At 45.4% G+C, this 144,179-nt stretch overlaps 1 protein-coding gene and 1 pseudogene across 1 annotated transcript; one reads left to right on the top strand and one right to left on the bottom strand.

Moving 5' to 3' along the window:
• The first annotated feature begins 10,959 nt into the window (after positions 1 to 10,959).
• On the top strand, positions 10,960 to 110,802 carry TSPAN33 (tetraspanin 33). The gene is made up of 8 exons (XM_063930452.1): positions 10,960 to 11,312; positions 80,656 to 80,713; positions 87,831 to 87,958; positions 93,379 to 93,453; positions 99,462 to 99,557; positions 104,617 to 104,745; positions 106,934 to 107,095; positions 109,536 to 110,802. Exons 1-8 carry the CDS (start codon positions 11,214 to 11,216, stop codon positions 109,635 to 109,637), a joined length of 849 nt encoding a protein of 282 aa, XP_063786522.1. The 5' UTR covers positions 10,960 to 11,213; the 3' UTR covers positions 109,638 to 110,802.
• Positions 110,803 to 135,041: 24,239 nt separating this feature from the next.
• LOC134937403 (5S ribosomal RNA) lies at positions 135,042 to 135,160 on the bottom strand (annotated as a pseudogene).
• Between the last annotated feature and the right edge of the window lie 9,019 nt (positions 135,161 to 144,179).

A 144,179-nucleotide genomic window follows, 5' to 3' on the forward strand; every position in this document is an offset into this window, starting at 1 on the left:
CCTTTTATTTTTTTCATTATTTCACTATACTTCCATTCATTTCTTCCATTGCACAACCATCCATATGATTAATACATTGGGCTCACCCATGTACTACAAAAGCGCACCCACCTGGTCCACATCCATTACTTATAATCCATTTGGGTTATTGGGGTATAACCAGGATCAGGAGGGAGCTGCTACTGCGACCCTGTTCCATTAACAGCGCCTAGGGATCTTCCCAACCATTGTTTCACATGTTTATCCCCCCTCATTCACAAGGGACTGAGAGCCACGATCAGGGAAGTGCCACTAGCGGAGGAGGGTGTGTTACTGAGGAAAGCTAACAGTGTCTAGTCTGCGAATGTTAGACTGCAGGGGAGCTGAGCTCTCATGATGACTAGTCAGAGGAGCATGAGATGAGCAGTAATTGGAGGAGCTCAGCACATGCTTCCCTGACACCTGTGCTCAGCAACAATCATAGGATTTTAATTACCTACTGGTAAATCCTTTTCTCGTAGTCCGTAGAGGATGCTGGGGTCCATTTAAGTACCATGGGGTATAGACGGGTCCACTAGGAGCCATGGGCACTTTAAGAGATTAATAGTGTGGGCTGGCTCCTCCCTCTATGCCCCTCCTACCAAACTCAGTCTATAAACTGTGCCCGAGGAGACAGACTTACTTCAATAGAAGGATATACACAGATAGTGGTGAGATTCACACCAGCTCACACGTATAACAAAAGAATAGCCAAGCTAACCAACTCGGAACAATTCAGCAACGGCTGAACCAACAAACTGAACCAAGTAACAAAGCAGGAATACGAAGCACTGGGCGGGCGGCCAGCATCCTCTACGGACTACGAGAAAAGGATTTAACGGTAGGTAATTGAAATCCTATTTTTTCTTACGTTCTAGTGGATGCTGGGGTCCATTTTAGTACCATTGGGATGTACCAAAGCTCCAAGTACGGGAGGGAGAGTGCTGAGGTTCCTGCAGAATTGATTGACCAAACTTTAGGTCATCAGAGGCCAAAGTATCGAACTTGTAGAACTTAGCAAACGTGTTCGACCTTGACCAAGTTGCTGCTCGGCAAAACTGCAAAGCCGAGACACCCCGGGCAGCCGCCAAGGAGGAAACCACTTTACGAGTAGAGTGGGCCTTAACAGATTTTGGACACGGCAAGCCTGCCGTAGAATAAGCATGCTGGATAGTGAACCTGATCCAGCGAGAAGTTGTCTGCTTAGAAGCAGGACATCCAACCTTGTTGGGATCATAAAGGACAAACAGAGCGTCCGACTTCCTGTGACGAGAAGTTCTCTTCACATATATTTTCAAAGCCCTCACAACATCCAAACATCCAAGGACTTTGAGGTAATTGAGGAGTCAGTAGCCCCTGGCACCAAAATAGGTTGATTGATATTGAGAAGTTCAGATTATTTCTAATATATATTTAAAATGCCAGTGTTCATATATGCTGCAGACGCACGGCGCATCTTATTACCATATACATTAAAAGTGTGCTGTACGTTGCAAACACTACATCCCTTAAGAGAAAACAAGTACTCGCACACATTGTCTGAGGTCCAACGCTCATAGATGTAAATATTTGATATTAAAGGGTATGCATACAATATAACACATGTACAGTATATATATATATATATATATACACATATATATGTTTAGAGTTACAATTACACAGGTAGCAGATAGTTACAAAAGAATCCATTACAGCTACAGCCAGCATACTTTACCCTGTCCCTCAATGCACACTCCGTTCCATCTCTCCCTCTCAGCAAACAAACAGCAACTAACCCTCTAAGTCATAGAAACTGCCTATATCAAAACAGTGGGAGTTAACAGGTTGTTGGTTTCAAGCTCCTTCCATTGGTACAGGAAAGGGAGGTCTCTCATTCATGATGTGCCATTGGTCAGTTCATATGCAAGCAACGTCCAGCCTTGAAGATGACATCATAGGGGTTTGCCACTGGTTTCTGCCCACATGCTTTCTCAGGAATGTTGTTTGTTATAATAAGAGTGACTTTAGATTTCATACATTTAATCATAACTAATCGTTGCAATGTGTTACAACCTAACCACAGCTATTAAACCAACACACTCATTCCCCTGATTATTTTGACACCAAGCATGACATGTTTATCTTGTTCCGTTCCAATTATATATATATATATATATATATATATATATGATGTTATACTCTATTATATAAATACATTATAAGGTCTGGTGCTTGACATGTTTCATTTATGTGTTGTATGAAATATGTGTCTGTGTGCGTCTTTATGGTGTTTCTCAGTGATTGCGCCTTTTCCTTATGCTACCACCGAGAAGCGCCAATCTGTGTGTAGTTTGTATTATCTTCTTTTTCCGACTTCGACAATATGAAAGGCTGACACAACCTTCGGAAGAAATTGCTGACGTGTTCTGAGCTCAGCTCTATCCTCATAGAAAATCAAGTAGGGGCTCTTGCATGACAATGCCCCCAATTCCGACAAACGTCTAGCAGACACCAAAGCCAACGGTGTGACCGCTTTACAAGTAAGAAACTTGATGTCCATGTCCTGTAAAGGCTCGAACCTGACTGTAGGAACTGCAGTACCACATTAAGATCCCAAGGTGCCGTAGGCAGCACAAAGGGTGGTTGAATATGCAGAACCCCTTTCAAGAATGTATGAACTTCAGGAAGAGCAGCCAATTGTTTCTGGAAGAAAATGGACAAGGCCGAAATCTGGACCTTTATGGAGCCCAAGCGTAGGCCGACATCCACACCTGCTTGCAGAAAGAGGAGAAACCGTCCCAGTTGAAACTCCACCGTAGGAAACTTCTTGGATTCACACCAAGACACATACTATTTCCAAATTCAATGATAATGTTTTGACGTTACTTCCTTCCTAGCCTGTATCAGGGTAGGAATGACCTTTTGCAGAATGCCCTTACGAGCTAAGATCTGGCATTCAACCTCCAAGCCGTCAAACGTAGCCGCGGTAAGTCTTGATAGGCGAACGGCTCCTGTTGCAGAAGGTCCTCGCGAAGACGAAAAGGCCTCGGATCCTCCAGCAGTAATTCCAGAAGATCCGCGTACCAAGCCCTTCTTGGCCAGTCCGGGGCAATGAGAATAGCCTGAACTCCTTGTCTCTTTATGAGCTTGAGAATCCTTGGGATGAGTGGAAGTGGAGAGAACGCATACACTGACTGGTACGTCCACGGAGTTACCAGTGCGTCCACCACCACTGCGTGTGGTGGGTCTCTCGACCTGGAACAGTACCTCCAAAGCTTCCTGTTGAGGTGAGAGGCCATCATGTCTATTTGAGGTAACCCCAAAGACTTGTTACCTCTGCGAACACCTCCGGGTGGAGGACCCATTCTCCTGGATGGAGATTTTGTCTGCTGAGGAAGTCCGCTTCCCAGTTATCCACTCCCAAAATGAAGATTGTGACAGCGCCACCGCATGCTTTTCTGCCCAGAGGATGATTTTTGTTACCTCTGCTCTTCTGCTCTTCGTTCCGTCCTGCCTTATGTAGGCCACAGTCGTTACATTGTCCAACAGAACCTGAATGGCCTGATCTTTTAGAAGATGTGCCGCTTGTAGAAAACCGTTGTACACCGCCCTTAGTTCCAGAATGTTTATTGGAAGGATGGATTCCAGACTTGACCACTTTCCTTGAAAGTTTTCCCCTTGGGTGACTGCTCCCCAACCTATGAGACTTGCATCCGTGGTTAGAAGGATCCAATTCTGAATCCTGAATCTGCGGCCCTTGAGAAGGTGAGAAGTTTGCAGCCACCAAAGAAGCGAAATTCTGGCTTTCGGCGACAGACGTATCCTCTGGTGTATGTGAAGATGAGATCCCGACCATTTGTCCAGGAGATCCAGTTGGAAGGACTGTGCATGAAATCTTCCGTACTGTAGAGCCTCATAGGAGGCTACCATCTTTCCCAGAAGGCGAATGCACTGATGAACCGATACCCAGGCTGGCTTCAAGACATCCCGGACCATTGATTGGATCACTAACGCTTTTTCCACTGGTAGAAACACCCTCTGCACTTCCGTGTCGAGTATCATCCCCAGGAAGAGCAGTCTCCTTGTCGACTCCAAATGTGACTTTGGAAGGTTCAGGATCCACTCATGATCCCGGAGTATTTGAGTTGAGAGAGCAATACTCTGCAACAGCCTCTCCCTGGAAGATGCCTTTATCAGTAGATCGTCCAGATATGGAATTATGTTCATTCCCTGCTTGCGGAGGAGGAGCATCATTTCTGCCATGACCTTGGTGAACACGCTCGGTGCTGTGGAGAGGCCAAATGGCAATGTCTGGAACTGATAGTGACAGTCCTGTAGTGCAAACCTTAGATAGGCCTGGTGAGGCGGCCAGATCGGAATGTGAAGGTACGCATCCTTGATATCTAGGGATACTAGGAATTCCCCCTACTCCAGACCTGAGATCACCGCTCTCAGAGACTCCATCTTGAAACTGAATACCCTCAAGTAGGGGATCAATGACTTTAGGTTCAATATTGGTCATACCGAACCATCCGGTTTCGGTACCACAAACAAGTTTGAGTAATAACCCCTGTTTTTTAGGTGAGGTGGAACTGGAACAATGACATTTGTTTGTACCAATTTTTGAATGGCTTCCTGCAGGATTGTACTTTCTGTCAGCGAAGCTGGTAAGCCTGATTTGAAGAATCTGTGAGGCGGGAGTTCCTGAAACTCCAGTCTGTACCCCTGGGCAACAATATCTTTTACCCAGGGGTCTAGGCAGGATGATGCCCAGATGTGACTGAAATCTTTTAGTCTCGCTCCCTCCTGCCCCATCTCCAGGCTGGGAGGTCCATCGTCATGCTGAAGATTCTGAGGAAGCAGAACCTGGTTTCTGTTCCTGTGAACCTGTTGGTGCAGGTTTTCTGGATTTTCCCCGACCTCCTCTAAAGAAGGAGGGGGAACCTTTTGACCTTTTAAATTTTGCGGTCCGAAAGGACTGCAGCGTAGTTGTAGGAAATGATTTCTTAGCCGGTGCAGCTGCGGAAGGAAGAAAAGTCGACTTACCTGCAGTTGCCGTGGATATCCACGCATCCAGTGCGTCCCCAAACAAGGTCTGACCTGTGAAGGGTAGGTTCTCCACACTTTTGTTGCATTCTGCATCCGCTGACCATTGGCGTAGCCAGAGTCCTCTGCGTGCCGAGACTGCCATGGATGTAGCCCTTTCATTAAGCTGGCCAATGTTCTTCATGGCCTCTAACATGAAACCTGCAGAATCCTGTATGTGACGTAAAAACAAGTCAATGTCACCCCTATCAATAGACTCTAATTCCTCAAGTAAGGTGCCTGACCACTTTACGATGGTTCTAGAAATCCACGCACAAGCAATAGTGGGTCTCAGAGCCACTCCTGTAGCAGTGTATAGTGATTTGAGCGTAGTCTCAATCTTGCGGTCAGCCGGCTCCTTTAAAGAGGTTGAGCCAGGGACAGGTAAAACAACCTTTTTTGACAACCTAGATATAGAAGCGTCCACTATAGGTGGGTTTTCCCACTTCTTTCTATCCTCTTCAGGGAAAGGGAAAGCAATGAGAATTCTTTTAGGGATCTTGAATTTTTTCTCTGGGTTTTCCCAGGACTTTTCAAACAAGGAGTTTAACTCCTTAGAAGCAGGGAAGGTCAGCGAGGATTTATTATTTAAGGTAAAATAAGACTCCTCTACCTGCTCAGGTACCTTCTCAGTAATATGCAAAACATCCCTAATGATGGCTCCAATCATTAGTTGTACCCCATTAGCAAGGGTTGAATCCCCTTCCTGCATATCCCCATCACCGTCCCCTGTATCAGAGTCGGTATCAGTGTCCGCCTGTATTATCTGGGCAAGTGTACGTTTTTGAGGGTATGTAGGTGGGTTTTTTAACAAAGTAGTGGGGGTTGTATACATCATATCCTCCAGAGATTTTCTCAAAAACTGCGTCACTTTTTCAGTATGTGACATCCTTGTTGAAATCTGGGATAACATCCCCCTTAAAGAATCCTCCCATGCGGGTTTGGATTCAGAAGGCTGAGAAAGTATATTGCAGTCCTGAGTACATGGAATAAAGATAAACATATGCACACTTACACACACACATAGGAAAATGTCAGACACAGTTTCCCCCCAGAGTATCTTCAGAGAGTCACAGAGTATAAGGAGCGAGCCACCCAGGGCCGGTGCAAGGTTTCTTGGCACCCTAGGCAAAACTTCTGCCTATTGCCCCTTCCCCCTACCCACCCTTCAGATGAAAGGCATGCTGCTCTCACCCCCTCCCCCCTACTCTGTTAAAAGTTTGCTGTTCTATCCCCCCCATCATCTGTGTGCATGGTGCTGCTCCTCCCTCCAGACTGTGTACATGCCTGCTCCTTATCTCCCCCCCTCACCACACTGCTGCTCTCGCCCTCTTTCCTTATCAATGCAGAGAATGAACTGTGCAGCCACCTTACCTGCAGGCTGTGATGCAGAGTTGGGACAGAGTAGTCTGTGAAAGAGCCTGGAATGAAGAGCAGCGCTGCATGTCACCCCCAGCCAGGACTCCAGGAGCTGTCAAAGTTACTGCCTGTGCCGGGTGGAGGTGGAGCTGGAGGCAGCAATACGGGAGCTTAGTAGTCGCGGCTACTGTAATATATGAGTTTTGGGGGATTGCAGCGGCTAGGGAAGGTAGGACCATGCAACCTTTTTCAGGCAGCTGTAGCAGGCCGCCCCCTCAGGTCTCGGCGCCCCTAGGCAGCTGCCTAAAGCTGCCTAGTGGAAGCTCCGGCCCTGGAGCCACCCTGTGCCCTTGTAGGCTGTTATTACGATAAAAGCCCAGCGCTAACTAGTTAACCATAATAGGGTAGCTAGTACTGTTATCACACTCCCCTACTGTCTATTACACCCTGGTACCGCAGAGGTATTGCTGGAGTTATGTGGAGGGCAGCGCTCCCTGTCAGCGTCCTGTTTTATGATCTGCAGGGAGAAAATGGTGCTGGTGAGTGCTGGATCCGCTCTGAGATGAAGCCCCACCCCCTGTAATGGCGCGCGGCTTCCCACACTTATTCTTTATACTGGCCTGAGGTTTTTATGTGTTAACAGCGGCATTAGCCCGTTAACTAATGTGACCAGTGTAGGGTTAATGCGCTGGTTCAGGACGTCCCTCAAGCGTGGACATGTGCATGTTGCTGAACCTTCCAGGAGCGCAGCCTGTCAGAGCTGTGCTCCAACCCTTGTGCCACCATACCAGCCGGCGACCCGCTAATCGGGATGCCAGCACTGTACTCACCACTCTTCTATCTTCTGGCTCTGTTAGGGGGTGGCGGCCGTGCTGCGGGAGTGTACGGTCACCTCGTGGGCTTGCAATCATTTCCCTCAGGAGCTCAGTGTCCTGTCAGCGGAGTAGAGAACCATTAACTCTTTATTAAGTTGGTTCCTACTCCCCCCTCCCCCCCCCCTTAAGTACCACGAAGCAGGGAGACTGTTGCCAGCAGCCTTCCTGTAAAATAACAAAACTCTAGAATAAAAAACTAAGAGAACTTCTAGGAGCTCCCCTAGCTGTGACCGGCCGGGCACATTTTCTAAAGTGACTCTGGTAGGAGGGGCATAGAGGGAGGAGCCAGCCCACACTATTAAACTCTTAAAGTGCCAGTGGCTCCCAAAGGACCCGTCTATACCCCATGGTACTAAATGGAACCCCAGTATCCTCTAGGATGTAAGAGAAAAAGGCTTTTCTAGGTCAGTTTTAGAACTGCCATGCCAGATTTGTTATTTAGGGCTATACTTAACAAAGAGAGGTTATGTCCTCCTTTGAGTATTTAACAAACAGCGGTAAGCTTAGCGTACCGCTGTTTGTCCCTGTACTGCTTATGCGATCTATAGATGGTGAGGGCGATACGGCAATGGAGACCCACAGACTAGCCGTTGCGTATATGTGCATGACTCAGCAGCCCATTACTGGCAGCAGTAGGCTGCCAGCAAGAGAGCGGAGGATGCTGCCAAGGAGCGGAACATAGCTTGACCTTGACAGAGAGGTCAAGCATATTCCTTAGTATTGCTGCATATTCCTTAGTATTGCTGATATACTAAATGAAATATGCTGCTGGTAATAAGACTCATTATTAAATGGTGTCCTTCATTTCCAGCAAAAATTTTTTTTTTAAAAAGGTGCACAGTACTGTGCAAAAAGTTTTAGGCAGGTGTGGGCAAAAAATGCTGCAAAGTAAGAATGCTTTCAAAAATAGAAGTATTTATAGGTTATTTTGCTCAACACAATGCAAAGTGAATGAACAGGAGAAGTCTAAATCAAATCAATATTTGGTGTGACCACCCATCGCCTTCAACACAGCATCAACTCTTCTAGGAACACTTGCACAGTTTTTGAAGGAACTTGGCAGGGAGGTTGTTCCAAACATCTTGGAGCACTAGCCACACATCTACTGTGGATGTAGGTTTGCGCAAATCCTTCTGTCTCTTCATGTAATCCCAGCCAGACTCAATGATGACGAGATTAGGGCTCTCTAGGTGCCATATCATCACTTCCAGGACTCCTTGTTTTTCTTTACATTTCAAATAGTTCTTAATGACATTTGCTGAATGTTTGGGGTCAATGTCCTTATGCAGAATACATTTGGAGCCAATCGGACGCCTCCATGATGGTACTGCATGATGAATATGTACCTGCCAGAAGGGGATGGTGGGAGATGACGTAAGGCAATAGGCAAAGTAGGTGGTAGGTGTAAAAAGAATAAGTGGATGCCATTGGTGATGGGAGACTGCAGAAGTTATTGTATGATAAACAAACTTTTTTTTAGGACAGTGATTCCCAACCTAGGCACTAGCACTCTCTGGACATTTTAAGGGGGTGGCAGAGGGTGTTGGGTGTTTTCGGTGTATTTTAGCCAAACATTGGTATAAATAATGATGTCGCTGCATGAGGGTGATAAATAGCTTTTTTTCTCGTAAGTTGATCCCTCCTGGCAGGTGCACTTTAAGAGAGGAGGGGGACCTGTTTGCAGTCTCCGGGAGACATCTCTATTGCACAATCACGGAAAAATAGCCACGTGCCCATTTTCTGAGTGATACTTGTCGCTCTGCAGCCAGCGCCGGGCCGAAGGAGAGGGGAGTATAATTAAAATGGTGCAGGATGTGCACTGTGTGGGCCCCCCTGGAGCCAGGAGCCCATGTGCACCTCACGCCTTGCACCCCTTATAGATACGCCAGTGCCTCCTGGAACTGTCTGCCTGCAAATACACCATCCGCTGTCAGTGCATGCACAGTAGCAAGGCAGGGGAGCTGGAGCAGGACGTAAAGTGATCACTTATGCGATCACTTTACTTCTTGCTGATCACCGGGATGGGCTCTTATTGGAGTCCCCTGTCTCAGCAATGGACAGATCATTCTGACACACAAAGATTCCAAATTCCATGATTTGCGGGAATAAGGAATCTTGGTAGTTGTGTACTTTACGGACTCAGGGGTAGATTTATTACCCTGGAGAAGGCATAAGGAAGTGATAAACCAGTGATAAAGCAGTGTTAAGTGCAAGGTGATAATGCACCAGCCAATCAGCTCCTGTTAATTTACATATGGGAGCTGATTGGCTGGTGTGTTTATCACCTTGCACATATCACTGGTTTATCACTTCCTTATGCCTTCTCCAGGTTAATACATCTGCCCCTCATTACCTTATTATATAGAACTTACGGTATCCAAAAACTGGAAATATCGTCTAAAATCACTTCTCAAGGATCACAGTTATTTAGGATAGTCCTCCCCATAATTTTTGTTGTTTTCTTCGTAAAGTGACAGGGAACCCCAATTAGTGCACCGTATCCCCTTGGGCACAGTTACTATTACCAATCGTAGTCCATGTGAATCGTAAAAGTATGAAAACGTTCAAAAAATGAATTAAAAAAATGTGAAAAACTCATGTCTCTGCAATGAGACCGTACATGAGTCTGTAAAGTACACAAGTACCGGAATCAGGGGGACTCTGCCATGAATAATAATAAATGCTCCTAAACTTCAAAACGATTTACATACGTTATGTTAGACTCCTACTTGCCTACCTGACCCTCTCCATGAGGGAGAAAATGCTTGGTTCCTGGACTTTCCTGGTAATGTATGATTGCCATCACCTGTGGCAGGGTTGCCGACTTCTGGGCTGCTCTCTCCGGGAGAGAGCAGCCCGTCGGCTCAGCAGGGAGGGGGGCGGGGCCCGAGGTGACGTGCAGGGGGCGGGCCAGAGGCGTAACGGGGCGTAGCTTCAGGGCAGCGTCATTTAAGCCACGCCCCCCGCTGTGTAATGCCGCGATTACCGGCATTATACAGCAGGGGGCGTGGTTACGATGACGCGATTCAACAATAATCGCGTCATCACCTGCCCGGACCGCCCACTTTACTCGTTAAGTGGGCGGCGGGCAGGGGGTGACCCCCGTAAATCGGGAGACTTGCCTGCTCTTCCGGGGGGCCGGAAGGGTCACCCGTTTTTCGGGAGCCTCCCGGCCATTCCGGGAGGGTAGGCAAGTATGACCTGTGGTGAAACCCCTTTCTTATCAATTACCTAGCTCACCACAGGTGATGGCAATCATACATTACCAGGAAAGTCCAGGAACAGAGCATTTTCTCCCACATGGAGAGGGTCAGGTAGGTAAGTAATAGTATGATGTGGACGGATAAAAAAAACAATCCTCTGATGCATCAGTGTACTGTATGTGGAGAAATAAATTGTGTATGACCCGCTGTCAGCGCCATCCGGACGACACTGTTTAGTCTGCGTCCTACGCCTGGCCTGAGTTGCATGCTTCAGTTATCATCAGGAACAGGCAGCAGTGGCCACTGCCCATACAGGTGTTCGTTCCTTCCGTGCCTTTGCATTGTGATAGACAGCTGTAAACACCAATCAATTTGCAGGTAGTGGCTGAGTGCACCAATAAGCAAGAGACGAACGCTGCTTTGCTTTGGAACGTTATTATACCAGCAGCGGAGCAGTGACAGGCTGTTGCTGCTTACTGTGCGGCCGCTGGACACAGGATCGCCACAGTACTCTGCTCTTCCCTGGCAGTAGCCTACTAGCCAGTCATACATAACCAGATCAGTCAGTGATAAGTCTACTGATTCGTAACGCTAGCGGTCGCTCTCATCTCGCAGTGGCTGGATCTGTATAGAAGTACTGAGGGTCTTCTGCATAACAAGCCCCCCCAAGCGCATCAGCCATCCACTAGCCATGGAACGTCGATCCACAGCCAATACCAGGGGAAAAGATTTCTCCTTCGTTAGTCCTGTGGTGAAATACCTCCTGTTCTTCTTTAATATGCTCTTCTGGGTAAGTTGTGTTGTGATCCTGTGTGTTTTATGCGTGTACATGACTTACTGCCACTGGGGGCACATTCCATGTCCCCTTCCCCACATTCCAATGTGCAGTCTGCTGTAGCTGATGCCTTGTTTCTTCAGTTCTCTGGGTGACATGCAGTAATACTGCTAATAAACAAGGGACACTCAACAACTGATTGGCACTGCTGTGTCACTGCTTTTAGGATGGGTAGAGAGTGGCACCGGTAATGTCCGCAGGCATTCAATTTTGCTAGCCTGGCAATGCAGTGATTTTTATTTTTTCACATTGGCATGCCACTGACCTTTGTATACATTATAATTATTGATACTAGCACTGGCTACTAAGAGGTCAACAGGGGCAGTTAGTATTATTTGTTATATGTTATGCTATTGCTTTTACAAAGTGCAGTTGGCAGACCATTAAAACCTGAGGGCTACTGTGACCTTTTGCTTTAGTAGTGGAGTAACATACTTCACTTGCTCAGAAATACAATATAGACATCACTAAAACTGTGCAGATACTATTCCGCAGGTTCTCAAACTCGGGGGCAGATGTATTAAGCCTGGAGAAGTGATAAAGCAGTTATAAGTGGAAGGTGATAACATATTAGCCAGTCAGCTTCTACCTGTCATTTTTCAAACCTGTAATGACTGGCTGGTGCGTTATCACCTTCCACTTATTACTGCTTTATTACTTCTCCAGGTTAATACATCTGCTCCTCGGTGCTCCCACATAATACACGTGTTCCAGGTCTTCTCACAGAGGGCGGGATGTACCAAGCAATTGCAATACATCCTGCCACTTACCGCATTGATACTAATTGCATATGTACTAACATATGTGATTAGTATCACAAAGGGTAGCTGTCCTTTACAATGGCCGCCAGCCCCTAGACATCCGAGTTTATAAACAAGTAGTCCGTCTGTGCATGCGTAGAAGGACGATGCAGCTGCGGGGGATGATGGTAGTGGATGGTACAGAGGCTCCTGGCGTCTGTAGCTTAGTACATGCGGGAAATTCGGTAAACCTGAAAATTGGGTTTGTGCAGCAGGGTACATTGGTTTCCACAGGGAAACATCAGGGTGTAGAGATGGATCTTGATCCAGGCACCAACAGGCTAAAGCTTTAGACTGTCCCAGAATGCATTGTGGGGCCTCCTCTGTAACCCCACCTCCAGGCACTGTGAGCTCCGTTTCGAGTTGGTGCCTGCAGAAGCAGGTCACTTAACAGGGGTCTGCACTGGGCAGCCCTGAAAAAGCTTTTAGAAGACTTCAAGGGCCTCAGCACTTGCATGTCAGGGCGATATTCTGTGCTGCGGCTCCGTCACCTCCCGACCGGCGTCACATACTCCCGCTGGCTCTGTTCCCGGGTACTTGCGGTGGAGACGCTCCGGCTCTAGGCACGCTGTCGCAAGAACCCTGGTCTTCACCAGGAAGATATTCTCCCTATCTAAAAAGATGGTAGCTCGTTATCATCTCCCTTCTGAGTTGTGTAGCAAATTTTGAAATTCACTGCCGGTGGATTCACATGTCACCCGTCTCGTGGTGTCATCTACCCTACCTGTCACCTCACTGAAGGAACCGACAGATAAGCGTGTAGAGGGTTGCCTGAAGTCTATTTACTCCTTTACAGGTGCTGTACATAGACCCACTATAGCAGCCTCCTGGTCTGCAAAAGGAATTGAAGCATGGGTTCAGGTATTCGAGGAAGAGCTGCCTCAGGATATATCTGACACTGCCAGACAATACCTGTCTCATATTACCACCGCCGCCTATTTCATTCAGGAGGCGTCCTCTGAGGCAGGTGTGTTGGCGGCCAAGCCATCGACCTGGACTCCAAAAAGACCTTGGAGGTACTTCCTTTTAAGGGAGACATCCTATTTGGGGAAGATCTCAATAAGATTGTAACTGACTTAGCGGCTGCTAAGACTGCATTTCTCCCGAATACTAATCCTTCTGCGCAGAAGGCAAAAGGTACCACTTTTCGCTCCTTTCGGCCTCAAGGGAAAGCAAAAGGTCAGGCATACCCGAGACAATCTTGTGCTCCCAAAACCACTAAACCCAAGGCAAAACAATCCTGGGCTGCCCGTCAGCCTGCTTCCAAGCAAGACAAGCCTGCTGCATTAAGGGGAGCGGGGGAACCCAGGGAGGGAGGCAGACTTCTGTGATTCACCCAGGTCTGGTTAAAGACCACTTCAGACACATGGGTGCGAGAAGCTGTCACTCACGGGTACGCAGTCTCTTTCAAGAGACGTCCCCCTCGCCAGTTCTACACAACGGTTATTCCTTCGGATCCGTTGAAGGCGCAAGCTCTACAATTGGTTGTGCGTTCCCTCCTGGATACAGAAGTGATAGTGCCGGTTACTCTGTCCCAGAGAGGCAGAGGATACTACTCGACCCTGTTTTTAGTCCCGAAACCCAGTGGGTCTTTCCAGCCTATACTCAATCTCAAATCACTGAACAAGTTTGTGAGAGTGTCCAAGTTCCGTATGGAAACACTACGCTCAATTGTACTGGCCATGGAACCCAAAGACTATATGGTATACCTGGATATAGAAGATGCTTACCTGCATATACCTATTGCCATGTTGCATCAGCAATATCTGCGGTTTGCTATTGGCAACCTTCACTATCAATTCCAGGCTCTGTCGTTTGGACTGGCCATGGCCCCTCGGATCTTCACCAAGGTTATGGCCGTGATGATGGCTCATCTCCGTCACCATGGAGTCAGGATCCTGGCGTATCTGGACAACTTGCTGATTCTGGCAAACTCCCACGATGTCCTCAGTCATCTACAACTGACGGTAAACTTCCTACAAGCCGACGAGTGGCTCATCAACTGGAAGAAGTCCTTACTGGTCCCTGCTCGGAGCATGGTGCACCTGGGGGCACTGCTGGACACACACAGTCAATGGCAGTTTCTGGCTCCTAAGAAGGTCCTGAAACTTCAGGACAGGATCAGATACTTCCTCTCTCGCCCAAGAGTGTCGATACACTCGGCGATGCAAGTCTTAGGCCTCATGGTGTCAACTTTCGACATGGTAGGGTACGCTCAATTTCATTCCCGCCCGCTGCAGAGGTTAATCCTTTCCAAGTGGGATGGCCTGCCTCATCGGATCAGGTCTCACATGATCTCCTTGACTCCAGAGGTTCATCTGCCGCTGACCTGGTGGCTACAAGACCAGCAGTTGAGCAGGGGCCATCCCTTCTGGATCCCCAACTGGGTCCTACTGACAACGGACACCAGTCTGAGGGGTTGGGGCGCGGTGTTGGAGCAACATTCTTTCCAGGGTCGATGGACCAAGGAGGAATCGCTCCTCCCGATAAACATTCTGGAATTGCGAGCAGTGTTCAATGCTTTGTCTCTCGTCCTGCCTCTGATACGGAACAGGCCTGTTCAAGTACGTTCAGACAACGCCACCACGTTGGCGTACATAAACCATCAAGGCGGCACTCAAAGCCGCATGGCAATGATGTAAGTGTCAAAAATCCTTCATTGGGTGGAACGCCATCTGCCAGCAATATCGGCAGTATTCATTCCGGGAGTCCTCCAACTGGGAAGTGGATTTTCTCAGTCGTTAGGACGTGCACGCCGGAGAGTGGAGTCTTCATCAAGAAGTCTTTCAACTCCTAGTGGACAAGTGGGGTCTACCAGATGTAGACCTGATGGCGTCTCGACACAATCACAAAGTTCCGATCTTCGGATCAAGAACCAGGGATCCTCAAGCAGCATTCGTGGACACACTGGTAATTCCATGGAACTTTCGGCTGCCCTACGTGTTCCTTCCAGTGTCACTCCTGCCCAGGGTACTGTGGAAGTTCAAACAAGAAGGAGAAAAACTACTTCTAGTCGTTTCAGTGTGGCCCAGACAGCATTGGTTCTCAGACCTGCAGGGTCTATCGATAGAGCATCTTCTTCTACTACCTCAATGCCCAGACCTCCTCATTCAGGGCCCTTGTGTCTACCCGGACCTGGCCAGGCTGGCTTTGACGGCGTGTCTCTTGAAGCTTCACTCCTGAGGGCCAAAGGATTCTCTGAGGCGGTTATCCAAACTATGCTGAAGGCTCGCAAACCGGCTTCTGTGCGGATTTATTATAGGGTCTGGAATTCTTACTTCACCTGGTGTGCTGCTAAGAATTACGATGTTTACAAATTCAGTACTTCCAGACATCTGGCTTTTTGCAACAAGGCCTCGACTTAGGCCTTCGTCTGGCCTCCTTCATGGTTCATATCTCTGTTTTGTCGGTTTGGTTGCAGAAAAAAGTGCATCTATTCCTGACATTCATACTTTCACTTTTTATGGATTCAGCCTCCCTATTTCCATCCTGTGGCTCCATGGGATCTGTCTGTTGTTCTGAATACCCTGCAAGAGTCTCCATTTGAACCTCTTGAGTCAGTGGACCTTAGATGGCTCACGGTCAAGGTCCTCTTCCTACTGGCTATTGCCTCTGCTAGAAGGGTGTTGGACCTAGGCGCTGTGTCCTGTCATCCACCCTTTCTGATATTTCACCGTGACCGGGCAGTTCTTAGAACTCGCCCTGGTTATTTGCCCAAGGTGGTGTCGTCTTATCATCTTAACCAAGAGATTGTGGTTCCGGCTCTTATCTCTTCTGGTTTGTCATCTAAATAGCGGTCTTTGGATGTGGTACGGGCTCTCTGTGTTTACGTAGAAAGGACTGCCTCTATTAGCAGGTCAGATACCCTTTTTGTACTTTTTGGTTTTCACAAATGTGGCTGTCCTGCGAACAAGCAAATATTGGCCAGATGGATTAGAATGGTGATCGCACAAGCATATGCACAGGCTGGTCTTCCAGCTCCTGCTGCTATTAAAGCCCTTTCTACTCGGTCTGTTGGACCTTCTTGGGCGGCCCGCCGAGGCGCGGCCGCTGAACAATTGTGCAAGGCGGCTATGTGGTTTTCAGTGAAAATGTTCATTAGGTTCTATGCCTTTGATACTTCCGCCTCCCAGGGTGCTTTCTTTGGACGTTGGGTTCTCATACCCGCTACGGCGCGTCCCCTCCCATGAGGAACTGCTTTAGGACATCCCTGATGTTTCCCTGTTGAAACCAATGTACCCAGCTGCAGAAAAGGAGATTTATGCTAGACTTACCATTGTTAAATCTCTTTCTGCGAGGTACATTGATTCCACAGGGCGCCCGCCCTGACTCACCTAGTTTCTATGGGTTTGTATGGCATTAGCCGCTGGTCCCTTCTCCTGTCGTGAGAACGTGGTTCCATGTGACTAACATCTACCTTCTCTTTTATCTGCTCCTCCATTGGACTGGTGAATGAAACTGAGCTCACAGTGCCTGGAGGTGGGGTTATAGAGGATGCCCCACAATGCATTCTGGGACAGTCTAAAGCTTTAGCCTGTTGGTGCCTGGATCAAGATCCATCTCTACACCCCGATGTTTCCCTGTGGAACCAATGTACCTCGCAGAAAGATATTTAACAATGGTAAGTCTACCATAAATCTCCTTTTTTACTGCATTTTCCCGTTAGTACATCCCGCTCAGAATCACAAGTGAAATAATTAGCTGCACCTGTGTATCTTTTGAAAGGGGTAAGTGAGTAATGACTACACCTATGCACCTGCTAGGTGACCTGGAAAATGTGACCTGTTTGGGGTCCTGAGGACCTAGTTTGAGAACCACTGCACTATTCAATTATCGGGGCGATCTGCCTAATATCTGCGGATTGCCCAAATAATTGTAATGTGCATATGTGCAACCGATCTGAAAATAACAATCGGTCAGGCATGCCGAATCATTCAGCAGGGCTAGACTGCCCATCTGGCACTTCTGGCATATGTGCGCTGTGTCTGTGTGCCCCCCTAAAGTCTGTGTTTCATTGAAAATGGCAGTGTTACGCAAGTCTACGCCTCTGTGTGCTATGTCCGTGCGCCCCCTGTGACACACGTGTGGCCCCCCGTAACGTCCATACGCGCCTTCACGAATGCCAGGGCTAATTAGTAGCACCAGTCCGTCCCTGGTCTGATGCAATATTTTTGAAGTTGCAAGTCGCCCTCATTGGGCAGTGTATTCACTACACTGACCGGCTGACATTTCCCCGCTTCCCTCACAACGGAGGAACGGGGATATGTCTCCTCCCCAGGGGAGGAACACAGATATCCTATGGCTATACACTGTGAGATATCTCACAGTATCATAATATAATATCTGATGGGTGTGAGGCTGTCAGATAGAATGTCTGTTGGTCTAACAGGTATTTATCTGGTTGTGTATGCCCAGCATAAGGGCTCTTTGTATTATTAAACATCTTTGCAGTCACTGTATATAGTTTAGTCTCACTGTATCTCGCAGTGATACTATTATACCGCAATTATTTACCATTACTTACCTATCCAATGGTGGCTCCCTCCATGGAAGTGTCTTCTCCTGTGCTGTTGGCAGTCTAATACACCTTTTCCACTGCTGCAATAACCCGGTATTGCTGGGTTAACCCAGGTCGTGGCTCCGTGTAAAAGGGTCTCAAAAATAACCCAGGTCCAGTGACCCAGGAATCCAACCTTGGTAGCGAGCAGGGTTGGACCTATGAAGGACCCCGGTAACTGGGCAGTGTAAACGGGTGGCCTGGCTTATGCGACCCAGGTCCCATTAAAAGCATAGAGAGACCTGACTCGCCAGCGCTAAGAGATGATGTCATCTCCAGGCTCCAGCAGAAAAGAAAGACACTGCACACGGGTGCAATGTGAAAGGAGCCAACCTGGTAATAACGTGAGTCGAGGCAGGGGGTTTAAATGGGGTCTGACCCAGGTTGGAACCATGTTCAAGAATTTTGGTAAGACCCAGGATTTAGGTGTAAAAGGGGTATAATATTGCCAGTGACAGATTACTGTCAGAAGTGTATGTACAGTAGCCATCTATGCACGTAGCTCTTCAACTTGGCAGAGACCGGAAAGACTTCGCTTTGTGAACTTTATCGCCAACACCACTTACAGGTGACATTATGATTTGATCCAAAACAGTGGTAAGATCTTAATGCTGTTTGTTAAATAGCAACTAGATATTATTGAGCATTGCTAACTATGGGGTTGTAGAAAGCAGCAGTATCTCAGGGATAGCACAAGAAATTACTGATTTGATTCAGTGAGGCCGTTTCATTTGTTTATTTGGCACCCTAACGTATTTGGTACCCACTGGGGATATTCAGTTGTTGCCCCCGTTGGGCACACATGCCCCATATGTGCGCCCAATAGTAACTGGTTTAGCCATACAAAGCTGCTAAACCCATCAAAAGTACAGGTTAGGGCGCTCAAACGGCTTTCGGGCGGCTTGTTCCTGCTTCGCCTCGGTAAAGAGGTGAAGCAGGAAGCGTTATATCTGCACCATAAGTGCAGGTATAATACATTGCCCCCAATATTTCATAACTTACCAAGTGTATTCAGTAAAAGGACCATTCCACAATCACATATATGACAAACACACATGTATTATTTAGGTAATGTAGGTCATCCAAACTGTACTTTCTAAAGTACAATAGAAGGTTACTACAATGAATATGAGCAGAAAATATATGATACGTTTGTAGCATCTGATCATGTACCATTCGTTTGCATGATCATGCATGTGACAAAACAATAGACGTCACATCAGACATGCGTTATTTCATCTTTCAAATTCTGTGACATTCTTTCAAATTTGTTGCAAATTTATTTACAGATTGGCATAGGTCTAACAAACAAATATCACTAAACATAATTTGCTAATACTTTGTCACAATATTTTAATGTGATAAAATTATGCTAGCCATGTTTGTGATAGGTATGTGACATTGTATGAAAACCCATAGGTACTTGACCAGAAGATATGATTGGTGTCCATTATCCAGTCTGATTTTAAGTCAGAACTACTGTGCATACCTTTTTCCAAAGAGCATTGGGGCAGATGTATTAACCTGGAGAAGGCATAAGGAAGTGATAAACCAGTGATATGTGCAAGGTAATAAAGGCACCAGCCAATCAGATCCTAACTGGTAATTTACATATTGGATCTGATTGGCTGGTGCCTTTATCACCTTGCACATATCACTGGTTTATCACTTCCTTATGCCTTCTCCAGGTTAATACATATGCCCCTCTGTTATTTGCAATTCCTAGCCCCTATAACAACAGTATAATGTTTTCATACGTTTTGTATTTCCATTGATTACTAAAGCGACTCTGATGATTTTGTGATCTAAGACTGCAACACTCTGAATATCCAATTATCTGATGTTTATGTTTGGGTTCTCTGCTGTAAGTAAAGATTGCGCCTATTTCATGTGCGTTGTAAGATAGTATTTGTGAACACGCTTTCTATATTACCATTACCCCACATAGTCATTTCATCATGCCTACCTGGAGTCCTATATACAGGGCATGATTCTGAGTTGCACGTTGACCAATGTTTGAAGTAGTGTGCATTTTTCCAGATTGTTACTGCATGGAAACACAGAATGATTTTGGATGCACGGTGTGCAGATTTTAGTGGGTATACCTGGGAGGCAACAGGGAGGTGGTTATGCAGTCGTGGGTGTGTTGCGGACAGCGGCTGTGTCTAAAGACGCACAACTGTTCCCACAGTGCGCAATACTCAGATGGAATATCTGCACCTGCGTTAGGGCTGGTGCAGGTCTTGATGGTGCGTCTAAAGACGCACTGAGATGGATTTCCAAAGGTATTAGGCGCTGCTAGGAGGCATCTCAGTTTTAAAGATGTTGCCCATGGCACTAGCATAAAGTCGCATCTGTGGCAAAAGACGCAGCCACGTCTGATTGCATCTTAGAATAAAACCCACAATGTCTGATCGACATAAGAATGTTACCAACATTTCTACAACTTCAGTAGGCCTATTGTTTGTGCCACTGAGTTCATTTTCCTTGGCTTTATGAAGTTTTAAACCCACCTTATCCACCAAATTGCAGCTGCTGATCAATTATTTGGTGATATTGGCAAGACTTTTAGTTTTCCTTACTGCCTCACACAGAGTCTGTGGAATTGTCTAAGGTGAAGTCAGGGCAGTAGAAGCAGCGGAGAAGACACACCTGATAACTTATTATCCTTAAGTAAATGCAGAGCTGCCAAAAATGTTTTTTTTTTTTTTTTTTTTTTAGCTGCCTCAGTTGTTTCTTTCTCTCTTTATTTGTCTTAATTATGACCTTTGTCTGCCTTAAACTTTTCAGTCACTTTCTTTCTTCCTGGCATCTATACTTTTTTTTCTTTCTGGTAATCTCTTCTGATTTTCAGCCTACTTTTCTTTCTGCTCAGTGCCCATCTTTTATAATGTTTTATTGCAGAATAAACATGGATGTTATATTTTAAAATCAACTACATTCCTTTAAACACCATGGTGACTATGTACTTTCATAGGGTATGGGTCATAGGGTCAACATGCATTAGGTCGACCACTATTGGTCGATAGTGACTAGGTCGACACCTGAAATAGGTCGACATGAGTTTTTTTTTTTTTTTTAGTTTTTTTTGGTGTCTTTTCATTGTAAAGTGAAGGGGAACCCCAATTAGTGCACCGTGTCCCCTCGCATGGCTCGCTTCGTTCGCCATGCTTCGGGCAAGGTGCCTCACTGCAGTCTGCACAGGTTACTGTTCCTAATTGTAGTCCACGTGGATCGTAAAGTATGAAAAAGTTTAAAAAATATAAAAAAATTAGAAAAATGCATGTTGACCTTTTCCCATGTCGACCTAATGCATGTCGACCTAATGACCGTATCCCCTTTCATAGCCTGTGAGATGCAGTCATCAATGTGAATCCATCGACTGAGCCTGATGTTTTAAAGTTGCAATAATTTGAAAGATAAAACTGTGTTGGTTTTGTTTTTTAAATTATTGCTGCTTGAAAACATTGCGTAGACTCGCAGGAAACCCGACGATGCCTGCTGCACCTCACAGGTTTTTATATCCCTCTCCCATGTGATCTAAACATGGAGTTGGTAGGGGAAGCAGTTAGCTTCCCAGCGGACGCGATCCCGCGGATGATATACTGACGCCGGGATCCCGAAGGACGCCACCACAATCTACCAACGTAGGGGGGTAGGTTTAGGCAGGAGAAGGGGGTTAGGGTGCAGGGCCGGGAAGGTTAGGGTTAGGGACCAGGAAGGGAGGGTTTGGGTTAGGCACCAAGCGGGGTGTGTTAGGTTTAGGCAGCAGGGAAGGGAGGGTCACGGTTAAGCACCACCCGGGAGGGTTAGGCTTAGGCAGCCACAACAGAGGGCTAGAGTAGGGGGCAGAAGAGGATTCGGGTAGCTTACAGGGGGCTCTCGGGATTCTGATGGTCGGGATGCTGCTGTCGGTATACTGACCACCGGCATCCCGTCCATCGGGAAATCATACTGAACCTGTTGATAGTAATGACCCCTCATTTTTTGCACATTGGTTTCAAATTTGGTGGAATGGCCTAATATCCCTAAATACATATAGAGACCCCCCTGTACTTTAGAGAACAATAAATCACAAAACATCTAAGCTTATTGATGTTGGGAATTGAATTTTCCATCTGTGTTTTCTGGTTTACCCCAAATGTTGACTTAAGTTACACCTGGCTTTTATGCTATGCCATGCTTAAGCATAGGTGGTTTTGTATTCTTTTGGTTTTGTATTTTTAATTATTTTAATAATGGTGATATTTGCTCACAGGTAGTACATGTCTAGATATCCTGTACCTGTATTTTTAAACATTTAAATAAGATATGTTCGTTTAGAACAAAGACATATGTACAGAGGTAAAGGTGGGGAAATATGACATCACAGAATAAATATATAATATATGTATGTGCTCTCTGGTAATTCAAATGGCCAGGTCCCCAAAGTGCTTAAAACTCTTCCCGTACATGTTCATAAATCAGATGATTAAAAAAAAAACAACAGAAGAAAATAATCATATATAAATGTAGCTAAAATTCTGAGCAGTTACATTATACAATGATAATGGTAGAAATATATTACAAGAAATGTGTGGTCACATAACTCGCATACAGTCTAATCTGTTCATTAAGCCAGTGAAGATGGCAATAAAGGGAGCAGATAGTTATTTGTCAGATTAAATTGGCCATACTTATAGCTTATATTTCACAGAAATACAGATCTGTCCAACTTGGGTCTGAATACGAATAGGATGGACATATGCAAAAATGCATAAAGTCATTTATGATAAAATACGCGGTTTGTGTCTTTGAAGAGAGATCCGTGCCACTCAGTATCAGTACCACCAATATGTTTTGTTATTAAGGAGCAAATAATAATGAGTATCTTTGCGACGTTAATGTAGATTTATGAAATTAATAGCACCTAATCATACTATAGCTATAATTTTATAGACTGTACTTGATAAATGATAAGTAAAATCTGATTGGTTGCTATGGGCGACATCTCCACTTGTCTTCTGTAGAAGGTTTCTTGTCTGTATGTTATTAAAGTTTCTTACCTTGTAATCTTTAGCAGCAGTTCATGGTTTTATTATTGATAGAACCTACCTACAATCACAAGTGCAACTTTGCAGAATGCAGAGGACTTAGGCCGACATTTACTAAGCAGTGATAAGAGCGGTGAGCCACTGGCGAAGTTACCCATGGCAACCAATGAGCACTGAAGTAACATCTATAATTTGCATACTATACAATTATACAGAGCTGCTGCTTGGTTTATGGGGCAACTTCTCCATTGGCTCACTTCTCCACTCTTATCACTGCTTAGTAAATGTCCCCCTTAGGGCCTAATTCAGTAATGCAATCCTTTGCACTGCAAATGCAGGAGGAGGTGCATACTACCTCATTCCTGCATTTGCAATGGGGTCGCATCTGTTCTGAACATTGCATTCATCGGTTGCAATGTTCATCTCCGACGGCAGGCTATGTAAGCCTAAGTTTATGCAGGTTTGCCGTTGCAGTGCGCCTTCTGGGTTGTCAAAGAAACTGTGTAGACGACGCTGTCCTTGGCCTCACCACTGTTGGAAAACGGGGCTACAAGTTTTTCTCAATGCCCCCCATCCCTCCCCGCGAAAGCCTCTGCCTGTCAATCAGGCAGAGGCGTTCGCATAGCTGTGTTGTGATTGCAGGACCCATTCTGCACATGCGCACAGTTTCTTAAACAGTGCAGTAAGGATCGCTTATGCGATCCCTACTGAATTAGGCCCTTAGTCAGTGATGAATCTGCTTGTACTCTGTTAAAGAATCTCATTGCACCTTTTTATTATTGTTATTATTATCCTACCCACAAGGGTTCCGCATCGTCCAATTACAGAATACATAAACAAATAATCAAATAAGGAAAACAGCAACTTACAGTTTAAGACATTATAGGACAAGTACAGGGTAAATAAACATAGGGGGTGATTCAGATCTGATCGCTGGGCTGCTAACTTTGCTGTCCTGCGTTCAGATAGTCGCTGCCCAAAGGGGGAGTGTAAATTTGTCGTGTAAGTGTGCGATCACATGTGTACACCGAGCTGCAAAAATCCAGTGTGTGCAGTACAGGACTTACTCCTACAGTGCGATCACAGGCTGATCAGGTCGGAACTGACGTCAGACACCCTCCCTGAAAACGCTTGGGAACACCTGCGTTTTTCCGGACACTCTCAATAAACTGTCAGTGTCCACCAACAAATGTCCTCTTCCTGTCAATCACCTTGCGAACGCCCGTGCAAATGAATATTTCGCACCATCCTGTTTCTGACCGGCAAATCAGGTTGTTGTTGGCCAACAACATGCACATCGCGGTGCATACGCAGTCTATTGCTGATCGCCCGCTGTGTGAAAACGCACAGCAGCTATCAGGTCTGAATCACCCTCATGGCTACACCTGCAGATGACACTGATATAAGTATTGGATAGGATTTGGTGCAGTTGAAGATTATTAAAGTAAAAAAAGGATAAGCACGTGAGGGAAGTATGAGACCCCAAGATGCATTTGATTACTTGTCATTAAGCACCCTGCCTTTTCATAGTCTACATTTAACACCATTATACCAGGTAATGCCCTTGAAAGAAGTGTTTGTTTGTATGAACAGTACATTGAGGATTTGCGTTTAAAGTTGGGAAATATAACTCCAAGGTGGAGTCCTCCTATAAAGCACCTAAGGAACGCTTTCAGCATTTATTGTAAACACTCCTGTGAGATCAGAATGTGATCAAATGGCAGTGTAAGTGAAACCTGTGTCATCCTTTACATTTCACCTATTTGTTTCCTTTATTATTACCTCACTCCCCAATACGTGTTTCCTCTCCTGGAAATGTATGAAGTGTATAAAGTGTTTTTATAAATGAATATTTAGAAAATGCACTGATATGTTATATGTGAAATTGATCTTGTGTGTATTTTCTATACTGTTCCAGTGTTAGACCTCTGACTAAAATACATAAGGTACATGTTAGCTGTAGATAATTCCAACATTTTAACTTTAAGACCTGCAGTAGTACACATGGGTATAAAAATCAACATTCAACGCAAGTCAGCGAAGCCTTGTAAACCCTTTTAACCAGAGCTCCAAAAACGAATGTAAGCAAAATGCACCTTTTACACACTGTCTGCATTTGATTCACATCACATACCTATCATCAATGCCTGCAGCATTCATAATCATTTACACTTGGTAAATTATAATGCAGTTCAATGGTAATGCCTTCAAAGCACTAATTAAAGTAACAAAATAACTGCACAGTGGGGGGGGGCCGTATGGGGGGCATGGAGGGGGAAACATGATTCAGTATTGGGGGTGGAGCAGAGGTTGCGACTGTGTGACCACATCATCGTAGCCCCACCTTGCTAGACAGTGCAGAGATAACGGATATGGGGCTTGGCCACAATGGCACGATTCAGCGCAAATCACATAATTGGACCCCCTTGGCCGCCCACTTTGGACAGTTGCGTGGGGAGTGGTTTTTGGGCAGATGTGTGGGGGGTGTAGGCGGGTGGTGTCCGACTGGGAGACTTGCCTACTCCTCCGGTAGGCCACCTGATTTTCGGGAGCCTCCCGGCCAGGTCGGGAGGATAGGCAAGTATGCCCTAATGAATAATGAATTTTGCCAATTATAGACATTTATTTCTTAAGTTGAGAGAATATTTAGTCATTCATATCAGTCTCTGCAAAAGCTTAGCTTACAATCAATGGTCCTTAACACTTGTACACACATGCAGAAACATTTCAGGTATTTATTTATTTATTGCTAGGAGCCAGTTAACCTATCAGCAATTTTGCGGAGTGTGGGATTTGGGAATCTAAACACAGGGAGAACATTTAGAAAGTGCCCTTGTTAGAATCCAACCCATGGCCTTAGCGCTGTGAGGCAGCAAAATGAATCCCTGTGCCAAGAAGTATTTATCATTTACCTTAAAACTTAATGTTTTTCTGTTTGTTTATAATATATCATTATATGGTTATTGAAGTTATGTGGAGATAAGCGGGGTTTTTTTTTTATCTCTAAGGGGGAATTCAATAGCAGTGAAAATGCATTATCATGCCAAAAAGATGTGACTTTACCGCGTATCGCAGTAAATTCGAGAAAGCGCCTATTCAATTGTCCGTGGAATTTCAATTCACCAACTCTACGCAGGTGATAAACTTGGGGAAAATCCCTATTTTAAGTTAAAAATGTTGGGATCTGTTTCTGAACCCCTAGGACAACCCACTGAATGACTAATTAGGCAGAAGTTTATAATTATTTTTAATTGGCCGATAATGAAATTTAATTTTTGGGACAGGAAAGTGCAAAATGATGCAAATTGGGGTACAAGGTATAGGACAGGTAAATTGGGGGGTGGGGGGGGGGCTTTATAAGTGGGACAAGTGTTTTTAGACTTGCAGGTGGGAGTAATCGGTCTGTTTCCACTTTTTTCTTTTTTTTAAAGTCCCCTAAAATGACCCAAATATATACTTACACCCATTTTTATGTACCCCAAGTTTAATTTTAGCACTTACTTTGCTGGAAAAAAAATGGCTTTCTATCATTTTTTTTACATTTAAAAAACCCCAAAACATATAACAGCCATTTGACCCAATTTAAGTACCAGAAATATGTTTATTATAACCAATAATAAACTTTTAATGTTATCCAATGTTAGTTTAGCTTTTGGCAAGATTTACCCATTTTTCACTTTTCACTTTCAGCACCAATTTTCGCGGTTATCCCGTTGCCGCTCATTTGCATTTGAATAGGATGAATTGCGAGAGCGTGCATACACGAGAAAAGTACTTTTTCACTGCAAAAAAATGTGAAAATGGCAAAAATGGCAATCGCGGTAAATTGCAGTGATTTTGCCGCTGATTGAATTCCCCCCTTAATTTCCTTAACATATACTGTATATTGGTATTAGGCAAGTCCTCATTCATTAGCGTAGTCCCAATAGATGCTGCATATAACTGAGGGGCTTATGTATCAAGTCATTTTTTTTATTTAATGATTTTTATTATTTTAAGATTCAGAGCAATGTAGTAATACCTAATACAGAAGATCTCACAGAAATCTCTTGCAAAAAGCTAATTAGCGCTTCAGACAGCAGTCCACATTATTCTCAGTAAGGACTGCAATCTGACCGTACATGGGTATGATAGCAAATGCTGGCGGTTAGGATGCCGAAGGTCACATGACCAACTGCGACATCCCAACTTTTAGAATGCTGACAGGGGATTAATTTGACCTTCCCCAGAGTAATAAATATACCCCTCCCCTGCCCCTTACCCTGACCCGCCTCGGAAGGCGGCTAGGGCTAAGATAGTGGGGGTGACGGCTACGGCTAATCACAGGGGGTGGCAGCTAGAGCCAAGACTCGGGGTGGGGGGTGGACGGCTACGGCTAATGCCCCTTGTATTGCTTATCCCTGACTCCCACCGCCCCCTAACCCACACCCCAATACTTATCGTTGTGATGTCGGCAGTTGGGGTTCCGCCGCTGGGCTTCCAAGTGGTGTCGGGATTCTGGCGTTAGTCACTTGACACCTGGAATCCACACCACCGGGATGTTGACCGCATCCCTCCTACACACCAAGCTGCATAAACATAGCTTATCAAAGCTTGGTTCCTAAGGCTGCCGCCATCCTCATACTGTATGGTAGCCGATATGGAAGGATTTATGCATGGGATGGATCCCACAGCCTCTGCCCTCCTCCAAAGATTTTTAGAATGTGTAACTGTTCAGTGTCAAAAAATGTGGACAAGTCTTTTAAAAATGAGACATGATAAATAGGAGTTACAATATTTTTTTTTGCAATATCTCAGTTTTTAAAATTCTGATATTGGGCCTAATTCAGACCCTGTCGCTGATGTGCAAAAATCGCTATGAAGAGATTTTTGCACATCTGTACATGCACGTACGCCAGTGCACCCATGTGCAAGGTCCTAAACTGCGTTCTTACTGTGGTCAAGATCCTAAACTGCGGTCTTAGACACAGTTTAAGACCTGGAGGGGGCGGGAACGTGATGTCGGTGTCGTTTGTGGGCGTTGACGCTCAGTTTAAGGGGCGCGGTCCGTACAACGGAGGCATGTCCGGACCATTGCTGGGGCAGGTCGTGGAGGCTGCGTGATGTCAAACACAGCCGCTGCGACCCTTAACATGGCGGGTAGCCATCTGCCTTTGCAGCTAGGCTGCGTAGGCAGAGGTCTACCCTAAACATGCGAAAGCATCACCACTGTGCAATGCTTTCGCATGACTCTGGGGGGGTTGTATCAGGCATGCAGGGCGGACTGGCCCTGTGCTCGGCGTCCCCCCGCATGTTGAAAAATTTGATCATAGATGTGCGTTTTTTTTCCGCACCTCTACGATCAGGTCTGAATTACTCCCATTATTCGGTCTAATAAAGACAGTGGGGGTAATTCAGATCTGTTCATAGGTGTGTTAAATTTAGCACATCTAAGATCAGTTTCTCTGACATGCCGGGGGATACCCAGGGCTAGTCCACCCCCCGTGTCATGCCCTACCTCCGCCCCATCCCCCACCCACAAGGGTGCAAAGGCATTACACATCGGCAGTGCTTTATTATCTCTTTGTTCTTTTGACTAAAGGGAATATTTAGCAAAGCATGGAGAGAGATAAAGCAGAGAGATATAGCACCTAGCTGTCATTTTTCAAACAGCCTATAAAATGAGAGTTAGAAGTTGATTGGTTATTATTTTATCTCTCTCCACTTAATCTCTCTCCTTAGAGATCCACTCCTGTATAACTGTGCTGCCTTCCTGGATATTTGCCAAGCCTGGATGGGATTCGTCGGGGTTTCTCCATTTACGGCAAGGTTTGTTGACTCTAGAACAATATACTATCCAGTTCTGTACCATAGCTTCTGAGCAATGAAGCCCTAGTGGCGACTTTCTGGCAAAGTCTCAATGAGACAAGTAAATATAAGTTGGCCTCAAGAAAATTGCCTACTTTCCTAGATGAATGAATTACTCCACCTGCAAAAAGATGGATCTCCTGTTTAGGGAATAGAACTAAAAAAGGGAATCTGTTGGTTTAAACTTGTAACTGAGATCCAAACCCTTCAGGTGCCACAATTTTAATCTCCAGCCAGCTCTGGTGTTGAGCCTATGTAGATGAGTTGCTCTAAACTATCCCGACAAGAGACGGAGAGATGCCAAAAATACAACCCATGTTTGTATTGTCAAGCATATGGTGGCTGAATGCTCTAAGAAACACCAATTACTATATAGTAGAGGAGGGACTATTCTAGGTACCATCTGCAATACTCCTTTACTGAATTCCTCCACTCGGTTTATTACCTGGTGTCCTTAGTTTTATGTAACAAGTGTTCTGAGCATTCCACATTCCTGGATTCAGGAGAAGCAGGGACTTTTCTCAGTGCTCCTCTTGCTAAAATACTTAATTCCATTATCACAACCTGTATGTTTGATCGGCTTTGATGGAAACAAACTCTCAAAAGGCCTCTGGTGGACTCTTGTTCCAATATTTCTTGATAGTGCTGCTTGTCAGGAGGTGTGGAGTCTAACCACTGAAAGGTGGGATGGATGTTGCACAAAAAAAGGTTGTGGCCCCCCTACGATTGCTAACTAAAGCGTGCAGCTGAAGGAATATTGTTATAGATGAGGTATTGTAGAACAAGCGAGGGTTAATGCACAGATGATGATGCGGAAGGATTGCTGAAGTGAAACAGTGAAAGGTAATGCATAAGACATTAAAAACAAACACAGATACCTACAGCCCAGATACTTGCATCCTACATGAAAATAAAAATGCAGAGATCTCCGTTACATACATTTGCAAACATATGGTAAGCCACCAGCCACAGCAAGGTGTCTCTTCTTGTGGCCCTTCACTACATCTTAATAACACCTCTATGGGTCATGCATTTATGTATTTCATTTATGTATTTCAGGATCTTGCAGTATGGTACTACAAAGATCCTTCAGCTACTGATTCCATACATGCCTCTCAGAACAGTGATATACAGAATGGTTTTTGTCAGTTTATTGGCCCATCACACATGCATGTAAGTGAGGGGTTAATCTAGACAAGAAAAACAAAGCAAACCTCCCCCAGCACATTGCAATGGACCAGCAAAAGAGATTTGCAGCCTATGTAATAAAAATACAAATGTCACACACTCATGGATGGATAGTGAATGTTAACAAGTACCTTGGTATTGGCTGAGCTCCTGAACTGTGGCGTGGAGTCTTAACAACACCACCTTCACCAAGGACCACTGCAAGAAGGTTTGGACTTCGCTACATCCGATATGCAGTTCCCAGATATGGAGGCTGATATCCACTGGAGCAGGCACTGGTAATATGCTGATAGGCGTGCAACACTGGGACGGCAGGTGATGAAGCTGATCGGCAGGAACAAGGAATAGAGCACAGGAAGGCAGATACAAGGAACAGGGCAGGAACCGGGAATGGAGCATAGAAGTCAGTAATCAGAAATGACACAGGGTGACGGGAACGTAGCTTCACAGTAAGACACAGAATAGAACCAGGCTATACATTGGAGCAAGGTTTGGAAGCCTATACTTTCACAACGGTTCTGTTCTCAGAGATCCTTTTTTTTATATTGCGTCAAATATGTCATCACATTTGACACGCATGTCCCTTTTTAATTACACACAGTCATTGCGTGGCTGCCAGTACACTGAATGTTGCAGCCAGAAGAGGGGAGCCAGCTGGAGAGCTATAACAGCAGGAACCAGGAACTCGCTGCTCTGCAGAGAATCCCATGGTCCAAGACTGCCAGACCCACTAAGTGCAGGCACCGGATACCCCACAAATGGTTTGTTAGGAAACCTTTGATTACATTTTCAAAGAAGTTGAGAAGTATGAATGTCTGAAGCCTTGACCTAACAACATTCTTTAGGACCATGGGCCTAATTCAGAGTTGATAGCAGCAGCAAATTTGTTAGCAGTTGGGCAAAACCATGTGCACTGCAGGGCGGGGCAGATATAACATGTGCAGAGAGAGTTAGATTTGGGTGGGGTGCATTCAAACTGAAATCTAAATTGCAGTGTAAAAATAAAGCAGCCAGTATTTACCTTGCACAGAAACAAAGTAACCCACCCAAATGTAACTCTCTCTGCAAATGTTATGTCTGCCACACCTGCAGCACACATGGTTATGCCCAACTGCTAACAAATTTGCTGCTGCAATCAACTTTGAATTACCCCCCATATCCTTTCTAGTCCACTAGAAACTGAACTGAGCCTCGAGAAATTCTGAAGTCCAGGATTTGTTTTACATCATACTCCTTGTGATGATAAACCCCGAAATGGGAGGAGGAGGCGTGCTAGATGTTGAGAATTGATTGAGAACCAGGGGTTTGAAAAGGTAAACATGGAACACATTTGATATCCAAGTGTGCCTGGATGATTTTAAAAGGCCCAATATAGCAAGGTGCCAATTTAATGATAAGAAGCTTTAATCATAGATGGCAAGTTAACAACCACACCTTTTGCCCTGGTTTAAATAAAGGTGTTCCCTTTCTCTTCCTGTGAGTAAAGAGCTTGTATCAAGAAAATAATTTGCTTAAATTCCTCTTAACCTCTTTCCAAATGCTGAGGAAGCAGTTCACAGTACCATGGCCCTCATTCCGAGTTGTTCGCTCGCTAGCTGCTTTTAGCAGCATTGCACACTCTAAGCCGCCGCCCTCTGGGAGTGTATCTTAGCTTAGCAGAATTGCGAACGAAAGATTAGCAGAATTGCGAATAGAAATTTCTTAGCAGTTTCTGAGTAGCTCGAGACTTACTCCTACATTGCGATCAGTTCAGTGAGTTTCATTCCTGGTTTGACGTCACAAACACACCCAGCATTCGCCCAGACACTCCCGCGTTTTTCCCAGAAACGCCAGTGTTTTTTTGCACACTCTAGAAAACGGCCAGTTTCCGCCCAGAAACACCCACTTCCTGTCAATCACACTACGATCACCAGAACGATGAAAAATCCTTGTTAGGCCGTGAGTAAAATACCTAACTTTTGTGTAAAATAACTAAGCGCATGCGCTCTGCGAACCTTGCGCATGTGCAGTAAGCGACTAATCGCAGTATAGCGAAAATCGGCAACGAGCGAACAACTCGGAATGACCCCCCATGGACAGCTGGGAGTGATACAGACAGGGTAGACTGACAGTTTTGGTAGAAGAGGTTGCAGTCCATACTGGATGAAGAACAGAGAGTGACCAGATGTCTCGTAGTGTGGGCGGACTGAGTCTATGGTAATAAGGAGACCCAGAAATGTAAATTCAGATAAAGTTCTCCAAATCTTGATTTACTCGCTGCGTTTGTCCATTACTCTAAGGGTGATAGGCTGAAGAGAAGCTCTGGTTGACATCAAAGCGCTTACATAGTACTCTCCAGAATTAAGAATTAAATTGAGCCCCTCCATCAGAAACAATATCCTTCTGCCAATTCTGGGGCTGAAGGTAAACCCTTAATTGAAAGAAGTGAGCAGCCCTGGAGAATCTACCCACCTCTACCCAAATTGTATTGAAGCCTTGATAAGAGGGCAAATCTGTTACAAAGTCCATGTAGATGTGAGTCCAAGGACGAATGGGCATCGGTAGGGGATGCAGGGAACTGGTGGGAGAGGGAGTGGAACCTTATGTTGAGCACAGATAGGACAATCTGCCACAAAGTCCTTGACATCTTGACGAATAGTCGGCCACCAGTAATCCCGGAGAATTCGTTCCAAAGTTCTCTTTACCCCAACATGACCAGTAAAGCGAGATGAATATGCTCACTGGAGTAGCGCTGCACGAAGTTCAGGTGCTACAAATGTTGTTCCTGGAGGAATCTTAACGTTGCTTGTTGCCGCAACAAAGCAAGCAGTATTTAGAACCTGCTTCTCCTCCTGAATTTCGTCTTCCTCAGTGGATCAGTGGAAACTATGCCCAAGACAATGTGTCTGCTTTAATGTTTTTGCTTCCAGGGCAGTAAGTGATGACCAGGTTGAAGCAATCAAAGAATAATGACCATCTGGACTGATGGTCGTTCAAGCAGTGAGCTGTTTGAAGTATGTTAGGTTCTTGTGGTTGGTGTAGAATTTTGCCCCCTCTAAAAAATATCGCAATTCCTGTAGGGCCAGCTTGATGTGTAATAATTCCTTATCCTAAACGGCATAATTCTTCCCTGGAGCCGAAATTGCATGGGAAAAGAAGTTACAAGACAACAATCTCCCTTCCTCATCTCTTTGTGAAAACAACGCCCCAACCCCCATCTCTAATTGAATAGCCCCTGCTGCACAAGCTGTCATTTAGAAAAATGTGATGTCTTTTAAGGTATGCTGTGATCTCTTCTCCCAGATTACGTGTCGGGGGATGCAGTTAATATACCGGCTGTCGGGATCCCGGCGTTCAGGATTCTGGCACCAGAATCCCGACAGCCGGTAAAATGCCGGTGGACAGAATACGGACCGCAGCCTGGTATTCCCAATCGGGTGGTGGATCCACGCCACCACCCGAGTGAGAATATAACCTGTGGTGAAAGAAGCTTGCCACCAGGCCCAAAGCATAATTTTAAAAGCATAATATACATAGATAGATAGATAGATATATATAGATATATAGATATATATATATATATATATATATATATATATATAGCAGAAAGACGGGCGACACTCAAATGATGACATTGCTATACCCTGCTTGTTGCATGTCATCATTTCTGAGTGCCGCCCGTCTTTCTGCTATATTGGACCTTACAGCTATTGAGGTACCTAGGAGGGCACCTGGCAAGTAATCACTGTGAGTGAGGAGTGCTGCCACAACCATGAGATAGATATAGATAGATAGACATACATACATACATACATACATACATACATACATACATACATACAGGTTGAGTATCCCTTATCCAAAATGCTTGGGACCAGAAGTATTTTGGATATCGTATTTTTCCGTATTTTGGAAAAATTGCATACCATGATGAGATATCATGGCAATGAGACCTAAGTCTAAGCACAGAATACATTTATATTTCATATACACCTTATACACACAGCCTGAAGGTAATTTTAGCCAATATTTTTAATAACTTTGTGCATTAAACAAAGTGTGTGTATATTGACCTGAAGGTCATTTAATACAATATTTTTAATAAGTTTGTGTATTAAACAAAGTTTGTGTACATTGAGCCATCAGAAAGCAAAGGTTTCACTATCTCAGTCTCACTCAAAAAATTCTGTATTTCGGAATATTCCGTATTTTGGAATATTTGGATATGGGCTACTCAACCTGTATTATGTTATCCCCTATTTGGGCGTAGTTCAAGTCCTACTTACCTTAGATATGATTCTCAACAATGTCAATTCTCAGCTGTCGTGATCATTTGCATGTGTTAGAGAGGAGAGTGGTATCGGAACCTGGTATATCTGGTGAACATTTTTCTATAATAACTGCACTCAAACCTAAGGGTCTTGTGCAGAATGGAAATATATTGGCACTAGCTGTTCTACCCGTTCTTCGCACAGGAGTTTCTGATTTTCACAGTTGTAAATATAATTGAGTGTAAAAAATTTGGTAAATCTAGAGATGTCAATTTGAGACGTCTTAATGTAAGTAAAGTTGAATCCATGGTTCTTGGCGTTACCCGAGGAGCACCTATAGCAGATACAGTAAAAAGTGATAAGACCATATTTGTAGTTTATTACATTTTACCCACTGAAAGTGCAATCCAAATTTGAATCCGATTGTCCGTTTTTGGGTTCTCGTTCAGGCAACGCATCGTTCATTATGGCAACCCCCTTTTCATCCCCTTAGCGGAGGTTTATTAAAATTCTAATTACGTAGTTTTCCTATTTCCCACCTGAAGAATACCTATGTTAAATTTCAGCTTCCTAACATATCGAGAAGTAAGAGAATTAGTGATCAGTCAGTGAGTGAGGGCTTTTGCATTTATATATAGATATATATCTATATAGATAAATTGCTCAAAAGAAGTATGCACGTAGATATTGGGGTATATTCAATTGAAGTCGAAAACTGCCGTCTGTCAAAAAGGGGTGTGGTTCGTTTTATCGACAGTATCTAGGTCGACCACTATAGGTCGACAGTCACTAGGTCGACATGGATGGAAGGTCGACCGGGTTTCTAGGTCGACATGTGCTAGGTCGACAGGTCTAAAGGGCGACATGAGGATTTTTTTTTTATTTGGTGTCGTTTTCTTTGTAAAGTGACCGGGATCCCAAATTAGTGCACCGCGTCCCTTCGCATGGCTCGCTTAGCTCGCCATGCTTCAGGCATGGTGCCTTCGCTCCGCTACCGCTTCGCTCGGCACACTTTACCGTTCCAATAGTAGTCCACGTGGATCGTTAAGTATGAAAAAATCCCCCCCCCCAAAAAAAGTGAAAAACTCATGTCGACCTTTAGACCTGTCGACCTAGCACATGTCGACCTAGAAACACTGTCGACCTTCCATCCATGTCGACCTAGTGACTGTCGACCTATAGTGGTCGACCTAAACATTGTCGACCTAGACACTGTCGATCTTCAGACAGGATCCCGTCAAAAAGACGGCAGTTTTCGACTTTTTAAGGTCGAATCTTGATTCGACCTAGTCAATATATCCCTAAATTTTTCGACAAGTCGATGAATTCGACTTGTCGAAAAGCACGTGGATCGGCGGATTAGCTGCCGATCCACGTGCTTGTGCCGAAAACGGGGCCAAAACCAACAGGTTTTGGCCCCCTTTTCGACCATCTCAGTCCGACATCAAAAGATGTCGGACTGGGATGCGGACCCAGAGGAGGAGAAGGAGGGGAGCCGCAGGGAGACGGGGGGACAGCTGGCGGGCATACAGGGGAGATCAGCGCTACAGTAGCGCTGCAGCTGGATGTGACTCAGCCGCCCGACCTCACGGCAGCTTCCACCCGGCTCCAGCACGCTGCTGGAGACTGGTGGAAGCTGCCGTGAGGTCGGGCGGCTGAGTGACCTCCTGCTGCAGCGCTACTGTAGCGCTGATCTTCCCTATATACCCGCCGGCTATCCCCCCGCGGCTCGCCCCCCTTCTCCTCCTCTGCGTCCCATCTCAATTCCACTTGAAAAAGTAGAATTAAGATGGGATTGAATAGGGGTTGTCGGATGCATTCCGACAAATACATGTCGGAATGGATCCGACTTTAATTGAATATACCCAATTGTGTTTATTTGCAAATACGCAGATGTACACATCTGTGTGTGTTGCAAATGTGACTAGTTTAACCCATTTTCTCTTACGTCCTAGAGGATGCTGGGGTCCACATTAGTACCATGGGGGATAGACGGGTCCACTAGGAGCCACTAGCACTTTAAGAGTTTGAGAGTGTAGGCTGGCTCCTCCCTCTATGCCCCTCCTACCAGACTCAGTTTAGAAAATGTGCCCAGAGGAGCCGGTCACGGCTAGGGGAGCTCCATAGGAGTTTATTTATTTATTTATTTTATTTATTTATTTATTTATTTATTTATTTTAGAGCTTAGGCACAGGGAGGCTGCTGGCAACAGCCTCCCTGCTTCGAGGGACTAAGGGGGGGGAGTAGTGTCCACCCTGCAGGGTCTGAGCCACTATCTCCGCTGAGAGGACACTGAGCTCCGGAGGGGATCGCTCACCCCAGCAGCATGCCGCCACCCCCTTACATAGCCAGAAGACTTCAGTGGCGAGTTAGTCACCGCCCCCCCCCCCCCCCCCCTGGCAAGCGGGGAGCCGGTGTGAAGACGGCGGCGACAGGGTAGGGAGCGCAGTACTAACTGCACTACGGGGCTCAGCAGTACATAGTGCGGCGCTGTGAGGGGCGCCCTGAGCCAGCGCCTACACCCCACACTGTCCAGCAAGCCTGTCAGGGTCCCAGGATCGCTGCCAGCACAATTCCTCAGGCCAGTAAAAACTACAGGAGAGCGGGAAGCCGTGCCATGAAAGGGGGCGGAGCTTCTCAGAGCAGACACAGCAGCGTTTTGCACCAGCTTCCTGCCTGCAGAAGCGCCGACAGGGAGAGCTGTCCCTCCAAGTCAACTCCAGTTATCTTGTATGGTACCAGGGGGTTGTAGAAGGGAGGGGGAGGCTGTGTAAAGTCTGTGTAGTCTATTAAGGTACACAGACAGCGCTGGTAGTGTCATTAGTTCTACCTTAAAAAGCGCTGTGTGTGGGTTGGCTCCAATCTCCGTGTCTCTCTGTGGCATACTTGGGGGGGAAACTGTGTCTGACATTTCCCTGTGTGTGGGTGTTTACTATCTCACATAGCCATGTCTAGGGACTCTGCAGAAGATGTTTCCTCTCAGGAGGGATCCATTCCATGTACACAGGATTGTAATGCTTTGTCTCAGATCCCTATTGTTGAAGCTAATACTGAGACTGAAACTCAGGTGTTGAAGAAGTCTAGGGCTGTTTGGTCAGGCTCTGTCCCTATTCCTGCAAAATCCCCTGGCATGTTCCCACAGAAACGTGCACTTGCCCAAATCATGCAAGATCACACGGAGACCGATTCTGATACTTCAGACGGTGTTGGGGACGTGCTGAGGGGGACGGCATCCCTTGCAAAGGGGGGGGCAGCTCATGATGAGGCCATTAGAGATGTTAAACTTTAATGACACTACACCTGAACAGGTTGAGGAGGCTTACTTCACTGATAATAAGAAAGCCCTGCTAACCTTTCCCGCGTCTAAAGAATTAAGTGCTATATTTTAAAAATCCCAGATCCCAAAAAGAGTTCAGGTTGCTTTTCCCTCCCTGAGGAAGATAGGAAAAAATGGGAAAACCCACCAATTGTTGACGCATCTGTCTCTAGACTGTCTAAACAGGTGGTTTTACCTGTCCCTGGTTCTACCACTTTGAAGGAACCGGCTGATCGTAAGATTGACACTACGCTCAAATCCATATACACTGCTTCAGGAGTGGCCTTAAGGCCCACTATTGCCTGTGCATGGATTTCTAAAGCCATAGTAAAGTGGTGGCACATTACTAGAGGATTTGGATGCAATGGATAGTAGTGACATGAATTGTTTTTACGTAACATACAGGATTCTGCGGTGTTCATGGATGAATCCATGAAAGACCTGGGTACGCTCGCAGGGAACTCTGGCTACGCCAATGACCTGCAGACCCAGAATCCAGGAGAAGTGTGGAGAACCTACCCTACACAGGTCAGGCTCTATTTGGGGAAGCGTTGGATGCGTGGATTTCCACAGCAACCGCGGGTAATTCACCTTTCCTTCCGTCTGCTACTCCACCTATGAAGAAACCCTTTTCTTCAGCTGTGCAGCAGTCCTTTCGGACCGCTAAGACAAAAAAAGCCCAAGTCTTCTACCACTTTCTTTAGAGGTGGTTGGGCAAAATCCAAAAAGCCTGCACCCACAGGCTCCCAGGACCAGAGACCTGCTTCTGGTTCCTCAAGATCCTCAGCATGACGGTGGACCTCACAGCCTGGAGGACGGGCTGGTGGGTGCAAGACTCGGACGTTTCAGCCACGTCTGGGTGTCATCCGGCCTGGATCCCTGGGTACAGAATATTGTGACCCAGGGGTACAGACTGGAGTTTCACTCCCGCCTCACCGATTCTTCAAATCAGGCGTGCCAGCTTTGCTGACAGACAGGCTATCCTACAGAAATCCATCCTAAAATTGGTGTCTCAGTTCCACCTTCTATGCAAAGCAAGGGTTATTATTCAAACCTTTTCGTGGTACCGAAACCGGATGGTTCGTTTAGACCAATTTTGAACTTGAAATCGTTGAACCCTTACCTGAGGGTGTTCAAATTCAAAATAGAGTCTCTCAGAGCAGTGATTTCATGTCTGAAGGCGGGAGAGTTTCTGGTATCCCAGGATATCAAGGATGTGTACCTCCACGTTCCGCTTTGGCCATCTCACCAGGCTTATCTCAGATTTGCACTGTTGGACAGTCACTATCAATTCCAGGCACTATCATTCTGCCTCTCCACAGCACCGAGGGTGTTCACGAAGGTGATGGCAGAGATAATGGTTCTCCTTCGCAAACAGGGCGTGAACATGATCCCATATCTGGACGATCTGCTGATAAAGGCATCGTCCAGGGAGAGGTTGTTGCTGTTCTCAGGACTCATCTGCTCAGGGAACACGGTTGGATCCTGAATCTTCCAAAATCACATTTGGAGCCGACCAAGAGGTTGTTTTTTCTGGGAATGATCCTCGACACAGAAGTGCAGAGGGTGTGTCTTCTGGAGGAAAAAATGTTGGTAATAAAAACAATGGTCCGGGATGTCCTGAAGCCAGCCCGGGTTTGGTTCATCAGTGCATTCGCCTTCTGAGGAAGATGGTGGCCTCTTACGAGGCTCTACAGTACTGAAGGTTTCATGCTCGGCCCTTCCAACTAGATCTCCTGGACAAGTGGTCTGGATCTCATCTAAACATGCACCAGAGAATACGTCTGTCGCCAAAAGCCAGGATTTCACTCCTCTGGTGGCTACAACTACCTCACCTTCTGGAGGGCCGCAGGTTCGGGATTCAGGCCTGGATCCTTCTAACCACGGATGCAAGTCTCCGAGACTGGGGCGCAGTCACTCAGGGGGAAACCTTCCAAAGAAGGTGGTCAAGCCTGGAATCCAGCCTAGCAATAAACATTTGGGAACTAAGAGCCGTCTACAACGGTCTTCTCCAAGTGGCCCATCTTCTGCGTGATCGAGCCATTCAAGTGCAGTCGGACAATGTAACGACAGTGGCTTACATAAACCGACAGGGCGGAACGAAGAGCAGAGCTGCAATGTCAGAGGTAACAATCATCTGGGCAGAAAAACACGCGTTGGCGCTGTCAGCAGTCTTTATTCCGGGAGTAGACAACTGGGAAGCGGACTTCCTCAGCAGACACGATCTCCATCCAAGAGAGTGGGGTCTCCATCCGTAGGTGTTCACGGAGGTGACATATCTTTTGGGTGTACCTCAAATAGACATGGCTTCTCTCCCTGAAGTTTTTGTGCACATCCAGCCTCCCTTTGTGCCGCCTACGGCACCCTGGGATCTTATTGTGGTGTTACAGTTCCTCCAATCGGATTGGTTAGAACCTCTACAGGAGGTTGAGGTCAAGTTTCTCACGTGGAAGGCTGTCACTTTGTTGGCCTTAGCTTCTGGTGTCCTGCTTCTAAGCAGGCAATCTCTCGCTGGATCAGGTTCACTATCCAGCACGCGTATTCTACGGCAGGATTGCCGTATCCTACGTCAGTTAAGGCCCACTCTACTCGTAAGGTGGGTTCTTCCTGGGCAGCTGCCCGGGGTGTCTCAACTTTACAGCTTTGCCGAACGGCTACTTGGTCTGGGTCAACACGTTTGCTAAGTTCTACAAGTTCGATAGTTTGGCCTCTGAGGACCTAAAGTTTGGTCTATCAGTTCTGCAGGAGCACCCGCGCTCTCCCTCCCGTTCTGGCAGCATCCCCATGGTACTAATGTGGACCCCAGCATCCTCTAGGACGTAAGAGAAAATAGGATTTTAATTACCTACTGGTAAATCCTTTTCTCGTCGTCCATAGAGGATCCTGGGCGCCCACCCAGTACTTTGTGATCCTGCAGTGGTTACTTAGTTCAGTACTGCTTAGTTCTTGGTTAAGTACGGTTTTGTTACTTTTTTAAGTAATATTGTTTAGCCGTTGCTGATGTTTCAAGCTGGAGAGCTTGGTTTGCCTTGTGTGTGAGCTGGTGTGAATTTCGCCACTGTCTGTGTAAAATCCTTCTCTCGAAGTTATCCGTCTCCTCTGGCACAATTTCTATACCGATTCTGGTAGGAGAGGCATAGAGGGAGGAGTCAGCCCACACTCTCAAACTCTTAAAGTGCCAGTGGCTCCTAGTGGACCCGTCTATATCCCATGGTACTAATGTGCACCCCAGCATCCTCTACGGACTACGAGAAAAGGATTTACCGATAGGTAATTAAAATCCTATTTTGGCCCAGGTGGGTAGTTTCTACCCATTTTTCGAGATTTTTTGCTGTATGGCTAATATTGACCCAATTAAGAAAAATCTGGTGGAATTTTTTTTTTCTCGATTATAATAATAAAATATTGAAGTGCTGTGTGAAAAACTACCCACCTGGGCTGAAATGGGTTAATATTAGTCATTAAACATCACCAGGACGTGAGATCAGGCAATGCCTGTCCCCATACCTTATCTTGATCAGACGATCCTGTATGGTGGGTGCTCGGCTGGTAGTTGGGGGAATCTGGAGAGGTGGCGGGGCTTCAGACACTGAATGGCTGCTGTAGCAGGAAAAAAACTTTTTCTGCCTACAGCAGCAGCACTGGGGGATCAATGCTAAGGTGCCTTGGTGCCACCTATCATAAAGTTTCACAGGTGCAGCAGAAGTGGATAGCAGCGCAGCGGGGAGAGCGCCTCTGTAGTCCAGAGCCTACCTGCATTGCTGACCTCACTGAGAGCATTGCGATGGCCCTGCATACACAGCCAGGACAGAATATGATGACAGTGTGGTATGTAATTTTGCTTCATTGAATGATTTATAATCATTTGAAATGAAAAGCAGAAAAATATTGCTTCTTTTTGTAAACTTAATAGGGCCGATGTACTAAGCCTTGGAGAGTGATAAAGAGGAGAGAGATAAAGGGGGAGATGTACTAAGCATTGAAATGTTATAAATTTAACAGCGATAAAGTACCAGCCAACCAGCTCCTAACTGACATTTTTCAAACACAGCCTGTGACATGTCAGTTAGGAGCTGATTGGGTGGTACTTTATCACTGTGAAATGTATCACTTTTTGAGGCTTAGCAGATCTCCCCCAAAGTACCAGCGAATCAGCTCCTGTCATTTTTCAAACAGACTGAAACATGACAGTTTGGAGCTGCCCCCTGTGTCAGACAAACATAATAAATAGACGTTATGGAAATGAGTAGCAATAGAAATTCTGCTATAACCCATAGCAACCAGTCGGATTCTTTGTTTTTACGTAGCAGTTTTTATAAAATAAAGACAGTTGTCTTATTGGTTACTGAGAACACCGTTCCTTGTGCACAAAGTGTCCCTTATTAATTGTGTCTGCTATTTTTGTACAGCAAAAAACTACAGTAAAGCAACAAGCAATGAAAACCATCATATTCAAGGTTAGGTACTGGATGAATAATAATCAGGATATTTCTCGGTATAATCACAGTAATGTAAAACAGAATTTATCTGGTATGAAAGGCAGCCGCCCACTCTTTCCAAAGTAAATTTATTAGCTTTCAATTGTGCAGTTACCATGGCGACCAAATGCTCCTCTCTGCCAGACCTTTTTTGTGACCAGACGGTCTGCTGGCCCTGAACAAACATTGCAGTGTAAACCGTTGCATCTACTTAAAGGGCAGAACACATGGGGAGAGATGTGTGCCGAGCGATCTGTCACAGACCGCTCAGCACACATCTCTCCCCCCACTCAGCACAGCGCAATGTGTGCTGAGCGAGGGGGACGGGGGTGCTCCATTCACCCAGCAGGTGAAATGAGCGATGTGCCATGCAGGCCAATCTAGCACCAGCGATAGCGACGCGCGGGGCCGCACATCGCTATAGCTGTGGGGCATACACACGGAGAGACCCGTACTTAAAATCTAAGCAATCTAGTCAGATTGCTTAGATTTTAAGCACGGATCTCTCCGTGTGTAACCCCCCCCCCCCCCCCCCCCCCTTCCCCCCTTTAGATATTTCTGCTTTGTTAGCTGGTAAATGTAGAGCAAAATGGAAGATATGTCATGTGACAAAGAAAATGTGGCCAACAAAGGTTAATACGCAGAAGAGATGATGTTCAACATAGGGCCAGGAATTGCAGCGTTCTTTAAGTAATGCAGTAGCTTGGTTGAACAGCCCTAGAATCTTGACAACTATGTTAGTAGTTTACAGAGTTATTACCACATAAATGTATTTAAAGATAGCTTGTGCCTTGTAATAGCAACAAGAAGTAGCTGTATTCATTCATTATTACAGAAAACAGTTACAGAATGAAGTTAGGAAGGGTCCAACACTTAGAGGCGTAAACAAGCAACTCGGGCAATACAATGTGCTAGATATTTTATTATTATTATTATTATTATTATGGATTATCTGGTAGATCTGTACTTATTATAACTGTATTAACTGCAGAAAAGCATCTTTTTCCCTTGATTACGTGAAATCGCTGATTCCATTTATTAAGAGCATACAGTATCTCCTGTGTGCTCAGAATGGAGAAAATGTGAAAGGCTACGTGATGTCAATAAAAGACATTTGACAAAGTGCAAACAATACAGGTGTTCAGAGCTTTTTGTTATGGACAAAAGTATCTACTTATCCCTCGCACTTTCACACCCACATTACGGTTTTGTTTTACATGTGAGTACACTACGCTCCTTTATTTCAATACACAACCCAAATTGTCGATTTCTCAGAAAGTAATGAAAGAAGCTGTCTAAAGTTTCAGCTTCAAATGCAGCCCACTTGTCTTGTAGTAACTCTGAAAGGTGATTTTGGCTTGTTACAGTACTAGCACATCTGAAACACACCTGTCCAGATGATCCCAAATGAGTTCATATCACTGTGGGGTGGCCAAACCATGTTCTTCAGCACCTGTTGTTGTTTTGACTGAACATACTTTTTGCAAAGATAGGAGGAATATTTTGTGTCGTTATCTTGCTGTAGTGTGAAACCACAACCAATAAATTAGGTTCTGGGAGGGATAGCATGGTGTATCAGGATGTTGTGGTAGTGTTTGGAGTCGGAGTCCTTCGATTTTTACAAAGTCACCAACCGCACCACCTTCGAAACATCCCCAGGTCATAATGGAACCTCCTCCATACTTGACTGTGGATTGAATGCAAGCAGGAAGCATGCGCTCACCTTTTGCATGAACGAATTTGCACCTCTTGGACCCATACACCTCAAAGTTCAGTTTGTCTGTGAAAAGAACCTTTTTAGCCCACAATAGCCTCTTCTTTTTATTTATGGGCCTAAGCAATGGTTTTGGCCTGCAACACATCCCTTCAAGCCACTAGCTTGACAAGCTTTGTTTCCTCGTTTCCATCAGAGCAGCACGGATCTGATGAGCTGTTTGGATTCTGTTCCGTTTGTAACACACTCTGACAAAAAATTTTTTAAAGAGTAGTAATGGCAATTACAGATTATAGAAAATGCAGGTAACAAAGTACAGTACCTAAATGAAAGTAGAAGCATATACCAGAGTGTTATCAATCCAATATATCAGAAAAAATATATATCTGTACAAAATATTAACAAATTTGCAAATCAATAAACAAGTGTAATGGAAATCTGCAGTCGAATGGGTCACCAATTATTACACATTTTTATTAATTGTTCTAACTAAACTAAACTAACCGCTGCACTAGTACCATTACAACAGATAGTATACTCAACAACAAAAAAAGGGAAAAAAGAAAAACATAGGAAGGGAGGGTGGGGGGGCACAGCTAGGAAAACAAGGAAATCGGCAGAGACAGACACTGGTGTCTATAGTCCATTAAACATTAATCACAGAACCTGCAGCCCAGTTGTGCAGTAGGGGAGAGAACAAAGGACCATGAGAGAGGGCACAGGAGCTATATGGGGAGATCAGGGGAGGAATAAACAGATTCTAACCAGGGGATCATATCTTTTCAGATTTAGGACTTGCATTATTTTGCATGTAAACATAACGTTCTTTAGAGACCGAATCATTCACTAGTGCCTTGAAAATGGGGAAGGTTGGACTTGTATGGGCCATCCACAGTCTGGCAATGCACACATGTTGTGAGTGTATGACTCCTCCCATCTAGATAGGGAGTCAGAACCCCCTATCCCCAGAACACATAGCCTTGGTGCACACAAAAGTATACCAGTATTCTCCAGAACCGACCTGACCCTGGACCAAAATGGCTGTATGGACGGACACTCCCAAAGGAGATGCCAAAAAGTGCCAGCAGTAGCACACTTAGGACAAATACCAGAACTCCCTTTCCCCATCTTAACCAACCTAGCCGTGGTCATATAAGACCTATGAAATCTGAAAAACTGAATCTGCTGGAATTTAATAGACCATGTAACAGTGCGCAGATATTCCAGAGCAAGATCCCACTCTTCCTCCGCAATGGGACCCAGATCACCCACCTCTCACAAAGTTTAGAGAGCAGGTCAGCATGGAACATAGCTAGGAGATATAAGTATGCAACCAAGATCACTTTGGCTTGATCCAGATTGATGACAAAGGACTTAACAGGATATGGGAGGAGTGTAGGCGGCTCGTCCCCAAATTGTGCCTGCAGTGCATTCCTAAATTGGAGGAAACGAATATAGGAGTTGGGTAAATTAAACTCAACTTTCAATTGCTGGAAGGATTTCAGTGTACCTTCACAATATAATTGGGATACTGATATTACAGACTTGTGAGACCACACCCGACGTTCGTCTAAGAACTGTAGTTCAGGGAGCCAACGAGCGTACCAGAGGGGAGTTTCTGGGTCAAGACTGTCAAATTTAGTTAACACTTGTAGCGCCTGCCAAATCTTGGCAGCCTGAAAGACAATGGGAGGAGAAAACTTAGAAATATTACCAGCAGTAACTGCATAGGTGAGAAGCCAGGGTAGTAACAGTGGATAAATACATTATGCAAAGAGCACTCATTGGTATCCTGTAGCCAAGTTCTCATGTGTACAATCTGAGCAGCATAATAATACAGTTGTAAATTGGGGAGAACCAGCCCGCCATCCATCCTAGTTCTAGTAAGAGTATTAAACTGAACTCTAGGTCGCCTGTTAGCCCAAATTAGAGAAGAGAGGACACTGTTTAGTTTTCTAGAGAATACAGAAAATATATAAACTGGAGACTGTAAGAGGATATAGAGAATCTTGGGCAATAACAAAATTTTAATAAGTGGGAGTCTACACCAACACCTGGATTTACGAGTAATGAGCTGCATTAACGGATCTAAGTTTAATGGAATGAAGTCAGATGGGTCATTAGTGATCTGGATGCCTAGATATTTAAATTGGGTAGTCCAACAGAGAGGCAGGGGGATTCTAGGGACAGCAGGGAGACGGCCAATTACAGGCATTATAAACGATTTCGCCCAATTTATACGAAGGCCAGAAAAGCCACCAAATTCCTCTATCACCTGTAAGAGTACAGGCATAGACACTGCTTAGTCCTGCAACAACAATAACTGGTCATCGGCATAGAGGGCAACTTTGTCAGATCTAATGCCTGTACTTATCCCTATTATACCAGGGTGTGACCTGACAATGCATGCCAGAGGCTCAATGGCAATAGCGAACAGCGCAGGAGAGAGGACAGCCTTGACGAGTACCACGAGATAGAGAAAAAGAGGAAGAAATATACCCGTTCACCGAGATCCTGGCACTAGGCTATCGATAAAGCAATTTGGTCCAACGTAAGTAATTCGGGCCGAAACCCATACTATGCATAACCTCACAGAGGTAACGCCACTCCACATTGTCAAAAGCTTTGGCCGCATCTAAGGAGACAACAACCGAAGCAGAAGGGAGGTCATGCGGGGCTTGAAGAACAGTGTACAAGCGGCGTAAATTGACAGAAGTGAACATGCCAGGCATAAAGCCAGATTGGTCAGGGTTGATTATAGTTTTAATAACAGCATTCAGCCTAACAGTTAGGATTTTTGCCAGGATCTTGGCATCAGTAGGAATAAGAGAAATAGGCCTATAGGATTCCAAATACCTGGGGTCTTTTCCGAGCTTTGGTATTGTTGGAGATAGACTCCGTATATCAACGTCCTTCGGTCGTCTGTTTAATACCCTTCAACATCAGCCAAAGGTTCTGTACTTAGCAGCCGGCTAGAGACCAGAAATAATGAGACCACACACAGGAGATATGTAGAAGCTCGGCAAGTCATTTCTGATCAGACTCGTTGCTTTAGGAGCCTTTATTTATACACAAATGAACAAAGGAATAAAGGTATGGCAGTGTGTTAGCCAGTCAAAGTACACCGTGTGCAAAGATATGGCAGTGTGTTAACTAATAAAAGTACACCGTGTGCAAAGATAAACAATGATTTAATGAAACCAATTATAGCATTCCTGTATGTATATTCTTATCACTATTTGCTCATTAATTTAATGAGAAGGCCTTTTTCTTATCGCCATCTGGACATTAATCTTGAAAGCCTTGTTTCTATTGTCACCTGGACATTCCAAAACATACTCCTATTTAATGTTCTCATCACGCAATTAAAGTTTCTCTAACGTCCTAGTGGATGCTGGGAACTCCGTAAGGACCATGGGGAATAGCGGGCTCCGAAGGAGGCTGGGCACTCTAGAAAGATTTTGGACTACCTGGTGTGCACTGGCTCCTCCCACTATGACCCTCCTCCAAGCCTCAGTTAGATTTCGTGCCCGGCCGAGGTTGGATGCACACTAGGGGCTCTCCTGAGCCCTTAGATAGAAAGTATAATTTTAGGTTTTTTATTTTCAGTGAGACCTGCTGGCAACAGGCTCACTGCAGCGAGGGACTAAGGGGAGAAGAAGCGAACTCGCCTGCTTGCAGCTGGATTGGGCTTCTTAGGCTACTGGACACCATTAGCTCCAGAGGGATCGACCGCAGGCCCAGTCCTTGGTGTTCGGTCCCGGAGCCGCGCCGCCGCCCCCCTTACAGAGCCAGAAGCAAGAAGAGGTCCGGAAAATCGGCGGCAGAAGACATCAGTCTTCACCAAGGTAGCGCACAGCACTGCAGCTGTGCGCCATTGCTCCTCATGCACACTTCACACTCCGGTCACTGAGGGTGCAGGGCGCTTGGGGGGGGGCGCCCTGAGCTGCAATAAAAACACCTTGGCTGGCAAAAATACCACAATATATAGCCCTAGAGGCTATATATGTGTTAAATTCCCCTGCCAGAATCCAGAAAAAAGCGGGAGAATAGGCCGCGGAAAAGGGGCGGAGCTATCTCCCTCAGACACACTGGCGCCATTTCTCCTTCACAGATCCGCTGGAAGGAAGCTCCCTGGATCTCCCCTGCAGTCTACACTTCAGAACAGGGTAAAAACAGAGAGGGGGGGCACAAAATTTGGGCGCAATACATATATAATATAAAAAGCAGCTATAGGGGACATAACTTAGTTAGTCCCTGCATTATATAGCGCTCTGGTGTGTGCTGGCATACTCTCACTCTGTCCCCCCAAAGGGCTTTTGTGGGTCCTGTCCTCATTCGGAGCATTCCTTGTGTGTGTGCGGTGTGTCGGTACGGCTGTGTCGACATGTTTGATGAGGATAATGATGTGGAGGCGGAGCAGATGCCTTTAGAAGGGATGTCACCCCCTGCGGGGCAGACACCTGAGTGGATGGGCTTATGGAAAGTAATGAGTGCACGTATAGACTCCTTATATAAGAAAATCGACGACATGCCAAATGTGGGACAGCCGACTTCTCAGCTCGTGCCTGCCCAGGCGTCGCATGGGTCGTCAGGGGCTCTAAAACGCCCGCTACCTCAAGCAGACCCAGATGTCGACACGGATACTGACACCAGTGTCGACGACGATGAGTCAAACCTGATGCCCACTAAGGCCATTCACTGTATGATTGAGGCAATGAAAGAGGTGTTAAACATTTCTGATATAACTACTGGTACCACTAAAAAGGGTATTATGTTTGGAGAGAAAAAACTACCCGTAGTTTTTCCCCCATCAGATGAATTAAATGAAGTGTGTGAAGAAGCGTGGGCTTTCCCTGAAAAAAAAATTGGTAATTCCTAAGAAGGTACTAATGGCGTTCCCTTTCCCGCCAGAGGATAGGTCACGTTGGGAAACACCCCCTAGAGTGGATAAAGCGCTCACACGTTTGTCTAAAAAGGTGGCACTACCGTCTCCGGATACGACCGCCCTCAAGGAACCTGCTGATAGAAAGCAGGAGGCGATCCTGAAGTCTGTATATACACACACAGGCATTATACTTAGGCCAGCTATTGCGTCAGCTTGGATGTGCAGTGCTGCCGCTGCGTGGTCAGATAAACTGTCAGAAAATATTGACACATTAGACAGAGACACGATCCTGTTAACCATAGACCATATAAAAGACTCAGTCTTATATATGAGAGATGCACAAAGGGAAATCTGCCGATTGGCATCTAAAGTAAGTGCATTGTCCATTTCTGCTAGGAGAGGCTTATGGACTCGCCAGTGGACAGGAGATGCAGATTCAAAAAAGCACATGGAAGTGTTACCATATAAGGGTGAGGAATTATTTGGGGATGGTCTCTCGGACCTAGTTTCCACAGCAACTGCTGGGAAGTCAGCATTTTTACCCCATGTTCCCTCACAGCCTAAAAAGGCGCCGTTTTATCAGGTACAGTCCTTTCGGACTCAGAAAAACAGGCGTGGAAAAGGCGGGTCCTTTCTGTCCAGAGGCAGAGGTAGGGGAAAATGGCTGCAACAAACAGCAGGTTCCCAGGAGCAAAAGTCCTCCCCCGCTTCTTCTTCCAAGTCCGCCGCATGACGGTGGGGCTCCACAGGCGGAGCCAGGTACGGTGGGGGGCCGCCTCAAGAATTTCAGCGATCAGTGGGCTCGCTCACAGGTGGATCCCTGGATCCTTCAAATAGTATCTCAGGGGTACAAACTGGAATTCGAGGCGTCTCCACCCCACCGGTTCCTAAAATCTGCCTTGCCGATTGCTCCCTCAGACAGGGAGGCGGTGATAGCGGCAATTCACAAGCTGTATTCCCAGCAGGTGATAATCAAGGTACCCCTACTTCAACAAGGCCGGGGTTACTATTCCACACTATTTGTGGTACCGAAACCGGACGGTTCGGTGAGACCCATTTTAAATTTGAAATCCCTGAACACATACATAAAAAAATTCAAGTTCAAGATGGAATCGCTCAGGGCGGTTATTGCGAGCCTGGACGAGGGGGATTACATGGTATCCCTGGACATCAAGGATGCTTACTTGCATGTCCCCATTTACCATCCTCACCAGGAGTACCTCAGATTTGTGGTACAGGATTGCCATTACCAATTCCAGACGCTGCCGTTTGGACTGTCCACGGCACCGAGGGTATTTACCAAGGTGATGGCGGAAATGATGATACTCCTTCGAAAAAAGGGAGTTTTAATTATCCCGTACTTGGACGATCTCCTAATAAAAGCGAGGTCCAAGGAACAGTTGTTGGTGGGAGTAGCACTATCTCAGGAGGTGCTGCACCAGCACGGCTGGATTCTGAATATCCCAAAGTCACAGCTGGTTCCGACGACACGACTACTGTTCCTGGGTATGATTCTGGATACAGTCCAGAAAAAAAAAAGTGTTTCTCCCGGAGGAGAAAGCCAGGGAGTTGTCATCTCTAGTCAGAGACCTCCTGAAACCAAAACAGGTATCAATGCATCGCTGCACGCGGGTCCTGGGAAAGATGGTGGCTTCTTACGAAGCAATCCCCTTCGGCAGGTTCCATGCCAGAATCTTTCAGTGGGACCTGTTGGACCAGTGGTCCGGATCGCATCTTCAGATGCATCGCTTGATAACCCTGTCTCCAAGAACCAGGGTGTCGCTACTGTGGTGGCTGCAGAGTGCCCATCTTCTAGAGGGCCGCAGGTTCGGCATACAGGACTGGGTCCTGGTGACCACGGATGCCAGCCTTCGAGGCTGGGGGGCAGTCACACAGGGAAGAAACTTCCAAGGACTATGGTCGAGTCAGGAGACTTCCCTTCACATAAATATTCTGGAACTAAGGGCCATCTACAATGCCCTAAGTCAAGCAAAATCCCTGCTCCTACACCAGCCGGTGCTGATCCAGTCAGACAACATCACGGCAGTCGCCCATGTAAATCGACAGGGCGGCACAAGAAGCAGGATGGCGATGGCGGAAGCCACAAGAATTCTCCGATGGGCGGAGAATCATGTACTAGCACTGTCAGCAGTGTTCATTCCGGGAGTGGACAACTGGGAAGCAGACTTCCTCAGCAGACACGACCTCCACCCGGGAGAGTGGGGACTTCATCCAGAAGTCTTCCAGATGCTGGTAAACCGTTGGGAAAAACCACAGGTGGACATGATGGCGTCCCGCCTCAACAAAAAGTTAAAAAGATATTGCGCCAGGTCAAGGGACCCTCAGGCGATAGCTGTGGACGCTCTAGTGACACCGTGGGTGTACCAGTCAGTTTATGTGTTCCCTCCTCTGCCTCTCATACCAAAGGTATTGAGAATAATAAGAAAGCAAGGAGTAAACACCATTCTCGTGGTTCCGGATTGGCCAAGACGAGCGTGGTACCCGGAACTTCAAGAGATGCTCTCAGAGGACCCGTGGCCTCTACCGCTCAGACAGGACCTGCTACAACAGGGGCCCTGTCTGTTCCAAGACTTACCGCGGCTGCGTTTGACGGCATGGCGGTTGAACACCGGATCCTAAAGGAAAAGGGTATTCCGGAAGAAGTCATTCCTACGCTTATTAAGGCCAGGAAAGATGTTACGGCAAAGCATTATCACCGCATATGGCGGAAATATGTTGCATGGTGCGAGGCCAAAAAGGCCCCAACAGAGGAATTTCAACTAGGTCGATTTCTGCATTTCCTGCAAGCAGGAGTGAATATGGGCCTAAAACTAGGCTCCATTAAAGTACAGATCTCGGCTCTGTCGATTTTTCTTTCAAAAAGAACTAGCTTCAGTACCTGAAGTTCAGACATTTGTGAAAGGAGTGCTGCATATTCAGCCCACATTTGTGCCTCCTGTGGCACCTTGGGATCTCAACGTGATGTTGAGTTTCTTAAAATCACATTGGTTTGAGCCACTAAAAACCGTGGATCTGAAATATCTCACGTGGAAAGTGGTCATGTTATTGGCCTTGGCTTCAGCCAGGCGAGTGTCAGAATTGGCGGCTTTATCATGTAAAAGCCCTTATCTGATTTTCCATATGGATAGGGCAGAATTGAGGACTCGTCCCCAGTTTCTCCCTAAGGTGGTGTCAGCGTTTCACCTGAACCAGCCTATTGTGGTGCCTGCGGCTACTAAGGATTTGGAGGACTCCAAGTTGCTAGACGTTGTCAGGGCCCTGAAAATATATGTTTCCAGGACGGCTGGAGTCAGAAAATCTGACTCGCTGTTTATCCTGTATGCACCCAACAAGCTGGGTGCTCCTGCTTCTAAGCAGTCTATTGCTCGCTGGATTTGTAGTACAATTCAGCTTGCACATTCTGTGGCAGGCATGCCACAGCCAAAATCTGTAAATGCCCATTCCACAAGGAAGGTGGGCTCATCTTGGGCGGCTGCCCGAGGCGTCTCGGCTTTACAACTTTGCCGAGCAGCTACTTGGTCAGGGGCAAACACATTTGCTAAATTCTACAAATTTGATACCCTGGCTGAGGAGGACCTGGAGTTCTCTCATTCGGTGCTACAGAGTCATCCGCACTCTCCCGCCCGTTTGGGAGCTTTGGTATAATCCCCATGGTCCTTACGGAGTTCCCAGCATCCACTAGGACGTTAGAGAAAATGAGAATTTACTCACCGGTAATTCTATTTCTCGTAGTCCGTAGTGGATGCTGGGCGCCCATCCCAAGTGCGGATTGTCTGCAATACTTGTAAATAGTTATTGTTAACTAAAGGGTTATTGTTGAGCCATCTGTTGAGAGGCTCAGTTGTTTTTCATACTGTCAAACTGGATATAGTATCACGAGTTGTACGGTGTGATTGGTGTGGCTGGTAAGAGTCTTACCCGGGATTCTAAATCCTTCCTTATTATGTCTGCTCGTCCGGGCACGGTGTCCTAACTGAGGCTTGGAGGAGGGTCATAGTGGGAGGAGCCAGTGCACACCAGGTAGTCCTAAATCTTTCTAGAGTGCCCAGCCTCCTTCGGAGCCCGCTATTCCCCATGGTCCTTACGGAGTTCCCAGCATCCACTACGGACTACGAGAAATAGAATTACCGGTGAGTAAATTCTCATTTTTATCTTAGCCTGGGAGTTAACTAAATGTCCTTGTGACTGCAGCTGGAGAAATCATATTGCTCTCAACAAAATAGTTTCTCGCAGAAATATCTATGTAATTAATTTAAGGAAATTACAAATACTAGCTGGCTATGTTCATTGATTATAGCAATGAACATTCTAATCAATACCAAATAATGAAACATAGAATCACATAACTACTTATTGGGTTGAAACCTATTTTATATAACATTATACATGCTTTTAGTTATTAAATACAAAGCTTACAACAGTTATAAAGATGATTTTATATTTAAAACTGTTCAAATTCCCTTAAAATACTTTAAGGTCATTTTTCTGGGAATCTTGTCAAAAAATACTCTCTAGCAATTATAAATCTGCAGGTGTGAATTCCTTAGGGCAGCAACTCCCTATTAGCTTGTTAGGCTATCAGGTGATTATTTTAACAAGCTACTGACTTCTTATCATAGAATAAGTTTCTTTAATACAAGGACAAAAATTCACTTAATAAACTCTTAAAGGGGTAGGTAGGATTAATAATCCATATATGCATCTGAGCTGATCCTTAACAATTATCAATATGTTGGAGTGCATATTTCTTATACAGGTTGCTAGGGCTAATCGTCTCATGCATATATCAGATAAATGTCAGCAAAACTTATAAACCTATAAAAAATAGCTTGAAATACATCTAGAATGGCTGCCATTATACAAAATGGCTGATAGCTGCTTTAGCATAATGCTGTCTCTTTCAGTATCACAATAATAGCGGCCTCAGACATAGAAGTGGGAAGTACATTTTCTGTATAAAGATCAAAGAATAGATTATGTAACGGGAGCAAGGGTAGTAATGTTTGTATAGTTCAATAGGGAGACCATTGCTACCAGGGGCTTTACCGCTCGGGAAGGAATTAATGCCGGCTATTACCTCATCCATAGTTATAGGGGCCTCCAGGAAGATACAGGCCTCAGAGGAGAGTGTAGGGAAAGCAATGGCTGACAAATAGTGAGGACAATTCTTAATCTGAACATGTTAAACGGGTCTCATAAAGTTCAGTATAAAATAGCTTAAAAGTCTGTGCAATATCTGGAGTTGTGATGACAATAGTAGCGGCAGGGCCAATTATCTGTGTAACTGCAGTCCCAGGGCGATTGTAGTGTAGTTAGTGAGGTAACAGGCTACTGGGTCTATCCGCATGCATATATATATTAGCATAAGGGGCAGAGAGTTTTTGTCAGAGATGAGCTAAGCACTCAGATTGAGCTAACGTCCAACGCGTTTTGTTAGTAAGTAAGCCATCTTTTAAGAATTGCAACTCTAGAGTCCGAGAAGAAGACTCTAATTCTTGCTCCGTTTTCCTGTGTGATAGTTTAAGGGATGCTATTCGTTTACTGAATGTACCCCGCATATATGCCTTCAATGAATCCCACAATACAGTGGCATGAGCAGATCCATTAATAATAGCAAAGTAATCCTCCCACTGTTTCTCTAAAGCAGGGTCAGCGCCAAATTGAGACAACCAAGATGGGTGCAACTTCCAATAGGACTGTCCCCTCTGGCACCTAATATCTAGCGACAAAAGCAGGGGGGAGTGGTCCGATACTCCCCTCGCCTTGTAGTGAACACCAATAAGCTTGGGTAAGAGTGAAGGGGACACTAGGGCCAGGTCAATTCTGGAGACAGAGCCATGTGTCTTAGAAAAACAGGAGAACTGTTGTAGTGTGGGATGGCGGTCTCTCCAAGCATCCACCCACCGCAAACTACCAACATCAGCAAATTTTGTGGGGCCACCACTAGGCATAGGGACAGAGGGAGCCCTCCATTTATCCAAGAGAACATCTAGGGTATTGTAAAAATCCCATAAGCAAATGACAGGGGTGTGGGAAGAGGCAATAAAGGTAGCAGCTTTTTGCAGAAACTCGTTCGTAAAAGGAGGAGGGATGTAAACCGCTAAAATAAAAAAGGGTTGTGAACATAGTTTTACAGTCAATAAATACATATGGGTCAGTATTAACCATGAGTAACTCAAATGGAACATATTTCTTGATCAATACCAAGAATGTGAGGTGTGGTAGGCCCAGCCAACCCAAGGTCTATGGAGTGACAATAGTCTATTACTTTCCAAATGCTTCTCACTAAGATAAACAATTTCCGGGTCATACTTCTTAATCATTTTTATAACTGGAGAGCGTTTGACTTTACTGTTAATGCCACGGACATTCCAAGCCTCACTGAATCAGGTCTCAAATGATCTCCTTGTCTCCGGAGGTCCGTCTGTCACTGAGCTGGTGGCTTCAGAACCAACGATTGAGCAGGGGTAGTCCCTTCTGGATCTCCAGCTGGGTCCTCCTGACGACGGATGCCAGTCTGAGAGGTTAGGGCGCGGTGTTGGAGCAACACTCCCTTCAGGGTCGGAGGACCAAGGAGGAGTCTCTCCTCCCGATAAACATTCTGGAATTGCAGGTGGTGTTCAACTCATTGAACTTGGCCCAGCATTTAATACAGAACAGACCTGTCCAAGTACAGTCGGACAACGCCACCACGGTGGCATACATCAATCATGAAGGCGGCACTCAAAGCCGCATGGCAATGAGGGAAGTATCACGGATTCTTCAGTGGGCGGAACGTTATCTGCCAGCCATATCGGCAGTGTTCATTCGGGGGTCCTAAACTGGGAAGCGGACTTTCTCGGTCGTCAAGACATACACACCGGAGAGTGGAGCCTCCATCCAGAAGTGTTTCAACTCCTTGTGGACATGTGGGGCCTTCCAGATGTAGACCAAGGTTCCGGTCTTCGGAGCAAGGACAAGGGATCCTCAAGCACTGTTCGTGGATGCACTGGCAGTTCCATGGAACTTTCAGCTGCCATACGTGTTCCCTCCGGTGTCACTCCTGCCCAGACTAATAAGGAAGTTCAAGCAAGAAGGAGGACTCCTACTTCTGATCACTCCCGCGTGGCCCAGACGGCATTGGTTCTCAGACCTACAGGGTCTCTCGATAGAGCGTCCCCTTCTACTTCCACAGCGCCCAGATCTCCTCGTTCAGGGCCCCTGTGTATATCAGGATTTAGCCTGGTTGGCTTTGACAGCGTGGCTCTTGAAGCTTCCGTCTTGAGGGCTAAAGGATTTTCTGAGGCGGTCATTCAAACTGTTGAAGGCCCGTAAACCGGCTTCTGCTCGGATTTACCATAGGGTCTGGAATTCTTACTTTGCTTTGTGCGCATCTAACAATCATGACTCTTACAAGTTTAGTACGGCCAAACTTTTGGCCTTTCTACAACAGGGCCTGGACTTGGGCCTTTGTCTGGCCTCCATCAAAATTCATATTCCTGCCTTGTCTGTTTGGTTGCAGGGAAAAATTGCGACTTTACCTGATGTGCATATGTTCACTCAGGGTGTGTTGTAGATTCAGCTTCCCTATGTCCCGCCTGTGGCCCCTTGGGACTTGTCGGTGGTTTTGGAGGCGTTGCAAGGGTCTCCGTTTGAGACTCTTGAATCTGCAGACCTTAAGTGGCTTTCTCTCAAGGTATTGTTTCTGCTGGCCATTGACGGGTGTCGGATTTGGGTGCCTTGTCTTGTAGGTCTCCATATCTGATTTTTCACTGTGATGGGGCGGTCCTTAGAACACATCGCGGGTATTTGCCTAAGGTGGTGTCTACTTTCCACCTTAATCAGGAGATTGTGGTTCCGGCCTTTGCCTCTCTTGAATTGTCTTCCAAAGAGCGGTCTTTGGATGTGGTATGGGGTCTCCGTATCTATGTGAAGAGAACTGCCTCCATCAGGAAGTCTGATTCTCTCCTTGTTCTGTTTGGTTTTCACAAACGTGGCTGGTCTGCTCACAAGCAGACCCTGGCCAGATGGATTAGAATGGTGATTGCACATGCTTATGTACAGGCTGGCCTTCCAGCCCCTGCTACCATAAAGGCCCATTCTACTCGGTCGGTTGGACCTTCTTGGGCAGCCCGCGTGGTGCGACCCTTGAACAATTGTGCAAGGCGGCTACGTGGTCCTCAGTGAACACGTTCATAAGGTTCTATGCCTTCGATACTTCCGCCTCCCAGGATGCTTTCTTTGGACGCTGGATTTTTGTGCCCGCTACAGTGCGTCTCCTCCCATAAGGAACTGCTTTAGGACATCCCCAATGTCATTCCCTGTGGAGCCCAGTGTACCCCGCAGCAGAAAACAAGATTTATGGTAAGAACTTACCGTTGTTAAATCTCTTTCTGCGAGGTACACTGGGCTCCAGAGGGCGCCCACCCTGACGCACTTAGCTTCTTTGGGTTGGTATGGCATTAGCCGCTGACACTTTCTCCTGTCGTGAGAGTGTGGTGTATGTGGCTACTAACAGTTGTCGTCTCTTTTGCCTGCTACTGCATTGGACTGGTTAACAAAAACTGAGCTCCTGTGCACGGAGGCGGCGTTATAGATGAGGCGGTGCTATGCATTCTGGGAACAGTCAAAGCTTTTAGCCTGTTGGTGCCTCGACTCAAGATCCTACTCTACACCCCAATGTCATTCCCTGTGGAGCCCAGTGTACCTCGCAGAAAGAGATTTAACAACGGTAAGTTCTTACCATAAATCTCGTTTTTTAGCGGGCATCTTCCATAGTAGAAATACGTGTCTCCGCTTCGCCAACTCACTCCTGAATACGTTGCACATCTTGCCGTAGCAAAGAGACATTACAGTGTACTTTTTAAATTTTGTCAGATAACCTCTGTTCTGAGCTTGCAATAGCCTTCAGCACTTGCTGCAGGGATACTTGCGGCGGAGGTGGAATGTTAGGAGCAGAATCTTGCAAAATATCTTGAGTCACCTGTGTCAGGCGGAGTACTAGTAGCAGCATGAGGTGCAGTAGCTGGTGCTGGAGCTGTGCTGTGCCTAGCAAACTTCTCTAACTTGGCAGCTGCAGATTGGTGGTGGTGCTTCACCATAGTGACTATAGAATAAACTGGGAAAGGCACTGTGAATGCAGTATAGGGAAAGTGATCCATGTGGGCAGAAAAGCACTGTTCTAATGTGCACTGTAGGTGATGGGACATAAAGATGGCCAACTTTCACTCAGTCTCTCCCCCCTCACAAATCACATGGTGCTAGGGACTGAACGCTGGGGAGCAAGGAAACAGCAGGGAAGTTTACCATCCACTCATCACTCTCCTCCCCAGTCTGTAAACACAGAGCAGACGCCAGCCGCTGCAGAGAATCCATGCAGGCTCCGTTCAGGGCAGTGGGCTGCGTATAAGGCAGCGCCGGAAGTGAGGAGAGGCCGTGGCGTACTCTGACCAGCCAGGCTGCACGCTCAGGGAGCCGCCAGCCGGCGAACCAGCGATCAGACAGGGCAGCAGGCACCACCTCCAACACCAGCAGGCACTGTGCAACACACGTCCTAGCTGCTTGCCGCCGTGGTCACGCCCCCACTCTGATAAATTTTTATGGTCACTTGAGGTTGTCCAGGTCGTAGGTGATAACGTACATTGTTTACGGCGTATCTCTTGAAGGTACACCTGCACGCCACCAAGAGAAACCTCCAGGCCAGCAATTTCATACAAACTATGTCCTACATTTGTCAAAGCAACTATTGCAGATCGCTTTTCGATTGATAATTCCTTTCTGGGAGCAATTTACGAGATCACTTCACATGTTTTCACAAGTGTTCACAGTATCACAATACAAGGTGAACATCAGAATTCTTCCACTGTGTATGTGTTGGCAAACCAGTATTAAAACAGCATTGGTCATTTAACTGATATTGCTACCATATCATTGATTAGACATTATCCGGCTGTTAGCATACTTCTCAACTTCTTTACCTCAAGAAGAGGGACCTTTGTCACGGAGCAAACATGCGCCCAAAAGGAGGGTGTGTGGCCTCGTGTAGTGTGGCTTTGTGGGGAATGCCGCACCCAGGAGTCACATCAGGTGGCCTCATTTCTGTGCAAAGCACACATATCAGGTTTATCCTCTACAAAGAAGTCAACAAATCTGGCGATGTGTTGAAATTATTGAGCTGTAGTGTATATGGCAAGGAAAGTTCATTGCTAAGCTCACTCTTAGCAAGAATTCGTTCTGCCCATCAAATCGCATCAGAAATTTTTTAAACTATAAATAGAAAGATTCAGGCGCAATTTAATCATTAAAAGTAAATATATATCACTTAGTTAAACTGTGATAGTCACTTTTAAATAGCAGCTCCCAGTTGGTACCTGGTATACCTCAACAATATACAATTTTCACACATTTTAAGACAAGGATAAGAGAGCGCTAATAATTTTTAATAATTATTAACATAAACCTTTCCAAGGTAATATATACTATATGTATAAAAATTTCATACACATAAAACAACAAGTTGGGCAGTACGGATGGAGTAATGGTTATCATTACTGCTTCAGAGCACTAAGGTCATGGGTTCAATTCCCACCATGGCTCTAACAGTGCGGAGTTTGTATATTCTCCCCGTATTTGCGTGGGTTTCCGCCGGGTGCTCCGGTTTCCTCCCACAATCTGGTAGGTTAATTGGCTTCCTACAAAACTAACCCTATCGTGAATGTGTGTGTGTACATGTGGTAGGGAATATAGATTGCAAGCTCTACTGGGGCAGGGACTGATGTGAATGGCCAAGTATTCTCTGTAAAGTGCTGCGGAATATGTGTGCGCTATATAAATAACTGGTAGTAATAATAAATAATAATAACAATTGCCTTCAATCTGTAATTGCTACAAGATTTAATAATAGGACACCGTTCCAAAAATGGATTGTAATTATAGCAACAATAGTTGTAAGGGGTTATTAGCCACTTCAATAGTTATAATAGCCACGGAGCACCTGATTGCATTCCCCAATAGTAGATAGTCTCTCGTCAGGTATTCAGACTGGCGTTATGCTCGATCTCCCTCGATTGATATTGAATAAAGGTCTCTTACGTGTTTGTTAGGATGAAGCTGGAAGATGGCTGCAGCATGGGTGTAACTCCGTTGGCAGGAGCTACCGCTTGCTTCTTACACAGACTACCGGAACTTGATCCTTGTTGGAGTAACGCTGCAAGTTAATAGCAGCGTGGGTAAAACACTCTGTTAACAGGAAATGGCCACTTACTTCTTTCCCAGACTACCGGCACTTGGTCCGTACGAGGGAGGGAGGACGTCGTCTACAGTCTGTTGTGCAGGGGGGCAAAGTTGCAGGTGTACTCCGTTCAGTAGGAATATCTATTAGAGGGTCCCAATGTCCATATGTAGCAAGGTCGTTGCGTTTCTCTTCCGTTAACAGTGACGGTTTCTTCAGAAGGTTAGTCAGTTTTTAAATTCTGCACCCTGTGAACACTAAACTGTAAGTGTGCATTTTCTGATACTTATTGTCTGTGCCCAAGCACTTGCCTCTAAGAGGGTGGCTACTAAGTATTACAATAGAGTACTTAAGCTAAAGTAACAAAATATGGGTCCCTAGTGCCTTAATCCATTTTTACACTGTTGTGTGCCACATCTACATGGATTTTGAATTTTTGCTGCCATCAAGCAGCTTTGGCCATCTAGCATCTACTACACTAACCTCTAATATAGTGGCATGTGCCTATTTCTCACCAGCAGCAAAATAACTAACAAATCCGTGGTATTGTACAGTGCATCCGGAAAGTATTCATGGCGCTTCACTTTTTCCACATTTTGTTATGTCACAGCCTTATTCCAAAATGGAATAAATTCTTGTTTTCCCTCAAAATTCTACGCACAATACCCCATAATGACAATGTGAAAAAGTTTTTTTGTGATTTTTGCAAATGTATTCAAAATTACAAAAACTAAGAAATCACATGTACATAAATATTCACAGCCTTTGCCGTGAAGCTCAAAATTGAGCACAGGTGCATCCTGTGTCTACTGATCATCCCTGTGATGTTACTACAGCTAACTGGACCACAGTCCACCTGTGGTAAATTCAGTTGAATAGACATGATTTGGAAAGGCACACACCTGTCTATATAAGGTCCCACACTTGACAGTGCATGTCTGAGCACAAACCAAACATGAAGTCAAAGGAATTGTCTGTAGACCTCCGCCACAGGATTGTCTCGAGGCACAAATCTGGGGACAGATACAGAAAAATATCTGCTGCTTTTGAAGGTCCGAATGAGCACAGTGGCCTCCATCATCTGTAAATGGAAGAAGTTTGGAACCACCAGGACTCTTCCTAGAGCTGGCCGGCTGTCTAAACTGAGCGTTCGGGTGAGAAGGGTCCTGGTCAGGGAGGTGACCAAGAACCCGGTGGTCACTCTGTCAGAGCTACAGCATTCCTCTGTGGAGAGAGGAGAACCTTCCAGAAGGACAACCATCTCTGCAGCAATCCACCAATCAGGCCTGTATGGTAGAGTGGCCAGACGGAAGCCATTCTTTAGTAAAAACCACATGGCAGCCCGCCTGGAGTTGCACCTGTAGGGCTCTCAGACCATAAGAAACAAAATTCTCTGGGGGCGTGGCTTCACACAGCATTGTGTAGGCAGCTTCCTGCCAGAGCTCCTGCTAATATCCTGATCTATCTCCAGTTTCTCTGGTGTTCTGTGGCTGAAAATTTCTACAGGAGTGCTGTACCCCCCTCTGCTCCTGCAGTGTGAATTTGGGGATCCTCGGTGCCAAGAGTCCTAACTTACTGGCTGGTGAAGTCTGTGACTGGATCCTGAGGCAGACTCTGCTCTCAGTGTGGCTGCTGCTCCTTCTGCAGTTCTGCCCTCACTCAGCTGCTGGGGCCAGTGTGCTCTGCAGAGGTTTTGGTGGCAGTATCCTGTGGATTTCTGTGCCCTGTCTCCAGCCTTGTCATAATGTGCGAATTCTACCACATCTCTGTAGCTGGTGAGCAGGATGGCTTTGCTTCTATGTCCTTTTATCCTGATTCAGTGCAGCAGCGCTCAGGGCCCCTTAGTGAGACTTTATCTGCACCACTTGCTATTACACTACAGCAGGTGCTTACCGCTATGGGTTCTTCCGAGCAACAAATTACTAATAAACTGGAGGAGCTGAGGGATGACCTTACGCATATTCACCGTGAACTACGGCTGGTGATGGCGCGTGTGGATCCTCCAGCGGCCTCTGTTTCTTTAGTGGTGATTCCATGGTCCCGCGTGAAGATTCAATCTGCAGTCACACAGTCACTTATCCGATGAAGAGGGAGAATGGCGATGTAACATCCTCCAGTTTGCTGGCAGTCCGCGAGAGGGAATGGCTTTCCGCTCTAATATTTTTATTTGGAACAGTGGTTCGGTGTAACCCGTGGATGGAGGTTTTTGTCCCTAATCCGATTTTCTTCAGCTGTCCCTATACGTTTATTTTGACACACCTGTGTGTGACAGCCAGAGGCGTATCTAGCACGGGGCAAGCAGGGCACGTGCCCTGGGCGCCGTGGAAGCCCCAACAGAGGGGGCGCCACCGGCACGGCCCGCTCACCCCATGCGACAGGGATTCCGCCGGCGCTACCTGCGGCGCTCTCCCTGTCTCCCCGGCTACTGTGCCTGTCACACTGGACAGGCAGCGGCAGCCAGGAGCCTCCCCTCGTCGTCCCCCCCCCTTCCTCCTCCCTGCACATTGTACAGTGCACGATCGCGGTCAGCGGGCTAAACAGGTGAGCGGGCTTTATAGATGTTTATAGTTTTTTCTGTCGGGAGAGGTGAGGGGGGTGCGGGACAGTGTGTGTGTGTGTGTGTGTGACAGTGTGAGTGTGTGTTAATTGTGTGAGTGTTAATTGTGTGTGTGTGGGACAGTGTGAGTGTGTGTTGTGTGTGTGACAGTGTGTGTGTTATTTGTGTGTGTGGGACAGTGTGCGTGTGTGTTAATTGTGCGTGTGTGTTAATTGTGTGTGTGTGTGTGTGTGGGGGGGGGGACAGTGCGTGTGTGTTAATTGTGTGTGTGGGACAGTGTGCGTGTGTGTTAATTGTCCCGGCGGTGATTGGCGTCTGCAGTGTGCGCCCATCCCCCCCGTCCTCTGCCGCTGACAGGAGCGGTGTTGTGCGGCTCTCCGCCGGCTCCGTCCTCCCGCTGACAGGAGCAGCGGTATGCGGCTCTCCCCCTCCTCCGCCGGCTCCGTCCTCCCGTCGTGGCCCTGCAGTGTGGGGGACAGTGCGTGTGTGTTAATTGTGTGTGTGGGACAGTGTGCGTGTGTGTTAATTGTCCCGGCGGTGATTGGCGTCTGCAGTGTGCGCCCATCCCCCCCGTCCTCCTCCGCTGCCGCTGACAGGAGCGGTGTTGTGCGGCTCTGTGACAGTGTGAGTGTGTTAATTGTGTGAGTGTTAATTGTGTGTGTGTGGGACAGTGTGAGTGTGTGTTAATTGTGTGTGGGACAGTGTGAGTGTGTGTTAATTGTGTGTGTGACAGTGTGCGTGTGTGTTAATTGTGTGTGTGGGACAGTGTGCGTGTGTGTTATTTGTGTGTGTGGGACAGTGTGCGTGTGTGTGTTAATTGTGTGTGTGTGTTAATTGTGTGTGTGTGTGGGGGACAGTGCGTGTGTGTTAATTGTGTGTGTGGGACAGTGTGCGTGTGTGTTAATTGTCCCGGCGGTGATTGGCGTCTGCAGTGTGCGCCCATCCCCCCCGTCCTCCTCCGCTGCCGCTGACAGGAGCGGTGTTGTGCGGCTCTCCGCCGGCTCCGTCCTCCCGCTGACAGGAGCGGCGGTATGCGGCTCTCCCCCTCCTCCGCCGGCTCCGTCCTCCCGTCGTGGCCCTGCAGTGTGTGCCGGTCTACCCAGCAGCAGGTTAGTCTCTCTCCCTCCCCCCCTCCTCCCCCCCCCTCTCTCTCTCGCTCTCGCTCTCTCTCTCTCTCTCTCTCTCTCTCTCGCTCTCTCTCTCGCTCTCTCTCTCGCTCTCTCTCTCGCTCGCTCTCTCTCTCTCTCTCTCTCTCTCGCTCTCTCCTCCTGTGGATTGAAGTTTGTAAGTATCATTTTCATTTTTACAGGTGCCCCTATTGGATTCTACTGGACAAGTGGACGGGACCGGCGTGGGATGTAGGTAAGTAATCTGTCTCTCATTTTTACAGGTACCCCTATTGGATTCTACCGGACAAGTGGACGTGACCGGCGTGGGATATAGGTAAGTATGTGTGAGTGTGTAAGTGTGTTTTAATAAATTTTTACTGTCACGGTGTGTAAGTTGTGTTTTTATTTGGGTATTTTTTGTTGTAGAACTACAGGTACCAGTGTGCCCGTTATTTCCCCGCATGCTGGTACTTGAGGTTCTCCAAGTACCAGCAAGTGGGGGAGGCTTGCTGGGCCTTGTAGTTCCACAACAAAAACCAATATTCTTTTTTTTAATTACATGGCTATCAGCCTCCCATCCACCGCCCACGGATGGGGGGGGGACAGCCTCGGGCTTCACCCCTGGCCCTTGGGTGCCTGGAGGGGGGGTGACCCCTTGATTTAAGGGGACCCCACTCCTCCAGGGAACCCCGGCCAGTGGTGACTAGTTGGGGGGGTAATGCCACGGCCGCAGGGACCTACATAAATGTGTCCCCGGCTGTGGCATTATGTCCCTGGCTAGTGGAGCCCGGTGCTGGTTTTAAAAATACGGGGGACCCCTACATATTTTGTCCCCCGTATTTTTGGAACCAGGACCGGACTAAGAGCCCCGTGCTGGTTGTCTAAATACGGGGGAACCCCTGTCCAATTTTTTCCCAGTGTTTTGTAACAACCAGGACCGGCTCAAAGAGCCCGAGGCTGGTTATACTTATACGCATTTTTTTTTTTTGTACATTTTTTTAACCCATTCAGACCCTTCTCCATTAAGATAATGGAAGCCCTGGACAACAAAATTGCATTCATGTCCTCCTCCCACTCCCTTCCCAGTCCCAAACACTAATTATTATTTCTCTAACGTCCTAAGTGTATGCTGGGACTCCGTAAGGACCATGGGGAATAGCGGCTCCGCAGGAGACTGGGCACAAAAGTAAAAGCTTGAACTAGCTGGTGTGCACTGGCTCCTCCCCCTATGACCCTCCTCCAAGCCTCAGTTAGATTTTTGTGCCCGAACGAGAAGGGTGCATGCTAGGTGGCTCTCCTGAGCTGCTTAGAGTAAAAGTTTATTTTAGGTTTTTTATTCTCAGTGAGTCCTGCTGGCAACAGGCTCACTGCATCGTGGGACTAAGGGGAGAAGAAACGAACTCACCTGCGTGCAGAGTGGATTGGGTTTCTTAGGCTACTGGACATTAGCTCCAGAGGGACGATCACAGGTTCAGCCTGGATGGGTCCCGGAGCCGCGCCGCCGGCCCCCTTACAGAGCCAGAAGAACGAAGAGGTCCGGTGAAATCGGCGGCAGAAGACGTTCCTGTCTTCAACTAAGGTAGCGCACAGCACTGCAGCTGTGCGCCATTGCTCTCAGCACACTTCACACTCCGGTCACTGAGGGTGCAGGGCGCTGGGGGGGAGCGCCCTGAGACGCAATAAAAACAGAAATACCTTAGGATGGCAAAAGAAATACATCACATATAGCTCCTGGGCTATATGGATGTATTTAACCCCTGCCAGTTTTCCAGAAAAAAGCGGGAGATAAGGCCGTCGTGAAGGGGCGGAGCCTATCTCCTCAGCACACAAGCGCCATTTGTGTGCTGGCAAACTCTCCCTCTGTCTCCCTAAAGGGCTAGTGGGGTCCTGTCCTCTATCAGAGCATTCCCTGTGTGTGTGCTGGGTGTCGGTACGATTGTGTCGACATGTATGAGGAGGAAAATGATGTGGAAGCAGAGCAATTGCCTGTATTAGTGATGTCACCCCCTAGGGAGTCGACACCTGACTGGATGGTTGTATTTAAAGAACTACGTGACAATGTCAGCACTTTACAAAAAACTGTTGACGACATGAGACAGCCGACAAATCAATTAGTGCCTGTCCAGGCGTCTCAGACACCGTCAGGGGCGATAAAACGCCCGTTACCTCAGTGGGTCGACACAGACCCAGACACGGATACTGAGTCCAGTGTCGACGGTGAGGAGACAAACGTAATGTCCAGTAGGGCCACACGTTACATGATCACGGCAATGAAGGAGGCATTGAACATTTCTGACACTACAAGTACCACAAAGAAGGGTATTATGTGGGGAGTGAAAAAACTACCAGTAGCTTTTCCTGAGTCAGATGAATTAAATGAGGTGTGTGATAAAGCGTGGGTTTCCCCCGATAAAAAAGTGCTAATTTCTAATAAATTATTGGCACTATACCCTTTCCCGCCAGAGGTTAGGGCGCGTTGGGAAACACCCCCTAGAGTAGATAAAGCGCTCACACGTTTATCTAAACAAGTAGCGTTACCGTCTCCTGATACGGCCGCCCTCAAAGAACCAGCGGATAGAAGGCTGGAAAATATCCTGAAGGGTATATACACACATACTGGTGTTATACTGCGACCAGCAATCGCATCAGCCTGGATGTGCAGTGCTGGAGTTGCGTGGTCGGATTCCCTGACTGAAAATATTGATACCCTGGATAGGGACAGTATATTACTAACTATAGAGTATTTGAAGGATGCATTACTATATATGCGTGATGCACAGAGGGATATTTGCACCCTGGCATCAAGAGTGAGTGCTATGTCCATTTCTGCCAGAAGAGCGTTATGGACGCGACAGTGGTCAGGGGATGCGGATTCCAAACGACATATGGAAGTATTGCCGTTTAAAGGGGAGGAGTTATTTGGGGCCGGTCTATCGGACCTGGTGGCCACGGCAACGGCCGGAAAGTCCACCTTTTTACCCCAGGTCACCTCTCAGCAGAAAAAGACACCGTCTTTTCAAACTCAGTCCTTTCGTCCCCATAAGTACAGGCGGGCAAAAGGCCACTCATTTCTGCCCCGGGGCAGAGGAAGAGGAAAAAGACTGCACCAGGCAGCCTCTTCACAGGAGCAGAAGCCCTCCTCTGCTTCTGCCAAGTCTTCAGCATGACGCTGGGGCTTTACAAGCGGACTCGGACACAGTGGGGGCCCGTCTCAAAAATTTCAACGCGCAGTGGGCTCACTCGCAAGTGGACCCCTGGATTCTGCAGGTAGTATCACAGGGGTACAAACTGGAATTCGAGACGTCTCCCCCTCGCCGGTTCCTGAAGTCTGCTCTACCAAAGTCTCCCTCCGACAGGGAGGCAGTTTTGGAAGCCATTCACAAGCTGTATTCCCAGCAGGTGATAATCAAGGTACCTCTCCTACAACAGGGAAAGGGGTATTATTCCACGCTGTTTGTGGTACCGAAGCCGGACGGCTCGGTGAGACCAATTTTAAATCTAAAATCCTTGAACACTTACATAAAGAGGTTCAAATTCAAGATGGAGTCACTCAGAGCAGTGATAGCAAACCTGGAAGAAGGGGACTATATGGTGTCTCTGGACATCAAAGATGCTTATTTCCACGTCCCAATCTACCCTTCTCACCAAGGGTACCTCAGGTTTGTAGTACAAAACTGTCATTATCAGTTTCAGACGCTGCCGTTTGGATTGTCCACGGCACCTCGGGTCTTTACCAAGGTAATGGCCGAAATGATGATTCTTCTTCGAAGAAAAGGCGTTTTAATTATCCCTTACTTGGACGATCTCCTGATAAGGGCAAGGTCCAGGGAACAGTTAGAAGTCGGAGTAGCACTATCTCAGTTAGTGTTACGTCAGCACGGGTGGATTCTAAATATTCCAAAATCGCAGCTGATTCCAACGACACGTCTCCTGTTCCTAGGAATGATTCTGGACACAGTCCAGAAAAAGGTGTTTCTCCCAGAGGAGAAGGCCAGGGAGTTATCCGAGCTAGTCAGGAATCTCCTAAAACCAGGCCAGGTGTCAGTGCATCAGTGCACGAGGGTCCTGGGAAAAATGGTGGCTTCTTACGAAGCGATTCCATTCGGAAGATTCCATGCAAGAACGTTTCAGTGGGATCTTCTGGACAAATGGTCCGGATCGCATCTTCAGATGCATCAGCGGATAACCCTGTCGCCAAGGACAAGGGTGTCTCTTCTGTGGTGGCTGCAGAGTGCTCATCTACTAGAGGGCCGCAGATTCGGCATTCAGGATTGGATCCTGGTGACCACAGATGCCAGCCTGAGCGGCTGGGGAGCAGTCACACAGGGACAAAATTTCCAGGGCTTGTGGTCAAGCATGGAAACATCTCTTCATATAAACATTCTGGAACTAAGGGCCATTTACAATGCCCTAACTCAAGCAAAACCCCTTCTTCAGGGTCAGGCGGTATTGATCCAATCGGACAACATCACGTCAGTCGCCCACGTAAACAGACAGGGCGGCACGAGAAGCAGGAGGGCGATGGCAGAAGCTGCAAGGATTCTTCGCTGGGCGGAGAATCATGTGATAGCACTGTCAGCAGTGTTCATTCCGGGAGTGGACAACTGGGAAGCGGACTTCCTCAGCAGACACGACCTTCACCCGGGGGAGTGGGGACTTCATCCAGAAGTCTTCCAAGAGATGGTAAACCGTTGGGAAAAACCAAAGGTGGACATGATGGCGTCCCGTCTCAACAAAAAACTAGGCAGATATTGCGCCAGGTCAAGGGACCCTCAGGCAATAGCGGTGGACGCTCTGGTAACACCATGGGTGTACCAGTCAGTGTATGTGTTCCCTCCTCTGCCTCTCATACCAAAAGTACTGAGAATCATAAAAAGGAGAGGAGTAAGAACTATACTCGTGGTTCCGGATTGGCCAAGAAGGACTTGGTACCCGGAACTTCAAGAGATGCTCACGGAGGACCCGTGGCCTCTACCTCTAAGAAAGGACCTGCTCCAGCAGGGACCTTGTCTGTTCCAAGACTTACCGCGGCTGCGTTTGACGGCATGGCGGTTGAATGCCGGATCCTGAAGGAAAAAGGCATTCCAGAAGAAGTCATCCCTACCCTGATAAAGGCCAGGAAGGATGTAACCGCGAAACATTATCACCGCATTTGGCGAAAATATGTTGCGTGGTGTGAGGCCAAAGAGGCCCCTACAGAGGAATTTCAACTGGGTCGCTTCCTACATTTCCTGCAAACAGGACTGTCTATGGGCCTAAAATTAGGGTTCATTAAGGTTCAAATTTCGGCCCTGTCGATTTTCTTCCAAAAAGAACTGGCTTCAGTTCCTGAAGTCCAGACGTTTGTCAAAGGGGTACTGCATATACAGCCTCCTTTTGTGCCCCCGGTGGCACCTTGGGATCTCAATGTGGTTTTGGGGTTCCTAAAATCACATTGGTTTGAACCACTCACCACTGTGGAATTAAAATATCTCACATGGAAGGTGGTAATGCTGTTAGCCCTGGCTTCAGCCAGGCGTGTCTCAGAATTGGCGGCTTTATCTTATAAAAGCCCTTACCTGATTTTTCACACGGATAGGGCAGAATTGAGGACTCGTCCTCAATTTCTCCCAAAGGTGGTTTCAGCGTTTCACGTAAACCAGCCTATTGTGGTGCCTGCGGCTACTAGGGACTTGGAGGACTCCAAGTTACTGGACGTAGTCAGGGCCCTGAAAATATATATTTCCAGGACGGCTGGAGTCAGGAAATCTGACTCGCTGTTTATCCTGTATGCACCCAACAAGCTGGGTGCTCCTGCTTCTAAGCAGACGATTGCTCGCTGGATTTGTAGTACAATTCAGCTTGCACATTCTGTGGCAGGCCTGCCACAGCCAAAATCTGTAAAAGCCCATTCCACAAGGAAGGTGGGCTCATCTTGGGCGGCTGCCCGAGGGGTCTCGGCTTTACAACTTTGCCGAGCAGCTACTTGGTCAGGGGCAAACACGTTTGCTAAATTCTACAAATTTGATACCCTGGCTGAGGAGGACCTGGAGTTCTCTCATTCGGTGCTGCAGAGTCATCCGCACTCTCCCGCCCGTTTGGGAGCTTTGGTATAATCCCCATGGTCCTTACGGAGTCCCAGCATCCACTTAGGACGTTAGAGAAAATAAGAATTTACTTACCGATAATTCTATTTCTCATAGTCCGTAGTGGATGCTGGGCGCCCATCCCAAGTGCGGATTGTCTGCAATACTTGTATATAGTTATTGTTACAAAATTCGGGTTATTATTGTTGTGAGCCATCTTTTCAGAGGCTCCTTCGTTTATCATACTGTTAACTGGGTTCAGATCACAGGTTGTACGGTGTGATTGGTGTGGCTGGTATGAGTCTTACCCGGGATTCAATATCCTTCCTTATTATGTACGCTCGTCCGGGCACAGTATCCTAACTGAGGCTTGGAGGAGGGTCATAGGGGGAGGAGCCAGTGCACACCAGCTAGTTCAAGCTTTTACTTTTGTGCCCAGTCTCCTGCGGAGCCGCTATTCCCCATGGTCCTTACGGAGTCCCAGCATCCACTACGGACTATGAGAAATAGAATTATCGGTAAGTAAATTCTTATTTTTTTTCTATTAAAATGTACACTATATCACAAGTATGATGAGCAGGCAGGCAGCGGGCATTGGCGGCATCGGACTGAGATGCAAATTAGTGGCGGAGGGCTGGGTCAGTTGATGGTGGGCGGGTTTGTAAGCCATTGGTGGTGGCAGAGGGCATCTGCTCAGGCAGTGGCGGGCATTGGCTCGGTGGCGGTAGGGGTCATCGGCAGGATTCGGCGGACATTATGGCTGTAGTGCCTCACCAGCCACTAACTTCACCACACGCCACTGGTGAGTGGCACAGTGTGCGTGTGTGTTAATTGTGTGTGTGTGGGACAGTGTGAGTGTGTTAATTGTGTGTGTGTGTGTGTGTGTGTGACAGTGTGAGTGTGTGTAAATTTTTGCAGTCCAGTGTGTGTGGGGGAGGGAAAAGTATGAGAATGTGTGTGTAGTCTAAGTGGGTGTGTGTGGGGTTTGGGGGTGGCCAGTCTGTGTGTGTGTGTGTGTGTGTGTGTGTGTGTGTAGTCTACAGCGTGTGTGTGTGTGTGTGTGTGTGTGTGTGTGTGTGTAAGTGGGTCGGGCAGTCTGTGTGTGTGGGCGGGATGTACTAATGGCCACTTACCGAAGAGGGATATGTATTAAACCACGGGCACTGAGATGCCCTTCTCACTCACCATCCAGCTGGGTGGGCGAGCCGGGCAGGTGGAAAGTCAGCAGCAGGGGCAGCATGCCGTATATCAGCAGCCGAGGGTGTGGACTGTAAGGCACGTGCGGAGCCCAAAGCCGGAGATCGGCAGCATGTTGACCGGCAACAAGCGGCTTCTGCTTCTGCGTTCAACATTCTGTCGATCTCCGGCTTTAGGCTACGCAGGGTTCGGGGGATGGGTGTCCTCTGCCGGTATACTGCAGCTCCGGGGGTGCGGGCTCCTGAGGCTTTCAGCACTGTTGAATATCCAGCTGCCTCAAGTATGTACAGCCCGGCTGCTGATATCCGGCATGCTGCTGGCTGTCCCCCCGCCCGGCTCGGCCACACAGCTGTATGGTGAGAAGGGCATCTCAGTTCCCGAGGTTTAACACATATGCCTCAGTAAATGGCCTCTGCGGTAAACGATACTAAAGCTTACCGTGGCAGTAACAGCGGGGAGGACGGCGCACATCGGGATCCTGCAGCAGGAGAGAAGAACCCCTTCGGAGCGCAGCAGACCACACTGAAAAGGGTGCATCCCCGTTGCGGTGCTCTGCATCCCGGGTGGCGCCGAAGATGTGGAGTGTCGGAGGTGGCAGAAGCGCCGCAGCTTGGGGTGAGAAACCGCTGCAGCCCTTCCGCTGCTAAACTCTGCAATTAGTCTATTAAGGGGGTAGGCTCCCCTCACCACAGTGGCCCGCAGGATTAGTTAATTAAGGGGGTAGGATCCCCTCACTCTATAATGGTAATATTGGCTCATTCCATGTGCTGTAACGTGAATTTTGGCTCGTACCGTGTGCTATAATGTGAATTACGGCTCATACCGTGTAGGGTAATGTGAATTTTGGCTCATACCATGTGGGGTAATGTGAATTTCGGCTCATACCATGTGGGGTAATGTGAATTTAGGCTCATACCATGTGGGGTAATGTGAATTTCGGCTCATACCATGTGGGGTAATGTGAATTTCGGCTCATACCGTGTGCTGTAATGTGAATTTTGGCTCATACCGTGTGCTGTAATTGGGGGGGGGGCGCCATTATTGATCTTGCCCTGGGCTCCAAAAACCATAGCTACGCCTCTGGTGACAGCTGATGGCCCAGTTTATCCTTCTGCTAACTCTCGAGGGACTGTCATTTGGCTGGATTACTTTCTTCCAGGGTGGGCTCATCCTCCGGACTGATTTTGCTCACCTTGGGACTGGGAACCATTTCACTGGCTGCTGAGACCCTTACTATGTTGTGTTCTGTATGCTGATTCTCCTTAGCTACTGCGTAATTTCATATTGTTTGTACATCCTTTCATAGCTCCAGTTGTGTTATACTGCTATTCTTGTGCTCATTCTAGATAATTATTTGCATACAACCAATTATTTTCCAGGAGAATTCTGCTCTAATGTTTAAGGCCATTTATTTAGTGTTATTGTCACTTATATAGATATTCGTCTGTTTTCCGGCTCAGTGTATCTAAACTTACTATATGTGCATTTTTCACTATTTTGCAGGGGCAACTTTCCATATATTGGTTGTGGTCATTTATATTAATGCCGCAGCCACTTCTCCTATGTCTGTTCTTTACACTCGGTTATCTTGGTATTTGCATAATACTTTCTCATACGTCCTAGAGGATGCTGGGGTCCACTTCAGTACCATGGGGTATAGACGGTTCTGCAGGAGCCATGGGCACTTTAAGACTTTTCCAGAGTGTGAACTGGCTCCTCCCTCTATGCCCCTCCTCCAGACCTCCGTTTAGAAAATGTGCCCAGGCAGACTGGTCGCACTCCAGTGGAGCTCTACTGAGTTTCACTGAAAGACTTTGTTAGGTTTTTTATTTTCAGGGAAACTGCTGGCAACAGTCTCCCTGCTTCGTGGGACTTGGGGGGAAGAAGTAGGAACCAACTTCCTAAAGAGTTTCATGGCTCTGCTTCTTGATGACAGGACACCATTAGCTCCTGAAGGGTACTGAACACTAGCTGCGGCTATGCGCTCACTCCCACAGCACGCCGTCACCCCCCTAACAGAGCCAGAAGTCAGAAGATGCGTGAGTATTAGAACTGGAGATCTGGAAGAGGGACCTCCGGTCATCGTGACGGCTCAAGGTACCGCGCAGCGAGCGGGAACGCTGCGCGGCCATGCTACCCATACACAGCGCACAGCAGGGTGCAGGGCACGCGTGGGGGGGGGTGCCCTGGGCAGCATGAAATCCTACTCTAACTGGCAAAAAGGTAGCATATTGGGCCGTAGCACAATCCTACACCAGTATAAATATTACCTTATGTTTGCTGAGTAAAAACGCGCCATTGCAGGGGGCGAGGCTTCTTCCTCAGGCAGCCAGCACACTGCTCAGTGCCATTTTCTTCCAGCAAAAAGCAAGGGAAGAAACGCTGATCCTCCTTTCAACTTATGATTTTAGTATCAGGGTGCAAAAAGGGGGGGGAAAGTGTATATTGTGGTATTATAACCTATTGACAATATATATAGAGCGGAAAGTCTCTGTGTACAAAGTACACGACACAGGGATTTTTTATTTAAGCGCTGAGTTTTGGACTGGCAATGTTTTTTCTGTGTCCCTCTGACAGATTTTACTGTGGGTCTGTCCCCTATAAGCCCCGGAGTGTCTGTGGTGTGATTGTGCACATGTGTGACATGTCTGAGGCAGGGAGCTCTCCATCTGTGGGAGCCATGTTAGGGACACAGAGCTGTAATGTGACACCAAGAGCCTGACTGGGTGAAAGATTTACGTGATAGTGTGAATCATATCAGTAAGAGATTGGATAAGTCTGAGTCTCATGCAGAAAACTGAAAATAATCTGTTGAAGATGTGATTTTTAATAGTTCTGCCTTTCATCCACAGGATCACATAAACTTTTGCACAAGTAGTATGAACTGATACCGACACGGACGCTGATTCCTGTGTCGACACTAATGATTCCAGGGGAATAGGTCCTAAATTAGCGAAAAACATTCAAAACATGTTTTTAGCTATAAAGAAGGTATTAGAAGTTACGGGGCCCCCTCCTTTACCACAGGAGCAGGCTTACTTTAGTGAAGAAGTCATGTAACTTTCCCTCCACCTCATGAGCTGAACAGTCTCTTGGAGGGAGTCTGGTTTAACCCGAAAAGAAATTTCAGATTCCCAAAAGAAGTCAGGCAGCTTAGCTTTTTCCATGCAGATGACAGGAAAAGGTCATTTTAGACAGTGCCCTGTCACGTTTAAAGGAAAAAGGTGTATCTCCCTGCGCCTGGGACGGCTTCACTTAAGGAGCTGGCAGACCGCAAATTGGAGTCTACGTTGTAATCTATTGATGTGGCCAATGGGACACTACTCAGGCCTACCATTGTGGGTGAGTGGTGCTATTGAAAAGTGGTCAGAAAACTTGTCATTAGACATTGACACAATAGAGACAAGATACTCCTAACGTTAGGTCATATCAAAGACGCAGCTGCATACATGCTAGAAACCATGAAAGGTGTTGGTCTCTTGGGATCAAGAGCCGCTACCATGGCAATCTCAGCACTGAGGGCGTTGTGGATTTGCCAATGGAAGGCTGACGCAGATTCCAAAAGGAATATGGAGGCTCTCCCGTATTAAGGTGAGTCCTTATTTGGAGATGGGCTGGATGCTTTAGTCTCTGCGGCTACCGCAGGTAAGTTGACATTCTTGCCTATTGCTCCTGCGCCGGCGAAAAAGGCACATCACTCTTAGATGCAGTAATTTCGGCCCAAAAATTACAAAAAAGGGTAAAGGTTCCCCTTTCTTTGTGGGTAAAGAAAGGGGAAAAGGAAATAAAGCCCACAGCGTCTCCAGGATCACAGAAGCAGAAATCAACCTCTGCTCCTGACAAATCTTCAGCATGATGCTGGGGCTCCCATGCGGGAGTCCGCTCAGGTGGGGGCAGGTCTGAAACTCTTCAGTCAGTTCTGGGTTCAATCTGGCCTAGACCCGTGGGTCATACAAATAGAGTCCCACGGGTACAAACTGGAGTTTCAAGACATTTCCCCAGGCCGTATTTTCAAATCCACCTTACCAGCGTCTATCCCAGACAGGGAAGTGGTGGCAGCAGCAATATAAAAATTGTGTCAGGATCAAGTTTTTGTCCTGGTTCCCTTGTTACAACAAGGAGAAGGGTTTATTGCAACCCTATTCGTGGTTCCGAATCCGGACGGCTTGGTCATACCGATTTTTAAAGCTGTATACTCTGAATCTCTACCTGCAAAGGTTCTAGTTCAAGATGGAATCCCTGAGGGCAGTGGTTTCCAGTCTGAAGGAGGCGGACTTCATGGTGTCAGTAGACATAAAAGATGCCTACTTACATGTTCCCATTTATCCTCCACATCAAGCTTATCTGAGATTTGCAATACAGAATTGTCATTACCAATTTCAGACAATGCCGTTCGACCTTCCACGGCACCGAAGGTTTTCACAAAGGTGATGGCAGGAGATGATGGTCCTCCGACAACAAGGAGTCAATATAATTCCTGATCTGGAAGATCTCCCGATTAAAAGCGAGATCCAGGGAAAAGTTGGTGCAGAACATGGCACTCTCCCTGACAGTACTTCAGCATCACGGTTGTATCATAAGTTTTCCAAAGTTACAATTGGAAACAACGACAAGATTGTCCTTTCTGGGGATGATACTGGACACAGAAGTACAGAGGGTATTTCTTCCAGAAAAGGCTCTGGAAATCCAGAGACTGGTCAAACAAATTCTGAAACCAACAAGAATGTCGATTCATCAATGTATTCGGGTGTTCGGGAAGATGGTAGTGGCCTACGAGGCCATACAGTTTGGCCGATTCCATGCCAGAGTATTCCAGTGGGACCTGTTGGACAAGTGGTCCGGATCCCACCTATACATGCACCGAAAGATAATCCTGTCATCCAAAGCCAGAATTTCGCTCCTGTGGTGGCTACACAGTTCTCATCTATTAGAGGGACGCATGTTCGGGATTCAAGACTGGGTCCTAGTAACCACGGATACAAGTCTCCGAGGCTGGGGTGCAGTCACACAGGGAGAAAGCTTCCAAGGAAGATGGTCAAGTCAGGAAACCTGTCTTCTCATAAACGTTTTGGAGTTAAGAGCCATTTACAACTGACTTCTACAAGCGGGGCATCTTCTTCAAGATCAACCCGTACAGATCCAGTCGGACAATGTAACAGAGAAAGACATGCAAGAGCTCTGTCAGCAATTTTCATTCCGGGAGTGGATAACTGGGAAGCAGACTTCCTCAGCAGACACGATCTCCATCCAGGAGAATGGGGCCTCCACCAAGAAGTCTTCGCAGAGGTGTCAGGTCTTTGGGGAGTTCCTCAAGTAGACATGATGGCATCTCGTCTCAAAAAGAAGCTTCAGAGCTATTGTTCCAGGTTGAGAGACCCTCAAGCAATAGCAGTGGATCCACTGGTGACCCAGTGGGTGTTTCGGTCGGTGTAATGTCTTTCCTCCACTTCCACTAATTCCAAAAGTGCTCAAGATCATAAGGAGAACAAAGGTTCGAGCGATCCTCATTGTCCCAGACTGGCAAAGGAGAGCTTGGCATCCGGATCTTTAGCAGTTGCTCATAGAAGATCCTCGGCCTCTTCCTCTTCGCGAGGACCTGCTGCAGCAGGGGCCGTGCGTGTATCAAGACTTATCGCGGCTACGTTTGACGGCATGGCTGTTGAGCGCCGGATCGTAGCCCGAAAGGGTATTCCCAAAGAAGTCATTCCCACTCTCATTCAGGCCAGGAAAGGAGTAACGTCTAAACATTACCACCGTATTTGGAGAAAATATGTGTCTTGGTGTGAATCCAAGAAGGCTCCTACGGAAGAGTTTCAGTTAGGGCGTTTTCTCCATTTTCTGCAGGCAGGTGTGGATGCGGGCCTAAGATTGGGTTCAATCAAGGTCCAGATTTCGGCCTTGTCCGTTTTCTTTCAGAAAAAATTGGCCTCCCTTCCAGAAGTCCAGACCTTCGTGAAAGCGGTTCTGCACATCCAACCTCCATTTGTGCCTCCAGTGGCACCATGGGATCTTAATGTGGTGTTGCAGTTCCTTCAATCGGATTGGTTTGAACCTCTACAGGAGATAGAGTTGAAGTTTCTCACTTGGAAAGTGGTCATGCTGTTGGCCTTGGCATCCGCAAGGAGGGTGTCTGAGTTAGGGGCCTTGTCTCACATGAAGATAGGGCTGAGTTAAGAACTCGTCAGCAATTTCTTCCGAAGGTGGTTTCTTCTTTCCATATAAACCAACCTATTGTGGTGCCAGTGGCTACTGACACCTTCGCTGCTTCAAAGTCTCTGGATGTGATCAGGGCTTTGAAAATGTATATCGCAAGAACAACGCGGATATGGAAAACAGGCTCTGTTTGTCCTGTATGCTCCCAACAAGATTGATTGTCCTGCTTCAGACCATTGCGCACTGGATCAGAGGTACGATTCAGCACCCTCATTCCACGACAGGATTGCCGATACCGAATTTGGTGAATGTCCATTCTACTCAAAAGGTGGGCTCATCCTGGGCGGCTGCCCGGAGGGTCTCGGCGTTACAACTTTGCCGAGCAGCTACTTGGTCAGGGGCAAACACGTTTGCTAAGTTTTACAAGTTTGACACCTTGGCCGATGAGGACCTCAAGTTTGGTCAATCGGTGCTGCAGGGTCATCCGCACTCTCCCGCCCATACTGGAGCTTTGGTATGACCCCATGGTACTGAAGTGGACCCCAGCATCCTCTAGGACGTATGAGAAAATAAGATTTTAATACCTACCGGTAAATCCTTTTCTCCTAGTCCGTAGAGGATGCTGGGCACCCGACCCAGTGCATAATTTTCCTGCAGTGGTTAGTTGTTGTAGTTACACAGGTGTTGTGTTAAAATTGTTTTCAGCATGTTGCTGCAATAGTTCATGCCCGTTGGCATATGTTATGTTGAATGCCATGTTGTGCGGCATGGTTGAAGTGTGAGCTAGTGTGAATCTCACCGTTAACTTTAAAGTAAATCCTTTCCTCGAAATGTCCGTCTCCCTGGGCACAGTTCCTATACTGAGGTCTGGAGGAGGGGTATAGTGGGAGGAACCAGATCACACTCTGGAAAAGTCTTAAAGTGCCCATGGCTCCTGCGCGACCGTCTATACCCCACGGTACTGAAGTGGACCCCAACATCCTCTACGGACTAGGATAAAAGGATTTACCGGTAGGTATTAAAATCCTGTTTTACTATTCTATGGGTATAACCTGCTCTATTTGGTTTATGGTCTTTTATTTAATTGCCCCTGTCATTTACAGTATATCGTGTGCTTATCCTGTAGCTACAGTTTTGTTGTTCTGCTATCCTCGTGCTCATTATAGCTAAATATTTGCGTGCAACACTTACTTTCCGATAGAATCCTGTTCTAATTGGTGTATGGCCCTTTATTTTGTGTTACATCAGTATTATGTCTGTTTCCGGCTCCTTGTATCTATGAACGTGTGCACTTTACCATTTTGTGGGAGAAGCTTGCCATAATTAGTCTGTGGTCGCTTGTTTTAGTTCCACAGCCATTTATATTTATATTCTGTCTTTAAGTTCAGCTACCTCCAATATTTGCATACTACTTTACTATTCTGCGGGGTGGTCTTCGGTTTGCCGGCTGTCGGGACCGGTGCTTGGGGTGCCGGTGCTGGGGTCCCAGCGGCCGGCATGCCGACACCTTTTCTCTCTCTTGGGGGTCCACGACCCCCCTGGAGGGAGAATCGATAGCATGGCGCATGTGGCATGCCACCGTGCCTGCAGCATGGCGGGCGCGGTGATCCCGCAAGGGGCTCATTTTTCTCGCCCAGCTGTCGCTGTATCGTTGGTCGGGGTTCCGGTGCTTGTGTGCTGTGCGCCGGGGCACCATACTACACCCATTCTGCGGGTATAACCTGCTCCACTTAGCTTATGGCCATTTATTTTATCTGCCCCTGTCAATTATACGGTACACTTATCCTGTGTTATGGGGTTGGGGGGTGGAGGGATGTTAGGCATTTAGGCGTAGTGTAGTTAGGGATGGGGTTCTTATGGGGATCCAGGTATGCCTAGAATTGGGGTTAGGTTATACAGGGTGGGGGGTTCCTGGGAGGTTTACTTTTGGTGTCTTTATTTTATTTTGTGTATTTGTTTGGTTTGTAGGTTAGGGTATATGGGGTTGGGGGGGGGGATGTGAGGCTTTTTGTTTTGATATTCTGATGGATGAGTTTTTTTTTTTTTTTTTTTTCCATTTATGATATGTCACTTATGCCCCATTATAAATCTAGTTCTCTTATGTGTACACCCGAATGGTGGCGATTAAGTTATCAGTGTTTGATGTGGGGTATTCTGCATGTCATTGTTTTTAATATATCCTGCTGTTTTTCCATTTCTCATGTCCGATGGCTTGGTGGCTGATCTTTATTTTGTAATTTATACACTGTTTATGCCCTGCTGTATTATTCCTCATGTTTGCCTTACAATTCATATGCCGCTTTAATGTCTGGGTGTAACTTTTTAAATTTACAATAAAAATTACACAATTTAAAAAAAAAAAAAAATTCTCTGGTCTGATGAGACAATGATTGAACTCTCTGACATGAATGCTAGGCATCATGTTTGGAGGAAACCAGGCACCACTCATCACCAGGCCAATACCATCCCTACAGTGAAGCATGGTGGTGGTGGCAACATCATGCTGTGGGGATGTTTTTCAGCAGCAGGAACTGGGAGACTAGTCAGGATAGAGGGAACGATGAATGCAGCAATGTACAGAGACATCCTGGATGAAAACCTGCTCCAGAGCACTCTTGACCTCAGACTGGGGCAACTGTTCATCTTTCAGCAGGACAGCGACCCCAAGCACACAGCCAAGATATCAAAGGAGTGGCTACAGGAATACTCTGTGAATGTTCTTGAGTGGCCCAGCCAGAGCCCAAACTTGAATCCGATTGAACATCTCTGGAGAGATCTGAAAATGACTGTGCACTGACGCTGCCCATCCAACCTGATGGAGCTTGAGAGGTGCTGCAAAGAGGAATGGGCGAAACTTCCCAAAAGATAAGTGTGCCAAGCTTGTGGCATCATATTCAAAAAGACTTGAGGCTGTAATTGCTGCCAAAGGTTCAGCAACAAAGTATCGAGCAAAGGCTGAAAAAAAATCTTTTTTCACATTGTCATTATGGGGTATTGTGTGTAGAATTTTGAGGGGAAAAATGAATTTATTCCATTTTGGAATAAGGCTGTAACATAACAAAATGTGGAAAAAGTGAAGCACTGTGAATACTTTCCGGATGCACTGTATTTTAAGACATCTAGTTGAAAATGGCAAAAGTAATATTGTGGTATGTGCCTCTTTTCCAGTGAGTCGCTCAATTAAAGGGAATAAATATATTAATTTCAATTATATTATTGGCATAAAAAAACTCAAGAGTTAGGTGTAAAAATGTATAATTTCTAGTCCATATTTTTTCATACTTTGCCATAGCTTTTAAATACCACCCTTGTCCTCCTTACTCCAGAACGTGACTCCACATGCACTGGAGGCTGCTTCATAACTAATAAGTTAAGGAGATGGGCAATATGCTCCTGAGCATAGGTGTCTGTTATTAACAAATCACTTTTTTGATAAAGTTGTTATAGGTAGAATCTGGGTTTGATTTAGGGATTAGATTAAACAAGCCCCACTTCTACCTTAACATGCATGCAATGCTAGCTCCTCGTTTGTAAAAACCCATTACTGTAGCATGACCATGAATTGTGAAGCAAATTGTGGACCAATATAGCTATCAATGGCATTCATCCTTTGACTGGCGAAGGGAATGGCACTGAGGGCAAAGTCAGGAGGGGGTAGTTGTAGGTGCAGATAACAAGTATGTATTTAGGAGAAAGCTCCTGTAGAAGAGATTTTTTGTGTGGTATGAAGGTAACTCCAGACAGATAATTTAATTGTGGAACCCTCCATTAATTAAAGTGTGTATATATACTTGTCAAATTTGGTGAGTAATAAAATAATGGCGATGTAGTGTTCTGATTTTCCATAAAAATATGACATAATATGATTGTAATTTAAATATTTTTCCTTAGAACAGATAATTTCATGTATTTCCAGGTGATATCAGGGGTGATGGTGGCCATTGGAGTCTACGCAAGGCTCATGAAACATGCAGGTGAGTAGAGGACATTTAAACACTTCCACTCAGCCGTGCATATTAGAATGTTATCATTCTGTTTGTCAGAGAGCTTTGCATTTTAAACACACTAAAGCAGAAATAATATTAGTAGTAGAACTAACCTGACTTCAGGTGGGTACACACTAGGCGATACTTCGCCTACTGTTTCCCCTCTTGGGCCAATAAGACCAAATTGAGCTGTATGCATTGCCAAGACTGAGGGCCGTTAGCAACCCGCGGTCCGCGCATCGTCAGCGGCATACACACTTATCGCTCAGGAGGGGAAAAAGCGATATAGGGCCTAATTCAGACCCTTTCGCAAGTGTGCAAAAATCGATAAGTAGCAATTTTTGCACATGTGCGCATGAGCGTACACCGGTACGCGCATGTGCAAGATCCTAAACTGCGTTCTTTTCAGAACGCAGTTTAAAAGTGCATACACACGGTAATATATTGTCTATGTCCGATTTTGCTTATGCGATTTCCCTTGAACTCGCCCAGAGGCTATTTTTTCTTGCGATACCGACGCAGCGGGGCCGTGCATCGGTATCGCAAGCTGTGTACACACGGTGCGATATGCACTAACTTTCCTTGAGATTTTGACTATTTAGTAAAAATCGCAAGGTTATATCACACCGTGTGTATGCACCTTAAGACCTGAAGGAGGTAGGGAAGAGGGCGTCGACGCTCTGTTTAAGGGGCGTGGTCCTGACAACGCAGGCGTGTCCTGACCGTTGCTGGGGTGGGTCGCAGAGGCTGCTTGACATCAAACGCAGCCACTGCGACCCAAAACATGGTGGGTAGCCATCTGCCTCCGCATGCGGGGTGGACTTGTGCTGGACGTCCTCCCGCATGTCAGAGAAAATGAAAAAACGCACATCTACGATCAAGTTTGAAATACCCCCATAGTTCACTATATCGCTAAGTGTGTTCCCACCTTTAGAGTAAGAGTTACAATAGATTTACTAAATTGGTACTCTGCAAGTTTGACCTTGAAATTTAAAGCGGCATTAACATTACATGCACACCTTGTCTGACTTTGTATCAAACATAAGTGCTGCTTTAAATTTCACGGCCAAATCTGTCGAGAAGCAACTGCTGCTTAGTAAATCTAGTCCTAAAAAAAATTTCAGGAATTGACTGTTTTACCAGTAAAACACATATGGTTACAAACTAACTCAAGCTTGAACATTAATGCAAGTGTCTGATTCGTTGCTATGGATTTTTGTACTTTTAGTGGAATATCCAATCGCCTGCGGTACATTACCGCGGGTAATTATATCGGCCAGGGCTGTCCTATTAGCCCTAATAAATTGGATCGAGCTGCGGCTTATCCTCTTTCTGTTACGGTGCTGGCTCCTGACAGCGCTGCACCTCCGGCTCCCCCCGGTCACATGACCGCTCCTCCTTCATGTGACCACTGCTTGGGGTGAAGGGAAGAGGGGGGCATGCGGGTCACGGGGCTGACCCGGCTTCCCCGCCGGGGGTCCCAGCGCTGAGTGCTCTGGGCCACAGCGCCCTCACTGCAGTCCCAGCCTGCTGTGGTGGGCATGGGACACTGCAGATTGCGGATTTTGCCTCGGGCAGGCAAAACCAAATCCCCAGAAACAGCCCCAGTTTCAAGAGAAAACGGGGCTTGTTTTTTAACTGGTGATCCTTATTGGATAGCCTGTAAAAAAACACTGGTGAAACATCAGAAAAAAGTGCAAAAAACGTACTTATTTTGCCCCCGATGTATTATTTCCTGTAATAGGATACCGCCCTTACCCTTCATTAGTAAATAAGATCAGTTATCTTTTTCTGCTGCATCTCTGATTTGTTTTTGTTTTTTTCAGAATAAAGGTGGTCTAATGAATACACTGATTAGAACCAATAGATATAACTCATAATGATGGGAGTTCTGTCACGTATTTTTCTGTAATTGGAATATTCTGAACTACAAATACATGAAATTAAACCATAAATATTTTACTAACGGCAAAAGCCTGAGTTTATTGATTGGCTTTTATTTAATCCTGCCCAAATGTCCTGTTTAATACTACTGAAGGAAAGAAAGGATGTTACATTTTTCTTTGCAGTACATTAATGAACTGGTGTGTGTGTATGTATGTATGTATGTATCTATCTGTGTGTGTGTGTATGTGTGTATATAGATATAGACATTATATAGAGAGATACAGTATACTGTATGTATGTATGTATGTGTGTATATATATATATATATATATATATATATATATATATATATATATATATATAGCATTCACCAGTTTACTTAATAGAAAGAAGCTTTATTTGAAGGTCAGCCAATTACATAGTTAATTACCCATGTTTGTTAACGTTTTGGCCTTACACAGAAGCCTTCTTCAGGACAGCAGTTCAGTCAGAAAAACATACGCTTGCTCCAAATGTGACTTGAGGTTTCGACTAGCGATGTTTATGATTTAATTTATACAGGAGATTAGAAAGGCATCTACTGTCTTTCAGCATGCTTATTGACTGCAAGTATGATGCACTTCGAGTCTGCAATTATTGCCAAAACCAGAAGTTGTGCAGCTTCCGGTTTTAGTAAAGGAGAAAGGACACATGTCTAAAGGGCTTGACTGGGACCATAGTACATAGTTATGCACTGAGTGGACTTGAGAAAGTGGTTAGTGATATATTACACTGAAGTAACAAAAGGCATGCGATAGCAGTATGTAAAGGTAATGGAAATGGCCAGACCTGCATTAATTGTAATCTGACTTCTTGTGAGTCAGTTTGAACTCCGCCTAGACTGCTTCAATAAGCCTTGAATTATCTGAGTTCAAATGGGGCATGATAGTGGGTCCCCGAAGGATGGGACATTCCATTTTTGAGGTTGTGTAGACTTTCAACATTACTGGATCTACACTGTCAATATGTTTATCGTCAATACCTCATGGAAGGCGTTATCACCCTCCATGGACAGCGCAGTGGCCATACACTGGTACTTAATGATTGTGACCAGCGGCATCTGGACAGAATTGTTCATGGTAACAGACAAGTAACACTGGTTCAAATCACATACACATTCAATGCATGCCATACCAGACACATATCCAGCAGGTCACTGCGGCTTTCTTTAGCTTTCATGGGATATGGGAGCAGAAGACCCACCAGAGTTCCTCTGTTAACACTACGATACCGGACACGGTGCCTCACCTGGGCTCATGACATAGCTAATTGGACCCTGGAGGACTGACAACATGTGGCGTGGTCCGATGAGTTACAGTTACATTTGTTTCGGGCTCATTGTAGGTTTCGGGTGTGGTGCAGACCCCATGAGGCAATGGACCCCAATTATCAACAAGGCACTGTGCAGGCTGGTGGTGGTCCCATAATGGTGTGGGGTGTGCATGTGGCATGTTTTGGGTTCGTAGGTCCGTCTGCACACAGCATTGACCGGTAACTGCTACATTGCAGTGCTTAGTGACCATTTGCAGCCCTTCATGGACTCCATGTATCCCCGCAACAATGGATTATAACAGCAGGATAATACATCATGTCAATGATCAAGTTGTCCAGAATCTGTTCAAGGAGCATTCTGAAGAGATCCAGCGAATTGTGTGAACACCACATTCACCTGACATGAACCCAATCGAGCATTTATGGGAGTTGTTGGAGAGGTCAATTTGCACCCAAGATCATGGACATACAATATCAGGGAGCTATCCAGACTGCTTAGGTTAACATTTCTCCAGAGGTCTTCCATTCACTTGTGGAATTGATGACACATCAAGTTGCTGCACTTCCCTGGGCTAGAGGGGGTCCTACACAACGATACTAGGTAGCTATCCCATGACTTTTGCCACTTCAGTGTAAAGTACTTAAGGTAGTAATTGATGAAAGAATTAAACGTGAAAATGTAGACAATAAACATGACAAGGATACACAGAGGTAAAGCACAAATTAAAGTTATAATAAACAAAAAATAAAAGGGGTGGAATGGGGTAAAGATACTCTGGTCATCAGGAAGCCCAGTGATTATATAGGGATTATTGTGGAGAGTACCTATGGAAGAGTTTTTGGATAACCAGTGATAATCAATAAATTCATAAAAAACATCTCAAATAAATGGTGTCATTGAGAAATCTAGGATAGATGTCCAGCCTCCAAATCCATCTGACTTCTTTTTGGAGTAAAAAACATCCAGGTCACAACCCATAGTAGACTTTGTTGTACAATGATGATGATTTTGATTTACCAGTCTTTACAGTGTTTAAAGCCAACCAAAACGAGGATCCAAGGTTAGCCATCCTTTCAGGGAAACCAGTAGTAATCTTTCCCACTTACATGAGCCCACACTGGCATACAAAAAAAAAAAAATGACAAAGTGGAGCTGGGTACACACTAAACAATATGTCGTCCAATCCGGCGAATCGGACCAACCCACCATGTAACTGAGAATGCACGCTCCCGCAGAGTCGACAGGGTGGGTACATATCGTATAGTGTGTACCCAGCTTAAGAGGTACAGATAAGCTGGTGACTAATGTTTATCTTTACCCCTGAATGAGGTGTGTGAATTATTAACCAGTAAGCATGCCCTGGCACATAGTGCACCCCACACATCGAAGACAACCAGCTTGTCTTCCCTAGCAAATATGTGTCCTGCCTTTCTCTCAAAGTTTTTTGTGGGTCAAAAGTGAGAAGATCCTTTAGATTAGGTCTCCATTTATACTAGATTAGTGGTTGTTTGTCTTAGAGTTGTAATTTTGGGTACGTTTGTGTGATTGACAAGTGTTTTTTATGGATATGCTGAAAAGTGGTGCCTTTGTATCATATTAGGTGGTAATTGCCAACTGATCATTAGTGGTCCTTTTGGTGTCGCTTTGTATACTCTGGTGTTTCAGTCTTTCCTTCTCAAGGGATTTGCGGACTGTTGCTGTTGAGTGCCCTCCTGTAAATCTCTCAGTCATTTCAGTTATTTGTGGATCTACTAGCTTCAGAGATTAAACAAAGTGTGTGTACATTCACACAATTCATTCATGTGTCATACACACCTTATACACACAGCCTGAAGGTCGTTTAATACAATATTTTGAATAACTTTGTGTATTAAACAAAGTTTGTGTACATTGAGCCATCAAAAATCAAAGGTTTCTCTATCTCAGTCTCACTCAAAAAAAGTCCATATTTCGGAATATTCCGTATTTCGGAATATTTGGATATGGGATAATCAACCTGTGTGTGTGTGTGTGTGTGTGTGTATATATATATATATATATATATATATATATATATATATATATATATATATATATATATATATATATATATATATATATATATATATATATATATATATATATATGTGTGTGTGTGTGTGTGTGTGTGTGTGTATATATATATATATATATATATATATATATATATATATATATATACATACACACACACACACACACGTGTGAATGCTAAATTACAAACATGCACAGCTATGTAACAAGGCAGGAAAAAAAAGTAAACGTGATGGGCAACTCACAGTAAAGGCAAGTCACCAGAGTACAAGGAGAATGTCATCATGGGCCATTGAAGTGAAGGGAGCTTAACCTGACCCAATTTACAGTCGTGCAGTATAGTGTAGTTAGAGTGACCATTTTATCCCTTTTACCTGTGACGCTCATAGATTACACAGGTTCTGTGGCTGGCTGACTTCAAGCCTACATTTCAGCTGGTTTTAATCAACCACAGAACCTGTGTAAGCCATGAGTGTCCCAGGTAAAAGGGATAAAATGGTCACTCTATTGTAACATTTGCAAGGCCCAAGTGGAACATTGGATTGCCAACCTGAATTGAATTTAGGGTTATGGCACTGGTCTGTTTTACTTATTGTGCTTGAAAATTCTATTAAAATATATATTGTTAGTAAAGCAAAAAAAAAAAAAAAAGTAACTGTGCACCTGGGTAAAACCATGTTGCACTGCAGGTGGGGCATATGTAACATGTTCACAGAGATTTAGATTTGGGAGGGGCATGTCCAAACTGAAATCTAAGTTGCCGAGAAAAACAAAGCTACATGCAAAGCATGCAGTATTTACTCTACAGAGAAAAAAAAATCAACATTTTTATTTGCTCTCCTTGCATTTCAACACGGTTTGTTCCAGATACAGGGCCTAAATCAGACCTGATCGCAGCAGTAAATGTGTTAGCAAATGGGCAAACCAATGTGCACTGCAGGGGGGGGGAGCAGCTATAACATGTGCAGAGAGAGTTAGATTTGGGTGGGTTCTATTGTCTCTGTTCAGAGTAATGGGCCCTACACACTGGCCGACATGACTGCACGATATGAACGATCTCGTTCATTAATGAACGAGATAACGTTCATATCGTGCAGTGTGGAGGCTCCAGCGATGAATGATGCGCGGCCCCGCGCTCGTTCATCGCTGGTCCCCCGTCGGCTGTACATGCAGGCCAATATGGACGATCTCGTCCATATTTGCCTGCACTTCAATGCAGCCGGGTGACGGGGGGAGTGAAGAAACTTCACTCCCCCCTTCACTTTACCTCCGCCGCCAGGTCGCCCGTCGGCCGTATCCGCCGTTGGGCAGCTCGGCGGCGGATCGGCCAGTGTGTAGGGCCTATAAATACTGGCTGCCTTATTCTTACACTACAATTTAGATTTCAGTTTGAACACATACCTCCAAAATCTAACGCTATCTGCCCCCCCCCCCCCTTCCCCTGCAGTGCGCATTGTTTTGCCCATTTGCTAACAAATTTACTGCTGCGATCAGGTCTGAATTAGGCCCAGAGTTACTTGCTTTTTTTTTCTTTAATTCCAAATCAGAATCAGGCCCTCAGTCATTATCTGCTTTCTTTTGTTGCATTAATGCAGCAAATGAGTTACAGGAATGCAGTTTGACCTACAGTATGTTTTATTTTAAATCCTGTTATATCAGGAATCTGATTTCTAGGAATAGTTTAGCATTTCCTGTTTCAAAAATCTGATAATGAGAACACACAGGAACATCCCATGCATACAATATGAGTAGAAAATAATGTGATTGTGGGTGGCTGAATGGTTCTATGTAGAAATTAATTGTAAAATGCTATCATTGTCTTTCTGTCCTGATGTTTTATTATCTCATTCATAGAGGCTGCAACGGCCTGTCTCGACGTGGATCCTGCACTATTCCTTATTGCTGGTGGTGTGTTGATGTTCCTTCTTACATTCTGTGGCTGCATTGGCTCTCTACGGGAAAACATTTGCCTCCTGCAAACGGTCCGTTATGTGGACAAGGATTTTCACAATAATATAAAAGATATTTAGCAAAAAAACAAAATATGTTGTTAATAGTTTTGTTGTAACCTATTGTTACTATTATTATTAGGTTCATATCCAATCAGAAACACAACCTCTCGTTTTGCTAAAACATAGTGTAATAGGGAATATAGACACCTAGTAGTTGTAGTTCATCTTCTTCCTTGTGTACAGCTCTCTGTAGTGTAATCGTTAGGGTGCTCCATGGATTCACAACGTAGGGATTGAATCCCAGCACATATGGTTTATTCATCATATAAAGATAACAAAAGTTTTAATTTTTCATACAGTTGTTCTGATAGTTATTGTACAGTTTACTACAGTATTATTCAAGACAGATCTGTTTATATATATGTATATATATATATATATATATACACAGAGAGAGAGACCAACATTTGGGGGCTGTGCCCCTTTGTCGAGGTGAGCCAAACAGAATAACAAATGTATTCCTTTCCCTTAAATAGGTGCATATTCCATATGGAAGAGGGGTGGGCTGATGAATGCCCCACATGGTGTGCTCTGGAGCATCCCCGCCTGATGATGTCATGGGTCCAGCGCTACCCGCTCACCGAAAAGACCTGACACAGTCTGGACCAGTCGGACATCTCTCCTCTGTAATAAAAATTGAATACAGCACATAAACCACGACCAAAGAGCCACAAATATGCAGCGGAATAGTTAAAAATAGTTAAAAATAAACAAACTGGATTTTCAGAATGTTGTACAGCATAATCTATGCAGAAGAGAGAGCATTGGCAGTGAATATATTAATGTATCACCATAGCAACAGTACACTTAATCCAAAACTAATAGTAAGTAATAGCTCTATAAACGGGAGCTTAATATACATAAATAGAACAGTATCTAGTATGTGCATATATAAATTAGAAATAGTGCTGCTCAGGGTTGTTTTAAGGTTAAAGTGCTAAAGAATAGGGTGGTAATGGCTAGTTGGCATAACCTATTCTTTTAAACTGGATTGAATATCTCAAAGGCCAAGGGTTAATGCAAATGGACTAGTTATGTCCATCTTGGTCAATTGACCATCTAGCTATTACCACCCTATTCTTTAGCACTTTATAACAAGAAAAGGGTCAGTTTGGTGCCGCACAGGACTCTAGAAATCTCTTTATAATGGGCTCTTGTAAAATTTTTCCCTTGTGAACCAACAGTGCATATGCATAAGAAATGCCTGAATCGGTATTCAAGGAGTTGCTGTTGTTGGTGGTGCACCCAGAGTCAATAGTACGTGTCAAAGTTTCAAAAGAAAAGAGAGACTGTGTTGGGGCATGCTTGAAAACTAAAACTTAACTTTTAATTAGAGTATGATAAAATTATGGTACACAGATAAACACACACCTAATACTTTAGGAGAAGGTCATAAAAAATTATTATAGCCTCTCTCCACTTGTATTCTTGTATCTGAGAACTGATTCTCAATAGTCAAAAAAAAAAAGGGGGGGATAAATAGGAGTAACAATTCTCCAAACAATATGAGTATTTAAGGTGACAGTGACACCCGAGATGAAAATATCAAAAATTTAATTTCAGCATAATAGAAAAAACTTTATAACAACCCTGAGCAGCGCTTTATCTAATTTAAATATGCACATACTGTAGATACTGATACTATTTATGTATAGTAAGCTCCCATTTTTAGAGCTATTACTAACTATGAGTTTTGGATTAAGGGGGGTATCCAATTAGTCGCTGTTAATTGCTGCTGCTAATTGTCTCGCCGGAGGCTATCCAATTAGTCCCGTAAAGCCGTGGCTTGCGCTGGCTTATCGGGGATTTTGTTTCACCTGCCTTAGCCAAACAAAACCAAATTCCCGGAAACAGTCACGTTTTCATCTGAAAACGGGTCTGTTTCTCACGAAAACACACAGGTTTCAATGAACCTGTGTGTTTTTGGGAGATAATGTATTTTTTTGTAGGCAACCAAATTTGATAGCCTATAAAAAATATACGGGTGAAACATCGGGGAAAAATGCGATAAACGCCCAATGTATTTTCACCCGTAATTGGATGCCCCCTTAGTGTACATTTGCTATGTTGATACATTAATATGTTCCCTGCCAATGCCCTCTTGCCCTAATCCAGTTAGTTTGTTTTTAATATTCCACCGCATATTTGTTGTTCTGTGGTAGTAGTTTAGGTGCTGTGTGCACTTTTTATTACTGAGGGGAGATGTCCAACTGGTCTAGGCAGTGTCAGGTCTCTATGGTGACCAGGAAGTGCCGGACCCATGGCGTCATCAGGCGGGGATGCTCCAGAGCACACCATGTGCGGTATTCTCCAGCCCACCCCTCTTCCATGTGAAATTTGCACCTATTTACAGTAAGCATGTTTGCTATTCCATTTGGTTCACCTTGGCAAAGGGGCACCGTAGCCCCCAAACGGCATCTCTAGGGGACATGTACTAAGCAGTGATAAAAGTGGAGAAATTGCCCATGGCAACCAATCGGCATTGATGTAACATTTATAATTTGCATATTATAAAGTATACAGAGTAGCTGTTTGGTTGCCATGGGCAACTTCTGCACTGGCTCACTTCACTTTTATCACTGCCTAGTACATGTCCCCCTTTATGTCAGAAAATATTATCTTCCAGATATTGAGTGCCGCTGCATTTTGTCCTACCTGCAATTACCTGTACAGAGGGCACGGGAGCACAAAATATCTATTAGAGTGGAGTGCCAGACTAATATCTATATCTATCTATCTATATATATATCTATCTATATATATATCTATCTATATATATATATATATATATATATATATATATTACAGTGGGGCAAAAAAGTATTTGGACAGCCACCGATTGTGCAAGTTGACCCACTTAAAAAGATGAGGTCTGTAATTTCCATCATAGGTACACTTCAACTGTGAGAGACAAAATCTGGAGAAAAAAAACAGGAAATCACATTGTATGATTTTTAAACAATTTATTTGTATATTCTTGCAGAAAATAAATATTTGGACAATCAAAAAGTTTAACTCAATACTTTGTAATATAACCTCGGTTGGCAATTACAGAGGTCAAACGTTCCCTGTAGTTCTTGACCAGGTTTGCACACACTCATCTTCTCTAGATCTGTCATATTTTGGGGCTGTCACCGGGCAACACGGACTTTCAACTCCCTCCACAGATTTTCTATTGGGTTGAGTTCTGGAGACTGGCTAGGCCACTCCAGGACCTTGAAATGCTTCTTACGGAGCCACTCCTTAGTTGCCCAGGCGGTGTGTTTGGGGTTATTGTCATGCTGGAAGACCCAGCCACGTTCCATCTTCAATGTTCTTACTGAGGGAAGGAGGTTTTTGCCCAAAATCTCACGATACATGGCCCCATTCATACTTTCCTTAATACGGATCAGTCATCCTGTCCCCTTGCAGAAAAGTATGATGTTTCCACCCCCATGCTTCACAGTGGGTATGGTGTTCTTGGGATGCCATTTATCATTCTTCTCCCTCCAAACACGGTGAGTGAAGTTTATACCAAAAAGTTAGATTTTGCTCTCATCTGACCATATTACATTCTCCCAGTCCTCCTCTAGATCACACAGGTGGTCACTGGCAAACTTTAGATGGGCCTGGACATGTGCTGGCTTAAGCAGGGGGACCTTTCGGGCGCTGCAGGATTTCAATCCATGACGACGTAGTGTGTTACTAATGGTAACCTTGGTCAGTGTGGTCCCAGCTCTCTTGAGGTCATTGACCAGGTCCCCCCGTGTAGTTCTGGGCTGATTCCTCACCATTCTCAAGATCATTGATACTGCAGGAGGTGAGATCTTTCATGGAGCCCAGGTCGAGGGAGATTGTCAGGGATCTTGTATTTCTTCCATTTTTTAATAATTGCCCCAACAGTTGATCTCTTCTCACCAAGTTGCTTGCCTGTTGTCGAGTAGCTCATCCCAGCCTTGTGCAGCTCTACAATTTTGTCCCTGGTGTCCTTAGACCGCTCTCTGGTCTTGGCCATGGTGGAGAGGTAGCAGTCTGACTGTTTGAGGGTGTGGACAGGTGTCTTTTATACAGATAACCAGTTCAATCAGGTGCCATTAATACAGGTAACAAGTGGAGGATAGAAGAGCTTCTTAAAGAAGAAGTAACAGGTCTGTGAGCCAGAAATCTTGCTGCTTGGTACAGTTATTTTGTTCAGATTCTGTCTCTCACAGTTGAAGTGTACCTATGATGGAAATTACAGACCTCTCTCATCTTTTTAAGTGGGTCAACTTGCACAATCGGTGGCTGTCCAAATATTTTTTTGCCCCACTGTGTGTATATATATGTATATGTATATATATATGTATGTGTGTGTGTGTGTGTGTGTGTGTGTGTGTATATATATATATATATATATATATATATACAATATCTCTGTGCGCTAATATATATGTGTCACTGAATTCGATTCAGGAAGAAGCCGTTCCTTCAAAGGATCAACCAATATTCAATAAGTCGAGGCCAATGGGGACTCAGATGATCAGGACGTTGTTCCCTAAAAAGACCCTCTCACCAAAAATCACCCAGAACAGAAAAAACAATCAGACATATATAGTTCAATATTCTTTACTTCTTAAAATCAATAAAATGTCATAAAACCAATACATCCGAACACATTTCTGAGTACAGAATGTTATAATAGATTCCACCCTCACCTTTAGCAAAAGGTGTGAGCTCTGGGTGGAATTCACATGTACCAGGACAAGGCAGGCACTGACTGGTGACCCTACGCGTTTCGTTTAACAAGACTTCATCAGGGGTATATCAAAATTGAATATAGAGTTTATTGTATAAGCACTTTCACTGCTTGAATGAGTTTTTGAGGTCCCATGAATCATAAAAGATGACGGCAATGTTGCTCCATAATAAAGGTTATTTTTGTTGATGGACGTAAAATGGAGATATATATAATCAATCTGTCCTGAAGACAGGGTGTGTGACCCCGAAATTTTGCCGACTATTTGAATACACGTTTTTCACCTGAGTACAAGTCTCTGAGTGCCGTCTCTTATTTTGTAAAGATATATATTGATTCTTGCAGCACTCTAATTCATTTGTCAGCAATACACCTCGTGTCCCAGGTGTCACTTAATTTTCTTCGGAGGGGACCTTGATCACTCACCCTATGTAAAAGTACAATGATCATACCACCATAGTCTTTGATAAAGCCTCTATGAAAACTAATTATCTCTTGTCTTGAACTTTTCTGTCTTTATGGTCTTTTGCTTTCTTTGATGTAGTAAATACAAATACCTGTGGAGGAGAACCTATCATCATGTTTTAGTTTCATTTGCCTCTGTTTCAAATTGTTTAAAAATAACCTTAACCATGATATATTGTAATTTATTGTTAACCTGAATATGTCTCCCCAGTTCTCCATCCTCCTGACTCTGGTTTTCCTGCTGCAGCTTACTGCCGGCATAGTGGGCTTCGTCTTCTCTGACAGGGTGATATATTTGATTATACTTTCCTTTACTGTACAGGTTTTCTGTGTACGCAATGTTTTTATTCCCATTGGAAGCCTTCCAAGAGAGCCTGAGGATATGTAGTGAGCCACTTGATTGTCTCATGTAACTAAAATATTCTATTGCATATGATACAAACAGAATGGTTATGTGCAAATACAAGGTGCCAAATTTGTCGGTCAGAATGGCCAAAAAATCATGAACATATGACAAACTGCACTAAAGACTAAACCTGAATGATGCATAGCATGGCTTTATAATCTGACAGATTGGAGCAGCAAGCTCCCTAACATTGCTATATTCTATAGCAGCCTTTTTCAACAGGTGTGCCACGACACACTAGTGTGCCGCAAGCAGTTTCCAGGTGTGCCGCCAGAGATGCCCGCCGCCTCCCACCACACAGTCCTGTTGCCGCCCGCACACAGACCCGCCGCCCACAACACAGACCCCCCGCAGCCGCCGCCAGCCAGATGTGCCTGCGCTCGCTGGGTAGCGCTGCACTTCCTGCGTCAGCCGGCCCGTGACCTATGGTGATTCATAGGTCACACACTGCACCTCGCGTTCCCCATTAATCTGCAAGGAATTACTATGGTGGGGTACAGGTGTGTGGAAATACTATGGTGGAGGGGAGGAGTGCGGAATTACTATAGGGGTAGCAGGTGTGTGACATCAATATAGGGGAGCAGGTGTGTGGAATTACAATGGGGGCATGTGTGTGGCATTACTATGGGGGGCAGGTGTGTGGAATTAGAATAAGGGCATGTGTGTGTATAATTACTATGGGGGGAAGGTGTGTGGCATTACTGGAGGGGGGGGGGGTAATGAGTGGAATTACTATGGGGCAGGTGTGTGGCATTACTGGAGGGGGGTAATGAGTTGAATTACTATGGGGCAGGTGTGTGGCATTAATATAAATCTGTTTTATTACAGTGGTAACCAATGTGTGTTTTTTTATTGTGGGGCCAAAAAAACTGGTAGTGTGCCTTGGCAATTTAAGAATTTTGTTTAGTGTGCCACGAATTTAAAAAGGTTGAAAATTAGTGCTCTGTTGTGTGTACTCTCTGTAACGTGAGTTCTTCTGTTCTACATCACTGTAATATCTCCCTATAAACAGAGAATAATATTTGAAAGTTAGATTCTGTGCAAAATCCTCCAGGGTGAGTTTGGCAGAACCGTGCATGTACACGGCAAGGGACCGCGGGGGTCATTCCGAGTTGATCGCTAGCTGAATTTGTTCGCAGCGCAGTGTTCAGACTAAAAATCGGCAGTTCTGCGCATGTGTATGCGGCGCAATGCGCACGCGCGACGTACATTTGCAGTGACTGATGTAGTTTCACACAAGGTCTAGCGAAGCATTTCAGTCGCACTGCTGGCCGCAGAGTGATTGACATGAAGTGGGCGTTTCTTGGTGTCAACTGACCGTTTTCAGGGAGTGTTCGAAAAAACGCAGGTGTGCCAGGAAAAATGCAGGCATGGCTGGGCGAACGCAGGGCGTGTTCGTGACGTCAAAACAGGAACTGAACAGTCTGAAGTAATCGCAAGCGCTGAGTAGGTATTGAGCTACTCTAAAACTGCACAAAAAAAGGTTTGCCGCCGCTCTGCGATCCTTTCGTTCGCTCTTCTGCTTAGCTAAAATACACTCCCAGTGGGAGGCGGCATAGCGTTTGCATGGCTGCTAAAAACTGCTAGCAAGCGAACAACTCGGAATGACCACCCATGTCCACAGATATTTAGCAAATGCCTGATAACACAAAGAAGTGGCATATAACATGTTGCATATGCAGATATGTTCATGAGTCACATTAAGAGCCTGATTTTGAGTAGGCCTTACATAACAGCAGCAAAAAATATAGTTTGAGGAGCATTTATCTTAACATAAGTGCATCTTAAACCACAACACATAGATTCGAGCAGAGTAAAAGCAAACAAGTATAAAAAACCATACAGTATAAACAATTTGTTTAAAATAGAAACTATTTGCACCCCCCATTGGGTAACCATCAACAGTGCTATAAAACCCACCCACGGTAACAGTGAGAAATATAGATATATACTATACGAGTTCCAGCAAGATGCACTGGAATATGTACTGTAGTTCCATAATAGTATTTGATAGAAAGACACACACAGAAAATTAGAAAGTATTTTCATTAAAATAAAAATACTCCCAAATCCTGTGTTTACCTTTGATTGTAAAATTCTAAATCTATAGAAACATAGAATTTGACGGCAGATAAGAACCACTTGGCCCATCTAGTCTGCCCCTTTTTAAATATTTTTACCTCAATCCTTATGTGATACTTATTTCTTTGTAAGGATATCCTTATGTCTATTTCATGCATGTTTACATTTCTCTACTGTCTTAGCCTCTACCACCTCTGATTGGAGGCTATTCCACCTGTATACTAACCTTTCTGTGAAGTAATTTTTCATCATATTTCCCATGAACCTCCCCTCCTCCAGTCTCAGTGCATGTCCTTGTGTTCTAGTACTTCTCTTCATTTGAAGATTGTTTTCCTCCTGGACTTTGTTAAAACCCTTGATATATAATTTCAGCTTTCTGTCATGTCCCCCCTTTTCCCTTCTATACTCCACACGGGAGGCATTTGATATGTCGGCTGTGGGATCACGGCGCTCAGTATACCGGTGCCGGAATCCCGACAAATATTCTCCCTCTTGGCGGGTCCATGACTCCCCTGGATGGAGAATAAATAGCGTAGTGCGCCACAATGCCCACAGCGTGGCGAGTGCAGTGAGCCCGCAAGGGGCTCTTTTGCGCTCGCCCCGCTGCCGGCATGCCGGTGATTGGGATCCTAGCGCCGGTATGCTGGGCGCCAGGATCCCGACATCCGGCATAACATACTATACCCCTCCAAACTATACATATTGAGATTTTTTAGTCTTTCCGGGTATGTTTTGTGATGTAGGCCATGCACCATTTTAGTTGCCCTTCTTTGTACAGTCTCTAATAAGAAAGGTAAATCAGAAAATTACATATGGCAAAAGGTAAATTGCATACCTTCCAACATGACCCTCTCCAGGAGAGTCAAAATGCTCTGCTACTGGACTTTTTTCTTAATTTATGATTGCCATCACCTGTGTTGAACAGGTTAATGGATAAGAAAGGTGTTTCAACACAGGTGATGGCAATCATAAATTAAGAGGGAAGTCAAGGAGCAGAGCATTCTGTCCCTCCTGGAGAGGGTCATGTTGGGAGGTATGAAATCCGTAGATTAAAATGAACATGAGAACATGATGATCTCTAACAGTGAGACTTAGTAGTATAAGCACGTCAGGTTTGCTTTGCCTACAGGGATGAACTGGGGCCATAAAGCACGGGGAAGTGGGGGGGCACTGCTCATGGGGGCGTGCCATGAGACAGCGGGGTCCGGCCTCGCGGTACACCCTGTATACCGACCACAGGTGGGATGAAGGCTGGCGGGGGGCCAAGCAAAGAACCATAAGGCTGCGCTGCTCGGCCATCCCGCTCTTTATGTGGTCAGACCAAGCCATGTGGCCATCGGCCCTTATGGCATTTGCCAGAAGTGCCAAATGGCCAGTCCTGCCCTGTTTGCTTACATACAACTGTGTAGCTAGGCTTTGTGTGAGTGTATGAGATGGGATGTAGTTGCTTTACCGGCGGTTGGGATCCTGACAGTCAGGATACCAATACTAGAATCCCGAACGCTTACAATGTTGGCAGCCGGAATGCCGGCAAACAGGGGCTGTTCGCGCTCGTGGGTGTCCACGACACCCATACAGTGGGAATAGAACCTGTGGCGAGCCTGCAAGGGGCTCCGTTGTGCTCGCCCCCCTGCCGCATTCTAGCCAGATGCTGACCTCTGGGATTCCGACCACCGGCATTACAGCCCCAACCCTACAGCCCACCCTGTTGGCCATTATGTGACTTCCCTTAATTCATATTGCTTCATATTACTGTTTGCAATCACATTTATTTGTTATTTACATTTTTTTTTCTCCTTAAATACCACTTTCAGCAGCTTCTCTTATGGTTTAGGTAGATCATAAGATTAACAAGAGTGTCTCCATTTCATGCGTTACAAGTTTTCTGTACATTGCTCATGTGGGTGTTTCCCATATACATTGCTCCCTAATGGTACAAAGACCTTCCACGGACAGTCATAGCTGACCCAGCTACCACTAACTCTGTAAAAGGTGGATATTTTGCAAAGAAAAAAGGAATTTATGGAGATTAGGCGCAGTAATCCGCTGCCTGTCACATGAATGATGCATGTGTTTCCGATGTTTACTAACACCACCGACCTTCACCACATGAGTTGTTATGACCAGCAAGAACATCTATTAATTTTGCTTGGAAAAACAAGTCTCTGCATCCATACATTCAGTTTATCATGTAAGATTTCCCTTAAACACAGCTGTTGTGAAAGTATTGTCAGCAACATATAAAAACAGATGTACATCATACAAAATCTTGTACATCATGTGATGGGGCAGTTTGTGCACTAAACAAAAGTTATTTATAGCCAAAGGGGCTGAAGTAGAGTTGGTTACACGCAAAACATGCATAAATGATCCTTCAGGTCAGTGCAGCTCAGCGTATAACTGTTAGGCTGCTATTGAGCATATAAACTTGCTGTGATACAACAGTTATCCTCATCATTTTGTTGATGATGATGACTGTTTTTTGTTTCTTGCAGGTCGAAAAAAAAACCAGCACAAAACCCGTAACCAACATGAGCACTGACATCCTGGGCTGGTAGCAGCAAAATCAGAGGTTCAGACAGCGTGGAGTCACCCAGAAAAAGACACTAGGACTAGGCTTTGTCAGGGTGGGCATGGGGACACTAGCAGGGAATCTGGGCTGTAAAACAACATGCAAGGGCAAACACCCCTGGGTAGTGGATGAGGGGTTACAAAAAGTGGAAAATAGTTTATTTGATGGCTAATTACAGATTCCTTTATGCCTAAACTGTTTCGGTAGTAGTGTACCAATTGTTGACATAGCACTACCACTGTCAGAATGCTCTAGCAACCAGGGCCCGCTGGGTCCTATAGTCCACCTGGAAAATAACAGACATTTATTAACATATCAACTCTCCCACACATTCTCTCTCACTCCACTTTATTGCTCAGCTAGATCCAGGGGCTGTCATTTTCTATCTTGCAGGTTTGTAATCCACTTTGAAAAAGAAAAACTTCATAGGTAATGCTAGAATGCTCCTAGAAGGAGCTCCGCTGTGGAGTACAGGCTATGAGCCTGTTCTGTTTACCAAAGGTGACTCTGCACCAATATACTAATTTTATAAATTGTATCAATGTAATAACTAATAATGGGTAGGGTTTGTGTGACTGACGCCAGGAACCCGAGTTTTAGATTGCCGGCGGAGGGTGAGCGCAAGAAAGCCCCTTGCGGGCTCGCTGCGCTTGCCACAGGTTCTATTCCCACTATATGGGTATCGTGGACACCCACGAGTGGGAATAGTCCCGGTCAGTCGGCAAGCCAACCGTCTGGCTTTTAAGCGAGCGGGATCCTTGCAGCGTTATAGTGAGGACCGCCGGTCACATAACTACATCCCCTAATAACAGAGGCTGTCCACCTTTCTCCGGAGCTAGGTGAGAAAAGAGTGAAGAAAGAACGGATGTGTTTATTTAGATACAGGGATTTTTTTGTGTGTGTGGTTGCTTATTTTTGTGTATTTTCTAAGACGTTTACATATGTTTCACATAATATACTTTATTTTTTTCATTCTTCCAGGTGGTTGTTATTCAACCACATGATAAAATATGTGGGGTATTAAAACTGACTGCAGTCCCACCATAAGCAATAGAAAAAAATGAGAACTTTATAGTCATGGAATATTTTTATTTTAAAATCCTTATTGCATCAACTATATCTATTAAAAGTTGTATTCAGACAGGTTATATGATTCTATGTGAATGCAGATCATAAAGTTATAGGTTAGTGTCTTACTGTATGATGGGTAATATACAGGTATGTTCTCTTACAGGCTCGTGGCAAGGTCAGCGAAGTGATCAGTAACGCTATTATACACTACAGGGATGATCTCGACCTACAGAATCTCATAGATTTTGGGCAAAGAGAGGTGAGTTTGGTAAGCTATGTTGCAGCTGTTGTAGGGGAATGTATATTTCAAAGAACAAAAAAGATAGTATAAGATAAAATGTATTACAGGATTCTACACATCTTGTATAACTTAAGGTGCACGGTGCAAAGTGTGCTTACAATTTTGACTACAGTCAAAATCGTAAGAAAAGTTAGCACATATCGCACTATGGGGGTCATTCCGAGTTGTTCGCTCGCTAGCAGATTTTAGCAGCATTGCACACGCTAGGCCGCCGCCCTCTGGGAGTGTATCTTAGCTTAGCAGAATTGCGAACGAAAGATTAGCAGAATTGCGAATAGAAAATTCTTAGCAGTTTCTGAGTAGCTCGAGACTTACTCCTACACTGAGATCAGCTCAGCCCGTTTCGTTCCTGGTTTGACGTCACAAACACGCCCTGTGTTCGGCCAGCCACTCCCCCGTTTCTCCGAACACTCCCGCGTTTTATCCTGGCACGCCTGCGTTTTTCCGCACACTTCCAGAAAACGGCCAGTTTCCGCCCAGAAACACCCACTTCCTGTCAATCACACTCTGATCACTTCAACGATGGAAATTCTTCGGTCGGACGTGAGTAAATCTACGTTTTGAGCTAAAATACTTAGTGCATGCACACTGCGTACCATGCGCATGCGCATTTTCGCCTTAATCGCTCCGTTGCGAAAATCGGCAACGAGCGAACAACTCAGAATGACCCCCAATGTGTACACAGCTTGCGATACTGATGCGCGCTCCCGTGCGGTCAGTATCGCAAGAAAAAATAGACTGCAGGCACAGAAATTTAGACTAATTTCTAGTATATGCAAGATTGTATATAGTCAGAATCGCAAGTAAATATAGTCAAATTGGTGGTTCTGGGCTATGGGGAGTTCAAGGGTAATCGCATAGTCAAAATTGGCATTTAGTTAAAATCTCACCGTGTTTATGCACCTTTACACTTTCCAGGTACAGAACAATCCTGCCACTCTTGGGTTAGGACTGTCATTCAGTATGGTACATGTCTCCATTATTTGCGAATACAGTTTCCCTTTGCTAAATAACTCTTTATTGGTAATTAATAGCGTGTACACCTTTAGAAAATCTGCAAATGACTGTGTGTACTTTAATTTTAACACAATAATTAGCATGTCTTTAGAGAGAATAACTTTTATGGGAAATTTACAATCACAAATTTACTAAGGAAGTCGCATGTCAAATGTGATTTCACACTCCACATTGCTGCAAATCACCATCGTAAAAATAACATTGTTACCAATGCAAATCCCCAAATTACTAAGAATAATTTTTGCTTATGTCACAAAAATCACATCTCAATGCGCCAAATCAATGCAACAGGAAAACCAGCACTGGGCTCTGTGAGCCGGTTCTGGTTCAAGAAATACAGGGGGGGAAATGGCATGGGAGTCCTCTCCATATTTTGTTAAACCAGCACCGGACTCTTGAGTCGGTCTTGGTTCCGGAAATACGGATGGCAAAATTGCATATTTCCCTCGTACTTCCAACAACCAGTACCAGGCTTTTACTAGCCGAGGGATTATGCCACAGCCAGGGGGCACACTTGTTGTGGTCACCCTGACAAAAGCATTAACCCAGGGTTAATCCTTTTAAAAGTTTGATGGGTACCCTAAAGTTTTCCGGGATTTCTGAATCTATGCTCAATTCAGTTTGAGGTCCAGGCTGCAAACTTTCCTTCCGAAAGGACAAAGGTGGCTTACGCTATTTTCTTGCTGTCCAGTCAGGCCCTAGCATGGACTTCCACATTGTGAGAGAGAGAAATTATCCCTTAATTAACAACTGTGCTGATTACCTGGAAGTAACAAACCTGAGTGGGTATCCTCTGCAGCATCAGGCATCCTGCAACTAACACAAGGCACCCAGTCCATGGAACAGTATGCGCTGCAGTACAGAACCCTTGCCTGTGCACATGGGTGGTATAACGAAACCCTGTTTGACGCATTTATGCCATGGCTTTCGCAGCGAATTAAAGATGAGCTGGCATCCAAAAAGCTGCCAATATTCCTAGACGACTTCATATCATTGTCTGTTCGGGTAGCTCTCCATCATAGAGAAACAGTGCAGGAAAGGGGACAGTCATGATACTTCAGTTTCAAGCTTGTTCCTCATTTCCTGGCTCCTGTTGTACCTCCTGAAGAACCCATACAAGTGGGGAAATCGCATCTCCCTGCCGAAGATACTGAAAGGAGGTTCAAGAATAAGCTGTGTTTATACTTTGGTGAACCAGGTCATCTTCTTGCTGGTTCCCTCAAGTGTTCTCGAAAACGAGAGGACCTAACTGATTAAGGAGTGGTCAGATTAGGTGCCTTCCAACACACCCCAAAAGGAAATGCTTTGTCACAGTTCTTGATCGATGTGACCATGCTGCTGGGAAAGCCCTCTGAAACACTGAAGGCCTTTTTGGATTCTGGTGCCGATGACAACTTCATCATGGCCAATAAAGTTAAGGAGTTAGGAAGCCCTAGTGTGCCGCTGCAGACTTCACTCTGTATCATCGGAGTGAACAGGAATAAACTTTCTACGGTTACCATTCGCTCACAAACTTCAGAAGTAAACATGCAGGTTGGCTTCCCCACAGGGAGTCAATTTCCTTCTATATATTCCCAGTAGCTGAGAGTCCTAATATATTGGGTCTTCTGTAGCTATGCAAGCACGCTCCTAGATTAGACTGGGGTTAATCCCAAATCTTGTCTTGGGGATCTCCATGCTTTCAGAGATACTGACAATCAGAGCTTTCCATCATGTTAATTAAAATTCATCTCTAAAGATGATCCTATGCCAGCTCTATATTAATCCTTCAGGGATGTATTCAGCAAGTAAGCCGCTGAAATACTACCTGCTCATCAGGAATGGGGCGGTTCTATCGACCTGTTACCTGGAAAGTGCCTCCTCATGGAACAGTATTTCCTCCAAAAACTCAAACTGTGTCCGAGTATATCAAGGAGAACCTTGAACATGGGTTTATTAGAGAGTCCAAGTTACCCGCAGGTGCTAGCCTTTTCTTTGTTGAAAAACAGGATGGAAGTCTAAGACCTTGTATTGATTACTGGGGTCTGAATGGTATCATTGGCAAGGATGATGCCCTTGATCTCTGAACTCTTCGATCGGATAAAAGGGGCAAAAATTTTACCAAGCTAGATCTTTGTGGGGCATATAACCTAATCAGGATCCGGTCTGGGGATGACTGGAAGATGGCCTTTGACTCTCATGATGGCCACTACGAGCATTTGGTCATGCCATTTGGATTATGCAGTGCATCCACTGTTTTCCAAAAGTACATGAATAAAATATTCCAAGACCTCTTATATAAGAACGTGGTGGTGTGTTTGAATGACATCCCTATATTCTCTGAGGATGTAGCGAGTTATCGCAAGCATGTTTATGAAGTGTAAATTAGAGAAATACTCTTTTAAGCAAAAAGAACTTGCATTTCTGGGATGCATTATCTCGGGGTCTAGCCTTCAGATGGACCCAGGGAAACTCTTCACCATTGTCAACTGACCTCATCCGACCAAGTTGACAGCAACACAATACTTCCTGGGATTCTGAAACTTTTGACGACCGTTCATGAGGAACTACTCGTCTGTTGCAGTTCCCATCACCGCACTCCCCAGAAAGGGCCAGGATTCTAGGTTGTGGCTCCCTGAGGTAGAAGAAGCTCAACTGAAGCAGTGTTTATCTCGGCATCCATTCTAAGACCACCCAACTGTGACCAGACTTTCTTCCTGGAGGTGGATGCTTCTTCGTTTGGGGTTGGGGCAGTGCTTTCCCCAAAAAATCAAGAGGGAAAATGGTACTCTTGTGGCTTCTTTTCCCGCAACTTTTCAGCTCCAGAGAAATATTATGCCGTCGGGGATAAAATATTGTTAGCCATCAAGCTGGCACTTCAAGAGTGTCAATACCTGTTTGATGTTGCAAAATTCTCTATTAGTCTACACCTAATGTACCTCAGAACAGATCACTACCTGAATTATCATCAGTCCAGATGGTTATTATTCTCTAATTGTTTCAACCTGGTTATCACCTACCATCCAGGAAGCAAAAACATTAAAGCTGACGCCTTGCCCCGGGCATTCAGTTCCACTGAGGAGGACAAAATTTGTGATGATAAGCTGATCCTGAATCCTGCTTGCTTTGTAGCAGTAACCAGCAAGGTCAAGATTCCTCCATGTAAAACATTTGTGGCATCTGAACATCATGCAAAGCTACTCTAGTGGGCACATTCGTCATACTTCACGCAGGGGTGAATAGAACCTTAGAACTAATCCTCAAGGATTATTGGTGGCCTGCTAGGATTTTGTGGCAACCTGTTCTATCTGAACTCGGTACAAGATCCCACTGCTCTCCCAATGGGTTCCCTGCTTCCACTACCAGTTCCTGATTGTCCTTGGACCCACATCTCTGTGGACTTTGTTACATATCTGCCTTCTTGCCAAGGTTTCAATACAATATTGGTAATGGTGGATAGATTCACCACGGTGGCTTCCTTTGTTCCATTAAAGGGTTTACCTTCAGCCTCAAAATTCTCAGTGTTCATTAGAGAAGTTTTCAGGCTGCATGGGTTCCCCAAAGGTGTAGAGAAGGGACCTGACCAGCGGCTAGTCTGTAGGGAATGGCATTAACAGAGCAGGAGGAAACAGACTGAAATGGCAGAAACTCCCTTCCGGTGGAAGGAGCAGACCTGGAGCACTGGCGGTATGCTCACCAGGATCAGAGGCAATAAAAATTAATAATATGGAGCGAAGAGGACCGATCTACAGTGGATTAGGTGAGTATAGTACACTAGGTAAGTATGTGTAAGTGTGCATGTATGTTTAAATAAAATATTACTTTAATAGAGTGTGTGCACTGTTTTTTTAAATATTTATTTTACTGTAATCAAGATCATATAATGGAAATCATTATATACAGTATCTCGTATGCACATATATTAGTGTCTCTGGATGCCAACAAACTGCACCAAATGGGTTGAATTTCTCTTATATCTCACTATAAGTTGTTGTGCTTTGTTTGTATTCTCTTTTACCAGTTTAATTGTTGTGGGGGCATCTCCTACAAGGACTGGTCCCAGAACATATACTTCAACTGTTCCTCAGAAAACCAAAGTAGAGAGCGTTGCTCGGTGCCCTACTCCTGCTGCCTGCATAGTGAAGACCAGGTAGGTGCTTCCAGTGCTGGTTAGCTGTCAGATTATTCTAAATTGAGAAGGATCCTTCCTAATGAATACATTTTTAGAAAATAACTACCCAGTTAGTGACTCACTAAATACTACATTATTATTCAATGAAACTATCATAATTGATCATTCTGGAGTATGACATACAGAATTTTTTAGGGGGGGGTTTCCAAATGCTTCATTTAGGAACAAAGTAAAGAAGAGAAGACCTGCTGCTGTAAGCATAAGACAGACACTTTTTTGTAGGTACATTGTTTTAAATACATAACAAGTATGTTTTATGTGTGCGTTTGAGCCTTTAGAACAAATACTGTAAACTTATAGTATTACACATACCCATGCTTTGTGGCTGATTGCTACCCGACATCACAAAAGCAACTTAGCTTGTGCAGAGGTTGCTGACAGAACAATCATTGACAATGACACAAATACAAGCAGGACTCTGCTACAGATACACTGATCATGCCGGATGACAGACTCACTGACAGGACAGAGAGACACATACAGGGATACAGGTCACAAACACACTGCAAATCTTTCAGCTATAGATTGTCCTATTCCCTGAACTGTGTGCTGAGAGCCTGAGTGGTCAGAAGTCATAACAATTGCAGAATCTTACTTCTCTGCGTATTTGTATTAGCATAACTTTGTTATATGGTGCTCACATAAAGTCCAAACTCATCCATGAACTGAAAATAAAAAAAGCATCTCTCAGGCATGAAAGTAACTGTCCACCAAAAGAGGTCTACAAAATATAGATTGCCACTAAAATGGTTCTGTATAGTGTGCCATGGCTTACACACATACTTTTTGGTAAATCATCAAGATGTCTGGAAAACTGAAGTCCTGTTTTCCATAAAGTTTGAAAGTGTATAAGGATCCTAAAGATCCCTTGAACCGGTATTAACATGGAAATGAATAATTCTCCTAGTTTTAATATTCTTCAACTCTTAACTGGTTCTCTTGATACATAGAGATTATCTTGTTTTGCTGGTTAGCCAAAATCAGTATCTTAACCAGTATTTTACATTATTCAATGAAATGTAATTTTGTTTAGTTGATTCTGGTTTCATAGTAAGTAATGGTAGAACCTCCTTCATAGAAGATATCCTCAATTGCTGCATCACATACATGCAATAGACCAGGCCTGGCCAACCTGTGGCTCTCCAGATGTTGTGAAACTACACATCCCAGCAAGCCCTGCCACAGTTTTAGCTTTCCCTAATAGCAAAACTGTGGCAAAGCATGATGGGACTTGTAGTTTTACAACAGCTGGAGAGCCACAGGTTGGCCAGGCCTGCAATAGACTATGGTTCCGCACCACTGTATGCATCCTACACTATTCCAACAGAGGAATCATCCAGACGGATATTTCTTTCTGGCAAACTAATAATGACATCACCGACCAAAGTATCTCAAAGAATTGTTTCTATTGGCACCACACACAAAAAAAGGGATTTTCAGGGTGCATCTCAGACTCATCTTTACCATTTCCAAACCAAATAGCACCAGCATTGAAATATGCACACGTTATTATAGCTGGTCACCCCTGTATGGCTTTAAGATAAGCCGGGTCCTGTGCTGTGCAGAGCACAAGTGCAGCACATCCACTCTCTGCAGTAGCTGCCCATAAGGCTCCTTGAGAAATGAGATCTGACTGCAGCAGCACCCAGACTCCCATTAGCTGGTTTCACAGGAGTCCGAGGGCGGGCCAAATGACGATTGACAGGCTGAGCAGTGTGTGGCATGCTGCTGTGGCTGCTGATTCCCAGGGAAGGAAGCCAGGACATATGTTACATACAACTTAACATGTATGTTCATATTTCCTGGCCAGCTCCCCTCCGCACACTTTGGATGGCGCTGCAGCCCAGGGACAGCATCCGCAGCTGCATCTGAGCTCCTCATATCCTTATAACGCATGAGTGCCCAGAAGTCACTTGGTTTTATAAACTATTGGCACACGTCTTCTGTCAAGGAGTGGTCAGTCATGTAAATACCAACAAAATGAAGAGGTAATTGTTACACTTTAAATATTAGTATCATGGACTGCTGAACACTGTTTAGATAATAGTATCCCGCCTAAATTTGACACAGTATTTTTCTACACCACTCCTTGCAGTAAGCATCATTAACTTTATACTACGAAGATCCAATCATGTTCTCTTTACAGGCAGTCATAAACACCATGTGTGGCTACCGGATACAGACTCTAGACTACTTGGAGGCGGGAGAGTATATACACACCAATGGCTGCATCGACAAGCTAGTTAACTGGCTGCATAGTAACCTTTTCTTACTGGGAGGGGTCGCGCTGGGACTGGCAATTCCACAGGTAACACTATACTGTGATTAGTCAAAAAAGCTTGTGTTTATAATGTCTTCTGGAATATTAGGATTATACTAAAAGATAACTGTTTCACTTTTATAAACCAACAGGTGTCTCTTTGCAGGGATTTGACTCTAGTGTGGTAACCTGCAATAATAATAATAATTTTATTTATATAACACTCTTCTCCAAATAGGACTCAAGGCGCTTTACAAACATCACAAAAAAAACAAAGCACTTATGGGGTCATTCCGAGTTGCCCGTTCGCTAGCTATTTTTTGCAGCGCTGCAATCAGATAGTTGCCGCCTATGGGGGAGTGTATTTTCGCTTTGCAAGTGTGCGAACGCGTGTGCAGCCGAGCGGTACAAAAAAGTTTTGTGCAGTTTCTGGGTAGGTCTGAACTTACTCAGCCGCTGCGATCACTTCAGCCTGTCCTGTCCCGGAATTGACGTCAGACACCCGCCCTGCAAACGCTTGGACACGGGCTGCGTTTTTCCAACCACTCCCAGAAAACGGTCAGTTGACACCCATAAACGCCTTCTTCCTGTCAGTCTTCTTGTGACCGGCTGTGCGAATGGATTCTTCGTTAAATCCATCGGCCAGCAGCGATCCGCTTTGTACCCGTACAACGCGCCTGTGCAATGCTGTGCATACGCATGCGCAGTTTGCCGAGTTTTGACCTGATCGCAGCGCTGCAAAAACTATCTAGCATGCGATCGGGTCGGAATGACCCCCTAAGTACAAAAGATTTAAGTAATATAGCAATAGACAGGGGGGTCAGGAAGGGGGGTACTTTCCCATCCTGGTATCTCCCTGCACACTAAATATTACTTGCAACAATATTTGAAAACTATATGGTAATAGAGATATTTGTTACATATATTTGCATATACATGGTAAGCTGCCGAGCCCCTTCACAGTTTCTTTGATTATCGGCAGTCCTGACACTGCATGATAACAGTGCCCACTTAGGGCCGTGTAATTATCTATTGTAAGGCCTCATGATAAAGGCCCATGCAGAAATATATCCAAATTATGGGCTAGCTTACCTAGAAACCACCCCGGGATCTCCAAGTAGCACTACAGGAACCAGCATGCCTTCCAAATGCTGATCCCATACAATACCTTCTCACAACTGCAAACAGCGATAGCTACTCAATCAGTCTGGCAGCAAGATTATGAGAGATATGTGTGAGGGAAGGGGGGCTGGGGTTGGTAGAGAGTTAAAGCATTCAAATGAAGCAAAATAAAATAAAATAGCCTGCATTAGACCCATGGGGAAGATGAAGGAAGCTGGGTATCTTAAAACCTTGCATTAAAGCCAACAGAGCAGGTCCTTGGCCAGAGTAGTTCCAGAAGTGTCCCTTTGCAATATGCTAGATGGAGGCCCAGCGCTAGGGATGACCATACCCACAGCAGCAGACGATGACTCCAGCCAGGATCCGCAGTCCGGGTGCAGCTGGAAGCACGGTGACAGGTGAAGACGCGGGACAACCCAAAAATCTAGCCCGCAGCTTTACTCATGGAAGTAGGCTGCAATGAAGTTCCACAGAACACCATAGTCAGCTGCTCCAGAGATGGCTGGGGAGGCAATGCCTCAGGCTCCTGATTTAGGGGGGAGGGGATCTAGACCCCAGACGATTCTTTCGGGTGGTAGACGAGGTCCTGGTGGGAGCGATGAGGTTGCAGTAGATGCAGCATGGGTCCGGGGTCCCACTGCAGTACTGATCAGAGGGGTTTCTGGGCCCTCCCACTACACCAGATGGATCGGGTCTGTGGAGGTCTCCACTCCTTCACTTGGAGAGCTTGTTCCAGTGAAATGCCTCTGGATGCAGGGCCAAGGCGATGTACAGCGATGGTGATTGGGGAGCCAAGGATGGGAGCTCTGCGAGCATGCGACCATCCTCGGCCCCCACCAGACATACATTGTAAATGAATGAATTATGAATTATTATACATTTTGTCAAGTTTGTTAAGTGTCTTTTTTTTATCAGTTCATACTCCTGCCAGTATAATAATGTTGTAGTAACATGTTTAGAATCGCTTTACTTGAGGTTGCTTTTTTAATGGCAGATATACTAGCATGTCACATAAAGAACATTTGGTGGTCTTTCACATAGCTAGCAACAGGTACATAGTAACTAGACATTAGGTACTCTAAAGCCTATCCACCTGGCCTGTATGTATGTATATATATTATTATTATTTATTATTACATTTTATTTATAGGGCGCCACAAGTGTTTCGCAGCGCCGTACAAAGGACAGTACAGGGAGACAAAACTTAGCATAACAGTAAATATATATATATATATATATATTCCAATATAAGAAGATTTTTTTTTAATATGATTTGAATGTGTTAATTTAAAAGACACACCAGACATTTAGACTAATATTTTTATTTTATTTTGTGCATTCTTTCACTTCCTTTCCTTTGAAATAGCTGGTTGGAATTCTACTTTCCCAGGTTCTTATTAACCAGATCAGAGACCAGGTAAAACTTCAGTGGTACAACCAGCAGCACCAATCAGACCCTTGGTACTGACAGAGGGATACGCGTGTGCGCCCAACACTGCTATGAACAGAAGCAGCAGAGCAGGCAGGGATGAGCCGCCAAGGACTCTGGGAACAGTGTAATGAAGTCACAGACTGAACGCAGCCTCAGGACACTACTCTCATGACAGTAGGAACAGAGCCGTACGATCGACTGTTACTTTGTGCTTGTTGAATTATATATTGTATTTCAAAAAATGAACATTTCTAGGTCAAATTGCAAGATGGTAGCTCCTGTGTGGAGTTGCCATTGTCTTGGTAACATTTTTAATACTGAAGGCCACAGAGCTTGTAAGATTTCACTGATGTTATTCACTTTGTTACATTTATATGATCGGTGGATGCGAGACTGCAATATATAAAAGTGTAAACCATTCGCACGTTCTTGCAGGGAGAACATTAAAATATGAAGAACACCACCCACAAGTAAAAGGCAGTGAGTGACTGCATACATTGGGTTTCACAAGAGGCTATGGGCCTGATTCAGAGCTGGACACAGTGTCAATGTCGCCTGCAAATGGCCAATGTGTCTGAGTCCCATGGGTCCCGATTGTCTGCGCATCGGGTGCGTCATTGGCATAAAAACTGCAACTATGAATGCAGCTGCAGCAAAAGACATGGCCTCGCCTGCGTCCACCTCAGAATCAAGTCCTATGTGTCATCTGTTTATTCAAAGAAATAAGGATTACTTACCCTGTCTTCTACTACTTTACATTTACCCATTAATTACTGATACTACTGCCCAGACTAGCCTTATTTATTGTTTAAGTTGTTAGGTTACTGTATACAGGTGTATATTTATAACTTGTTTATGAAGCATGCACGGATCTGCCTCTTCCAATGGGTGGAACCAGACAGATTGTGGTGCTTCAAGGTCAGTGCAAGCTGAGCACTCCTACTACTCGTATTGCTGAGAAATTCACAAATGAGACTGAGTCATGGGGCGAGTTATACAGTACCAATGAGCTTCAACGGGGCGTTTCCTGGTCAGCTTGCAAAAGGAGTTGGACATGGGGGTAATTCAGATCTGATCGTACATCTACGATCACTTACTCTGACATGTGGGGAGACGCCCAGCACAGGGCTAGCCCAACCCACATATCAGGCCCTATCCCCCCCCAACCCCTCTCCTCTCCCCCCCCCCCCCCCCCCCCCCCACACACACACACACACACACACACAGGTGCAAAAGCATCACACGGTGGCGATGCATTTGCACCTGGCGAGTAGCGGCCTGCCGGCGTGCAGGAGACTCACCACCATCTTCCTGATCACAGCTGCCTACATCCCCGCAACGCTCCATCTCCTCCCTGGAAACGGAGTGTGTGTGTGTGTGTCCCCTCACCCTGCGATCGCATTTTCTGCACCGCCCACTCCCCCCAAAGAAAATGCCCGCATATTTTTCTCAGAAATTGCGGTTGGATCGCTTATTGCGATCCAACCTGAATTAGGCCTTAAGTTCAGTATTTGCAGAATAGAGTCTGGTGAAGGATGTTGCATAACAGATATCTGTAGCCTGCATTTTAGAGAAAAGACAATTGGAGAGCGGCAGTGACGTGCGGTGGGGTGAGGCAGAGCCTTTCCTGTCATACTAACGGTTATGTCAGAGTTTTGACTGTATAAAGTTTATGAAAAATACAAAGAATATGTTAGAAATATATTTTTCTCTAACGTCCTAGTGGATGCTGGGGACTCCGAAAGGACCATGGGGAATAGCGGCTCCGCAGGAGACTGGGCACAAAGTAAAAGCTTTAGGACTAGCTGGTGTGCACTGGCTCCTCACCCTATGACCCTCCTCCAAGCCTCAGTTAAGATTTTGTGCCCGAACAAGAAGGGTGCAATCTAGGTGGCTCTCCTGAGCTGCTTAGAGTAAAAGTTTAAAGTAGGTTTTTTTATTTTCAGTGAGACCTGCTGGCAACAGGCTCACTGCATCGAGGGACTAAGGGGAGAAGAAGCGAACTCACCTGCGTGCAGAGTGGATTGGGCTTCTTAGGCTACTGGACATTAGCTCCAGAGGGACGATCACAGGCCCAGCCATGGATGGGTCCCGGAGCTGCGCCGCCGGCCCCCTTACAGAGCCAGAAGAGTGAAGAGGTCCGGAAAATCGGCGGCAGAAGACGTCCTGTCTTCAATAAGGTAGCGCACAGCACCGCAGCTGTGCGCCATTGCTCTCAGCACACTTCACACTCCGGTCACTGAGGGTGCAGGGCGCTGGGGGGGGGCGCCCTGGGACGCAATGAAAATACCTTAAATGGCTAAAAATACATCACATATAGCTCCTGGGCTATATGGATGTATTTAACCCCTGCCAGTTTTCCACAAAAAAGCGGGAGAAAGGCCGCCGAGAAGGGGGCGGAGCTTATCTCCTCAGCACACAAGCGCCATTTTTTCCTCACAGCTCCGTTGGAGGAAGGCTCCCTGACTCTCCCCTGCAGTCCTGCACTACAGAAACAGGGTAAAACAAGAGAGGGGGGGGCACTAAATTGGCATATTAATATATACAGCAGCTATATTAGGGAAAAACACTTATATAAGGTTATCCCTGTATATATATAGCGCTCTGGTGTGTGCTGGCAAACTCTCCCTCTGTCTCCCCAAAGGGCTAGTGGGGTCCTGTCCTCTATCAGAGCATTCCCTGTGTGTGTGCTGTGTGTCGGTACGCTGTGTCGACATGTATGAGGAGGAAAATGGTGTGGAGGCGGAGCAATTGCCTGTGTTAGTGATGTCACCCCCTAGGGAGTCGACACCTGACTGGATGGTCTTATGGAAAGAATTACGTGATAGTGTCGGCACTTTACAAAAGACTGTTGACGACATGAGACAGCCGGCAAATCAGTTAATACCTGTACAGGCGTCTCAAACACCGTCAGGGGCTATAAAACGCCCGTTACCTCAGGTCGATACAGACACTGACACGGACACTGACTCCAGTGTCGACGGTGAGGGAAACAAACGTATTTTCCAGTAGGGCCACACGTTACATGATCACGGCAATGAAGGAGGTTTTGAACATTTCTGATACTACAAGTACCACAAAAAAGGGTATTATGTGGGGTGTGAAAAAACTACCCGTAGTTTTTCCTGAATCAGATGAATTAAATGAGGTGTGTGATGAAGCGTGGGTTTCCCCCGATAAAAAACTGCTAATTTCTAAAAAATTATTGGCATTATACCCTTTCCCGCCAGAGGTTAGGGCGCGTTGGGAAACACCCCCTAGCGTAGATAAGGCGCTCACACGCTTATCAAAACAAGTGGCGTTACCGTCCCCTGATATGGTCGCCCTCAAGGAACCAGCTGATAGGAAGCTGGAAAATATCCTTAAAAGTATATACACACATACTGGTATTATACTGCGACCAGCAATCGCCTCAGCCTGGATGTGCAGTGCTGGGGTGGCTTGGTCGGATTCCCTGACTGAAAATATTGATACCCTGGGACAGGGACAATATATTATTGACTATAGAGCATTTAAAGGATGCATTTCTATATATGCGAGATGCACAGAGGGATATTTGCACTCTGGCATCAAGAGTAAGTGCGATGTCCATTTCTGCCAGAAGAGGATTATGGACGCGACAGTGGTCAGGGGATGCGGATTCCCAAACGGCATATGGAAGTAATGCCGTATAAAGGGGAGGAGTTATTTGGGGTCGGTCTATCGGACCTGGTGGCCACGGCAACGGCTGGAAAATCCACCTTTTTACCCCAAGTCACCTCGCAGCAGAAAAAGATACCGTCTTTTCAGGCTCAGTCCTTTCGTCCCCATCATAAGGGCAAGCGGGCAAAAGGCCACTCATATCTGCCCCGGGGCAGAGGAAGGGGAAAAAGACTGCAGCAGACAGCCTCTTCCCACGAACAGAAGCCCTCCCCCGCTTCTGCCAAGTCCTCAGCATGACGCTGGGGCCTTACAAGCGGACTCGGGCACGGTGGGGGCCCGTCTCAAGAATTTCAGCGCGCAGTGGGCTCACTCGCAAGTGGACCCCTGGATCCTGCAGGTAGTATCTCAGGGGTACAAATTGGAATTCGAGACGTCTCCCCCTCGCCGGTTCCTGAAGTCTGCTTTACCAACGTCTCCCCCCGACAGGGAGGCGGTATTGGAAGCCATTCACAAGCTGTATTCCCAGCAGGTGATAATCAAGGTACCCCTCCTACAACAGGGAAAGGGGTATTATTCCACGCTGTTTGTGGTACCGAAGCCGGACGGCTCGGTGAGACCCATTTTAAATCTGAAATCCTTGAACACTTACATAAAAAGGTTCAAGTTCAAGATGGAGTCACTCAGAGCAGTGATAGCGAACCTGGAAGAAGGGGACTATATGGTGTCTCTGGACATCAAGGATGCTTACCTCCATGTCCCAATTTGCCCTTCTCACCAAGGGTACCTCAGGTTTGTGGTACAGAACTGTCACTATCAGTTTCAGACGCTGCCGTTTGGATTGTCCACGGCACCCCGGGTCTTTACCAAGGTAATGGCCGAAATGATGATTCTTCTTCGAAGAAAAGGCGTCTTAATTATACCTTACTTGGACGATCTCCTGATAAGGGCAAGGTCCAGAGAACAGTTAGAGGTCGGAGTAGCACTATCTCAAGTAGTACTACGACAGCACGGATGGATTCTAAATATTCCAAAATCGCAGCTGATTCCGACGACACGTCTGCTGTTCCTAGGGATGATTCTGGACACAGTACAGAAAAAGGTGTTTCTCCCGGAGGAGAAAGCCAAGGAGTTATCCGACCTAGTCAGGAACCTCCTAAGACCAGGCCAAGTGTCAGTACATCAATGCACAAGGGACCTGGGAAAGATGGTGGCTTCTTACGAAGCGATTCCATTCGGCAGATTCCACGCAAGAACTTTTCAGTGGGATCTGCTGGACAAATGGTCCGGATCGCATCTTCAAATGCATCAGCGGATAACCCTGTCTCCAAGGACAAGGGTGTCTCTCCTGTGGTGGTTACAGAGTGCTCATCTCCTAGAGGGCCGTAGATTCGGCATTCAGGATTGGGTCCTGGTGACCACGGATGCCAGCCTGAGAGGCTGGGGAGCAGTCACACAGGGAAGAAATTTCCAGGGCTTGTGGTCAAGCATGGAAACGTCACTTCACATAAATATCCTGGAACTAAGGGCCATTTACAATGCCCTAAGTCAGGCAAGACCTCTGCTTCAGGGTCAGCCGGTGTTGATCCAGTCGGACAACATCACGGCAGTCGCCCACGTAAACAGACAGGGCGGCACAAGAAGCAGGAGGGCAATGATGGAAGTGGCAAGGATTCTTCGCTGGGCGGAGAATCATGTGATAGCACTGTCAGCAGTGTTCATTCCGGGAGTGGACAACTGGGAAGCAGACTTCCTCAGCAGACACGATCTTCACCCGGGGGAGTGGGGACTTCACCCAGAAGTCTTCCACATGATTGTGAACCGTTGGGAAAAACCAAAGGTGGACATGATGGCGTCCCGCCTCAACAAAAAACTGGACAGATATTGCGCCAGGTCAAGGGACCCTCAGGCAATAGCTGTGAACGCTCTGGTAACACCGTGGGTGTACCAGTCAGTGTATGTGTTCCCTCCTCTTCCTCTCATACCAAAAGTACTGAGAATCATAAGAAGGAGTGGAGTAAAGACTATACTCGTGGCTCCGGATTGGCCAAGAAGGACTTGGTACCCGGAAATTCAAGAGATGCTCACGGAAGACCCCGTGTGCCTCTACCTCTAAGAAAGGACCTGCTCAGCAGGGACCATGTCTGTTCCAAGACTTACCGCGGCTGCGTTTGACGGCATGGCGGTTGAACGCCGGATCCTGAAGGAAAAAGGCATTCCGGATGAAGTCATCCCTACCCTGATCAAAGCCAGGAAGGATGTAACCATACAACATTATCACCGTATTTGGCGTAAATATGTTGCGTGGTGCGAGGCCAGGAAGGCCCTACAGAGGAATTTCAACTGGGTCGTTTCCTGCATTTCCTGCAAACAGGACTGTCTATGGGCCTCAAATTAGGGTCCATTACGGTTAAAATTTCGGCCCTGTCAATATTCTTCCAAAAAGAACTGGCTTCTGTTCCTGAAGTTCAGACGTTTGTCAAGGGAGTACTGCATATACAGCCTCCTTTTGTGCCTCCAGTGGCACCTTGGGATCTCAATGTAGTTTTGGGATTCCTAAAATCACATTGGTTTGAACCACTCACCACTGTGGACTTAAAATATCTCACATGGAAAGTGGTAATGCTGTTAGCCCTGGCTTCAGCCAGGCGTGTCTCAGAATTGGCGGCTTTATCCTATAAAAGCCCTTACCTAATTTTTCATACGGACAGGGCAGAATTGAGGACTCGTCCTCAATTTCTCCCTAAGGTGGTTTCAGCATTTCACTTAAACCAGCCTATTGTGGTGCCTGCGGCTACTAGGGACTTGGAGGATTCCAAGTTGCTGGACGTAGTCAGGGCCCTGAAAATATATGTTTCCAGGACGGCTGGAGTCAGAAAATCTGATTCGCTGTTTATCCTGTATGCACCCAACAAGCTGGGTGCTCCTGCTTCTAAGCAGACGATTGCTCATTGGATTTGTAGTACAATTCAGCTTGCACATTCTGTGGCAGGCCTGCCACAGCCAAAATCTGTAAAAGCCCATTCCACATGGAAAGTGGGCTCATCTTGGGCGGCTGCCCGAGGAGTCTCGGCTTTACAACTTTGCCGAGCAGCTACTTGGTCAGGGGCAAACACGTTTGCTAAATTCTACAAATTTGATACCCTGGCTGAGGAGGACCTGGAGTTCTCTCATTCGGTGCTGCAGAGTCATCCGCACTCTCCCGCCCGTTTGGGAGCTTTGGTATAATCCCCATGGTCCTTTCGGAGTCCCCAGCATCCACTAGGACGTTAGAGAAAATAAGAATTTACTTACCGATAATTCTATTTCTCATAGTCCGTAGTGGATGCTGGGCGCCCATCCCAAGTGCGGATTGTCTGCATTACTTGTACATAGTTATTGTTACAAAAATCGGGTTATTGTTGTTGTGAGCCATCTTTTCAGAGGCTCCTTCTGTTATCATGCTGTTAACTGGGTTCAGATCACAAGTTGTACGGTGTGATTGGTGTGGCTGGTATGAGTCTTACCCGGGATTCAAAATCCTTCCTTATTGTGTACGCTCGTCCGGGCACAGTATCCTAATTGAGGCTTGGAGGAGGGTCATAGGGGGAGGAGCCAGTGCACACCAGCTAGTCCTAAAGCTTTTACTTTGTGCCCAGTCTCCTGCGGAGCCGCTATTCCCCATGGTCCTTTCGGAGTCCCCAGCATCCACTACGGACTATGAGAAATAGAATTATCGGTAAGTAAATTCTTATTTTTTAATTATTCTAATAATTTTTATAGTCACAACTCTGTAGTAACAAGTATATGGCAGGTTAGGCAGTGCCTCCCCTGCATATCTTTTCCGCACATCTCTGATCAAAACTCAGCAAATTTCCAGGAGTTTATACTGCTGCACCTGTGTATAATGCCCAGATGTACCCTTTGTCTCATATATTGTGTGTAAATCTGGCTCTGGTGTTAGCCAATGCCTCCTCAGCCATTTTGCTCACTACACGCCCCACAAGCTGTATCAAGCCTTCGAGGGAGATAAAGTGGAGAAGCTGCACAACGCAGGCAAACCGCATCTAACTGCCATTTATAGAGCGCAGTCTTTGAAATGACAATTAGAAGATGACTTTTTGCTTTGTGCAACTATTCCACTGAATCTCTCTCTCCAAAGCTTGATACATCTCTCTTAAAGTGAATTATTTATTTCAGTGTGACTACGAATAATGGGCCTAATTCAGACCTGATCGCTCCTCTGTGTTTCTCTATCGTCCTAGTGGATGCTGGGGTTCCTGAAAGGACCATGGGGAATAGCGGCTCCGCAGGAGACAGGGCACAAAAAGTAAAGCTTTAGGATCAGGTGGTGTGCACTGGCTCCTCCCCCTATGACCCTCCTCCAAGCCAGTTAGATTTTGTGCCCGGCCGAGAAGGGTGCAATTCTAGGTGGCTCTCATAAAGAGCTGCTTAGAGAGTTTAGCTTAGGTTTTTTATTTTACAGTGATTCCTGCTGGCAACAGGATCACTGCAACGAGGGACAGAGGGGAGAAGAAGTGAACTCACCTGCGTGCAGGATGGATTGGCTTCTTGGCTACTGGACATGAAGCTCCAGAGGGACGATCACAGGTACAGCCTGGATGGTCACCGGAGCCACGCCGCCGGCCCCCTCACAGATGCTGAAGCAAGAAGAGGTCCAGAATCGGCGGCTGAAGACTCCTGCAGTCTTCTTAAGGTAGCGCACAGCACTGCAGCTGTGCGCCATTTTCCTCTCAGCACACTTCACACGGCAGTCACTGAGGGTGCAGGGCGCTGGGGGGGGTCGCCCTGGGAGGCAAATGAAAACCTTTAAAAAGGCTAAAAATACCTCACATATAGCCCCAGAGGCTATATGGAGATATTTACCCCTGCCTAAATGTACTAAATAGCGGGAGACGAGCCCGCCGGAAAAGGGGCGGGGCCTATCTCCTCAGCACACGGCGCCATTTTCTGTCACAGCTCCGCTGGTCAGGAAGGCTCCCAGGTCTCTCCCCTGCACTGCACTACAGAAACAGGGTATAACAGAGAGGGGGGGCAAAATAAATGGCTATATATATATTAATATAAAAGCAGCTATAAGGGAGCACTTAATCATAAGGCTATCCCTGTCATATATAGCGCTTTTTGGTGTGTGCTGGCAGACTCTCCCTCTGTCTCCCCAAAGGGCTAGTGGGTCCTGTCTTCGTATAGAGCATTCCCTGTGTGTCTGCTGTGTGTCGGTACGTGTGTGTCGACATGTATGAGGACGATATTGGCGTGGAGGCGGAGCAATTGCCTGTAATGGTGATGTCACTCTCTAGGGAGTCGACACCGGAATGGATGGCTTATTTAGGAAATTACGTGATAATGTCAACACGCTGCAAAGTCGGTTGACGACATGAGACGGCCGACAAACAATTAGTACGGTCCAGACGTCTCAAAAACACCGTCAAGGGTTTTTAAAACGCCCGTTTACTTTAGTCGGTCGACACAGACACAGACAGGGACACTGAATCCAGTGTCGACGGTGAATAAACAAACGTATTCCTTATTAGGGCCACACGTTAAAGGCAATGAAGGAGGTGTTACGTATTTCTGATACTACAAGTACCACAAAAGAGGGTATTATGTGGGATGTGAAAAAACTACCATAGTTTTTCCTGAATCAGATAAATTAAATAAAGTGTGTGATAATGCGTGGGTTCCCCCCGATAGAAAATTATGGGCGGTATACCCTTTCCCGCCAGAAGTTAGGGCGCGTTGGGAAACACCCCTTAAGGTGGATAAGGCGCTCACACGCTTATCAAAACAAGTGGCGGTACCGTCTATAGATAGGGCCGTCCTCAAGGACCAGCTGACAAGGCTGGAAAATATAATAAAAAGTATATACACACATACTGGTGTTATACTGCGGCCAGCGATCGCCTCAGCCTGGATGTGCAGAGCTAGGGTGGCTTGGTCGGATTCCCTGACTAAAAATATTGATACCCTTGACAGGGACAGTATTTTATTGACTATAGAGCATTTCTATATATGCGAGATGCACAGAGGGATATTTGCACTCTGGCATCATGAATAAACGCGATGTCCATAATTGCCAGAAGATGTTATGGACACGACAGTGGTCAGGTGATGCAGATTCCAAACGGCACAGTATGGCCGTATAAAGGAAGAGGACTTGTTTGGGGTCGGTCCATCGGACCTGGTGGTCACGGCAACTGCTGGAAAATCCACCGTTTTTTACCCTAAGTCACATCTCTGCAGAAAAAGACACCGTCTTTTCAGCCTCAGTCCTCTCGTCCCTATAAGATCATATCTGCCCAGGGATAGAGGAAAGGGAAGAAGACTGCAGCAGGCAGCCCATTCCCAGGAACAGAAGCGTTCCACCGCGTCTGACAAGTTCTCAGCATGGCGCTGAGACCGTACAGGACCCCTGGATCCTACAAGTAGTATCCCGGGGGTACAGATGGGAATGTTGAGACGTTTCCCCTTCGCAGGCTCCTGAAGTCTGCTTTACCAAGTCTCCCTCCGACAAGGAGGTAGTATGGGAAAAAAAAAAAAAAAATTCACAAGCTGTATTCCCAGCAGGTGATAATTAAATTACCCCTCCTACTACAGAAAAGGGGTATTATTCCACACTATATTGTGGTACTGAAGCCAGAAGGCTAGGTGAGACTTATTCTAAAAAAATTTTTTTTTGAACACTTACAAAGGTTCAAATTAAGATGAAGTCACTCAGAGCAGTGATAACGAACCAGGAAGAAGGGGACTATATAGTGTCCCGGGACATCAGGGATGCTTACCTCTATGTCCCAAATTTGCCCTTCTCACTAAGGGTACCTCAGGTTCGTGGTGCAGAACTGTCACTATCAGTTTCAGACGCTGCCGTTTGGATTGTCCACGGCACCCCGGGGTCTTTACCAAGGTAATGGCCGAAATGATGATTCTTCTTCGAAGAAAAGGCGTCTTAATTATCCCTTACTTGGACGATCTCCTGATAGGGGCATAATCCAGGGAACAGTTGGAGGTCGGAGTAGCACTATCTCGGATACTGCTACAATCAGCACGGGTGGATTCTAAATATTCCAAAATCGCAGCTGATCCCGACGACACGTCTGCTGTGCCTAGGGATGATTCTGGACACAGTCCAGAAAAAGGTGTTTCTCCCGGAAGAGAAAGCCAGGGAGTTATCCGAGCAAGTCAGGAACCTCCTAAAAACAGTGCATCATTGCACAAGGGTCCTGGTAAAAATGGTGGCTTCCTACGAAGCAATTCCATTCGGCAGATTTCACGTAAGAACTTTTCAGTGGGATCTGCTGGACAAATGGTCCGGATCGCATCTTCAGATGCATCAGCGGATAACCCAATATCCAAGGACAAGGGTGTCTCTCCTGTGGTGGTTATAGAGTGCTCATCTTCTAGAGGGCCGCAGATTCGGCATTCAGGATTGGATGCTGGTAACCACGGAGCCCAGCCTGAGAGGCTGGGGAGCAGTCACACAAGGGAAAAATTTCCAGGGAGTGTGATCAAGTATGGAGACTTTTCTCCACATAAATATACTGGAGCTAAGGGTAAATTTATAATGCTCTAAGCTTAGCAAGACCTCTGCTTCAAGGTCAGCCGGTATTGATCCAGTGGGAAAAACATCACGGCAGTCGCCCACGTAAACAGACAGGGCGACACAAGAAGCAGGAGGGCAATGGCAGAAACTGCAAGGACTTTTCGCTGGGCGGAAAATCATGTGATAACACTGTCAGCAGTTTTTCATCCCGGGAATGGAAACTGGGAAGCAGACTTCCTCAGCACGACCTCCACCCGGGAGAGTGGAAACTTCATTGAGAAGTTTTTTCCACATGATTGTAAACCGTTGGGAAATACCAAAGGTGGACATGATGGCGTCCCGTCTGAACAAAAAACGGGACAGGTATTGCGCCAGGTCAAGAGACTCTCAGGCAATAGATGTGGACGTTCTGGTAACACCGTGGGTGTACCAGTCGGTGTATGTGTTCCCTCCTCTGCTTCTCATACCTAAGGTGCTGAGAATTATAAGACGTAGAGGAGTAAGAACTATACTCATGGCTCCGGATTGGCCAAGAAGGACTTGGTACCCGGAACTTCAAGAGATGCTTACAGAGGTCTTATGGCCTCTGCCGCTAAGAAGGGACTTGCTTCAGCAAGTACCATGTCTGTTCCAAGACTTACCGCAGCTGCGTTTGTCGGCATGGCGATGGAAAGCCGGATCCTAAGGGAAAAAAGGCATTCCGGAAGAGGTCATTCCTACCCTGGTCAAAGCCAGAAAGGAGGTGACCGCACAACATTATCACCACGTGTGGCGAAAATATGTTGCGTGGTGTGAGGCCAGGAAGGCCCCACAAAGAAATTTCAACTCGGTCGTTTCCTGCATTTCCTGCAAACAGGAGTGTCTATGGGCCTCAAATTTGGGTCCATTAAGGTTCAAATTCGGCCCTGTAAATTTTCTTCCAGAAAGAATTGGCTTCAGTTCCTGAAGTCCAGAAGTTTGTCAAGGGAGTATTGCATATACAAACCCCTTTTTTGTGCCTCCAGTGGCACTGTGGGATCTCAACGTTGTTCTGGGATTCCTCAAATCACATTGGTTTAAAACCAGTCAAATATGTGGATTTGAAGCATCTCACATAAAAAGTGACCATGCTCTTGGCCCTGGCTTGGACCAGGCGAGTGTCAAATTGGTGGTTTTTTCTCAAAAAAGCCCATATCTGTTTGTCCATTCGGACAGGGCAGAGCTGCGGACTCGTCCCCAGTTCTCTCCCTAAGGTGGTGTCAGTGTTTCACCTGAACCAGCTTATTGTGGTGCCTTGCACCTACTAGGGACTTGGAGGACTCCAAGTTGCTAGAAGTTGTCAGGGCCCTGAAAATATGTTCCAGGACAGCTGGAGTCAGAAAATCTGACTCGCTGTTTATACTGTATGCACCCAACAAGTTGGGTGCGCCTGCTTCTAAGCAGTCGATTGCTCGTTGGATTTGTAACACAATTCAACTGGCACATTCTGAGGCAGGCCTGCCACAGTCTAAATCGGTTAAGGCCCATTCCACAAGGAAGGTGGGCTCATCTTGGGCGGCTGCCCGAGAGGTCTCGGCATTACAACTCTGCCGAGCAGATACGTGGTCAGGGGAGAACACGTTTGTAAAATTCTACAAATTTGATATCCTGGCAAAAGAGGACCTGGAGTTCTCTCATTCGGTGCTGCAGAGTCATCCGCACTCTCCCGCCCGTTTGGGAGCTTTGGTATAATCCCCATGGTCCTTTCAGGAACCCCAGCATCCACTAGGACGATAGAGAAAATAAGAATTTACTTACCGATAATTCTATTTCTCGGAGTCCGTAGTGGATGCTGGGCGCCCATCCCAAGTGCGGATTATCTGCAATACTTGTACATAGTTACAAAAATCGGGTTATTATTGTTGTGAGCCATCTTTTCAGAGGCTCCGCTGTTATCATACTGTTAACTGGGTTTAGATCACAAGTTGTACGGTGTGATTGGTGTGGCTGGTATGAGTCTTACCCGGGATTCAAAATTCCTCCCTTATTGTGTACGCTCGTCCGGGCACAGTACCTAACTGGCTTGGAGGAGGGTCATAGGGGGAGGAGCCAGTGCACACCACCTGATCCTAAAGCTTTACTTTTTGTGCCCTGTCTCCTGCGGAGCCGCTATTCCCCATGGTCCTTTCAGGAACCCCAGCATCCACTACGGACTCCGAGAAATAGAATTATCGGTAAGTAAATTCTTATTTTTTGCAGAGGTCTGCGATCAGATAGTCGCCGCCCATAGAGAGTGAAAACCTGCCCCGTGCAAGTGTGCGAATGCATGCGTACGCCGTGCGAAAACCTCGCCAGACAGGACAGCTGCAAATCCATTTGCAACTCACCATCGAATGATTTTTCCAGTCTGTGCATAGCCCAGGACTTACTCCTACAGTACAACAGAATCAGGCTGTTCGGGCTGAGGCTGACGTCACACACCCTCCCAGAAAATGCTTGGGAACGCCTGCGTTTATTTCCTGAGACTCACAGAAAACGTCCAGTTATCACCCACAAATGTTCACTTCCTGTCAATCACCTTGCGTACACCTAGCCGTATAAATTCTCACACCATTCTGTTGCACTTTGGGCTTGCACCTTCGCCTTACGTTGCATGCGCAGTCATTCAATAATCGGCCGCTGTGCAATTTCGCAATTAGACCCAATATTATATGGTGAATAAACATGAGCTGTGAATACAAACATTAGCTAACCACTGCCTGAGAATATGCACCACAAGCTATTAATAACAGTTTTCTCTTACACAATTTATACACAGAATTAGAATGTAAGGATCACTGCTTCTAGCATAAAAACTGGTACTTTGTTATAGTTTCTAATTTCATTGCAGACTGTCCCAAAAATGCTCGAGTTTTTTTTCTGTCTCTTCTTCACGCTTCATCGTTGAAAACAAAGCCGAGCAATAAAAACATATTGCATTATGTATGTGCTGAGAGCACTACAATGCTGTCGTAGTGACAGGCACAGCCATTGTGATACAACTGTGGCTGCTTCTTGCATCAATACTCGATATTTAGAACATTTCCAATTTTCTCCTAAAACACTGTTTGTTGATGTTGTAAATGAATGTTGAGTGTGAGGAGACATTTACAATAATAATTAAATAGTGTCACAATACAGCTTTGGCGTGTTTACAGATATGCATATTTATGCACATTTGTAAATGATCTTTACAGTAGTTTTTTCCAGATTCTTCTAATTTTAAGTGGACCTCTCTGATACACACCGTTGAGACGGCCATTTTGTGGGGTAGGCTACTATTAGGAAATGCAACGTGTCAGTATAACCACTAACATTATTTACTAGGAGCTACTGTAGTGATATGACTTTGTACCTCATACCTCAGTGATGTCACTAGTTTGTATAGATAGGTTGCGTTACCGTGAATACTGCTTCATCCTATTTTGTCCACTGTGTGTAGGTGACAGGTACACTTTAAGTTGGCCATATTTTATGTCAGATATTTATACAATTACACAAAAACATAGATTTGCTTGATTTCCAGGCATAGTCCCAGGTTTTCAAGATTTGGCTGTACTTTGGACACCCAAAGTTCCTGATTATTCAATATTGACAAATTTTACAAAACGGTTTCTAGTACTATATATCAAAGATGAAATTCTTCCTATCTCTTCCTATACTCTATACTTTATGGTAATATTTTTGAAAGGTGCGTATCTAAAATGCAAGAAACAGGACTTGTCTTAGTAAGGGTTGCACTACACAGCACCATACATGATGTGCTTAGTAGAGGCATCTGCCCATCAACAAAGTGTCCCTAGGAATTCTCTTCAAATGTTGGCATTTGTGCATATGTGACTTTTGCGTGCTTACATGTTCATCCTGTACTTTAGCTTTTAATCATACGGATTGCTTTAAAGTTATTGATTGCAATCAGTGTTCCTTTATGACATCAACTATTTGAACTCTGTGGGCTTAATTTACCAAAGGTCGACTTTAAATCAATCTAAAATCGGTCAACATCGACACTGAATCGACTACAGTTGAATTTTTTTTGTTCTATTGTGAATTTGATGGTCAATTGGTTTCTCCCTGAAGTTCTAAATGTGCTATATTCACCCTCAATAGAAGCAAAAATCAATCGTAAATCAACCAAATTATACAAAACGATCCCTATTGGCAAAAACATGTCAAATGCACTGTATTTCCCACATTACTGTATTATTTACAGATTGACTGTTAGTAAACCTCCAAATTACATAATGTACATCAGAAAACATTGATGTTTTACAAAAAATTTTTGTTTTTTTACAATTTTGCCTATTTTTACCTTCAGCAAATCTCCAACATGCAAAATCAACCAAAAATTTTAGGAAAACACAAAATCAGCCTTTAGTAAATATACCCCTGTATGACATCTCTGTCCTTAAGTTGATTTTCTATAAGACTTCCTGTTCAGCAGAGCAGGAAGTAGAGAGTGTTGAAATTATTTCCACCACAGGGAAAACCGCTAAACTGCAAATATTTTCAGAAACAATCTAGAAGAATTTTCAGATATATTTGTGAATGAGGTGATTTCTATATGAATATTTTTATTTTGGATTGACTTGTCATTCTTCCCAAGTGATGGCTATAGCATTACTGTCTTTTCCATTAACTGTACTAAAGTTACCCTTGTGAAGACATACAGATGAGTCCACGGTTATCTTGGCTAGTTTGGTGCGCCTAGGCACAACATGGTTTATTAACTTAAACTCTTCATCTATTGTTCTCAACTGCAATACAATACAGAGAACAATACAGCAGGGGATTAAGTCATTACAGCAGGGGATTAAGTCCGACTGGCCAGTCTCAGTTAATCCTATTAAAGGTCAAGATAAACATGGACCCATCTGTACAGTAGTATTTTGCTATCAGATAGATATAAGATGAATCGCTGGAATTGGTTTGAATATAGGGCCTAATTCATGTTTCTACACAATGGCCAATGTTCACGCAACGGAGTGATTATCAGCAAATTGCGCATTTTCTGCGATTGCAGTGCTCATGCGTCAAGGTGCTGCTGCAGTTCTGCTCGCAGTGAAGATTTCATGGAGAAGTGATTGACAGAAAGTGACCGTTTGCATGTGCTAATGGGGAGTGGTAGGAAAAAACGCAGGCGTGTCATGACTGTTTTCAGGGTGTGTATCTGCCGTCGGCTGCAAGCACGCATGTGCAAAAACATGGCACCTGTGTCGCTACTGCTGTGTTCTGTCTGCGCAGGCATGGCCAACCCTTAACCTTGATATCGTATAGGATGCAAATGTGTACACAATTGCGAGTGAGTTTGCGATGGCTCCAGTGGGTGTCTCTTTAATTTCTGGGCGGTAGCTTCACTTGCTCACATTAGCAGTTCCGCATCCTAGACAATTGCAATTGCATCTGCATACAAACATGAATTAGACCTATAGTCCGGTCCTACAGTATTTTTTGCATTTTCTACACATTCTCCTAATATATAACTATTACCATACTTTATTTGCACTATATAAAATGTTTTACATTATCCAGCTGAATGTATGTACGATGTTTATACCTAAATAGGATTACTGAACCATATTTTACGTAAGAAATGTCTGAAATATCAACAATCTTGTATCACAAGGTAAAGTGTTACATTATGTTTAGGCTTATAATTAGTAGGTATTTACTATAAAATAGAGTTTCAGAGACTTATTACTGTAGAACAAAAGAGATTTGAGTTGGGCAAAGCAATCAGGTCAACCAGGGTGCTCATATTTACCATGCTGCCCATATTGGTAACCAGTCGAAAACTTCTTCAAAATTGGATTGTTATTGGCCACAATCTGTATAATCACACAATAAAAATGTGTCCCGTGTCCACACGTGTCTTTCAGAGTCATTTGTGAATTGTGACCTATGCTGGCCAACTTGATCACAACTAATTGTTCAGCATCCCTCTTATTCTGCCGTGTGTGGATAGCTGAAGAAAACATTTCTGAACCTTGAATGATGATAGTACTGTGAATTTTGTATGAGTTACAAACAAAATTACTTATTTTCTTATGATTTTGCAATTGTGATTTTGTAATATGGAACAATAGTATTAAATATTCATTGTCTTTCACATTGGTGTAAGAGTGGGTTTTATTTGGGCTGTCTGTAAAATTGCTTTAGCAAGGAGATATTGGGGGGGGGAAAAGTATTATACAGAGATGACAGCACTAAATATCACAATTTGGTTACATAAAGCCAAGACCCTTATAGGTTAATGTTAAACCAGCTGAAGTCCCGTCCACTTTCCAGGTAGTATAGGATGCCTATCCATAGAGTAAAGTACATGGAAAATTTGTTTATTCTACCAAGTAAAACAGAAGCACTTCAAAGTACGATCCTCGAGTTGGCGACTTCCCCAGAATATGTGCTCGCTTGTTGCCCCTACCCACTTCCAGAGTGAAGTGGCCAGCTGGATGATGCCCATCTCTTTACAAGGCTTGATTTAGATAGATAGATAGATAGATAGATATATATATATATATATATATATATATATATATATATATATATATATATATATAGATATATATCTATCTATCTATATCTATCAAACACAATAAAAACAAGGGTGCCTCCTAGTCAGTGGTAAAAGTAAAAAAAATGTCTTATAGGTTCTGTGTGCGCGCGCCCCCCCAAAAAATGGGCGTGGATAAATGCCACATGGGGTGTGGCCAGTGAAAATGGGGGCGTGATACACATATGGGGGGCCAGATACACATATGACCCCAATAGTGCCAGATACACATTGCCCAAGAGTGCCAGATACACATTGCCCCAGAGTGCCAGATACACATTGCCCCAGAGTGCCAGATACACATTGCCCCAGAGTGCCAGATACACATTGCCCCAGAGTGCCAGATACACATTGCCCCAGAGTGCCAGATACACATTGCCCCAGAGTGCCAGATACACAAATGCCCCCACTGTGCCAGATACACAAATGCCCCCACAGTGCCAGATACACAAATGCCCCCACAGTGCCAGATACACAAATGCCCCCACAGTGCCAGATACACAAATGCCCCCACAGTGCCAGATACACAAATGCCCCCACAGTGCCAGATACACAAATGCCCCCACAGTGCCAGATATACATTGCCCCACAGTGCCAGATATACATTGCCCCACAGTGCCAGATACACAAATGCCCCCACAGTGCCAGAAATACATTGCCCCACAGGGGCCAGATACACAAATGCCCCCACAGTGTCAGATATACATTGCTCCACAGTGCCAGATACACAAATGCCCCCACAGTGCCAGATACACAAATGCCCCCACAGTGCTAGATATACATTGACCCACAGTTCCAGATCATCAAATGGCCCCACAGTGCCAGATACACAAATGCCCCCACAGTGCAAGATACACAAATGCGCCCACAGTGCCAGATACACAAATGCCCCCACAGTGCCAGATACACAAATGCCCCCACAGTGCCAGATACACAAATGCCCCCACAGTGCCAGATACACAAATGCCCCCACAGTGCCAGATACACAAATGCCCCCACAGTGCCAGATACACAAATGCCCCCACAGTGCTAGATATACATTGACCCACAGTTCCAGATAATCAAATGGCCCCACAGTGCCAGATACACAAATGCCCCCACAGTGCCAGATACACAAATGCGCCCACAGTGCCAGATACACAAATGCCCCCACAGTGCCAGATATACAAATGCCCCCACAGTGCCAGATATACAGTCTAACCCCCCCCCCCACACACACCCCGCGCTCACCGCTGCCCCTTGTTTCTGCTGTGTGAGGGGAGGAGAGCGCAGCACCTCTCCTGCCCCTCAATTCTCGTGAAGTGCGGTCTCTGCAGCTCCGGCGGCGGGTATCTCAAATGAGGCGCCGATTCGTTAGCCAATCAGAGCTTGCGGATCGGCAGCCAATCCGGAGCCGCGGCTGACGGTCTGCGAGCTCTGATTGGCTAGCAAACCGGTGCTTTATGAGTTTCTCCTCGCCGCAGCCACTGGAGACCGGACAATCCATCATAGAGAATTGAGGGGCAGGGGAGGCGCTGGGCTGTGCTCTCCTCCCCTCACATAGCAGCCAGCGGGAGGCAGGTATGGTGGATGGCCCGGCGGTATGGCGTACCGGCTGGGAATTTCTTACCGGTACGCCGTACCATACTTGCAGCACTGCTCCTAGTGCAATAAGAGCAATAAAAACACCACGTGTGAGAAAAGGGCTATAAGGGAACCCGTACCATGTACATGGTAATATGCTGGCTTATCTCATGTGATGATCCTCACAAGTTTGCTGACACCAATGGGATTTTTTCATCAATTTATTCCAGAGGACATAAAATATAAATACAAATACATACATAGTGTGAACGAGTTTACAATCTCAGAGCCTCATAAAACAAGTGAATATAAATGTGTGTATGTATATATATATATATATATGTGTGTGCGATATAGCTATATATATATATATATATATATATAGCGCGCACACATAAATGCATACTTTATACATACGCACCCAAGCATACATACATACAGTATACACACACATGTATACATACAAAGAAACACAGAATTTGATGACAGATAACAACCACTTGGCCCATCTAGTCTGCCTTTTTTTTTTTTTTTATCCTTTAGGACATGGGTCTTCAACCTGCAGCCCTCCAGCTGCTGTGGAACTACACATTCCAGCATGCCCTGCCACAGTTTTGCTATTAAGGCATGCTAAAACTGAGACAGGGCATGCTGGGATGTGTAGTTCCACAGCAGCTGGTTAAAGACCCATGCTTAGGTAATCTCAACCCTTTTTGATCCTTAGTTATTTGTATGGATATTCATATGCCTAGCCCAAGCATGTTTACAGTTTTCTACTGTCATATCCTCTACCACCTCTGACGGGAGGTTATTCCACTTATTCACTACCCTTTCTATGGAGTCATTTTTCCTTAAATTTCCACAGAACTTGCTTCCCTCCAGTTACAGTGTATGTCCTAGAGTTTTAATACATTCTCTTCCTTTGAAGAATGTTTCCCTCCTGTACATTGTTAAATCCCTTGGTATATTGGAAAATTTCTATCATCTACCTTCTTTCCCTTCTCTGCTCCAAAACTACAGATGTAGACATGCTCATCTTGCTTGCCCATGTTAATGGAATAGTCGCAGCCCGGCATGCCATGCAGCAAAGCTGAACATGGCTACATACTGTAAACATGTTAAGATATTTTAGTCTTTTGTGACTAAGTTTTGTGTTGTAGGCCATGCACCATTTTGGTTGCCCTTCTTTGTAAGCTCTCTAATGTAGTTATATCCTTCTGGCGACATGGGGCCTTATTCAGGTTTGTTAGTAAACCACAAAAAGCACACTAATGGGCAAAACTATGTTGCACTGCAGGTGGGGCAGATATAACAAGTGCAGAGAGATTTAGATTTGGATGGGATGGGATGTGTTCAAAGTGAAATCTAATACCCCTTTCAGATTTGCAGAGCCAGGCCACATCCGAGAATTTGTAAACGTGTGCTTCCCGGGTGAGACCTCGCTTGAGATGGTTGGTGTGGGGGCAGTATGCAGTGAGGAGGTCGGGCTTGCAGCCGCTTCCGTGGTCTCCTCACTGTGACGGAGGTGCATGCGGTGTGATGGAAGACAGACACCGCATACCTCCCAACTGTCCCGATTTTCGCGGGACAGTCCCGTTTTTTGGGGACTGTCCCGCTGTCCCACCCGCGGGCTGCAGTGTCCCGCGGTGGGGGGGGGCAGTTGGGATGCTCCGTCTCTCGCAGCGGTGAATAGACGCTGTGCGCATGCGCACAGCGTCTATTCAGTGCAGACAGAGGGAGAGGAGGCATGCCAGCGGCTCACAGAGCGCTGGGCATGCCCCCTCAGTGACGAAAACGGGGCGTGGCTCGCGAGCGCGGGTCCTCCCGCGAAGCCACGCCCCCTTTTCCATAGGCCACGCTCCCTTTTCGGGAGTGCGCGCGGCTTCGCCGCGCGTGTGTCCCTCTTCAGGTAGGGTAAAAGTTGGGAGGTATGCACCGTGATGGCTCTGACCGGCTCTGACCCACTAACCTCTGTGCGCCCAGGAGGGAGGGTTGCTATGTTAGCAATAGTATTAGTGGTGGCCCCCACGACCTACATTGCGCTGGGCAGCCTTAATCCGGCCCTGAACTGTTTTATATTTCAGTTCCAAGTTTTCAAGTTTATTTAGCAGTCTGCAATGTGGAACAGTGTGAAATGCCTTAATAAAGTCTAGACAGGCTACATCTATTCCCCCCAGCCCTTGTTCTATTATTTTAGTCACAGAGTCAAAAAATGTCAATATGACTTGTTTGGCATGATCTTCCCCCAGTAAATCCATGCTGTTTGGGATCCTATGTCAATGAAGAAAGAAAAAGAAGGCTCTTGTGTGGACGCACTCTTGTTTTTTTTTAATAATTTGTTTATTGATCAAACCAAAGACACATAAAATAAAACAGTATAATATGTGATTAGTACTGCACTTGTATGTGTTAGCTGCTCCACTTAAAATGAGAATACCAAAAAATTAACCAAAGGAGCGCTTGTTATGAATTATGCCGCTCATACCTGTAAAAAGGTATGAGCGGCATAACCCACATTCTTTTTACAGGTATGAGCGGCATAATTCATAACAAGCGCTCCTTTGCCTGGTTTATTTTATCAAAAAATTAAACAAACATCCGGAAAGTACATGAGTGGTTATCGGCAGAGGATAAAAATACAGTACAGATCCAGAAAATAACATGACAGACAAAACAGCTGACCTATTTTTTATAATTTAAATAGAGGGAAGAAAATAGAAAGATCAGAAAAGAGGGGGGGGGGGGAAACAATGAGAGGGGAATAGAGAAGGATAGGAGAAAAAAGGATACGGGGATAGGGAGCTGGAGTATCACTCAGTACAAGAGTTCTAGAAGACATGTCGGCACCTCTAAGGAATGGTGAAGACAGTCAGGCAACATCGCTGTTGAACCACACAATCTTGGCTACAAACATGAAGAGATCAAGAGAGAGGAGACAGCTGCCCACGCTTGGGAACAGGGTCAAAAAGCCTCTGCAGCTGATCCCGGGTATGTAAAGACATATTACTTAAAGCGAAGCCCCACTTCTTGTGGAAAAGGCTAATACCATTAGTTGTAAATACAGTCGCCGTATGGCGTTCATGATAGATAACTTCTAATAAAGCAGTCTCCCATTCTTGTATAGTTGGGGCCGTCGGGTAAATCCAGTGGGAAAGTATCATTTGCTTTGCCACAGTTACCATAACCGTCAAGGCCGGCACTATAGGAGAAATGCCAGAGATTCCCAACCATTCTGAAAAATCAGCAAATAACATTGCTCGGATATTTAGCGATAAATTTAAAACAAACATTTTGTTGAAATAAGTACAGATTTTATGCCAAAATTTCTTAATCTTATAGCAGGACCAGAAATTGTGAGTCAAATTGGCATTCAGCATGGAGCACTTAACACACAAGCCTAATTCTGAGGGATTAAAATGTTTCCTCTGTGCCGGTGAAACATACATTCTATTAATAGTCCTAATATGAATTTCTTGTAACTTAGCTGGTTTCAAGTGTTATAAGAGCTCGTTTCGTGTTACTTAATATGTGCGTAATGTCTGGGAAATCTGGAACCTCCCTCCTCCAAGCTAATGAGAGGGGGAGCCATGAGGGAGTATTAGCATCAATTAAATCAGCATATAAGTATTTAATTTTCAATGGGCGAGAGCGGCGAAGAACTAGGACGTTCAGTATTACATGAGAGGAGGGGGACATATAGACAGGACCTTCAAGAGCTGCAACATAGTGCCTAAGTTGGAGGTACATGAAGAATTGTTTCTGTGACAGAGAGACTTTGTCTTGCAGTTGGGAAAAAGAGAGAATTTGTCCGCCGGGATCAAAAACATCCTTAATTGCAGAAATGCCATGCAATTTCCATGTATAGAACATTTTGTTGTGCAGTGATGGAAGGAAATTAGGATTACCCCATATAGGGATGAAAGGAGTGACATATGGATCAGTCTTTAGATTTTTATGGATCGATACCCAGGCCATGAAATAAAACATTAGACCTGATCTCTTTCGGGATATCTCTCAGGCAGGTATGTAAAAGTGCAGCCGGAGAATATGAGGAGAAAAGCGCGTCCTCCAGGAGGAGGTTAACATAAGATGTTTGGTTAAGGAGCCAATCCGAAGCATAGCGGAATAGGGCTGCTCTGGCAAACAATTGGACATTAGGGACACTGAGTCCTCCCTTATATTTAGGAAGGAACGTACGAGACTTTGGCATGCGTGGTCTTCCATTCTTCCAAATAAATTTGGAGAATAATCTGGAGCATACTAGAGCATCTGATCTAGATATTGTTACAGGCAGCATCTGGAGCAGATATGATAAATTTGGAAAGGTCACCGATTTCACCACTACAGTCCTGCCGAGGATGGAGAGGGGGAGATCGATCCAATTTTCCAATTGACGCCTCATTTTCTGGATGATTGGCGTATAATTACAAGAATAGATTTGGGAGGTATGTGTGGGGATGTTGATTCCTAAGTATTTTAATGAAACCGTGTTGATTTTGAGACGAGGTGTGAGATTCGTGAGGTCTACTGAAGCCAATTGGGGGCCTATGGGGAGCAAGTCAGATTTGCTAACATTCACTCTGTACCCTGCAAACGATACGAATTTAGTTATGATATCGAATATGGCTGGAATGGAAGTCAGTGGGTCACGCACAAATAAGAGCATATCATCTGCGAATAAACGTAACTTATTGTTCACATTGCCCACCTCAACACCAGAAAAGGAGTGAAGGTGTCTAAGCGCAATGGCTAGGGCTTCCAGAGCTAATGCAAACAGGAGGGGAGAAAGTGGGCAGCCTTGCCTAGTACCTCTTTGGGTAAAGAAAGAAGCGGACAGGAATTTGTTAGCAAATAATTGAGTGAGGGGTTCGTGGTAGAGAGCCTGCAGCGTAGAGACAAGCGTAGGAGGGAAACCAAATCTCCGGAGAGTCTCGAACAGGTGGTCCCACGTAACCAAATCAAAAGCCTTCTCGGCATCTAATGATAACAGGAAGGTAGGACCACCCGTCCGAGAGGACTCCAAGGCCTGCATAATAGCGAGGATTTTCCTAATATTTGTCACTGAATGCCTCCCCCACACAAAACCAGTTTGGTCTTCATGAATGAGATTCGGAAGCATTTTTTTTATCCTATCCGACAAAAGTTTAGTGAAGATTTTATAATCGACGTTAAGTAACGTGATAGGTCTATACGAGGAAGGCAATAGCGGGTCTCGCCCTGGTTTGGGCAATACTCTAATGGAGGCCGAATTTAAATATTGTGGGATCCTGTGAAGGGAGTAAATGGAATTGTACAGAGATGCTAAGGGGGCACTAATTCTTTTCTCAAGAATCTTATAGAATTCTGCGGACAATCCATCAGGGCCTGGAGATTTAAGATTTTTAAGAGTATGAATAGTGTCCAGAACTTCCTGCGCGGTGATGGGGGCCGCGAGTGATACCGAATGTGCGTGACTAAGTTGGGGTAACTCTATCTCCCTCCAAAAATCATGTTTAGCCACAGTGTCAATCGGGTCTTGGGAGTACAGATTTTTATAAAAATTATGTAAAATATCAGAGATCCTGTTTCCCTGAAAATGACATCTCCCCTCTCCATCCCTCAAGGCTGCTATATGATGCGGACCAGTGTCCGGTGGGCGCACTCTTGTTCATTGAAATACATTTCAATAAATTTTAATTAATCATGAAATATACTGTTAAGACATACTTTATTGAAATATTAGTTAAAAATTATGTGATTACCCATTAAGAGATACATGATCCAAGTTAAATATAATGAAGAAATATAATGTATGTATATAGAAAAATATGTAAAAATGTCCTGGTCCTGTCTCACAGAGTGTGATAAGAAAGGCTGTAGACACTTCAAAGTCTTACACCCATTTCAGCCCGACCAGTACAGACAATCTGTGTTAATAGGACCACTATGTGGTTGATTAGATATTATGTCCGTATTGAAAAGGTCAGAATACTTAATGAGACAATGCCAAGTTCATGCCGGTCACCAGTAAACGCACAAATGTATTATAAGTGTAAGAAGGCTCAAAGGGTCTTAAGAATTAATTATTGGTTGTATGCAGTAACAAAGAATAGTTATTGACGATAGAGATAAGTGGTGATACTGCTGTTGGTGTCATAGGATGATTCCTGCTCTACAACACTAGGTATTCCCTGTGAGTCTCTTCCTCAGGTACTGACCCAGCCCAACACTGTTTAGCTTCCAAGATCGGACGAGATCGGGCACTGGCAGTGTGGTTTGATAGTAGAAAAGGTGGGTGGGTTGGACACCAATGAGAGTGCACCTAGGTAAGAGAGTGTGACAGTGGTCACATAGAAAAAGTGTGGATCTGCTTTCTACGTTAGGCTGGATGCATCAAATCCCACAACTGTGGTACTGTGCACCCTGGATCGTAGATGAGAGTCCACGGAAATGAGAAGAAATGAAAACAGAAATCACCAAAATTATGTACATACAATGTATATTGGAGTGATTCCGAAACAAGGGGGGTTACTGCGATACGGCATAAAAATATATGCACATCATACTAGTTATAAGACACTTGTAGTAATTAAATAATTATTACCACACATACGAAAAACAGACTGTACACTGGTATGGAGCCTATATGCCTGCCAACCAAGGTATCTCAGAGTAACCTGATAATAAAGTTTCTGTTATTTGCACAAAATACCCGTGTGAGAAAAGGCTGATGTTAGCTTAAAGAGCCAGTTGAGATGATAGCCTGGCTATAATATACATACAATCTGTATAAATAACAAAGAAAAGAAGGGGACACATATATGGACTTGGAATAAACCTGTCAGGGTCCTCTTTGAATAGACACTGTTATCTATAAACAGAGAGATAAATTAATAAGTATGGATCATCTCCGGGATTGACACAGAGTGAAAATAACAAAGGGATTGTTGCAGGCACACTAGGTGTGCATGACCTGTGAGTGTTCAGCGACGAGGGTGTTAATCCGTGTGCTGGAGCTGGCGCCGGTGGACCCGCTGTGTCAGGAAACCGTGTTTCACCCCGCTGGGCTTGTTCACTTCCTGGATGTTTGGGATCCTGCAAGTTGTTTGATTTAAGATACTCAACAACTCTTTCTTTTAATAGTGTTTCCATTACTTTCCTTACTACTGCTGTAAGGCTTACTGGTGTGTAGTTACTTGCTTCTTCCTTGCTTCCACTTTTGTGCAGTGTTACTACATTCACTCTCTTCCAGTCTCCTGAATTTGCACATGTAGCTAGTGACTGGTTGAACAATTCTGTTGATGGTGCTATCAGCACATCTTTAAGGTCTTTTAGCATCCTTGGATGTATCCCATATGGCCCCATTGATTTATCCACTATCTGTTTTGAAAGTTCTGTTAAGACCTTCTCCTCTGTAAATATACTTTCATCTACCTTATTTTTATGAATTTCATTTCAACTTAACTGTGGCCCCTTTCCCTCTACTCCGGTAGTAAATACTGAGCAAAAATAATTATTTAGATGATCTGTCTCCCTTGTCTCCCTCCACCAAATTCCCATACACACAAACATATATATACATACAGTATGCATATACCCTGGGCTGAGAGGAGATTGATAGCTGTGGGAGGTGATTCATAGATAGACAGCAGGTTGACAGTCAATAGGTCAACACCATAGGATCACATTTTTTTTTTTTTTTCATTTTCTGTCATGTTTTTACAGCTTTTGCTGCATTTACTATCCATGTCACAAACTATTACCTTTAGTAACCTTGTGGTAAATCACCAAGCCCGAAAGCAGGGCCACATTTCAACAAATGTACTATCCGTGTCACAAATTATTAGCTTTAGTAACCTTGTGGCAAGCAAAGTGAGCCTCCAAACCCAAAGCGCGGCGAGCCTGCAGAGGGACACATTTCAACAAATTTAGGTAAAAAATGTTTTAAAAACACAAAATAACACACACACACCAAAAAAATTGTGTTGACCTTTTGACCCTGTTGACTTTTTGAATGTTGACCCTATACTGTAGACCTAATGAGTGTCTATCTTTATACTGTCTAACTTCTGTATCACACCCGGCGGCCGCTGTGTGAGGACAGAGGGAGATGCTGTGGCTGGGCATATGCAGCTGCAGCAGCTCCCATCCTGGACACTCTGTATGCAGAGAGATGTTGATCAGAGCTTCTTATAGCAGCACATCCCTTACAGTGTGTTCATTTTGTCAACAAAAACTTTAACTAAAAGTATTTGTCTACAGTTTAAAATAAAAACTGAGATCCACTGGCTAAATATTAACTTAAAGCAAAAAAAAAAAAAAGAAGCAAATAAGACTAAAACTAAATTTAAAAACTTTGTTTCTCTTATGTCCTAGAGGATGCTGGGGTCCACATTAGTACCATAGGGTATAGATGGGTCCACCAGGAGCCATTGGCACTTTAAGAGTTTGAGAGTGTGGGCTGGCTCCTCCCTCTATGCCCCTCCTAGCAGACTCAGTTTAGAAAATGTGCCCGGAGGAGCCGGTCACAGCTAGGGGAGCTCTACAGAGCTTTTCTAGTAAAGTTTATTTGGAGTTTATTTTTTTACAGGGAGGCTGCTGGAAACAGCCTCCATGCAGCGAGGGACTAAGGAGGGGAGCAGTGTCTGCCCTGCGGGGTCTGAGCCACTGTCTCCGCTGACTGGACACTGAGCTCCAGAGGGGTCGGATCGTTCTCCGCCAAGGGGGATCGTTAGCCCCAGCAGCATGCTGCCAACCCCATACAGAGCTGAAGATGTGGTGAGTGAGTCACCGACTCCCCTAGCAAGCGGGGGGCCGGTGTGAAGATGGCGGCAATGGGGAGGGAGCGCAGTATTAACTCAGGCTCAGAGGCACATGGTGCGGCGCTGTGAGGGGCGCCCTGGGCCAGCGCTTACCCTCACACTAGTCCAGAAGTCTGTCGGGGTTCGCGGATCTCAGCCAAGACACATTTTACCTCAGGCCAGTATAATCCTTGAAAAGCGGGAAGACAGCGCCATTAAGGGGGCGGAGCTTTTCCTCAGAGCGGACCCAGCATCGTTCCAGCGCCATTTTCCTGCCTGCACAGCGCTGAGAGGAAGAACAGGTCCCTCCACAACAACTCCAGCTATCAGTACACTGTACCAGGGGGAGGAGCTAACAGTCCAACTGCAACCACACCGAAGGGAAGTGACTATACAAATCTGCGAGCGTCTAGGCTCTATAATGTTGTTATTGTGGGATTCGATGTGATTCCACTTCATTTATACTGCTAAGGCTGCTTGTTGTAAGCGCACAGAGACATCATTTTTTTAAGTATCTATAATTATGTCTACAACTTGGCTCTCTGATTACCACAGTAACCCTAATCCCCCACTTTAGTTACTAACCCTAACACCCCACCCAGCAGCCTAACCCACGTCCCCCTAATCTGAATCTATATCGTAGCCTGACCTTCAAGGTGCATACACACGGTGCAATGTAACCTTACGATTTTAACTATATAGACACTGCAGGCAAGTCAATTTTGACTATATTGTGTGCAATCTAGTAATAGTATAGTTAAACTTAGCACTTCGTTAAAATCTCACATGGTCAAAAGCTCAAGTAAAGTTAGTCAATATTGGTGGTAGTCAATATCTCACCAGGTGTATGCACCTTAACTCACCCCGGCATACTTACAATCGGGATATGGCAGTCGTGATTCCAGCTCCGGCATTGTAATCCATGTCAGGATCCCGGCGTCTGTCTTCTGATCAGTGTCGGGATTCCGGCTTCGGTTTTCTGACCGGATCCCGATAGTGCATGTCGCTACTCATCCAATGTGGTGCCATATAAATAAAATATAGTATTTTCTTTTGTATGCAATAAATAAATGTAACATTAATAAATTGATGTTGCATGAAAACACCCATTTGATTCCATTCTGGCAGGAGTGGTTCTCTTAAACTCGTTTGCTGTCTCCATGTTGGTTATTATTATTATAATTGTTGGGTATGTATACAAAGACGCCAGCATTGTATAGTAACATGCCAAAGTTCTCTATGTAAGTTACATTTGATGTGATTACCAAAACTTTATAGATTTTGTGATAACAACAGTGAAACAGGGAATGATAGTTGCCACTATGTCCTTAGGATTGGTATACAATTGGTTACCTATTAATTCTGAAGATATTTGTTATTTAAGAAGATTAATTTAGCAATTTTATACAAAAACACATAATAATTTGAGAAAAGTTTTCTTACAGGATGAACTATTCCTAAAAGAACGATTGACCCAGTCATCAGGAAACATGTTCCTGTCACCAGTGCATCAATAAAACATTGAATTGGTGGAGGTGCCGCTAATAAGTTCTCCTAGGGCTATTGGAGTTTTATGATTAATCAACTGGGAGTTGACATTTTATTTCATCTAAAGTTTTTGATAACATGACTGAACTTTATGATAAGACATTCCAGAATATGGGACATGATCTATTACGATAACACATTGTTCTAGACTCTTTAATACCAAAAATTGTAGGATATTGTTTGATTTCTGAAACATCACTTTGAGTTCACTGCTGTATTTATTTGACCAATGACATTACAGATCCGGATACGATTATTACCAATTATATAAAGGAGGCCCAGGATATAAAAGAAAAACGTTCAACAAAGACATTATGATATGGACTGGAAATGATAAATGTTTAAATCCTAGTATTCAATTTTCAGGATTAGGAAATATTTGATGATGTATTTCTTGAAGAAATGTATTCTTGTGATCATGATTTTCATTCTGCTCATATATTTTTCTTATAGATGTAGCCCATACTGTATTAGATGCGGCCTATACTGTATTCAGATGGTTACCACAAGAGAGAGAGAATAGACCAGAGATGATGCTGAATGAACGTTATATTTCTTATGCAGTCTGATAAGTGATATAGCACGTGTAGAATGTAGAGTGGGGATCAAAGTGAGGAATTGTTAAATATCTAAGTGCATAAGGAATATAATTTATTTTATTCATACAATACACTTGCATATGTAATAGGTATACAGCTATACCCATCATATAATAAGGCTAATCCTCCATCCATTTTGTTAGATAGATGACCTTTATACAGACATTAGTTCACTAATCAGATACATGTACCTTTAACAGAGTTTAGCAGACTCATTGGGTGGGATTCAATTCTTTTCACCCCTTTCCACACCCGTTCTGTTTCTGCCCTCAGGGGCATGGTATCATTATTTCAGCTTGCTACCCCCGAAGTAGGGAGGCACCCAACCCTTTACACAGTTAAACCAATATACGTGATAACGGAGATCATTTTAGAAAGGAAATTGGGCGTGATATATCATTTGAATCTCACCCATTGGGGTAAATTTACTAAGATTTGTATTTTCCCGTTTGAGGTCAAAGTTCAATCACGAATGACATCGAAAGTGTAAATATGCAACTTTTTGAATTGATTACGACTAATTTACTAAGCTGCCGTATTCTGCATTTTCGGTTTTTCCGATGTCGATGTCATTCGTTTTTTTAGGCAGTGTTTTACGTGAGTGACTTGTAAAACACTGCCGACTTTAATACAATGAATCTCTGCCAGATCTGAGAGATCCGTGCAGGGCTTCATTGTGCACCTTGTAAAAAAAAAAAAAAATGTTTAAACTTAAAAAAAAAATTGCGTGGGGTCCCCCCTCCTAAGCCAAACCAGCCTCGGGCTCTTTGAGCCGGTCCTGGTTGCAAAAATATGGGGAAAAGATTGACAGGGGTTCCCCCATATTTAAGCAACCAGCACCGGGCTCTGCGCCTGGTCCTGGTTCCAAAAATACGGGGGACAAAAAGCGTAGGGGTCCCCCGTATTTTTGAAACCAGCACCGGGCTCCACTAGCTGGACAGATAATGCCACAGCCGGGGGTCACTTTTATACAGTGCCTTGCGGCCGTGGCATCAAATATCCAACTAGTCACCCCTGGCCGGGGTACCCTGGGGGAGTGGGGACCCCTTCAATCAAGGGGTCCCCCCCCCAGCCACCCAAGGGCCAGGGGTGAAGCCCGAGGCTGTCCCCCCCATCCAATGGGCTGCGGATGGGGGGCTGATAGCCTTTGTTGAAAGTAATGAATATTGTTTTTAGTAGCAGTACTACAAGTCCCAGCAAGCCTCCCCCGCAAGCTGGTACTTGGAGAACCACAAGTACCAGCATGCGGCGGAAAAATGGGCCCGCTGGTACCTGTAGTACTACTACTAAAAAAATACCCCAATAAAGACATTACACACACACCTTGAAAGTATAACTTTAATGCATACATACACACCACCATATACACATACTTACCTTATGTTCACACGAGGGTCGGTCCTCTTCTCCATGTAGAATCCATGGTGTACCTGTTGAAAAAATCCTACTCACCAAATCCAGTGTAGAGGGCTCCTCGGATAATCCATTTGTAATCCACGTACTTGTAAAAATAAAAAAACGGGACACCCGACCACGAACTGAAAGGGGCCCCATGTTTTCACATGGGACCCCTTTCCCCGAATGCCAGAAACCCCCTCTGACTTATGTCTAAGAGGGTTCCATCAGCCAATCAGGGAACGCCACGTTGTGGCATCCTCCTGATCGGCTGTGTGCTCCTGTACTGTCTGACAGGCGGCACACGGCAGTGTTACAATGTAGCGCCTATGCGCTCCATTGTAACCAATGGTGGGAACTTTGAGGTCAGCGGTTGACCGAAAGTGACCTCACCGCTGACCACAAAGTTCCCACCATTGGTTATAATGGAGCGCATAGGCGCTACATTGTAACACTGCCGTGTGCCGCCTGTCATACAGTACAGGAGCACACAGCCGATCAGGAGGGTGCCACAACGTGGCGCTCCCTGATTGGCTGAAGAAACCCACTTAGACATCAGTCAGAGGGGGTTTCTGGCATTCGGGGAAAGGGGTCCCATGTGAAAACATGGGGCCCCTTTCAGTTCGTGGTCGGGTGTCCCGTTTTTTTATTTTTACAAGTACGTGGATTACAAATGGATTATCCGAGGAGCCCTCTACACTGGATTTGGTGAGTAGGATTTTTTCAACAGGTACACCATGGATTCTACTGGAGAAGAGGACCGACCCTCGTGTGAACATAAGGTAAGTATGTGTATATGGTGGTGTGTATGTATGCATTAAAGTTATACTTTCAAGGTGTGTGTGTAATGTCTTTATTGGGGTATTTTTTTAGTAGTAGTACTACAGGTACCAGCGGGCCCGGTTTTCCGCCGCATGCTGGTACTTGTGGTTCTCCAAGTACCAGCTTGCGGGGGAGGCTTGCTGGGACTTGTAGTACTGCTACTAAAAACAATATTCATTACTTTCAACAAAGGCTATCAGCCCCCCATCCGCAGCCCATTGGATGGGGGGGACAGCCTCGGGCTTCACCCCTGGCCCTTGGGTGGCTGGGGGGGGGACCCCTTGATTGAAGGGGTCCCCACTCCCCCAGGGTACCCCGGCCAGGGGTGACTAGTTGGATATTTGATGCCACGGCCGCAAGGCACTGTATAAAAGTGACCCCCGGCTGTGGCATTATCTGTCCAGCTAGTGGAGCCCGGTGCTGGTTTCAAAAATACGGGGGACCCCTACGCTTTTTGTCCCCCGTATTTTTGGAACCAGGACCAGGCGCAGAGCCCGGTGCTGGTTGCTTAAATATGGGGGAACCCCTGTCAATTTTTCCCCCATATTTTTGCAACCAGGGCCGGCTCAAAGAGCCCGAGGCTGGTTTGGTTTAGGAGGGGGGACCCCACGCATTTTTTTTTTTTTTTTTTAAATTATAACATTTCCCACCCCTTCCCACTGAAAAACATGCACAAATCTCATGGATCCGTGCATGCCTATACAAACACGGGATAAAAAAGCAGGTCTGTTTTTTTTTAGCACTTTTTCACGATTTGTATTTCATCACGGCAGTGTTTGGCTATTGTCGGCAGTGTTTGTGTTTTGCACTTTTTAGTAAATTCCCGATTTCTACCAAATTGCAGGCGTATTTGACCGATGGTGTATTGATTCGTGATTTTTTTCCTAGGACTTCCAAAATATTACGAATGCCCTCATCACTGCCGTGATTTTTGCTTAGTAAATTACCGAGATGACACTTTGAAGAAAAAACGGCATCTCGGTCAAAATCGGGACCTTAGTAAATATACCCCATTGTGTGTAATAGAATTGGAATTAGCACCAAATAAGGCTAACTAGCTTCTAGCTGGTACCCTGTCCTAATATGAGTATAACATTGTACTCAAAGATGCATGAAATCAGTGGGAGTGTTAAAAGAATTGGGTGTAACCGAATATTATAAAACCAGTGCATCGCCATGTTTTTCTCTGTTGATGTATTTGACCCGGGCTGAGAAAATGCTGCCTATCAGCCTGTATACGGGCGGGGTCTTTTTAATAAATAATTAATTGTTTTTATAAATCTGACTTCAATTCAATCTTTGACTTAGTTGCAAGAAGGGAAGCACAATGGGTATAATTAAATTTGGTATTTAACACTCCAACAGCACGCGACAAGAATGTCCTCTCTCACCGCTTATATTCGCCCTGGTAATCAAACCCCTCACATGTCGCATACGCCTCAACCTGGACATTTTGGGTATATCTATAGGAAACTCCCAATATAAAATCTCTCTTAGCGGACGAAGTTCTCCTCACCCTCACCAACCCCTTAATTTCTCTTCCCAACTTTTTCAAGGAACTTTCACTCTATGGCAATCTCTCTGGATACAAGGTCAATTATGACAAGTCGGAAGCCCTCCCCTTACACATCCCAGCCTTTTCCCTGAATCTTCTCAAGCTCAATTTTCTCTTCAGTTGGAACCAAGAGTGTATAAAATGGTATCCGGACTCCAGGTCGACAACAAAAAGGTTGACACACCTTAGGTTGACACCAATTGATCGACACACCTTAGGTCGACATGGACAAAAGGTCGACAGGAACAAGGTCGACGTGGAAAAAAGTCGACATGAGTTTTTCACAATTTTTTTCTTTGTTGGAACCTTTTCATACTGAACGATCCACGTGGACTACGATTGGAATGGTAATCTGTGGCGAGCGGAGCGGAGCGAAGGCACCATGCCCGAAGCATGGCGAGCGAAGCGAGCCATGCGAGGGACCGCGGTGCACTAATTGGGGTTCCCGGTCATTCTACGAAGAAAACGACACCAATTTTTTTTTAAAACTCATGTCGACCTTTTTCCATGTCGACCTTGTTCCTGTCGACCTTCTGTCCATGTCGACCTAAGGTGTGTCGACCAATTGGCATCGACCTAAGGTGTGT

Source organism: Pseudophryne corroboree, chromosome 6 (assembly GCF_028390025.1).
Source record: "Pseudophryne corroboree isolate aPseCor3 chromosome 6, aPseCor3.hap2, whole genome shotgun sequence".
NCBI classification, from domain to species: domain Eukaryota; kingdom Metazoa; phylum Chordata; class Amphibia; order Anura; family Myobatrachidae; genus Pseudophryne; species Pseudophryne corroboree.

What these genes read in the sequence shown, in the direction of transcription:
- TSPAN33 (XM_063930452.1), top strand. Translation starts at nt 11,214, where the DNA reads ATGGAACGTCGATCCACAGCCAATACCAGGGGAAAAGATTTCTCCTTC. An exon ending in GCCTGCATAGTGAAGACCAG is followed by an intron (nt 104,746 to 106,933) that starts GTAGGTGCTTCC and finishes TTCTCTTTACAG; the next exon opens with GCAGTCATAAACACCATGTG. An exon ending in TGGGACTGGCAATTCCACAG is followed by an intron (nt 107,096 to 109,535) that starts GTAACACTATAC and finishes CCTTTGAAATAG; the next exon opens with CTGGTTGGAATTCTACTTTC.